The sequence below is a fragment of the Xenopus laevis genome, chromosome 4S (genome assembly GCF_017654675.1).
Source record: "Xenopus laevis strain J_2021 chromosome 4S, Xenopus_laevis_v10.1, whole genome shotgun sequence".
NCBI lineage: Eukaryota > Metazoa > Chordata > Amphibia > Anura > Pipidae > Xenopus > Xenopus laevis.
In genome coordinates, this window is record NC_054378.1 from 132,530,671 (window position 1) to 132,635,253 (window position 104,583).

The 104,583-nt window shown below is 44.6% G+C and overlaps 3 protein-coding genes, 2 long non-coding RNA genes and 1 other non-coding gene across 8 annotated transcripts; 3 read left to right on the plus strand and 3 right to left on the minus strand.

Moving 5' to 3' along the window:
- Positions 1–7,118: 7,118 nt before the first annotated feature.
- LOC108704423 lies at positions 7,119–10,046 on the minus strand. Its single transcript, XR_001933583.2, has 5 exons — positions 9,856–10,046; positions 9,210–9,358; positions 8,355–8,436; positions 8,118–8,250; positions 7,119–8,017 (listed from the first exon to the last, which is right to left on the minus strand). It is a non-coding gene; the product is annotated as an uncharacterized LOC108704423 (long non-coding RNA).
- Positions 10,047–10,899: 853 nt separating this feature from the next.
- Positions 10,900–10,977, minus strand: LOC121393460. The gene has a single exon (XR_005961080.1). It is a non-coding gene; the product is annotated as a small nucleolar RNA SNORD19 (small nucleolar RNA).
- A 4,478-nt stretch (positions 10,978–15,455) lies between these two features.
- On the plus strand, positions 15,456–59,767 carry pbrm1.L (polybromo 1 L homeolog). The gene is made up of 32 exons (XM_041591520.1): positions 15,456–15,459; positions 15,761–15,834; positions 20,470–20,625; positions 21,080–21,177; positions 22,107–22,254; positions 22,432–22,572; positions 23,413–23,535; positions 23,617–23,685; positions 24,139–24,237; positions 24,366–24,451; positions 25,389–25,480; positions 29,140–29,359; positions 29,686–29,827; positions 37,854–37,954; positions 39,877–40,153; positions 40,944–41,049; positions 42,336–42,978; positions 43,437–43,648; positions 43,733–43,918; positions 43,998–44,155; positions 44,756–45,022; positions 45,396–45,541; positions 45,692–45,849; positions 46,457–46,640; positions 46,814–47,024; positions 48,804–48,971; positions 49,249–49,450; positions 55,619–55,795; positions 56,618–56,797; positions 58,275–58,345; positions 59,017–59,233; positions 59,431–59,767. Exons 1-32 carry the CDS (start codon positions 15,456–15,458, stop codon positions 59,601–59,603), a joined length of 5,289 nt encoding a protein of 1,762 aa, XP_041447454.1. The 3' UTR covers positions 59,604–59,767.
- A 1,793-nt stretch (positions 59,768–61,560) lies between these two features.
- Positions 61,561–62,872, minus strand: LOC121393416. Its single transcript, XR_005961067.1, has 3 exons — positions 62,512–62,872; positions 62,243–62,282; positions 61,561–62,135 (listed from the first exon to the last, which is right to left on the minus strand). It is a non-coding gene; the product is annotated as an uncharacterized LOC121393416 (long non-coding RNA).
- A 2,692-nt stretch (positions 62,873–65,564) lies between these two features.
- On the plus strand, positions 65,565–72,659 carry LOC108704422 (small integral membrane protein 4-like). Of its 3 annotated transcripts, XR_005961068.1 has the most exons (4): positions 65,573–66,029; positions 69,609–69,776; positions 71,562–71,712; positions 71,783–72,659. XR_005961068.1 is itself a non-coding variant. In XM_018240968.2 (3 exons), the coding sequence occupies exons 2-3, from the start codon at positions 69,626–69,628 to the stop codon at positions 71,651–71,653; spliced, it is 243 nt and encodes an 80-aa protein (XP_018096457.2). In that variant the 5' UTR covers positions 65,565–66,025; positions 69,606–69,625; the 3' UTR covers positions 71,654–72,659. The 3 variants fall into 3 exon arrangements, 2 of the variants coding, with proteins under 2 accessions (XP_018096457.2, XP_041417832.1); XM_018240968.2 differs by having other exon boundaries at positions 65,565–66,025; positions 69,606–69,776; positions 71,562–72,659; XM_041561898.1 differs by having other exon boundaries at positions 71,562–72,659.
- An 11,315-nt stretch (positions 72,660–83,974) lies between these two features.
- On the plus strand, positions 83,975–98,726 carry LOC108704424 (5'-nucleotidase domain-containing protein 2). Its single transcript, XM_018240969.2, has 14 exons — positions 83,975–84,859; positions 87,172–87,356; positions 87,459–87,533; positions 89,003–89,058; positions 89,715–89,808; positions 90,773–90,901; positions 92,876–92,936; positions 93,105–93,207; positions 93,919–94,020; positions 96,580–96,661; positions 97,207–97,293; positions 97,370–97,510; positions 97,905–97,969; positions 98,208–98,726. The coding sequence occupies exons 1-14, from the start codon at positions 84,583–84,585 to the stop codon at positions 98,467–98,469; spliced, it is 1,719 nt and encodes a 572-aa protein (XP_018096458.1). The 5' UTR covers positions 83,975–84,582; the 3' UTR covers positions 98,470–98,726.
- The last annotated feature ends 5,857 nt before the right edge of the window (positions 98,727–104,583 follow it).

Genomic DNA, 104,583 nt, shown 5'->3' on the forward strand with positions numbered 1-104,583 from the left:
CATATAAAGGCACAAGGCTACAGGCTGAGTTATACAGGGAACTCTGAGTATCACTCATGTATTATAAGGGATAATGTACCCCCTACTGTAAATGATAAGGATATTAGAAGTCACTGAGGGGTTGTTCTGTGACCATATAAAGGCACAAGGCTGCAGGCTGAGTTATACAGGGAACTCTGAGTATCACTCATGTATTATAAGGGATAATGTACCCCCTACTGTAAATGATAAGGATATTAGAAGTCACTGAGGGGTTGTTCTGTGACCATATAAAGGCACAAGGCTGCAGGCTGAGTTATACAGGGAACTCTGAGTATCACTCATGTATTATAAGGGATAATGTACCCCCTACTGTAAATGATAAGGATATTAGAAGTCACTGAGGGGTCTGTGACCATATAAAGGCACAAGGCTGCAGGCTGAGTTATACATTGAACTCTGAGTATCACTCATGTATTATAAGGGATAATGTACCCCCTACTGTAAATGATAAGGATATTAGAAGTCACTGAGGGGTTGTTCTGTGACCATATAAAGGCACAAGGCTGCAGGCTGAGTTATACAGGGAACTCTGAGTATCACTCATGTATTATAAGGGATAATGTACCCCCTACTGTAAATGATAAGGATATTAGAAGTCACTGAGGGGTTGTTCTGTGACCATATAAAGACACAAGGCTGCAGGCTGGGTTATACAGGGAACTCTGAGTATCACTCATGTATTATAAGGGATAATGTACCCCCTACTGTAAATGATAAGGATATTAGAAGTCACTGAGGGGTTGTTCTGTGACCATATAAAGGCACAAGGCTGCAGGCTGAGTTATACAGGGAACTCTGAGTATCACTCATGTATTATAAGGGATAATATACCCCCTACTGTAAATGATAAGGATATTAGAAGTCACTGAGGGGTTGTTCTGTGACCATATAAAGGCACAAGGCTGCAGGCTGAGTTATACAGGGAACTCTGAGTATCACTCATGTATTATAAGGGATAATGTACCCCCTACTGTAAATGATAAGGATATTAGAAGTCACTGAGGGGTTGTTCTGTGACCATATAAAGACACAAGGCTGCAGGCTGAGTTATACAGGGAACTCTGAGTATCACTCATGTATTATAAGGGATAATGTACCCCCTACTGTAAATGATAAGGATATTAGAAGTCACTGAGGGGTTGTTCTGTGACCATATAAAGACACAAGGCTGCAGGCTAAGTTATACAGGGAACTCTGAGTATCACTCATGTATTATAAGGGATAATGTACCCCCTACATTTGTAAGGCTGCCTAAACCCCTTTAGATTGCAGGATAATTTGGGGTCCCCACACATGGCAGTGGCTCTAAAGGCTTAATCCCCCCATTCATGTATGAGTTAAAGTCACTCTTTCTCTAACAAGGTGTAGCCTCACTATTTGCTGCTTTAAACTCTGGGCTTGATCTGTTGGTGTAACGGAATATTAGTCCCTCATTGTTCTTTCCCAACTCATTGACTGGATCAAGTGAAAGATGTTTGTGTTGCTTTGAATGAGGGAACTAATATTGAGTTGTGTAACAGTGTTTGTGCTGCACATCTGTGTTGTATGGACTCCACCAACTTCCAACAACCTCTTCCACAATTCCAAATGCATTTCTTGCTTTTGCCTCACACCCCATGTCACCCCACCCCACAAGTTTTCTATTGGATTGGGGGGGGGGGGACCATGACGTCAATCTTGTTGGGGTGGAACCAAGATGTCGCTCAGTTACTGGGGAGTTTGGGCTCATTGTCCCGCCCCCATTTCAAGGTTATTTGATTGGGCATAAGGCAACTGTTAACTCGTTCCATAGAGAAAGCTAGAAATGCCCAAATCCAATATGGCCACTGCCCGGCCACAAAAGGGAAATTGAAGAGCAATGTGGCAGAATTTTGTTTCCCTGGTGAAACAGCAGCAGTCACTCCTGGGTTGTTCCCAACTCTCAGAATTCAAAAAATAACCAAAAAGTCTGTAGAATGAGGCCCAAGTGTGAAATGTGTGGGTGACAGAACCAGTACCCCCTCTTTATACCAAGTTTAGTTCTGTTCTACCAACATTTCCATTAATCGTATAAAGAAATTGTGCCGCAAAGAACTAGAAGATTCAACTGCTGAAACGTCCACAATATTTGAGGTGTAACTGCAGCAACTCTGGGAATCTATGAAGAACTGCTGGAAGTAAAGAGCAAAATGTTCCTATATATTGATTTATACGTATAAGTAAGTGCAGGGTTTATCTACCCTTTGGCTGCAACTACAAAGATGGAGAAACCTCATGAAATGCTGAAGTCCAGATGGAGCATTTACTAATCGTTGAGCCAATGAAATGGCAGAATCCCAACTCTACTAAATACACTGGTGCCGACCCAACCAAACGCCCCGTCATCATTGAGTCTGAGATGATTATAATTTAAGGCTATAATTTCATATCACATTTCCAGATCTCTTCAGGACTCATTAATATTACAGATTATACCCCAGAAGCACCGCTGTATCATTCAACATAAAAGCAACGTGCTGTGCAGCTCCACTGTATTGAGATAATACATGAATGTCCCACATATTGTACATAATAGTGATTAATATTAGAGTTGTATCTCCCTCCAATAACCAGAGTAGGCCAAGTGTAAAGTATTAATCCATGAAAAGCAACAGATGTCGCCATGACTGACGGACTCACATCTGGGGCGAGTTCAGTTGGGTTTAGAGCCAATATCTGGGGTACAACATAGGACGTGGTACAACCTGGGGTACAACATTGGACGTAGTACAACATTGGACGTGGTACAACCTGGGGTACAACATAGGACATGGTCTTGTTAAACCCTGAGTGAACAAGTCTGATGCCCTACAATATTGTGTCCCATGAATAACAAGTTACTATCGGAGATTTATCCCAAACTTTGCCTTTTGTGAGATCTAAGGGGCTACAAGAGGGGCAACGAATGTGAAATGATAAAGTGGACGCCTGACGCAGATCAGTCATTTCAGTCACTGAAAGATCCTTTGTGTCCCGGAAGTGACGTCCCCGGGGAAACGTGTCTCTCCTGGAACACAAGTTCCCTTAATGCCGCATCACTTCCTGACCGCGGAACGTATACATGTTAGTGATGGGCGGGACCCGCAGGTCGGGCAACTTTGGGCCGACTTCTGCACAAAATGTTTGGGTCACACTGAAAGCTGGAACTGCAACGTCATGGGCGGGGAGAGAATTCATAGACTTCTGCCCGCCCCTTTTGTGACATCACTGCAGGGTGGGTCTATAAATAGAGGGCAGCGGTGGGTAATATTGACTGGCTGATCTACTCTGGGAGGAAACACTCTGCATATCCCAACCAGGGAGAGAGGTCACCTCCCCAGGGTAAGATCCCAAATCTGGGTCAGTGTGAGCCACAAAATAAACATCTCTACCCATGAAAGGGCTCCAGCAAAAAAGCAAGGACACAAAAGAAAAAAGACACTAGTCCGAGGGGTGTATATATAATAATGGGTTAATTTAATTAGCAGAATTGTTTCTGTCCAGGGCAGGGAATACCCAGAGATGTGACTGCTGCCATAGTGACCAGGGAACATATAAATGCAAGTTCTACACTAAATGGCAGTGTGTTGGGAGTTCCCTTAAATGAGAAGGATCTTGGGGTCTTTGTAGATAACAAGTTGTCTAATTCTGGGCAGTGTCATTCTGTGGCTACTAAAGCAAATAAAGTTCTTGTATAAAAAAGGGCATTAACTCAAGGGATGAAACATAATTGTGTCTCTTTATAGGTCCCTGGTGAGGCCTCATCTGGAGTATGGGGGCAGTTTTGGACTCCAGTCCTTAAGAGGGATATAAATGAGCTGGAGAGAGTGCAGAGACTAAGTGCAACTAAACTGGTTAGAGGGAGGGAAGAGTTAAATTATGAGGGGAGACTGACAAGGTTGGGGTTGTTTTCTCTGGGGGAAAAAAGGCGCTTGTGAGGGGACATGATTAGACTTTACAAGTACATTAGAGGACATTATAGACAAATAGCAGGGGACCTTTTTACCCATAAAGAGAATGACGTACCAGAGGCCTCCCCTTCAGACTAGAGGAAAAGAAGTTTCATTTAAAGGAACAGAGTAGGGGGTTCATCACAGTGAGGACAGTGAGGTTGGGGAATGCACTGCCGGGTGATGATTCAGTTAATGACTATAAGAGGGACTTGGATGATTTCTTGGACAGACATAATACAAAGGCTATTGTGATACTAAACTCTATAGTTAGTATAGATATAGTGAATAAAGTACCCCCACTTGTAAAATATAAGGATATTATAAGTTACCGAGGAGTTTCATGAACATATAAAAGTACGAGGCCGAAGGCCAAGTGTTTTTATACAGGTCATGATACTCCGAGGTAACTTCTAATATCCTTATATTTTACAACTGGGGGTACTTTATTTATTATAATACACAAGTTTCAGTGAGTCATGTGACAGAAATGACATCAGAACTCACCGTTTATAACTGATGACATCAGAACTCACCGTTTATATAGTATATCTATACTATCTCAATGGAGATGATTTGTAGAGCAGCAACTTGGGCTACACTAAATACACTTATTTAGCATTACAAGCTGGACGTTTTTTCGGTTTCTCAAGCCCAGTTTGGGCAGTCAGTAATTAGTGATAATAAATAAGTTGTTTCATCATTACTTAGCAATATTTCCCTACCCTACATTACATTGCTTGGGCCTGTACCCATTACTATTCTTTTCATGATGACAGGGATGGGCAGAAGAGAAAACTGTTGTCCTACTTACACAAATCTCCTTTTCTTTCTTCATTCCCTCCCTAATCTTGTTTTGTCTTTCAACTCAATAACAGACTGTTCACAGAAAGGGGAGAGTTTTATGGCCTTGTAACGATTGATCCTTCTGTCTGGGTTTATGGAACCAGAGGGAAATATCCATTAGTAATTGTTTTAATTGTGGTTCTAGGAGTCTCTCGGAAGTAAATCAAACACACCAGCTATGTATAAGCAAAGGTTTATTACATACATAGAATGAAGAAGATCTACATTACCGAATGAGTAAAAGAGCAAAGCAGACAATCTACAACCAAGACTGGGAGATCCCAGAACAGTCAGCAGATTGAATCCCTCAAACGGAGCACGGAAGGTCCTGTGGCAGCACATGTCAACCCCACCGAATGGAGACCCCCAGTTTATTTAGGCTTAGCAAACAATGAGCGCATATAGTATTTTAATCAATAGCTCATATTATTCATATAATGGTTTGGTTAATAACAGATCTTGCTTCCCATGCGCTCATCTGGATCTGGCCAGACTCCCAACAAGCACATCCGCAGCAGAGATCTTATATTAGTTAACTGGTACCTGAATAGCATATTGTGCCCCTATCTATAATAAAGAAGAGTCTGATAAGGGCTTCACAAATCATAAGACATAATACATATGAGAATAATGAACAAGTATTAGGTCATCGAGTTGATTCCTTCCCATGATTTCTCTTGCACAAAGCTTCATTATACAGAATTATAGATTATATGGCCGCCTTGTATACTATGATACAAAGGTTTGTTATACACAATTATAAGGCATAAAGTTGTCTTTTTACACTAAATTGGGCTCAACATACGACATCGGGTTCAACAGTAGAACAGTTCTTTGTGTTATATTTTATACAGTTCTTTCTCAAAGTATTGCCATGAGCTATTGGGTTTAATCAGAGTATTACCATGAGCCATTATTGAAAAAACTCCTATTAATACAGTAATGATGGGCCAAACTGACCCGCTGCACCAAAAATTCACAAAACGGCAAAATTTGGCAAATGCATTAAAGTGTATGGCCGTCTAATGTTTTTGTTGCACGACAATTTTTTTTCCACCATTGTCTACGGCAGGGATCCCCAACCTTTTGAATCCATGAGCAACATTCAGAATAAAAAGGAGTTGGGGAGCAACACAAGCATGAAAAATGTTCTTGGGGTGCCAAATAAGGGCTGTGATTGGCCATTTGGTAGCCCCTATGTGGATTGTCAACCTACATTGAGGCTCTGTTTGGCAGTACAACTGGTTTTTATACAACCAAAACTTGTCTCCAAGCCTGGAATTCAAAAATAATCACCTGCTTTGAGGCCACTGGGAGCAACATCCAAGGGGTCGGAGAGCAACATGTTGCTCACGAGCTACTGGTTGGGGATCACTGGTCTACGGGTATCTTTTTGCGGCTAAATATTTTGCTCATCACTATCCATTAGTGTTTCATGTTGACTTGGAGTATGGCCAGGAACAGAAATCTCAGCACAATTTTCTCTTTTTCTGACCACTTGTTACAGGGCTGCTTCACCCTTATAGTATAGACGAGACCAAGAATAAATTGCTCACTACTCCATACAGAAATGTTGTGCTGGTGTAGAGGAGGTATATAGCTGAATTGTTCAGTATAAAAATCGTATCTAATAATAGCTGTAATCTAATAGGCTGGAGTGAGTGGATGTGTAACATAATAGCCAGAACACTACTTCCTGCTTTTCAGCTCTCTTGCTTTCCACTGATTGGTTACCAGGCAGTAACCAATCAGGGACTTAAAGGGGGGCCACATCTGTTGCTTTTGAATCTGAGCCGAATGCGGAGGATCAATTACAAACTCACTGAACAGTTATGTCCCATGTGGCCCCCCTTATAGTCACTGACTAACTCAGAGTTAGAGGTAGTGTTCTGGCTATTATGTTACACATCCACTCACTCCAGCCTTTATACATTACATTTTTGCCTAACTGACTATATTAGATACATTATTTATTTTGCACAGTCTATTTAGTTACAGTTTTTATTTTCACACTAAACTGTTGCTTTAAGGGTGTGCCTTAATATTACATACCAGTGATATCCCTGCAGGGAGCACTATTTGGTTTTTTTGGGTGTGAACCACTATTAATGTGGGATCTCCACCACAAAGGCCAGAAAATGATGGGCCTCAATACCACAGAAAATGGACAGAGCTAGTTGAAATGAATGTGGAAGATTTTCAAAATCCAATGTATTAGCAATGGACCCAAAGAACTTTGTCATGGGATCAGCCTGCAGATTTGGGTTGAACAGACAAAACAGTAATTTAAATATTTTTATTTAACAGGTGAAATCCAGACTCATTTCACACAAACAAAGCAAATACTGTTATGAGATTCACAGAATCCAGGACATTCTCCATCTGATTTGGCAGAATCTCCAATCCAAGGCCTTGGAACTAGAATACAGGATTCCCAGGGCTCATTCTGTATGTAGGGGCCACACAAGCTGAAAGTGCCAGGGCCAACTGCCTGTAGCCAAGGGTGAGCACTTGTATCTATATAACATACATATATAGGGCTTATAGACCTCCCATGTAATTAGTGTAAACATCTTCCTCATTTACACAGACAGTCTAGTTGACCAATGAGGGCGCAGGACTGTGGGAAGAAACACTCGGCGTGTTTTATACAAAGTCGGTGAAGTCAAAAGCATCAGCAGCCTGATCGAAGGTCACGTTGGGACGCGACACAACAGGACAGAGCTTATACAGCACAGGAGAGCGAATGGAAAACAATGGCAGGAGAATGGGGGAACAATGTAGAAAAGAGGAGGGCACAAGGTATAGGGAAGAGACAGCAGGAGGGAAGGGATAGGGCACCAATTAGCCCAGAGTGTGGATTACATTTACTTATGTAAATCATTTTCTTTTGTTACTTCCAGTGTCTGGGTCTTCACTTCAAAGATCAGAAAATTAGAAAAAAAAAGTCAGATACAGAGACACAAATAGAATGACATTGCCTTGGCTTCTTCTGACATTCATTGTCTCACCTCTTCCTCAACACCAGCATCATCATCTTCATCATCATCATCATCATCTAACTCCTCCTCAATCACCGCTTGTTCTGTTTCTGGATTGGCCAATTGTCTCATCCACGATGGCGCCGGTAGGTCCAACTGACGTGAAGACGACTAGGTTGGCAGAGTTGGGGCATTTTAGGGCTGCATTGAGAGAAAAAAAAATGACTTCCAACATCTGAATGAGGAATAGGCAATAGGTCACCGTGTAGAGCTCGCAGAACTACGTCTCCCAAATACCCACCGTTCAGGGTAGAAGTATTGTCCCAGCTCCTCACTACAGATGCCGCTGCTCATTGCTGCCGTAACCTCTCTAGTGATGTGGGGCTGACAGTCAGGAGATTCAGGGGGGTCGGCAGTAACATTTCATTCTTGCTCTTAGGAAAGACAAATAAACCAGTGGGAGAGTGAGGCCAGTGATTAGACCAGTGTCCCAATATCCCAGCATACACCGCCAGTTATTGTATAACTGATCACTTACCCCATCCAATCATTAAAGAGCAGCCGGCCGCCCCCCTTTCTTCAGCATCTGTACAAGTAACGCGAGACATTCCAGGCTATTCCTGTAGTTGGGAAATGTGTAGTACAACATCAGCTGCAATAAAGGGACAATGATCTCATTGGGGAGCCTGTAGTGCCCCATAGTGGAGACCCCAAATCTCATCTGAGCCAGGGAAGCACTGCATGGCCCCAGCCCAAATAGCAGCTCCTTCCCAGCAACACCCAGGACTGTGTAACCCCCTAAGGTGAAGCTTCTCGAGGGTGGGCCTCAGCCAGTCACAGCTTTATGGACTAAGGGCAGGATCCAGGAGTAAGTGGCAGTTAACTGGCCCAAAGCTCATTCCCTTTAATAAATGACCCCAGAGACAGGACTAAGGCAGACCAGAACCATCCCATTTAGCTTTTTAGGAGGTTAAAGGGCAAGTCAAGCCCAAAATAAAAATGTGCCTAATAAAAGAAAACATCATTCTAAGCAACTTTCCAATGTACATTACACAAGCTCTTGGTGTTATTCGTAAAAACAATTTCTATGGAGAGACATTTGCTTCACTCCTGCAAAAGTCCGAGTTCCCCAGCAGCAAAGACGGGTCTTTTAATCAGCTGCCGTCTTTGGTTGTGTCGACATTCTGAACCAGCAGTGCAGAGAATAGAAAGGGACAGACACTGCTTTCAATAACACATACACAACTTGAAAACCAGAGAAAAACGGATGAAAGTGAAATGCAAACTTGCTTAGAATTAGGGTTTCTTTAATAAGGCAAAATGTATTTAGGGTTAACATTCCCTTTAAGGACCTCTAAATGTGCCCATTGAGCAGAGGCTCAAACAAACTCACCTCCTGTTTGGAGCAATGTTTCAAGATGGCTTCCACTGCTCCCAACCCGTCCACTTTACATTCAAATGCGCTTCTCAACAGGACAGCAACTGGCGCATTCTGGGGCGACACCAACAGGGCAGTCTAATGTGGGGGGCCAGTCGCACCTCCTGAGGGGAAATTCTCGGGGTGTAACATCAGTCACATAACAAGCACTGGACTTGTGGCCCCAAGGTCTGATTCAGAGTTGGATTGGACGGAAGCTCCACAGGAAAGTCAGCACCAATCTCTCATCATCATGTTCACCAGTGACCCAAAACAAACAAAAGCCCAACAGAAACATTAGCGGCACCTTCTGTTCCCCCTCACTAACACTTTGGGTTCTTTAGTCAGAGCTCTCCTTATATCAGAGGCAACGTTCAACCCCCGGCCAGCACTGCACTGATTATGGCACAAAGTGTAGCCTTGTACTTAAACACACACTTCCCACTGGCCAATTGCTTGTAGTCTGCTTGTGCCCCAAATACAACAAACAAGGTAAGACCCCCCCCCCCCCGGGACAATTCTTTAATAAAAGTGCAAATAGTGCAGGTGTGTAGGGGGAAGAGTGCAGCAGTGTATTAGTACAAATAAAACACTTGCCGGTCAATACCAACTCCTCACTTACCAATTACACCAACTTTAATTCCCTCATTGTGGGAGGGGCACAGGCTGTGTAGGATCCTCAGCAAGACCCGCCCCCGGGACATTTGGGGTCTGTGATGAGATCAGCGCTGTTGGGCACCGCTTCTTCCTCTGCTCCATTGTTGAAATAACAGGAAAGGGACAATGAGTTCCTGACGCTGCAGGATCTGAAAAGTAATTGGGTAAATTGTGTGACCCAGGTGACGGGTCAGATCAGAGGGGGTGGGGTCAGATCACAGGGGGTGGGGTCAGATGAGAGAAGCAATCTAGTCATTGGATACATGTAAGTTTCTGCACAATGAAGTGGCTCAGGTACAAACACTCAGTTACCCACACTCTCTCTCTCTCGGTCACACACTAGTCATGAGTTCAAGGCTCAGCAGCCTCACATTCCAAAAGAACAAACTAAAGGTTGGATAAGACGAAAGCCTCAGTTGTACTTCCCTAACCCGTCTCCACTACACCTTGGCCCAATCAGGAGAGAGAGTGACCGGTGCATAAAGGGGCACGTGGATATACTGACAATGGGCCCAGGAATATCATTCTGGAGACAGTGTTCCCAGACAGGCAGAGATAATAGAGAATTTCCCATCAGCTGAAATCAGAGTTGGATCTTGTGCTCAGTCATAAACCAATCAGAATCCAGTTGAATCTTCATGTTTCAGCCCGTGTAGCTGTATAACTGCCAGTGATTATATGGCTGTGACAGTTGCCAGGCAATAGGCAGATAAAGGAGTGAATAAGGAATCACACACACATTATACAAGAACATACCCCTCTCTTATCTGCCACTTGTGCGGCACATCTCAGGACCTGCAGCCATTTCTCTACAATGTCTCTGGGCGCAGGATCTGGAAGAGACAAGGTTAATGGGCAGATGTGCAATAAAATGGCCTGGGGCTCCTTCCTTACACTCAATACTATGCCCAGCGATGGTCTGACCCGACCCCCATATGAATCCCACAATCCCAGGCCGTGCTGCTGAATATCTGCCTCCCTCTCAACAAGCTCTGGAACCAACAGAACGAGACAAGCGGCGATCAGAGTTGGATCTGACAGTCGTCATGGTTACATCAGACTCATTTCAAGTTTCTCCTCATCTCTTACCGCTGCCTCCTCCTCCTCCTCCTCACACACACACGCTGCCTTTGCTGCTGTACCGGCCCTTTAACGTATGAAATGCTAAAGCTAATGGAAGCTGCCTGGTTGCTATGGAGACAAGCAGCAATAAAGTAGATTAGAGTAGGAGCCACTAACAGACGCACTGGGGTGAGACTGGGACCAGTTACCTGATTTACTGAGAAGGAGCAGAAGTCTTTTCTTGGGGGATTTAGGACTGCCCAATGGGCCCCTGACATCCAGAACCTCCACAATAACATCAGACTCTTCCAGCACCTGAATATGAGAATAAAGTCATATGGGGGGGGATATAAAATCATGTGACAAGCTTTATCCCCTCCCCCATAGACGCACATTCCCGGGAATGACGGGTAAGAGAGGGGTCTCGGGGGGAATGACGGGTAAGAGAGGGGTCTCGGGGAATGACGGGCAAGAGAGGGGTCTCGGGGGGGAATGACGGGCAAGAGAGGGGTCTCGGGGGGAATGACGGGTAAGAGAGGGGTCTTGGGGAATGACGGGCAAGAGAGGGGTCTCGGGGGGGAATGACGGGCAAGAGAGGGGTCTCGGGGGGAATGACGGGTAAGAGAGGGGTCTCGGGGAATGACGGGCAAGCGAGGGGTCTCGGGGGGGAATGACGGGCAAGAGAGGGGTCTCGGGGGAATGACGGGCAAGAGAGGGGTCTCGGGTGGGATCGACGGGCAAGAGAGGGTCATCGGGGGGGAATGACGGGCAAGAGAGGGGTCTCGGGGGGGAATGACGGGCAAGAGAGGGGTCTCGGGGGGGAATGACGGGCAACGAGAGGGGTCTCGGGGGGGAATGACGGGCCAAGAGAGGGGTCTCGGGGGGGAATGACGGGCAAGAGAGGGGTCTCGGGGGGGAATGACGGGCAAGAGAGGGGTCTCGGGGGAATGACGGCAAGGAGGGGTCCCTCGGGGGAATGACGGGCAAGAGAGGGGTCCTCGGGGAAATGACGGGCAAGAGAGGGGTCTCGGGGGGAATGACGGGTAAGAGAGGGGTCTCGGGGGGAATGACGGGCAAGAGAGGGGTCTCGGGGGGGAATGACGGGCAAGAGAGGGGTCTCGGGGGGGAATGACGGGCAAGAGAGGGGTCTCGGGGGAATGACGGGCAAGAGAGGGGTCTCGGGGGGAATGACGGGCAAGAAGAGGAGTCCTCGGGGAATGACGGGCAAGAGAGGGGTCTCGGGGGGGATGACGGGTAAGAGAGGGGTCTCGGGGGGGAATGACGGGCAAGAGAGGGGTCTCGGGGAATGACGGGCAAGAGAGGGGTCCTCGGGGGGGAATGACGGGCAAGAGAGGAGTCTCGGGGAATGACGGGCAAGAGAGGGGTCTCGGGGGGGAATGACGGGTAAGAGAGGGGTCTCGGGGGGGAATGACGGGCAAGAGAGGGGTCTCGGGGGGGAATGACTGGCAAGAGAGGGGTCTCGGGGGGGAATGACGGGCAAGAGAGGGGTCTCGGGGGGGAATGACGGGTAAGAGAGGGTCTCGGGGAATGACGGGTAAGAGAGGAGTCTCGGGGAATGACGGGCAAGAGAGGGGTCTCGGGGGGGAATGACGGGCAAGAGAGGGGTCTCGGGGGGGAATGACGGGCAAGAGAGGGGTCTCGGGGAATGACGGGCAAGAGAGGGGTCTCGGGGGGGAATGACGGGTAAGAGAGGGGTCTCGGGGGGAATGACGGGTAAGAGAGGAGTCTCGGGGAATGACGGGCAAGAGAGGGGGTCTCGGGGGGGAATGACGGGTAAGAGAGGGGTCTCGGGGGGGAATGACGGGCAAGAGAGGGGTCTCGGGGAATGACGGGCAAGAGAGGGGTCTCGGGGGGGAATGACGGGTAAGAGAGGGGTCCTCGGGGGGGGAATGACGGGTAAGAGAGGAGTCTCGGGGAATGACGGGCAAGAGAGGGGTCTCGGGGGGAATGACGGGTAAGAGAGGGGTAATGACGGGTAAGAGAGGAGTCTCGGGGAATGACGGGCAAGAGAGGGGTCTCGGGGGGAATGACGGGCAAGAGAGGGGTCTCGGGGGGAATGACGGGTAAGAGAGGAGTCTCGGGGAATGACGGGCAAGAGAGGGGTCTTGGGGGGGAATGACGGGCAAGAGAGGGGTCTCGGGGGGGAATGACGGGTAAGAGAGGGGTCTCGGGGGGGAATGACGGGCAAGAGAGGGGCTCGGGGGAATGACGGGCAAGAGAGGGGTCTCGGGGGAATGACGGGCAAGAGAGGGGTCTCGGGGGGGAATGACGGGTAAGAGAGGGGTCTCGGGGAATGACGGGCAAGAGAGGGGTCTCGGGGGGGAATGACGGGCAAGAGAGGGGTCTCGGGGGGGAATGACGGGTAAGAGAGGGGTCTCGGGGGGGAATGACGGGCAAGAAGAGGGGTCTCGGGGGAATGACGGGCAAGAAGAGGGGTCTCGGGGGGAATGACGGGCAAGAGAGGAGTCTCGGGGAATGACGGGCAAGAGAGGGGTCTCGGGGGGGAATGACGGGCAAGAGAGGGGTCTCGGGGGGAATGACGGGCAAGAGAGGGGTCTCCGGGGAATGACGGGCAAGAGAGGGGTCTCGGGGGGAATGACGGGCAAGAGAGGGGTCCTCGGGGGGGAATGACGGGTAAGAGAGGAGTCTCGGGGAATGACGGGCAAGAGAGGGGTCTCGGGGGGGAATGACGGGTAAGAGAGGGGTCTCGGGGGGGAATGACGGGCAAGAGAGGGTCTCGGGGGGAATGACGAGCAAGAGAGGGGTCTCGGGGAATGACGGGCAAGAGAGGGGTCTCGGGGGGAATGACGGGCAAGAGAGGAGTCTCGGGGAATGACGGGCAAGAGAGGGGTCTCGGGGGGAATGACGGGCAAGAGAGGGGTCTCGGGGGAATGACGGGCAAGAGAGGGGTCTCGGGGGGAATGACGGGTAAGAGAGGAGTCTCGGGGAATGACGGGCAAGAGAGGGGTCTCGGGGGGGAATGACGGGCAAGAGAGGGGTCTCGGGGAATGACGGGCAAGAGAGGGGTCCTCGGGGGGGAATGACGGGCAAGAGAGGGGTCTCGGGGGGGAATGACGGGCAAGAGAGGGGGTCTCGGGGGGGAATGACGGGCAAGAGAGGGGTCTCGGGGGAATGACGGGCAAGAGAGGGGTCTCGGGGGGAATGACGGGCAAGAGAGGAGTCCTCGGGGAATGACGGGCCAAGAGAGGGGTCTCGGGGGGGAATGACGGGCAAGAGAGGGGTCTCGGGGGGGAATGACGGGTAAGAGAGGGGTCTCGGGGGGAATGACGGGTAAGAGAGGGGTCCTCGGGGGGGAATGACGGGTAAGAGAGGGGTCTCGGGGAATGACGGGTAAGAGAGGGGTCTCGGGGGGGAATGACGGGCAAGAGAGGGGTCTCGGGGGGGAATGACGGGCAAGAGAGGGGTCTCGGGGGGGAATGACGGGCAGAGAGGGGTCTCGGGGGAATGACGGGCAAGAGAGGGGTCTCGGGGGGAATGACGGGTAAGAGAGGAGTCTCGGGGAATGACGGGCAAGAGAGGGGTCTCGGGGGGAAATGACGGGCAAGAGAGGGGTCTCGGGGGGGGATGACGGGTAAGAGAGGGGTCCTCGGGGGGGAATGACGGGCAAGAGAGGAGTCCTCGGGGGGGAATGACGGGTAAGAGAGGGGTCTCGGGGGGGAATGACGGGCAAGAGAGGGGTCTCGGGGGAATGACGGGCAAGAGAGGGGTCTCGGGGGGAATGACGGGTAAGAGAGGGGTCCTCCGGGGGGGAATGACGGGCAAGAGAGGGGTCTTCGGGGGGGAATGACGGGCAAGAAGGGGTCTCGGGGGGAATGACGGGTAAGAGAGGGGTCTCGGGGTGGTGATGACGGCAAGAGAGGGGTCTCGGGGGGAATGACGGGCAAGAGAGGGGTCTCGGGGGGGATGACGGGCAAGAGAGGGGTCTCGGGGGGGAATGACGGGCAAGAGAGGGGTCTTCGGGGGGGAATGACGGGTAAGAGAGGGGTCTCGGGGGAATGACGGGCAAGAGAGGGGTCTCGGGGGGGAATGACGGGCAAGAGAGGGGTCTCGGGGGGAATGACGGGCAAGAGAGGAGTCCGGGGGGGAATGACGGGTAAGAGAGGGGTCTCGGGGGAATGACGGGCAAGAGAGGGGTCTCGGGGGGGAATGACGGGTAAGAGAGGGGTCTCGGGGGGAATGACGGGCAAGAGAGGGGTCTCGGGGGGGAATGACGGGCAAGAGAGGAGTCTCGGGGAAATGACGGGGCCAAGAGAGGGGTCTCGGGGGGGAATGACGGGCAAGAGAGGAGTCTCGGGGAATGACGGGCAAGAGAGGGGTCTCGGGGGGGAATGACGGGCAAGAGAGGAGTCTCGGGGAATGACGGGCAAGAGAGGGGTCTCGGGGGGAATGACGGGCAAGAGAGGGGTCTCGGGGGAATGACGGGTAAGAGCCATAGAGTAAGCAATATAAGAGGAATCACACATGGGTGAGACCCGCACACTCACTCGGACGTTTCATGACCTCTGTGTCCGGCTGCCGACATCACGTGTGAGACTTCTGTGCGCGCTCCCAAAATAGATATAACGTGAATCACGTGACGACAACCTTCAACGCGAGGTATTGGCTTCTCGGTCAGCGTCAAAGCGGAAGTGATTTCAACGCTCTGCGTAACCTCTAACCCTGCGTGCCCTCGCGTCCTGTTCCGAAACCACGCCCCTGGGTAGCCATCTTGGTACCGGCACCGATTCTCCCGCTTCTGCTGCCTTTATCCCATCGTCTCTTCTGAGCCCCACACACCGGCACAATCCTGGCGACCCCCGTGTGGCAGCGGCAGCGCGTGTCTGTCTGGCGGAGGAGAGGAGTGAGTGTCTGTCTGTTACATGTGGGGAACCATTGTCTCTTGTGTCTCCTCCTTTGTTTATATTCTGATACTTTATCCTCTCATTATACTCTTCTCCCCCCATTATTATCTCTTATTCCCTATATCCCCCATTATTATCCTCTTATTCCCTATATCCCCCCCATTATTATCTCTTATTCCCTATATCCCCCATTATTATCCTCTTATCCCCCCCATTATTATCCTCTTATTCCCTATATCCCCCATTATTATCTCTTATTCCCTATATCCCCCCCATTATTATCTCTTATTCCCTATATCCCCATTATTATCTCTTATTCCTATATCCCCCCATTATTATCTCTTATTCCCTATATCCCCCCATTATTATCTCTTATTCCCTATATCCCCCATTATTATCTCTTATTCCCTATATCCCGCATTATTATCCTCTTATTCCTATATCCCCCATTATTATCCTCTTATTCCCTATATCCCCATTATTATCCTCTTATTCCCTATATCCCCCATTATTATCCTCTTATTCCCTATAATCCCCCATTATTATCCTCTTATTCCCTATATCCCCCCATTATTATCCTCTTATTCCCTATATCCCCCCATTATTATCCTCTTATTCCCTATATCCCCCCATTATTATCTCTTATTCCTATATCCCCCCATTATTATCCTCTTATTCCCTATATCCCCCCATTATTATCTCTTATTCCCTATATCCCCCATTATTATCTCTTATTCCCTATATCCCCCCCATTATTATCTCTTATTCCCTATATCCCCCCATTATTATCTCTTATTCCTATATCCCCCCATTATTATCCTCTTATTCCCTATATCCCCATTTATTATCTCTTATTCCCTATATCCCCCATTATTATCCTCTTATTCCCTATATCCCCCATTATATCCTCTTATTCCCTATATCCCCCATTATTATCCTCTTATTCCTATATCCCCCCATTTATTATCCTCTTATTCCCTATATCCCCCATTATTATCCTCTTATTCCCTATATCCCCCATTATTATCCTCTTATTCCCCAATATCCCCCCATTATTATCCTCTTATTCCCTATATCCCCCCCATTATTATCTCTTATTCCCTATATCCCCCATTATTATCTCTTATTCCCTATATCCCCCCCATTATTATCTCTTATTCCTATATCCCCCATTATTATCCTCTTATTCCCTATATCCCCCATTATTATCCTCTTATTCCCTATATCCCCCATATTATCCTTATTCCCTATATCCCCATTATTATCCTCTTTCCTATACTCCCCCATTATTATCCTCTTATTCCCTATATCCCCCCCATTATTATCTCTTATTCCCTAATATCCCCCCATTATTATCTCTTATTCCTATATCCCCCCATTATTATCTCTTATTCCTATATCCCCCATTATTATCTCTTATTCCCTATATCCGCCCATTATTAATCCTCTTATTCCCTATATCCCCCAATTATTATCCTCTTATTCCCTATATCCCCCAATTATTATCCTCTTATTCCCTATATCCCCATTATTATCTCTCATTATACTCTCTCCCCCATTATTATCTCTTATTCCCTATATTCCCCATTTATATCCTTCTTATTCCCTATATCCCCCCATTATTATCTCTTATTCCCTATATCCCCCATTATTATCTCTTATTCCCTATATCCCCCCATTATTATATCTTATTCCTATATCCCCATTATTCTCTTATTCCCATACCCCCCCATTATTATTCTTATTCCCTATATCCCCCCATTATTATCCTCTTATTCCTATATCCCCATTATTAATCCTCTTATTCCTATATCCCCATTATTTATCTCTTATCCCTATATCCCATTATTATCCTCTTATTTCCTATTCCCCCATTAATTATCTCTTATTCCCTATATCCCCCATTTATTTCTCTTATTCCCTATATCCCCCCATTATTATCTCTTATTCCTATATCCCCCCATTATTATCTCTCTATTCCCTATATCCCCCATTATTATCCTCTTATTCCCTATATCCCATTATATCCTCTTATTCCCTATATCCCCCCATTATTATCCTCTTATTCCTATATCCCCCATTTATTATTCTTATTCCCTATATCCCCATTATTATTATCCCTATTCTCATTATACTCTTTTCCTATATCCCCCATTATTATCCTCTTATTTCCTATATCCCCATTATTATCTCTTATTCCTTATCCCCCCTTTATTATCCTCTATTCCCTATATCCCCATTATTATCCTCTTATTTATATCCCATTATTATCTCTTATTCCCTATTCCCCCATTATTACCTCTTATCCCTATATCCCACATTATTATCCTCTTATTCCCTATATCCCCCATTATATCTCTTATTCCCTATATCCCCCATTATTATCCTCTTATTCCCTATATCCCCCCATTATTATCCTCTTATTCCCTATATCCCCCATTATTATCCTCTATTCCCTATATCCCCCATTATTATCCTCTTATTCCCTATATCCCCCATTATTATCCTCTTATTCCCTATATCCCCCATTATTATCCTCTTATTCCCTATATCCCCCATTATTATCTCTTATTCCCTATATCCCCCCATTATTATCTCTTATTCCCTATATCCCCCCATTATTATCCTCTTATTCCCTATATCCCCCCATTATTATCCTCTTATTCCCTATATCCCCCATTATTATCCTCTTATTCCTATATCCCCCATTATTATCTCTTATTCCCTATATCCCCATTATTATCCTCTTATTCCCTATATCCCCCCATTATTATCCTCTTATTCCTATATCCCCCATTATTATCTCTTATTCCCTATATCCCCCATTATTATCCTCTTATTCCCTATATCCCCCATTATTATCCTCTTATTCCCTATATCCCCCATTATTATCCCTTATTCCCTATATCCCCCATTATTATCCTCTTATTCCTATATCCCCCATATATTATCCCTTATTCCCTATATCCCCCATTATTATCTTATTTCCTATATCCCCCCATTATTATCCTCTTATATCCCTATATCCCCCCATTATTATCCTCTTATTCCCTATATCCCCCATTATTATCTCTTATTCCCTATATCCCCATTATTTCCTCTTATTCCCTATATCCCCCATATTATCCTCTTATTCCCTATATCCCCCCCATTATTATCTCTTATTCTCTATATCCCCCATTATTTCTCTTATTCCCTATATCCCCCATTATTATCCTCTATTCCCTATATCCTATCCTTATTCCCTATATCCCCCATATATCCTCTTATTCCCTATTCCCATTATATATTCCCCCATTATTATCCCTTATTCCTATTCCCCTTATTCCTATATCCCCCATTATTATCTCTTATTCCCTATATCCCCCCCATTATTATCCTCTTATTCCCTATATCCCCCCATTATTATCCTCTTATTCCCTATATCCCCCATTATTATCCTCTTATTCCCTATATCCCCCATTATTATCTCTTATTCCCTATATCCCCATTATTATCCTCTTATTCCCTATATCCCCCCATTATTATCCTCTTATTCCCTATATCCCCCCATTATTATCCTCTATTCCTATATCCCCCCATTATTATCCTCTTGTTCCTATATCCCCCCATTATATCCTCTTATTCCTATATCCCCCATTATTATCCTCTTATTCCCTATATCCCCCCATTATTATCTCTTATTCCCTATATCCCCCATTATTATCTCTTATTCCCTATATCCCCCATTATTATCTCTTATTCCCTATATCCCCCATTATTATCCTCTTATTCCCTATATCCCCATTATTATCCTCTTATTCCCTATATCCCCCATTATTATCTCTATTCCCTATATCCCCCATTATTATCCTCTTATTCCCTATATCCCCATTATTATCCTCTTATTCCCTATATCCCCCCATTATTATCTCTTATTCCCTATATCCCCCATTATTATCCTCTTATTCCCTATATCCCCCCATTATTATCCTCTTATTCCCTATATCCCCCCATTATTATCCTCTTATTCCCTATATCCCCCATTATTATCCTCTTATTCCCTATATCCCCCATTATTATCCTCTTATTCCCTATATCCCCCCATTATTATCCTCTTATTCCCTATATCCCCCATTATTATCCTCTTATTCCCTATATCCCCCATTATTATCCTCTTATTCCCTATATCCCCCCATTATTATCTTCTAATTCCTATATATCCCCCAATATATCTCTTTCCCTATATCCCCCCATATTATCTCTATTCCCTATATCCCCCCCATTATTATCCTCTTATTCCCTATATCCCCCATATTATCCTCTTATTCCCTATATCCCCCCATTATTATCCTCTTATTCCCTATATCCCCCCCATTATTGTCCTTCTTATTCCCTATATCCCCCCCATTATTATCCTCTTATTCCTATATCCCCCCATTATTATCCTTTATTCCCTTATCCCCCCCATTATTATCCTCTTATTCCCTATATCCCCATTATTATCCTCTTATTCCCTATATCCCCCCATTATTATCCTCTTATTCCCTATATCCCCCATTATTATCCTCTTATTCCCTATATCCCCCCCCCATTATTATACATAAATATAAATACTATAGATAAATGTCAATAACTCGTGTATTTTACTATAGGAGACAACAGAACCAGTGAGCTCCAAGAGGCGTCGGGCGACCTCTCCTTCCAGCAGTGTCAGTGGGGGGGACTTTGATGACAGCCCCCACTCTACAAGCACCCCCAACTCTGGGCGCAAGAGAAGGCGACCCCCTCATGTGGCCCCTGTGGATCCAGTAAGTAAATGGGAATGTCGGCCATTCTCTGCTGTTGGAGTGATGTCCCTCACACACCGTTGCACATGTGGATTAGCTGAGTTATGTTGTTGGCACCAGATCACAAGATTCATTTATCCTCTCATGTGATGGGAGTGCTATTCTAGTTTTTGTTTCCTCAACCAAACTAACCTGCACTTGTCCCGCTTATATGAGAAAACTGAGGGTTCAGCAAGCACCTTATGGGTGCCAGTGGGTTCAGTACCACACACATTCCTGTTAGTGCTGTTCCCTTAGGAATGTTGATGGTCTGACAATATGTAGTGATGGCTGCCCCTGCACGACTCTACATTGGGCCCTGGGGAGGAGGTACCCACATAAGTGTTTGGTTGATGTGGTAGAGGATGGATCCTGTTCAGGGGCCCCTATATGTATGTGTGCTTTTACAGAGTTTTTCATCTGTTTATCTTTTCAGATTGCAGTTTGCCATGAACTTTACAACACTATCCGGGATTATAAGGATGAGCAGGGCCGGATACTGTGTGAACTCTTTATTAGAGCCCCCAAGCGCAGGTAAGTGTCCCACAGGCAATCATTTCCATGTTCCCCTTATCCAGGCTTCTTTGGACTGGCCCTTATACATATCCTGTGTTTTGTTAGCCAAACACACTGTTCATTATTTGCATCAGTCCCTGATACACTGGAGATTACAGTGCAAGGTCCCTGTTACACAGTCCCATCAGTCACTGCCCCAGTGGAGCTTACAATCTAAACACCTTATCCCATGCACACGCTCTGTGGTGGATTGTTCTTACTGAAAAGTCCTTTAGCAGGAGCAGTAGGCACTTCTGCAAGCTTTCTTTTTAACTCCATTTAAAGCTGTGGTTCCCAAACTGTACAATGGGCCGCCTCTGAGGGTGAATGCTTATTTGCTCTCCTGGGATTATAGGTAAGAGCATTTTAAAGGAAAACTATACCCCCAAAATGAAGACTTAAGCAACAGATAGTTTATATCAAATTGAATGACATATTAAAGAATCTTACCAAACTGGAATATATATTTACATAAATATTGCCCTTTTACATCTCTTGCCTTGAACCACCATTTTGTGACTCTATCTGTGCTGTCTCAGAGATCACCTGACCAGAAATACTGCAGCTCTAACTGTAACAGGAAGAAGTGAGGAAGCAAAAGGCAGAACTCTGTCTGTTAATTGGCTCATGTGACCTTACATGTGGTTTGTATGTGTGCACAGTGAATCTTACGATCTCAGGGGGCGGCCCTTATTTTTTAAAATGGCAGTTTTCTATTTATGATTACCCAATGGCACATACTACTAAAAAAGTATATTATTATGATAATGGTTCATTTACATGAAGCAGGGTTTTACTTATGAGCTGTTTTACTCAGTATCTTTTAATAGAGACCTACATTGTTTGGGGGGTATAGTTTTCCTTTAATCTTAGCTGGATTTATTTATAAGATTTTTTTCCTTTGGTAGAAACCAACCGGATTATTATGAAGTGGTTTCTCAGCCCATTGACCTGATGAAGATTCAGCAGAAGCTGAAGATGGAAGAGTATGATGACGTGCGCTTACTCACTGCCGACTTTCAGCTGCTCTTCCAGAATACGAAAGCTTATTATAAGGTAGGAACAGGGCCCTGTATGCTCCCATGCTTTCTTATCTACCCCTGTAGAATGATGAGGGTAGCCTGGCATGCAATTGCCTTTCTGTCTCTTGTAAATAAAGAGAATGATAAATGTGCAGTGCACGTTGCAACACTAACAAGGCGAGCAACTATTATCTTTTTTATCTCTCACCAGCCTGAAAGTCCAGAATATAAAGCTGCATGCAAACTATGGGATTTGTACGTCCGTACTAGGAACGAGTTTGTTCAGAAAGGAGAATGTGAGGAAGACGATGAGGAAGAAGAGGCACAGGAGAGTGCTGCACCTGAAGAGGAAGTAAGCTTCTGTTTTTCCTTCATTCCCTTAAATCTGAATAAAAACAGGATCTCCCTAGGTTATTCCCGGATTTAAATGTCCAGATCTATGAGATTCATTAGATGGGAATCGTTTGGGTCCATCATGTCCGAGAGTGAAGTTTAGATCAGGTTCACGAGTAAGTGGGACGGCTGGGCATATTCCACATTTAGTAGGAATTATAAGGGTATGTTTGATTACAGAATGTATTTGGTTTGTATAACAGCAGTAGGTGTGGGCTCTAGGGACCCTCAAGACTGGTTCTACTGAATCTAGGCTCTATTTCAGCTGAACATAACTTTACTGGGGGAAAGTAAGAAAGTTGCACCATTACAGTTACAGTCAACAACCCTGTCTCTGGCACACAATTGTTATGTCAGGAGCCAGCATTTCCCTCTCTTGCTGCTCACAGAGGGCAGCACAAGTGTCTCATTGGGAGCACTTACTGGACATCGCTTGGCTCCAGCATGCTAACTGTTATCTCATGCAGTGAGTTCATATCCAAGTAAATGTAAAAAAGGAGCACCGAGGAAGCCAGTATAAAAAAAAAAAATCAAAATTTATTTGATGCACATTAAAAACTCCAAATTACAGCAGCATATCACAGGTCTTGGCTGTCCACTGAATGCGTTTGGTGGCTCCACGCCACTTCATCAAAAACAGAAGCTATGCTGATAAGCTGTTGTAATTTGGAGTTTTTAATGTTCATTAAATAAATTTTGACTTTTTTATACTGGCTTCCTCGGTGCTCCATTTTTTGCATTTATTTGGAGATGCAACTACCCACAGTGCACCACTTCTGGTTCATGAATTTACCTTTAGGCCTTATCTGTGCAGAACTACCTAAAGCCGAGCTTAGAGCAGCTACTGGAATCTATCACTACTGCCACTCACCCTGGGGGAAGGATGATCAGTGAACTCTTTCAGAAGCTGCCCTCCAAGGTGGTGAGTACCTGCTTGATATACACCTATACCAATAGACTCTCTGCTTAGTGTTCTGCTTCACTGTCACTTCTTGCTTTTCAGCATTACCCAGATTACTATGCCATCATAAAGGATCCCATCGATCTCAAGACCATTGCTCAGAGGATTCAGGTACTAAGATGAGGAAGAACCTACCTGCTTACTTAGTAGTTCTGACCTGTGCATCCCACACCTTTATTTAATTATGTCAAGTCTCTATCCCTGACCTGTGTTTCACATTGCTTTATACATATATTTGGGATTAATAGGATAGATTTAAATTAACTAAGAAATTGAGTCATTCACGGGAACACAATCTCTGCCGTGTAGCCCTCTATATGATTGTCATGTGGGGTCCATTAGCCCTGGCCTATGTATGCTATTCCTTTACAGCTTAGATGAGGGGAATATACTGCCTCTGATTGACTTGCATTTCTCTTCTTAGGGTCACTGGTTAAAGGGGCTACTGGATTATTTTGCCTTTATTCTGCATGTGCTATGGCATTACTGTTCACACTCTTCATATATAGACATTTTAAAAATCTATACTTCGTCTGAAAGAAATCTGTCTCTCTTACTTCACAGTCTGGTCACTATAAAAGTGTCAATGCGATGGCCAAAGATATCGATTTGCTGACAAAGAATGCAAAGACTTACAATGAACCGGGCTCTCAAGTCTTCAAGGTGAGAGATGGAGGTCTAAGTATTAAGTCTGAGTGAGTGAAAGAGGACTTGGATCTAGCTCTGTGCTCAGTGCTTATTATTCTCTCCATAGCTGCTGTGGTTTAACCTTCCTTTATGTTCTCTTTTAGGATGCGAATACCATAAAAAAACTGTTTGCATTAAAAAAGTCTGAAATTGATAGTGCAGAGGTGGCCAAGTCAAGCCTCCGGAGCAGGTAAGGAACGTGGGATCCACTTGCACATTGAGTCCTATTTGCGAATTGCTACCACTACTTAAGGTGCTTAAAGTGGTCTCAATTGGCGATAGTGTTATTAAAGGAGAACTAAAGCCTAATTAAAGAAGTAGGTAGAAATGTTGTACATGATGTTTTGTGCTTCTGTACCAGCCCAAGGCAACCACAGCCCTTTAGCAGTAAAGATCTGTGTCTCCAAAGATGCCCCAGTAGCTCCCCATCTTCTTTTCTGCTGATTCACTGATTCACATGCTCTGTGCTGCTGTCACTTACTGAGCTTAGGGAGCCACTCACAATATACAGTACACATAGAATAGAAATGTCACAATATAAGGCTGATTAGTAATTAATACACATAATTACTACATGGCAGCACAGAAACCAGTGCAATTAGCATCAGAATTGAATAATCAGCAAACCTGTAGCATCAGCTTATATTACAGCCAGGGAAGCTCATTTTCTGCTGGATAATTAGTGACGAGCCCTAAGCTTAGCTTCTCAACAGCCAATCAGAGCCCACTGAGCATGTGAGTGTCACAGACACTTTCCAAGATGGTGACCCCCTGTGACAAGTTTGAAGTCCTGGATCATTGCTGCTATTGACAAGCTCAAACTTTAGCCTCCTGCAATAAGTTCACAATATAAAATGTCATTTTTAGCCACATTTATTTTTAGGGTTTAGTTCTCCTTTAAAATTCTGAATGGGTTTCCAGATGAGGGGTACCATACCTGTAATCACTAGTTCATACACTTTATGGAATACAAGGCAAGATTTCTGTAACCTCACTTGGTAGTATCTGTTTTACTCTCCATTTCTCTGTTCTAAGATGTTTGGTTTCTGTGTCTTTAGTGAAGTGACAATGTTGGGAAAGTCAAATTACTATAAACCCGCAGAGACTAAATTTGCCTCTAATTGCAGGAATAAGAGGCCGGCACAAGGAGACCGTCTCTCTGCGATCACCATGGCTTTGCAGTATGGGTCAGAAAGTGAGGAGGATGCATCTTTAAATGGTAGGTTTTCAGTATTTCCCAGAATGCACTTGTTTGTTCAAATTGTGATTGGTAGATCTTGTTGCCTTTTTTTAAGCTGTAGGTGAAATGTACAACATTCAGGAGAGTTAGTCAAATACTGGTCAGCCTTTCCCCAGGCCTAACTGGTTTTATCCTATGGGAATATTTAGTCGGCACCTGCTTGGCTTTCTCACTTGGACATCATGTGAGACAAGAAGCAGCAGTGAGATAAAGGCATCCATCCATACGATAAAAACACTGGCAGATATCTGCAGAGTGGCTGCTCTGGGGAGACCTTCCAATGGATCACTAAAAGGGAGCATTATGCTTGTTTTTGTTCTTTCCTTCTGCAACCCACCTTGTTTTAGGTCTGGCTTCCTCCCTGCAGGAATCGGAATTTCATGGTTCAGGCATTGCAGATTCCCTCCTGCTTAGTCTTGGAGCTTTAACCACTCTCCTTTAGGACCTTTTCACTATTTTGGGGTCCTAGGGACCACATGTTGCTCTGCACTGCCAGGGGGCGATGAAAGACACTTCCGGCACCCCTTATATGCTCTTCCAACAGGGAATCCTCTTTGATGGAGAGACAGACCTGAAATGAGGAAATAAAATCACCCGTTTAGAAGAAGGCATTTCCTCCTCAAGGTCCATGATGCCAGAATCCAGAAGATCCTTTAAAATGTCTCTCTGACCCTAAATGTCTGTATAATGGCTCCAGTAACTTAGTTAGGGTGGTTGGGAAGTTACTCTCCAGTTAAACCTCTGCTGCTTGGGCACTGGTTACTTCTGATTCTGTGCAGGAAACAGACTGGCCCACGGCTGGATGAGCTATTTGCTGCTCGTGGGTGGGCTGTTGTCACTGTTTCCTTAAAGTGTTTTTTTTAGTGCTGAGGATAATAAAATCATTAAGCAGGTGTCAGTAGGTTAGAGCTCTTTCCCAGCACAGAACAAAAGTCATAGGTCCAGTACCTTTCACAGTTCATTTAGTTTATTTGGGGCAGAAGCATTCCAGAAAAGTGAACTCCCAGTCTGTCTCCTCCTTCTCTTCCCACCAGACGCTTTCTATCAACAATTCCTTCTCACTCTGCATCTATGGCCAGCTTTAGGGTCCTTGTATTTGCAAAGATCTGATCATATGAATCATGGTACGATCGGACTTTCCCATCTCCCGACCCGCCACTAACCATTCAGATCAAAGTCTTACCAGTCAGATTAGTAAAAGAACAGATCAGCTGATGTTCTGCCCCTGACAGCAATCGTACGATATCTATGTCCAACCAAAGCTGGTGAGTCTCCCACTGAAAATCGTCAGATCAGCAATACACGCAGAGATATTATCGGCAGCCGACAGAAATTTTCTAACCTGTCCCATCGACCAAACGACCGATCTCCGCCGGACGAAAAATGTTGGGACTCTCCACACGGTTCGAAAATCGTACGAATCCTCGATTTGTACGATCAGATCTTTGCGTCTATGGCCAGCTTTAAGCCCACCCTAACTGAGCTGCTGCATGCTCACCAACTAGTCTCAATCCTCCCAATCAACTCTGTTTTCACACCCTTTTTTCCTTAACTGACATTTTTAGATCTCAAGGAACAGAACTAGCATGTCCAACCAGTGAAGGTCAAGGTTTTGATGGAGATTGAGATTTATCAGGATGATCCAGATCTCCATTAGAGAATGACTTAATTTCTGGCAGGGAATCCATAATAAATCATTTGCTGCCATAATGTTCAGTCAAGTCACCAGAATCTTTTTTCTGTCAGCTCAACGTAATACTTGGGACCCTTGAGGATCCCTCTTATTAACGTCTGCTAAGTACAGTAAGTCTTGGGTTTTTAATAGGGATGCACCGAATCCACTATTTTGGATTTGGCCGAACCCCTGAATCCTTTGCGAAAGATTTGCCTGAATACTGAACCAAATCCTAAATTGCATATATGCATATGCAAATTAGGAGTGGGAAGGGGAAAACATTTTTTACTTCCTTGTGAGAAAAAGTCACACGATTTCCCTCCCAACCCCTAATTTGCCTATGAAAATTTGTATTTGGTTCCGAATCCTGCTGAAAAAGGCCTGATCCGAATCCTGGATGCGGTCCATCCCTAGTTTTTAAGCCTTTTCACCAGACCTGAACACTGTCCCTTGTCTGGATCTCGTTAAATCACTGTAAATTTGTCGCTTTTCATTTCTATCTCCCCAAAAGAAGTTTGTGTGCAATTTCCTTGTTGCTGGTTGGATTAAGTATTCATTTCTTAGTCATATCCCCAGAAGGAAGAGTCGAGCGATCCACACTCTACACAGACCTTCACAAAAAAGGGGGGTCAAGGTTAAAGATGTAAAAGGGCCATAATTGGGAGAGATCCAGGGACCTAACATTGGATACAACTTGTACCGTTGTCCCCCTTAACTATAACATTATGATCACTCTCTATAACTAAGAAAAATGTTTGAAGAAATGCAACCTTTATTGTTGTTTCCATCCATCACTATATAGGATAATATTAAAGGGGTGGTTCACCTTTGAGTTAACTGTCCGTATGACATAGAGAGGGATATTCTGAGACAATTTGCAATTGGTTTTCATTTTTTATTATTTGTCGTTTTTGACTTACTTGGCTTTTTATTCAGCAGCTCTCCAGTTTGTAATTTCAGCCATCTGGTTGCTAGGGTCCAAATTACCCCAGCAACCGTGCATTGGTTTGAATGAGAATGTGGAATATAAACAGGGAGGGTCAGAACAGAAAGATGAGGAATAAAAAGTAGCAATAACAATACATGTGTAGCTTTAGAGAGGATTTGATTTTAGAGGGGATCGGTGACACCCCTTTTGAAAGCTGGAAAGAGTCGGGAGAAGAAGGGAAATAATTCATAAACTATAAAAAACAAATAATGAAGACCAATTGAAAAGTTGCTTAGAACTGGCCATTCTATAAAATACTAAACGTTAACCTGAAGGTGAACCACCCCTTTAAAGGGTTGGTTCACCTTTAAGGTAACTTTTTATTTTTTTTATAGAACGGCCAATTCTAAGCAACTTTTCATTTGGTTTTCATTATTTGTTTTTTATAGTTATTTTCCATTTTCTTCTGACTCTTTCCAGCTTTCAAATGGGCGTCACTGACCCCTTCTAAAAAAACAAATACTCTGTAAGGCTACAAATGTATTGTTATTGTTACTTTTTATTACTGATCCTTCTATTCAGGCCTCTCCTATTCATATTCCAGTCTCTTGTTCAAATCAATGCATGGTTGCTAGGGGAATGTGGGCCCTAGTTACCAAATTGGTTAGGATGCAAATTGAAGAGCTGCTGAATAAAAAGCTAAATAAGTCAAAAACCGTCAATAATAAAAAATGAAAACCAACTGCAAATAGTCTCAGAATGTCCCTCTCTACATCATACTAACAGTTAACCTGAAGGTGAACCACCCCTTTAAGTCCAATAATAGTCACACAATCTGTAATCTTTATTAACCAATAAAAAGAAGTAAAAGGGCAATCGTTACTGACGTTTGTTATATATATATATATATATATATATATATATATATATATATATATATATATATATATATATATATATATATATATATATATATATATATATAGTTTTCCTATGAACATGGGTTGAATATCAGTCTCTGTGTTTCTGTTGCAGCTTCATCCATTCGCTACGAGGAAGGTGAGTCTGAGGAGGAGAGCATCACTTCCTTCATGGACATCTCCAGCCCTTTATATCAGCTTTATGAAACCGTCCGATCCTGCCGGAATAATCGCGGGCAGCTCATTGCAGAACCTTTCTTTCATCTCCCATCAAAGAAGAAATACCCCGATTACTACCAGCAAATCAAGAATCCTGTTTCTCTGCAGCAGATCAGGTAGAGCGCTGGTAGCCTGTTATTTTATACAGATTGCTGAGCCCTATAGAATCTATTGTAAGCAAATTATATGTTTCAAGGGTCATTGTCTGTGGGAAATGCAGACGTGTTAAAATCACACAAGTAGAGGCAGTCCCCTTTACAAAGCACTGCCAGTGATGGGTTAATGTATACAAAGAGCCTGAGTGCTGGCCTGAGCCGTGCCACCTCCCTGCCCTTATGGTAACCCCTCGCTGCCCAATGTTTCATCTATTGCTGACATGTTTGATTAATGAAATGAGCTTTGCTGCTTCTCATTCATTTCACATGTCTGTGTGTCTGTACAGGAGCAAACTAAAGAACCAGGAGTATGATGGGCTGGACCAGTTGGAGTCTGATCTCAATCTCATGTTTGAAAATGCCAAGCGCTACAATGTTCCCAATTCTGCCATCTACAAGAGAGTATTCAAACTGCAGCAACTGATGCAGGTAACTCCCCTCGTGTCTCCATATTCATGAACCAGCGCAACTGCAACTCTCTGCCTCTGTTTACTACTCATCATTTCTATTTCTAACTACACAGAAATATTGGAGATTTAATAAACTGGCAGCAATCTTGGAAATGTTATTGCTATTTGATATAATAGCATAGGTATGGGATCATTTATCCGGAAACCCGCAATCCAGAAAGCTCCACATTACGAGAAAGCTGTCTCTCAGAGACTCTATTTAAACCAAATAGTTTCCTTTTTCTGTGTAATAATAAAACAGTCGCTTGTACTTGATCCCAACTAAGATATAATTAATCCTTATTGGAGGCAAAACCAGCCTATTGGCTTTATTTCATGATTATATGATTTTTTTAGTAGACTTAGGGGCCCATTTACTTAGCTCGAGTGAAGGAATAGAAGAAAAAATACTTTGAATTTCGAATGGTCGAATATGGCTACTTCAACCATTGAATTGGCTACTTCGACTTCAGATCTAATGATTCAAACTAAAAATCGTTCGACCATTCAATAGTCGAAGTACTGTCTCTTTAAAAAAATTCTTCGACCCCCTAGTTCGCCACCTAAAACCTACTGAGGCCAATGTTAGTCTATGGGGAAGGTCCCCATAGGCTTCCTAACAATTTTCTGATCGAAGGAATATCCTTCGATTCGAAGGATTAAGTTTGATTCAAAGGATTTAATCGTTCGATCGAATGATTATTCCTTCGATTGTAGGAATATCGCTAAATCCTTCGACTTCGATATTCGAAGTATTTACATTCGGCAGTCGAATATCGAGTTTTAATTAACCCTCAATATTTGACCCTATGTAAATCTGCCCCTTAAGGTAGGAAGATCTAAATTTACAAAAAGATTTATCTGGAAAACCCCAGGTCCTGATCATTCTGGATAACAGGTCCCATACTTGTACTGTTTTAAATTTAACTTGCATCAAAATTCCTTATAATGAGGCTAGTACAGGTAAAAATTCCTTATGAGACTAGTACAGGTATGGGATCTGTTATCTGGAAACCAGTTATCCAGAAAGTTCTGAATTATGGGAAGGCCGTCTCTCATAGACTTAATTTTAATCATAATAATTTTATCTGTTATAATAAAACAGTAGCTTGTACTTAATCCCAACTACAATAGAATTAATCCTTATTGGAAGCAAAACAATCTTTATGGATTTATCTAATGTTATATTCTATTTAAAGTATGGAGATCCTAATTATGTAAAGATCCCTTATCTGTAAAAACCCCAAACATTCTGCATAACTGTTGTTTTTAAATTGCCTGTAATTACTAATTTCTTTTGTCTTGGCGTTATTTATATTGAAGGGGTAGTTCACCTTTGAGTTAAGTTTAATATGTTATGAAATGGACAATTCTAACCAACTTTTCACTTGGTCTCTGAAATATTTGCCTTTCTCTTCTGATTCTTTCCAGCTTTCAAATGGGGATCAGTGACCCCATCTAAAATCCAAATGCTCTGTAAGGCTACACATTTATTGTTGTTGCTTTTTATTTCGCTTCTTTCTATTCGCTCCCTATCCCAGTCTCTTATTTAAATCAATGCATGGTTGCTAGGGGAATTTAGATCCTAGAAACTATATGGCTGAAATTACAAACTGGAGAGCTGCTGAATGAAAAATGAAATAAGTCAAAACCCACAAATAATACAAAATTAAAACCAATTGCAAATTGGCTTGAATATCACAAAGGTGAACAACCCCTTTTAAATAGTGTTTCATTCTGTGGAAATAAGATGCTGTAAACTGCAATATTTTTGCAAAGCTTTCTTGTATCCAAATAGAAAAATTAGTGCTTTGTAAAAATGATTTCTCTGCAACCTACTTAACTTTATGATACACAAAGTGTTATTCCTTTATGTTGTTGTTATTATGGGGTGTGTACATGACTGTTATGTTACTAATTGTCTGCTCAGTACAGAACATCTCCCTTCCACTATCCTGATTTGCTGCGAGTGTCCTCTATAAACCAAATATTTGCTGCTTGTGAGCTTACAACACACACACAGTTGGGAAAAAGTCCCTAGTACTGGGGCCAGTGCTTCTTACTTCCATTTTTCATTCAAAAATACATGAAATGTATGGAGTGTTGGACGCCCAGTTGATGACAGTTCTCAGTGTAAAAATGCAGGAAAAGTGACCGTCAAAAGAGATATATAGATATAGATATAGATATAGATATATATAGATATATATATATATATATATATATATATATATATATATATATATATATATATATATATATATATATATATATATATATATATATATATATATATATATATAGTAAATAAAGTACCCCCTCTTGTAAAATATAAGGATATTTGGCCTCGTGTTTTTATACAGGTCATGGAACTGCGAGGTAAGTTCTAATATCCTCATATTTTGCAACTGGGGGTACTTTATTTATTATAATACACAAGTTTCAGTGAGTCATGTGACAGAAATGACATCAGAACTCACCGTTTATAAGGATATAATTTACAAGATATTCATGGCTTTTGTATATTATATATCGTATACAGTTAATTGTCTTTAAATTATATATATAAAAATGATGTATATGTATAAAAATAAAAACTGGGTAAATAAATAGGTTGTGCAAAATAAAAAATGTATCTAATATAGTTAGTTAGGCAAAAATGTAATGTATAAAGACTGGAGTGAGTGGATGTGTAACATAATAGCCAGAACACTACTTCCTGCTTTTCAGCTCTCTAACTCTGAGTTAGTCAGTGACTATAAGGGGGGCCACATGGGACATAACTGTTCAGTGAGTTTGTAATTGATCCTCAGCATTCAGCTCAGATTCAAAAGCAACAGTTATGTCCCATGTGCCTCCCCTCCGGTCTCTGATTGGTTACTGCCTGGTAACCAATCAGTGGAAAGCAAGAGAGCTGAAAAGCAGGAAGTAGTGTTCTGGCTATTATGTTACACATCCACTCACTCCAGCCTTTATACATTACATTTTTGCCTAACTAACTATATTAGATACATTTTTTATTTTGCACTGTCTATTTATTTACCCAGTTTTTATACTGAACTGTTCCTTTAAATTAGCATATTAGAGGGATACTCTGAGACAATTTGCAATTGTTTTTTATTATTTGTTGTTTTTCATTTATTTAGCTTTTTATTCAGCAGCTCTCCAGTTTGTAATTTCAGCCATCTGGTTGCTAGGGTCCAAATTTCCCTAGCAACCATGCACTGATTTAAATAAGAGACTGGAATATGAATAGGAGAGGCCTGAATAGAAAGATGAGGAATAAACAGTAACAATACATTTGTAGCCTTACAGAGCATTTGTTTTTAGATGGGGTCAATGACCCCCATTAGAAAGCTGAATTGAGTCAGAAGAAGAAGGAAAAAAAAAAACTATAAAAAATAAATAATGAAGACCAATTGAAAAGTTGCTTACAATTAGTCATTCTAAAACATACTAAAAGTGAACTTAGTTGAAGATCCCCTTTAAGGAGATGGGGTCGGTGAGTCTTTCTGGCCAAACAGTTGCAAGCTTTGCTGGTCAGACACTGACTTGTTACCTGGTAAAGAGAGATGTTCATCTGTGTAACCCTTTGTTTCTCTGGTGATTTCCAATGAATGACAAATTGTTGCTGAATATAAAGACAGAAGGGCATGGTGGGACTTTGTGATAGACTATTGGGCTGGATGGAAGTACAGGCAAGGGTCTCACACTTGTTGCTATGGGGTCTCACACTTGTTGCTATGGGGTCTCACACTTGTTGCTATGGGGTCTCACACTTGTTGCTATGGGCCATGTGTCGTGTGTTTGTATCTCGGGCAGGAGCAGCCCATGTACAAATGTGAGGTGCCCCAGCCCTAGCTCTGACCAGTAGTACAGTAATACATGGGGAGTGTAGAAAACATAGAATTGGGTTTGTGAAATGGAGAAACTGGGAGGTGAATATAAAAGTGAAGACGGAAGATATTTGTACATTGGGGAGCAGCAGCCCTTGAAATCAATGGACCAGTAATGCACCAGTAATGTGCTCTTGTGTTCCCAGAATTGGTGTAAAATTCACTTCCATTAATTGATGAAGAGCTTTGTGCAGTATTGTGGTCAATATTGGAAGGAGTCAGGCAGCTTGGGGTGCTGTGTAATAGTGATTCATCATCGGGCTGCTGTGTAATAGTGATTCATCATCGGGGTGCTGTGTAATAGTGATTCATCATTGGGGTGCTGTGTAGTAGTAATTCATCATCGGGGGGCTGTGTAATAGTGATTCATCATCGGGGTGCTGTGTAGTAGTGATTCATCATCGGGGTGCTGTGTAGTAGTGATTCATCATCGGGGTGCTGTGTAATAGTGATTCATCATCGGGGTGCTGTGTAGTAGTGATTCATCATCGGGGTGCTGTGTAGTAGTGATTCATCATCGGGGTGCTGTGTAGTAGTGATTCATCATCGGGTCCTGTGTAAGTGATTCATTATCGGGGGGTGCTGTGTAATAGTGATTCATCAAAGACTAATGATTTAAAGGGATTGTTCACCTTCACCCAGTTGTTTTCAGACAATCTATCATATATGACTTTTTTTCTTACTTTCTATTTTCGATGTCTCCCCGTTTTTCTAATTTTGAAGTGTGAAGTGTAATTTTTCATCTTCTAAACCAGCTCTTGGGGGGGTCGCCGACCCTGTAAACTATTCATATCTCCGTCCCTGCTGAGCAGAATCTCTGGGTATCATTACAGGCAGCTGTTAGAATTGATACAATAGTTACTGATACTCCAGAGATGAGAAACGTATCGACTAAATGTTGCTAAACTGTAACGGCGCAGAGTCTGCCCCTGAATTACTGAACTGTCACTCAAACACCAGAGACCCCGACATTCAACTTTACACTTAGAATTTGGAAAACTGGTAAAAAATAAATAGAAAGTAGAGGGAAAAAGTCTTTATTTCTGGGGAACAATGTGAAAACAATTGAGCTGAAAAAAAAACTGTTTAGAAGGTGAATATCCCCTTTAACTGGTTAAAGATACGTTGCCATAGGCATCACACTAATCCAGGACTTTTCTCTGTAATTGGAGGGCTGATATGGGGTTATTAAAGGAGAACTAAAGCCTAACTAAAGAAGTAGGTAGAAATGTTGTACATGATGTTTTGTGCTTCTGTACCAGCCCAAGGCAACCACAGGCCTTTAGCAGTAAAGATCTGTGTCTCCAAAGATGCCCCAGTAGCTCCCCATCTTCTTTTCTGCTGATTCACTGATTCACATGCTCTGTGCTGCTGTCACTTACTGAGCTTAGGGAGCCACTCACAATATACAGTACACATAGAATAGAAATGTCACAATATAAGGCTGATTAGTAATTAATACACATAATTACTACATGGCAGCACAGAAACCAGTGCAATTAGCATCAGAATTGAATAATCAGCAAACCTGTAGCATCAGCTTATATTACAGCCAGGGAAGCTCATTTTCTGCTGCTGGATAATTAGTGACAAGCCCTAAGCTTAGCTTCTCAACAGCCAATCAGAGCCCACTGAGCATGTGAGTGTCACAGACACTTTCCAAGATGGTGACCCCCTGTGACAAGTTTGAAGTCCTGGATCATTGCTGCTATTGACAAGCTCAAACTTTAGCCTCCTGCAATAAGTTCACTATAGAAAATAGGACATTTTTAGCCACATTCATTTGTAGGGTTTAGTTGTCCTTTAAGCAGTGTTGTTTCCTGATTTCCTAGTGAAGGTTTATGTGATGTACCTGCAAGTTTACAACCATGAGATGGGGAGGCTGCTCTGCAGTTTGTGCGGTGTAATGGTGTGTATAGCAGCTTGGCATGAGTGATTACTATGAGAGCTTGGCTCTAATGGGGGCTTCAGCCTGGCTCATCTGTGCTTGGTTGTGATCTTGTATTGGGGGATCTATTGGACTTCAGAGCCTCCCCATGTCTCATAGTATTTGTACTGATGCACATTCACCAGATCTTATTTTGTGGTGTTTAGCCCAATATTGGCTGAGCCTCTACAATTTATTAGAGGAGGCTGTGTGACTGTCAGTTGCATAATATACCTGTAATATGTCTCACACTCAGGGGCGGAACTACCGGGGGAGCAGGGGGTGCGAGCAGGCCAGGGCCCACACCCCCTCAGGGCCCCCCGGCAGTCCGCGTGCTGCAAATTCCTGGCCAGTTCCGGGTGTACAGAGGGGGGCGGGGGGCCCAGCTGCTTGTCCTGCGCCAGGGCCCACCCCCTCTAGTTAGTTCCGTTTCTGCTCACACTGATGTCTGAGCTCGGGAGATGTCAGGTCTGTAAGACACTCACTGTTAGTCAGTTGTCCGTTTATCCATCAGTGGGACCTTTAGTATCAGAGGGGGGTCAGCTGGTTGATGAAATAAAAGCGCAGATTCTGAACTCATATTTTTCATCTGTCTACACAAATGAGGAACCAGTAAGTGAAGGTTTCCTTCTTAACACTCCCAATTCTAGTAATACAACTAATGATGCATGGTTCACACATGATGAAATTCAAAAGAGACTAGAACATGTTAAGATTAACAAAGGTCCAGGGCCAGATGGTATTCATCCCAGGGTAATTAGCGAGCTTAGCTCTGTGATTGCCAAACCTCTTTACTTAATTTTTCAGGATTCATTGAGATCTGGCATAGTGCCGAGAGACTGGCGAATTGCTAATGTGGTGTCTCTATTCAAAAAAGGATCCCGTTCTCAGCCTCAAAACTATAGGCCAGTTAGTCTGACGTCAGTGGTAGGAAAGCTTTTCGAAGGGTTAATAAAAGATAAGATACTGGACTTCATAGCAAATCATAATACTATGAGTGTGTGCCAGCAGGGTTTTATGTGTAATAGATCTTGCCAGACTAACTTAATTTCTTTTTATGAGAATGTAAGTAGAGACCTTGATTCTGGGATGGCAGTGGATGTGATTTACTTAGACTTTGCTAAAGCATTTGATACAGTGTCACACAGAAGGTTACTGGTTAAATGAAGGAATGTTGGCCTGGAACATAGTATTTGTACCTGGATAGAGAACTGGCTAAAAGATAGACTACAAAGAGTGGTGGTAAATGGAACATTTTCTAATTGGACCAGTGTTGTTAGTGGAGTACCGCAGGGCTCTGTACTAGGTCCCTTGCTTTTCAACTTGTTTATTAATGACCTGGAGGTGGCCATTGAAAGTACTGTTTCTATTTGTGCAGATGATACTAAATTGTGCAGAACTATAGGTTCCATGCAGGATGCTGCCACTTTGCACAGTGATTTGTCTAAACTGGAAAACTGGGCAGCAAACTGGAAAATGAGGTTCAATGTTGATAAATGCAGGTTATGCACTTTGGCAAAAATAATATAAATGCAAGTTCTACACTAAATGGCAGTGTGTTGGGAGTTTCCTTAAATGAGAAGGATCTTGGGGTCTTTGTAGATAACAAGTTGTCTAATTCTGGGCAGTGTCATTCTGTGGCTACTAAAGCAAATAAAGTTCTTGTATAAAAAAGGGCATTAACTCAAGGGATGAAACATAATTGTGTCTCTTTATAGGTCCCTGGTGAGGCCTCATCTGGAGTATGGGGGCAGATTTGGACTCCAGTCCTTAAGAGGGATATAAATGAGCTGGAGAGAGTGCAGAGACTAAGTGCAACTAAACTGGTTACAGGGAGGTTACGTGTAGTTGCAGTGAGATGTAGGGACAGGTTACATGCAGTTGCAGGGAGCATAATAGTGCTCACAATAGTGCAAGGCCTGTGTCCAGTTTCAGGGGGTTACTTATCCTTTATTTCAGTTCCAGCAGGTTGGCATGGCGCTGGTTAATCTTCCCTACACTGGACAGTTTAGTAACCCTTTATTCCCCTGCCCCATTCAGCTGCTTGTTGTTGCATTATTAACCCCGAGTGGCCGCTGGCTGAGGATGGGGCCCGTGGCTGAGAGAGAAAGGGATGAGCTGATTGATATTCATGTATTGTGCCAGCGCTGGGCACACACTGACTCTGGGATCTGCATTTTCAGGCAAAAAAGAAGGAGCTGGCGAGGAGAGACATTGATATTGAGGACGGAGACAGTATGATCTCCTCGGCTACGTCTGACGCAGGCAGCTCCAAGAGGAAAAGGTACCCCCCCCCCAGTCCTCTCACTATTCATCCCTCTATAAATCTAATGCCCCTCCTTTATTGCCGCATGAATATCTCGGCCTCATCAGGAATCTCATTATCATACGCAAGCAGCACCCCCGGGGAATGAGCGCCCAGCACTAACAGGGACAGGGATTGTGGGGCCCAGACTGTTACCCACGACCCCCTGTACTGTGCAGCAATTGTGCCACTAATCAATCCTTAAATATCCTATATCCCTAGTACTGGCCCCATTCCCTACACACCGACTTGTTACCCCTACAGGACCAGCATTTGCCCCCGCTCTTCCCAATATTCCTTTCCACTTTGGTACTGGCGTGTGACCCCTTAATGCTGCCACTACTGGGGGTCCCAGTGTCCTCTATGGTCTGATAGTGTCCTAGTGTCTCCCCTATACTGCAGTAACCCCACTTACCATTAGCCCTCTCACTAATTATATATAGTGATCATATCCCCTTATATAGTTATATATAGTGATCATAATCCCCTTATATATTTATATATAGTGATCATATCCCCTTATATATTTATATATAGTGATCATATCCCCTTATATATTTATATATAGTGATCATGTCCCCCTTATATATTTATATACAGTGATCATATCCCCTTATATATTTATATATAGTGATCATATCCCCTTATATATTTATATATAGTGATCATATCCCTCTTATATATTTATATATAGTGATCATATCCCTCTTATATATTTATATATAGTGATCATATCCCCCTTATATATTTATATATAGTGATCATGTCCCCCTTATATATTTATATATAGTGATCATATCCCCCTTATATATTTATATATAGTGATCATATCCTCTTATATATTTATATATAGTGATCATATCTCTTATATATTTATATATAGTGATCATATCCCCTTATATATTTATATATAGTGATCATGTCCCCCTTGTATATTTATATATAGTGATCATATCCCCTTATATATTTATATATAGTGATCATATCCCCCTTATATATTTATATATAGTGATCATATCCCCCTTATATATTTATATATAGTGATCATATCCCCTTATATATTTATATATAGTGATCATATACCCCTTATATTTATATATAGTGATCATATCCCCCTTATATATTTATATATAGTGATCATATCCCCCTTATATATTTATATATAGTGATCATATCCCCCTTAACTGTCTCTTCTCCAGTGTAACAATCCCAACTTGTCTTTCCCCATAACTGATCCCTTCCATTCCCTTTATCAGCTTAGTTGCTCTTCTCTGGCTGCTGGTAGATGTAGTTCCACTATATCTGGGGAATTCTGCTGGTGACCCCACCACTGCCTGTGTGTTTTATTGAAACTGGGGGTTCATGGGGCATTACACTCCCAGCTGTCACTGTTTTTCCTCTGCCTGATCAATTAAATATCTTATAGAAAAAGGAACAGCACCCTGGATATTTTTACATTGGTAAATTGATATAATTCTCTTTTGCAATTTTATAAAGTTGTAACAGGTTTTCAAGCGTTCTGTTCAATGGTGACCCTGCCTGGGCACTTCTATGCTACTCCTGTATAATTATGAGCCATTCAGTTGGGGTTAAATAGATACATCTGCACTGTCTGAACTTCCACAGAAATATTCATTTGGTTTTACACAATCCTGCCCCTTCTACAGACTGAAGGGGGAATCAGGTAGTTCTGTGTAAAAAATACAAATGAACTTCTATGTATTTCTGGAAGTTTATGCACCTCTTCTACATCTCTGCACCTCACTCTCGCTCTGTCAGGGAACATCACCCCCCCAAGATCCCTGAATTACTGTTGGTTCCCTGTGTCTCTGTCAGGGAACATCACCCCCAATATCCCTGATTACCGTTTTCTCTTCTGAACCCGCTGTGATTCCCGACAGTAAGAAGAACATGAGGAAGCAGAGGATGAAGATCCTGTTTAACACGGTTCTTGAGGCCCGGGAACCCGCTACTGGAAGGAGGTTGTGTGAACTTTTCATGTTTAAACCATCCAAAAAGGACTATCCGGATTATTATAAGATTATTCTGGAGCCTATGGACTTAAAAACCATGGAACAGAACATTCGCTCGGAAAAATACGCGACAGAGGAGACCATGATGAATGACATGAAACTGATGTTTCGGAATGCCATGCACTATAATGAGGAAGGCTCACAGGTGAGTGTCCATGACATTCCCAGAATGATACAGTATTCCCAGCATGTCCTGAGCTAGGCCCCAAACAACAATGTCTTTTCTATTGGCTCCTTTGTTAGGTGAGCCATGTGCAATGTTTATTTACAGCAGGAATCATCTAGAAACCACTTTATTTATTTTTATATATATATATATATATATATATATATATATATATATATATATATATACAAAAAAGAAGGTAAGCACTCACAGGTCTTAAGTTGTTCAAATGGTGAAAATTTATTGAAGAATTTTCTGACGTTTCGGCTAAACCTATAGCCTTTTGAGAAAGGCTATAGGTTTAGCCGAAACGTCAGAAAATTCTTCAATAAATTTTCACCATTTGAACAACTTAAGACCTGTGAGTGCTTACCTTCTTTTTTGTATATGCTACCGTTTTTGGCGCTGCACCCAGGCACTGTATACCTTATAGACGAGTCGTGCCGGCCCCCCTTGGACATATATATATATATATATATATATATATATATATATATATATAATGATTTATTTATAATGTGCCAATAGATCCCTCAACTCTGTTCAACAGATACGTGCAGATTACATACAGATTACATACAGATACCATGCAGGTTACATACCAGTATTGACAGATGCAGGAGGTAATCGGGGGCCTGCTCATTAGAGCTTACAATCTAAAAGAGAAGGGTAGTGTCTTATCAGCTAGTATTTGACTGTGTTCATGTTTTGTTGCGACGTATGTTCATGTTAGTTGCTCCGTGTGCAATTAATGTTCTTCATGTCCCAGGTATATAATGATGCCCATGTCCTTGAGAAGTTCCTTAAGGACAAAAAGAAAGAGCTGGGGCCGTTGCCTGATGATGATGACATGGCCTCCCCCAAACTGAAGCTGAGTACGTTTTCTTCACATTTCCTCTTTAAAGGGGTTGTTCAATTTCCAAACACTATTTTTCAGTTGTTGTTTTCAGATTGTTCCCCAGAAATAGACTTTTTTTCAATTATTTTTTATTTTTTACCGCTTTTTCAAAATCTAAGTTGAATGTCGGTGTCTCTGGTGTTTGAGTCTGAAGCTCAGTAATTCAGGTGCAGACTCTAAACTGTTACAGTTTTACTACATTTACTTGATCCATTTCTCAGCAGCATCTCTGGAGTATCAGTAACTATTATATCAAGTCTAACAGCTGCCTGTAATGAAACTCAGGGATTCTGCTCAGCAGGGACAGAGATAAGAAATGGATCAACTAAATGTATCAATTTAGAACTGATTACAGGGTCAGTGACCCCCCCCCCCCAAAGCTGCTTAGAAGGTGAAAGATTACTCTTGAATATTAGAAAAACGGTCACAGGTAGAAATTGATTGCAAAAAGTCTTTATTTCTGGTAAACTATCTGAAAACAACTGAACTGAAAACAGTGTTGGAAGGTGAACAACCCCTTTAAGGTATTACAGGGACAAAGACAGAAACCTGTCGTTTGTGTCGGAGGGGATCCTCCGTGGATACTGATCCATAACATGATCAAGTTGACTTATCCATTATGAAATTAGGGAGTCCTCAAATGGGCAAGGTTTTCATGTCCTACAACTTTTATGACTGGATCCCAGGCCTTGGAGGGGGGAAGTGTAAATACATTACAAGGTGCTGGTATGACTGGATCCCGGCCCTTTTAGGGGAAAGTGTAGATACATTGAAGGTGCTGGTATGACTGGATCCCGGGCCTTGGAGGGGGGAAGTGTAAATACATTACAAGGTGCTGGTATGACTGGATCCCGGCCCTTTTAGGGGAAAGTGTAGATACATTGAAGGTGCTGGTATGACTGGATCCCGGGCCTCAGAGGGGAAAGTGTATACATTACAAGGTGCTGGTATGACTGGATCCCGGGCCTTGGAGGGGCTTGTGTAAATACATTGAAGGTGCTGGTATGACTGGATCCCAGGCCTCAGAGGGGTAAGTGTAAATACATTACAAGGTGCTGGTATGACTGGATCCTTGGTGTAATTGGTGTGAATGGATCTCAGAGGGGCAAATATCCATTTATATCAGCACCAAATTACAGGACAATAAGCCTTGAGGGCTACAGCAGTTGGGGGTTAGTAAGAGGTGGGGCAGGGCATCCTATAGTCTGGTTCTGGTACAAATGGATCTCCGATAGTAACTGGTTATATTTCTCATGGCTATAGGTAGAAAAAGCGGAATCTCCCCGAAAAAGTCAAAATACATGAGCCCGATGCAGCACAAACTGAATGAGGTTTATGAAGCGGTGAAGAACTACACTGATAAACGTGGGAGGCGTCTCAGTGCCATCTTTCTGCGCCTCCCCTCTCGCTCAGAGCTCCCAGACTACTATGTGACCATCAAACGGCCAATCGACATGGAGAAGATCCGCAGCCACATCATGGCCAACAAGTACCAAGACTTGGACGCAATGTGTGAGGACTTTGTGACCATGTTTAACAACGCCTGTACCTATAATGAGCCCGAATCCCTCATCTATAAGGATGCTCTGGTCCTACACAAAGTTCTTCTGGAGACCCGTCGGGATATTGAGGGAGAAGACGACTCCCATGTCCCTAATGTGACTTTACTGATCCAGGAGCTCATCCACAATCTCTTTGTGTCCGTCATGAGCCACCAGGATGACGAGGGCCGATGTTACAGTGACTCGTTGGCCGAAATTCCTGCAGTGGATCCCAAATTTCCAAAAAGGCCTCCCCTGACATTTGACATTATTCGGAAGAACGTGGAAAACAATTGCTACAGAAGACTGGATCTGTTCCAGGAGCACATGTTTGAGGTGTTGGAGAGAGCGCGGAGGCTCAATCGGTAAGTCCCTCAGCTCTCTTGCCACGTTACCTTACATTCTGCTCTTATGTTTCTTACCAGCTCATATACACCGGGGCTCCACTTGTCTATGGGCAATGGGGTATATTTATCAAAGAGTGAAGTTAAAGACACCACAGTCCTCTAGAGTAAAATTCCACCACTCTCCATTCATTTCTATGGAATTTTGAAAGGCGTATTTATCAATGGATGAACTTTCACCCATTGATAAATACTTTTAAAAATGTGCTGATCTGTAACTTCACTCTTTGATAAATATGCCGCTAATATTGGCATTGCTCTGTTGTTGCCCTCTCCGTCCATACTGAATGCAAGGAACTGCTTTATGATTATAACAGATTGGTACCAACATACCTATGGGTGTGTCTCCTGGTCTATTGAATGCAGCATTTTGTACATTATTCAAGTTATGATTTCTATGCACCCCCCCCCCTCATCAGGACTGATTCTGAGATCTATGAAGATGCAGTTGAGCTCCAGCAGTTCTTCATTAAAATCCGTGACGAGCTGTGTAAGAATGGAGAGATCCTGCTGTCTCCGGCCCTCAGTTACACCCCCAAGCACTTGCACAGCGACGTGGAGAAGGAGAAGAAGGAGAAAATGCCCAAGGAGATGGAGGAGGATAAAGTCAAGCGAGAAGAGGAGAAGAAAGGTAATGTCCCCCGTGTTACTCTCTGACCACTTCCAGCCTCTGCCATTGTCTGTGTCTCTCATTTCCTCTTTGTTTCATGTCCAGAAGCAGAAAAGAGTGAGGATCCAGGAGGGGTGTCGGGCCAGTCGGGTCTGTATCGCACTTACAGCCAGGACTGTAGCTTTAAGAACAGCATGTACCACGTAGGGGACTATGTGTATGTGGAGCCGGCCGAGGCCAATCTGCAGCCGCACATTGTCTGTATTGAGCGCCTCTGGGAGGATTCTGCTGGTAAGAGCTTGGCCTTCATCAGGGCATTTAGGGGCAGCTCCATGTTCCATGGGAAATCAAAGTGTCCTTTCTCTGGCAGGAGAGAAGTGGCTTTATGGCTGCTGGTTCTATCGGCCCAAAGAAACTTTCCATCTCGCCACCCGCAAGTTTTTGGAAAAGGAAGTCTTTAAGAGCGACTACTACAACAAAGTGCCTGTCAGCAAAATCCTGGGCAAATGTGTGGTCATGTTTGTAAAGGTAAATGGCTTTTTGGTGGCTTAGGGTTATGTCAGCCATTTTGTGCTAGCTTATTCTCTGACTCATGGTGGGGATGGCAGCCATCTTGTGCTATCTTATTCTCTGTGACTCATGGTGGGGATGGCAGCCATCTTGTGCTAGCTTATTCTCTGACTCATGGTGGGGATGGCAGCCATCTTGTGCTATCTTATTCTCTGTGACTCATGGTGGGGATGGCAGCCATCTTGTGCTAGCTTATTCTCTGTGACTCATGGTGGGGATGGCATCCATCTTTTGTTAGCTTATTCTCTGACTCATGGTGGGGATGGCAGCCATCTTGTGTTGGCTTAATATCAGTCGCTCTTGCAGGGGAAGCCAGCCATCTTGTAATTCAGGAGTAGTAGCTTATTCACAATAGGCCAAGGCTAAGAAACCTGCCACTCTCTAGATCTTGTTGCACTACAACTCCCACTGACGGCTTAAGGGTGTTAGGATGCTTAGACTGAAAGGTCAACAACTTTGGAGGGTCGTAGGACTGAGACCCCCATCACTAGTAATCAGGAAGTGATTTTGTGCCCCCAACAAAATAAGTCCTATATTGTTCCTTTTCTGACCCCACAGGAATATTTTAAAATCTGCCCAGACAACTTCCAGGACGAGGACGTCTATGTGTGTGAATCTCGATATTCTGCCAAAACAAAGTCTTTCAAAAAGATTAAACTGTGGACCATGCCCATCAGCTCGGTGCGGTTTCGGGCCAGGGACATCCCTCTGCCGGTGGTGCGAGTAGCCTCTGTGTTTGCCGCCAAAGATAAGGCTGAAGAGGACCTCCCTATGGACTTGACTGAGGAGAACCCAGACGATGACATCACCCAGATCCTAGAGAAGGTAAGGGGGGAGCACCCAGTAAATGCACTTAGGTTCCCCTCAAACACACCGTTTATATAAGTGCACCTCTGTGGGACAAATGTACCATGTGACTCAGAGCTCCATAGAGTGGACTATATAAGGGGGGCTGATACTTGCCTACTTGTGATGGTTCCATTACTCGCTGCCTGGGAGCAGAGGGCTCTTCCCATTCTTATTGCACTGGATTGGGTACCTTTTCCCATGGATACTGCAATCAGGGAAACCCCTTTGGATAGTCAAATCCTATTCTGTAGAAGAATGGTCATGATATGTCTTTGTCCGGCCATGTGGCTCGTGTGTAGCCCAACGGGTCTAATGTGGTTGCTAAGCTCTTGGCTTTGTGTCCCTGTAGGAGAAGGAAGATGTCCCTGTGGATATGCCGAATGGGGAGCCCGGCTGTTATTACTTTGATCAACTACGTTACAATGATCTGTGGCTGAAGGTTGGAGACTGTGTGTATATCAAGTCTCATGGGCTGGTGCCACCCCGAGTGGGAAGGTGGGTGCTCTTGTAACATCCCGTAACGTTTATTGTATGATCAGAGCCAAGAGAAGCCTTTTATACTCTACAGGCCGGAATGTCTTTCTTGGGTCTGGCAATGTCCAATCTAGTTCACTCCTGAATGTCTGTTTGTGTTTCTGTGCAAAGGATTGAGAAGATGTGGCTACGAGATGGTGCCGCCTACTTCTTTGGCCCTATTTTCATTCACCCTGAGGAAACCATCCACGAACCAACGAAAATGTTCTACAAGAAGGAGATGTTTCTTAGTAACTTGGAGGAGAGTTGCCCAATGACCTGTATCCTAGGTGGGTCCTATTCCTTCAGGAGAGCTTTACCCCTGGCACCTACTCTACACATGTATATAATTCCAGCAGGACAATATACCCTTTATTATGGAACGATGGAGATTGAAAAGAGCCTTGTTAGCTTCACTGGAAACTTGTTTTTCGGTACAAATCCAGTTCTGGTGTTGACTTTAGGAATCTGTCACTTTCTGCTTTGAAGCTTCAGGGGGTTGGGAGGAAGAGGTTGGGCTAAGTAAGATTTATAGGCTGCTCATTGGCTGCTCCTAACTGAGGGGCCCTCCTGCCTCTGCACCTCATGATCATTCAGTAGAGACCCAATGGGCTGCAGTTGATTCTCTTCAACACTATTCCTATTGGGATAATGACGTTTAATATAATCTTTATCTCATGAAAATAAGAATCTTTCTTAATCTAATCTGTTGTAAATTCCCTGTTACCTCCCCCATTATCTGCCTCTCTTCATTCTCTTTCCATGCTGGGGTCAGAGTCAGCAAGAAGAAAAACTTGTTTTAAACTACATTTAATACATATTGGGTTCCCATCAGCTGGGAAGGGGATAGAACGTTCTGAATTAATTCAGACTCTAATTATTGTCTCATTTATTCAGGAAAATGTGGAGTTTTATCATTCAAGGACTTTTTATCGTGCCGCCCCACGGAAATCTCCGAAAACGACATTGTTCTGTGCGAGAGTCGCTATAATGAGGCCGACAAGCAAATGAAGCGCTTCAAAGGTCTGAAGAGATTCTCCCTCTCAGCAAAAGTTGTGGACGATGAAATTTATTACTTCAGGTACTAGGGGAGAAGTGGGGGGAAATAGACTGATATATATATTATGTGTTGTATTGGGACGTGCCTCTCATGAGCCCATATTAACACATTGCACCTGTTACTGTGGCCTCTCATAGTCATCCTGTGAGGTTGTCTAACTTGCACAAATCCTCCACAATTTGTGTTTTCCCTAGGAAGCCAATTGTTCCTCAGAAAGAGCCGTCTCCTCTGTTGGAGAAGAAGATCCAGGAGCTGGAGGCCAAGTTTGCAGAGCTGGAGGGCGGTGATGAGGAAATGGGGAACATGGGAGATGAGGACGGGGAGATTATGGATGCGCCGTCACTTCCTCAGCTTCAAACACCCCTGTCTGGGGATCTTGATATGATGCCATACACCCCCCCACAGGTAACAAACTCTGCATTCCCTGTTCTTTTCTCTATACTCTAATCTAACTAACTAATCAATTAAATATTCTGTATTGTTTCTGAAATAATCAAGTTTATCTTCACTATTCCTTTCTCAGCATCTGTTTCTCTTCATTCTCTCTTCATGCAGCAGTTGGGTGTCAGATATTCACTGACAGTTAGATCCAATATATCTTATAGGGGGGCTCCTTTTGCCTAGAAGATGTATTAGAGGTCACTCTATTAAACTCACCAGACATCATGTCTCTCTACATGCAGAATTTGTGCAAAAGGCAGTTATTTTGTTACATTTTGTTTGTACTGGAATCAGTTATTTGAGTGACCTCTAATACATCTGCTAGGAAAGGAGCCCCCCTAAAAGATATATTGGATGTAACTGTCAGTGAATATCTGACACCCAACTGCTGCATGAAGAGAGAATGAAGAGAAACAGATGCTGAGAGAGGAATAGTGAACATAAACTTGATTATTTCATAAACAATGCAGAATATTTAATTGATTGTATTTCTTATTTCAGTATGATGAAGCTTATAATAAATTGTCCTTTTTGAGATACATTCCCTTTTTAATACCAAGTGCAATGGAGAACACGGGATCATGACACAGGCAATTACACACACACAAGCAAACTCCTTACAAACATGTGGCTGTGAGTGCTGGCGGCCATGTTGCTGTTTGTGTGCTGCCTGCTTTCCTGCCCTCTGCATTTGCATGTGATGCCCCCTTATCTGCTGCTGAGTGTCAGTGCCACCTGCTTTATGCGGATACCAGCGGCCGTATTAACTGTTGACTGCCTGATCTCTCTGTTGTTTCTACCCGCTGCTGTGTGTGAGGTGCCCACTTTACCCGCTGCTATTTCTGTGTGCTGCCTGCCATTCCTTTTAGTGAGGCACCTGCTGCTCTTGTCTCTTGCAGGAGCCGCTGGCAGTTTCTTTCCTGCAATGATTCACAATAAAACTGCTTTGTGTCTATTAAACGTGTGCACTGTAAGGGAATCCTCACTGCCATTTGCACATAAGACTTTAGTTGGCACATGCTAAACATTTCTTTCTTACAGATTCTCTCGGCTTTCCTGGATATGAAACAAAAATACCCTTTTGGCAATTGCTGTTGTTCATGTGTTGCTGTGGGTCTGTGTATCTGCCGTGTCAGTGTGTGCTTATTGCTTTAACTCCTTCTTGCTCAAATCCCAGGGATATGGTCATCGTTACCCCTTCATAATCCCACATCACTGTTAAATTACTCATTAGTTACCAGCACTGACAGCAGCTTCTTTCTCTTTGTACCTGCCCCACCTACTGTACTGGGACTGTCTATCCCAAATGTGGCAGTTAGGAAGCTGGGGGTTGTTTACATGGAGCCCCATTTAGCTGACCGGCTCCAGGCTCTTGCTAGTATTTCGGATATTTAGCTCCTGTGGTGTAGATGTGGTGCTTTCCTGCCCCCTAGCGGATTGGATACCTCCTGTGTTCTAGCCGAGCCAATTATATGGATGGAGATCCAGTGAATGTGAGTGACTAATTCACGGTGGTGCCGCTGCATGTGGCTTAGACGGTGGCTCTAGAGTTGGCCCTTGGGACTCGGGGTGCGGGGCCCGGCTGTATACACAAAATAAAAAGCAGCAATACCAGTGTAACTGCTGTGACTGTTCGGCGTGGGACTTTCCCTGTCTGAACTACTTTTTTATTCTCAACTGCAAAAAAACCCTTTCATTTTTTTGTTAATCCTCTACAATTGGTGTTTGAAAACACTAAATCAGGCGGCCGCACTTCCCAGCTCCGACGACCTGACGCCAGCGGTCAGGCTGCCCACCCCCTCCTCACTGACGCAAAGATCAGAGACAGCCAATGACAGACAAAGGAAAGATGGCGACCCAGGGGAGACAGTGGAGAGCAAATTGCCCAAACAGTATTTAGACAACGGAAAGGTAAATTTGGCAAGTGATGGGCAGCAGCCATGTCAGTAGTGCGAGGGTTAGTGTCTCCTCGGGGTGGGGGGGGGGTATTGCTGCTTTGAGTCGGCTGCTGTGTGTGCGCCAGGCTTTCCTCTCTGTGTCTCCATCTCATAGCGCTTGTCTAACCTACAACCATCCCCACAGTTTCCACTAACAGTGTCTAGCGTAGGACTGCTTGTGTCACCACATGGCCACCATCTTGGATCTGGGTCTCCAGCACACAATCATCCCATGCTTTTGTTTCTTCCAGTCTACACCCAAATCTACGAAAAACAGCAGCAAAAAGGAGGGCGGCAAGCGGAAAATAAACATGAGCGGCTACATCTTGTTCAGCAGCGAGATGAGAGCCGTGATCAAGGCCCAGCACCCCGACTATTCGTTTGGGGAACTCAGCCGCCTTGTTGGAACAGAGTGGAGAAACCTTGAGGCGACCAAAAAGGCTGATTATGAAGGTAAATGTTTTTCTGGCAATGTTAGGGGTGTCTCCTGATCACTGGGGGTGCCACCGACTAGCATCACAGTTTGTGTGGACCCTTAACATTATAATATTGTTTTTGTACTTCTCAAGCTGTAAGTAATTATTTGCAGGGTCACAGTATTAATCTGCACTAGTCCAAACTATAAGCAATCATGAGACTCCTCATGTTCCCCAATGACGCTGCAGAGTTTGGGGGGCACTTCCCTTGGGTCAACTGTTGTTCTCCATCTGGAGGACAAAGGAGGCTCATTCAGACTCGCAACCAGGATCCTATAGGACCCATGTAGCTTTCATTATTTTTATGCAGGGCAATACTAGAGACAATTCTCTGGTTGCTATGGGTTACTGCACTCGTGCAGTTTTGCCCAGTGTCCATAAATAAACTCCAGTGTCTTCCGAAATGTTTCCCTAAGGGGCCTTTCTCCCCAGAAAAACAAGACCAGTCCTCCAAAGGACTTTGCCCATGTCTTTGCCTGGTTTCCCCTTTGGATGATGTTGTCTTACTTTGATTGCTCCCCCTGGGCTACCTGCGCATGGATGTTCCAGGAGGCCCTGCCCATAAGAACCACAGATCATCATGAATATCTGCTCAGATGGAATGAATGGGGCAAACCTGAAGGAACTACCAAAGGGTGGCGTGTGCCCATATTGTTGCCTTTTATGTTTCTGCTGGAGTTTTCAGAGACCCCAGGAGAATTCTCTTCTCCCTCTGTTTCTGGATCTCACACTCTTAACAGAGAGGACTGGATCAGCAGCACAAGACCCAGTACTAATCATCTGTGACTTTTACTTTGGTCCAGTTTCCTCAGCCCATTTTAGTATTCTCTCTCCTCTACCACAGTCTTGTCTGTGATGGGCTCTAACAACCTCTAAAATAGTCGCCCACTGCATTGGTATAAATACAACAAAGTCCCTTTATCATGTGATACAATAGCCTTATTATATACAGTTAGATCCATAAATGTTTGGACAGAGACAACTTTTTTCTCATTTTGGTTCTGTACATGACCACAATGAATTTTAAATGAAACAACTCAGATGCAGTTGAACTACAGACTTTCAGTGGGTTGAACAAAAAGATTGTATAAAAATGTGAGGAACTAAAGCTTTTATTAACACAATCACTTCATTTCAGGGGCTCACAAGTAATTGGAGAATTGAGTCAAAGTCTATTTCATGGGCAGGTGGGGCAATTCCTTGGTTATATCATTATCAATGAAGCAGATAAAACCCTGGAGTTGATTTGAGGGGGGGGGGTGTATGTGGGACAGACAACATGAGGACAAAGGAGCTCTCCATGCAGGTGAAACAAGTCCTCCTTAAGCTACAACAATAGAAAAACCCATCTGAGAATTTGCTACAATATAAGGAGAGGCAAAATCTCCAGTTTGGTACATGATGAGAAAGAAAGAAATCACTGGTGAACTCAGCAACACAAAAAGACCTGGACGTCCACGGAAGACAACAGTGGTGGATGATCTCAGAATCATTTCCATGGGGAAGAGAAAGCCCTTCACAAGAGCCAAACAAGTGAAGAACAGTCTCCAGGAGGTAGAGTCTCCATATCCAAGTCTGCCATAAAGAGAAGACTGTATGAAGTAAATACAGAGGCTGCACTGCAAGGTACAAGCCACTCATAAGCATCAACTATACAAAGGCTACATTGGACTTTGATAAAAAACATCTAAAAAAGGCAGCAAAGTTGTGGGAAACCATTGTTTGGACAGATGAAACCAAGATGAAGCTCTAGCAGAATGATGGCAAGAGTAAAAAAGTGTGGAGAAGGCTTGGGAAGAGCTGATGATCCAAAGCATAGCACAGTTGTGTATAAAACATTTGGGGGGCAGTGTGATGGCTTGGGGTGCATGGCTGCCAGTGGGACACTAGTGTTTATCCATCATGTGACACAGAAGCACAAGAATGAATTGTGAGCTCTTCAGAGACACTGTCTGCTCAAATCCAGCTAAATGCACTCACATTGATTGGGAGGCGTCTCATAATGAGCCAAAACATAGAGCCAAAGCAACCCAGGAGTTTATTAAAGCAAAGAAGTGGAATATTGAGCTGATGTGAAGCCAATTGAGCTGCATTTCACTTGTTGAAGACTAAACGTGGGACAGAAAGGCCACAAACAAAGAGCAAGTGAAAGAAGCGGCTGCAGTAAAGACCTGGCAGAGCATTAAACAGGAGCAAACCCACAATCTGCTGATGTCCATGAGTCCAACACTTCAGCCTGTCATTGCAGCAAAGGATTTTCTACCAACTATTAGACATGAACATTTCGTTTTTAGTTTGTCCAATTGCTTTTGAACCCCTGAAATGAAGCAATTGCATAAAAATGGAGGAACTAAAGCCTTTTTTAACACAATCTTTTTGTTCAACCCACTGAATTAAAGCTGAAAGTCTGCAGTTCAACTGCATCTGAGTTGTTTCATTTAAACTTCATTGTGGTCATGTACAGAACCAGAATGAGAAAAAAGTTGTCTCTGTCCAAAGATTTATGGATCTAACTGTACATATTATGTGACATACAGGCTGCTATTATGTAACCGCACAGCAGCTTCTGAGGGACCTGTACTTCCTCAATTATACACTTGTGACCAAAAATATTGGCACCTTTCAGTAAAATAAACAGGTCTGTTTCAGAAAACAGTTGTGTTCAAAAGTATAGCAGTGCCACATCACTAATATGATCACTGGTTTTGCTAGAAATTCTATTTCCACAGTGCAAATAAGGAATAGTAGAGTAATGGAAACCAACAGTTCTGCCATGCTTCTGATTCTTTGTCATTGACTCATTCATTCATTATTCCAGATAATAGCAGTGTGGAGTTCAACTAGTGAGCTCATTCATTCTGGGAATAAACAGGAGTCAATTCTGGCCCTTATTTAAAGGGATACTGTCATGGGAAAAAAAAATTCACATGACATGGGGCAGCTGGGAAATTGACAAAATGTCTAGCCCCATGTCAGATTTCAAAATGAAATATAAAAAAAAATCTGTTTGCTCTTTTGAGAAATGGATTTCAGTGCAGAATTCTGCTGGAGCAGCACTATTAACTGATTCATTTTGAAAAAAATTTTTTTTCCCATGACCGTATCCCTTTAAGGAAGGAAGGAGCAAATGTTGTGCTGCTGCTTATAGTGCATTTCTCTCTGAAACTCTCACTCAAATGGCTCCATCCACACATTGTTCAGAAGAACAGCAGAATTTGATTCAGAAGTTGATTGAAGAGGGAAAACATACAAAGAAGTGCAGAAAATGAGAGGCTGCTCAGCTAAAATGATCTGAAATGCTTTCAAATGGCACCAAAACTCGAAAGACGTGGAAGAAAAGGGAAAACGCCCATTGGAATGGTTAGAAGAATAGCCAAAATGGCACAGACTCAGCCAATGATCAACGTAAGCAAAAATCAGTACCATATATTCTCGAGTATAAGCCGACCCGAGGATAAGTTTTTACTTACGAAAACCGGGAAAACTTATTGACTCGAGTATAAGCCTAGACACAACTAAGACCGTTGGACAAGCAGGTAAAACCGGTCATTTTTGGCAAAATTAAACTACTTTTCATTCCTTTTATTAACAGATTTATGCTTTATGCTGCAATCACTAGAGCGCAAAACTAAATCCCCAGTGGATTTATATTACAGACATTTTTCAGCTGAGACAAAATATACTTTCCACTAGCAATTCTACCCTTTGTTTAGTGCCTAAAACAGTGGTGAGATTGTTGCGTGGGCTCCTGAGGTTTATGTAGGCATCTTATGAATTCCATTTCTAGCTGACGTCAAACAAAGGTCCAAATTGCTCCCCCTGAGAGTTTTAGAAATATCAAACAGTCGCTTTAATGTTAAAAATCAAGCTGCGATGCATAAAACGTTAATTCATTCTACAATGATAATAAAAACCTCTGGTAGATGAAATAGATATATTAACAAGACGACTGCCTTACAGGTATATTTGGGGAGAGCCAGGAAGCTGCTCCCTGTAGTAGGAAGCGCCGAGCGCCTTCAAAGATTTTTCGCCGGTGGGGCCGGGCTGCCCAGAGTTGTTAGCGGGTGGGAGGGGAAGCTGCTCTGCTGCTGGGACCCTTCAAAGATTAATCGATTCGCCGGGGTAGGGGCGGCCTGGAGATGCTGGCAGGAGGGGAGAGTTGGGGATACTGCTTCCTGCAGCTGGAGTTACGCCATCAAAACCCACATGATCTATAACATCACCGTGCGCACCACCCGCACTTCAGCCGGCAACGCGCCACACACTCCTTTCGTAAAGTTCCGCGCTGCTGCTCCTCCTGCGCTGCAGATAACACCATTTTTTCCTTGCTGGGAGGGGGGTGTTCCCCATTGGCTCCATAGGATCGGTTGCAAGCCCCATCCAGGGTGCAGGGGCACGAGACTCTGGTCAGTAGCACAGCTACACATCATGTGGGATATGATCACTATATATAAATATATAAGGGGGATATGATCACTATATATAAATATATAAGGGGATATGATCACTATATATAAATATATAAGGGGGATATGATCACTATATATAAATATATAAGGGGATATGATCACTATATATAAAGGGATATGATCACTCTATATAAATATATAAGGGGATATGATCACTATATATAAATATATAAGGGGATATGATCACTATATATAAATATATAAGGGGATATGATCACTATATATAAATATATAAGGGGATATGATCACTATATATAAATATATAAGGGGATATGATCACTATATATAAATATATAAGGGGGATATGATCACTCTATATAAATATATAAGGGGGATATGATCACTCTATATAAATATATAAGAGGGATATGATCACTCTAGATAAATATATAAGGGGATATGATCACTATATATAAATATATAAGGGGATATGATCACTATATATAAATATATAAGGGGATATGATCACTATATATAAATATATAAGGGGGATATGATCACTATATATAAATATATAAGGGGATATGATCACTATATATAAAGGGATATGATCACTCTATATAAATATATAAGGGGATATGATCACTATATATAAATATATAAGGGGATATGATCACTATATATAAATATATAAGGGGATATGATCACTATATATAAATATATAAGGGGATATGATCACTATATATAAATATATAAGGGGATATGATCACTATATATAAATATATAAGGGGGATATGATCACTCTATATAAATATATAAGGGGGATATGATCACTCTATATAAATATATAAGAGGGATATGATCACTCTAGATAAATATATAAGGGGATATGATCACTATATATAAATATATAAGGGGATGTGATCACAATATATAAATATATAAGGGGGATATGATCACTCTATATAAATATATAAGGGGATATGATCACTCTATATAAATATATAAGAGGGATATGATCACTCTAGATAAATATATAAGGGGATATGATCACTATATATAAATATATAAGGGGGATATGATCACTATATATAAATATATAAGGGGATATGATCACTATATATAAATATATAAGGGGATATGATCACTATATATAAATATATAAGGGGATATGATCACTATATATAAATATATAAGGGATATGATCACTATATATAAATATATAAGGGGATATGATCACTATATATAAATATATAAGGGGATATGATCACTATATATAAATATATAAGGGGGATATGATCACTATATATAAATATATAAGGGGGATATGATCACTATATATAAATATATAAGGGGGATATGATCACTATATATAAATATATAAGGGGGATATGATCACTATATATAAATATATAAGGGGATATGATCACTATATATAAATATATAAGGGGATGTGATCACAATATATAAATATATATATATATAGTCAGGAAGGAATGGGAGAGGTTACAGATGGGTTTTCTCCTTACTCTGAGTTGACAAGGAGACAGTTTTGACAAAAAGTTAAACCTGAACGTTTGTATTTCTGGAGCCTCATCTACTATGTTGCTATGTGTGTTGCTATGAGAACAGCATTGTTACAGGCGTGTGAATGTGCATAAATGCCATAGTTACTGTATGATCTATTAGTTGTGTATTGCCTGACCATTAACCCTTTGTGGTGTGTGTCTTTGCAGAACGTGCTGCAAAAGTGGCGGAGCAACAGGAGAGAGAGAGAGCGGCGCAGCAGCAGCAACAACAACAACAACAGAGTTCGTCCCCAAGAGCTGGCACTCCTGTAGGAGCACTGATGGGAGTTGTGCCTCCACCCACCCCAATGGGGATATTAAATCAGCAAATAACCCCTGCCTCAGGTAATAAGCAGACTTCTCTGTGCTTTTTTTTCTGTCTGTGCTCTCATTATGTGTTCCTATATCTGCCCTCAGACTGCAACCTACCCCTGTATATTCCCTTCCTGCCCTCAGACTGCAACCTACCCCTGTATATTCCCTTCCTGCCCTCAGACTGCAACCTACCCCTGTATATTCCCTTCCTGCCCTCAGACTGCAACCTACCCCTGTATATTCCCTTCCTGCCCTCACACTGCAACCTACCCCTGTATATTCCCTTCCTGGCCTCAGACTGAAGCCTAAGCTAATGAATACATGCGTGTGTATGAAACTCTGGATCATGCAGGCATACATGCGTGTGTATAGGCAGCTAGGTGTCTGCTGTACAACCTTGTTTATGACTATTCCCTGAGTTTGATGAGCTTCATTAGGAAGACTCGGGGGTGCATTACACTCATCCCTGAACCATAAGGCCTGTCCCCTAATACTTGTGTGTGGCGCATCCTCAGGCTGTTCCCACTTGAATATCTCATTTATACCCTGAAATAAACTGCTGCTGCCAGACTGACGGGTTAGTGGCTCAGGGGTAGATCATACTGGTAAATTAGGGGCTGTGGGTAAAACCTAGTGCTTAGCTGTAGTCACACACAGGAAACTTAGAGCCCTGGGCCATAGAGCTTATTATCAGAAATTGAACCCCAGATGCACCTACAAATAAGCGCATGTCCTGCTATTAACCTGCCATTGTATCACACACCACTAACTAGTACTCTCCCCCCAGTGCATGTCTTATTAATACTCTCAGTGCATGGAATTAATGCATGTCTGACATTTGTCTTCCCCAAGGCATTATGGGTGGGTATCCGCCTGGCCTGCCCCAAATGCAGGGTTCAGTTGATGGCATTGTTAGCATGGGGAGCATGCAAGCTCATCATCATCATCATCTTCATCATCATCATGGGCTCATCCCACCACCCCATCTCCTACAAGCATGTATGGCAGCCCTCCCGAGCGTCCCGATCCAGGGTAAGAATAGGACCTTCACCCTCTCCTCGGCCTCTCTTGTCCCACAGCTGACACTTCTGTCTGGCCCTGCTGTTCTGCACTCGCTTGCCATGTGTTGGGTGTGAGTACGAGTGCAGTAGCTGTGCAAGTGGGGCCGCTGTCGGTGCAGCAGGAGAGTGTACATGCTTGGGGGCCCTTCTCCATGATTGGCTCATACACACACTGTTCTGCCTTGGGAGGGGGCTCTGTATGTTTATTGGGGTGTCTCTGGGTCACCTTGCTGTTGGTTTACTGGTTGTGTGGGACTAAATGCATAATAATAGTTTTATCTCATGTGCATGTACCATTGCGCCAACTGCCCAGCAACATGTCTGCTTCCAAACTAACAGCCAGCGACCCCCTTCCTAGGGCAGTCGCAATATATTTAGTAACAGCCGGAGACCCCCTTCCTAGGGCAGACGCAATATATTTAGTAACAGCCAGAGATTCCCTTCCTAGGGCAGTCGCAATATATTTAGTAACAGCCGGAGATTCCCTTCCTAGAGCAGTCGCAATATATTTAGTAACAGCCGGAGATTCCCTTCCTAGGGCAGTCACAATATATTTAGAAACAGCCGGAGACCCCCTTACTAGGGCAGTCGCAATATATTTAGTAACAGCCGGAGACCCCCTTCCTAGGGCAGTCGCAATATATTTAGTAACAGCAGGAAACCCCCTTCCTAGGGCAGTCGCAATATATTTAGTAACAGCCAGAGATTCCCTTCCTAGGACAGTCGCAATATATTTAGTAACAGCCAGAGACCCCCTTCCTAGGGCAGTCGCAATATATTTAGTAACAGCCGGAGACCCCCTTCCTAGGGCAGTCGCAATATATTTAGTAACAGCCAGTGATTCCCTTCCTAGGGCAGTCGCAATATATTTAGTAACAGCCGGAGACCCCCTTCCTAGGGCAGTCGCAATATATTTAGTAACAGCCAGTGATTCCCTTCCTAGGGCAGTCGCAATATATTTAGTAACAGCCAGTGATTCCCTTCCTAGGGCAGTCGCAATATATTTAGTAACAGCCGGAGATTCCCTTCCTAGGGCAGTCGCAATATATTTAGTAACAGCCGGAGACCCCCTTCCTAGGGCAGTCGCAATATATTTAGTAACAGCCAGAGACCCCCTTCCTAGGGCAGTCGCGATATATTTAGTAACAGCCAGAGACCCCCTTCCTAGGGCAGTCGCAATATATTTAGTAACAGCCGGAGACCCCCTTCCTAGGACAGTCGCAATATATTTAGTAACAGCCAGAGATCCCCTTCCTAGGGCAGTCGCAATATATAACAGCTGGAGATCCTGCCCCCCCCATACATCTTGTGGAACCCCACAGTTAACCCCTGTGCCCCCAGTGGGTATGTGGTGGGGCTGCACATCACTACGTTACACGAGTTACCCAGAGGCACAAGTGGCAGTTGGGTCCATGTATTGTCTAACTGGCGTTTCTGTGACTATACAGGGGTGATGGCGCAGGGTGTGGCCCCAATGGTTGGATCGCCAGCTCCTGGGAACAATCCGTATGGGCAGCAGGTAAGTGGCAGTTACTGTAGCAACAGGACCTTGGATGGGGCCCAGCAGTGCAGAGGCTACACAGGCATTAGATAAAGCCGCTAATATCTCAGAAACCACAAAAAACAGAAAATGAATGTAAAGGGCAAAATTGCTCAGGAGCCCCCCAGAGTCTGGATATAAATGTAAATAAAACAGTTGTGACTCAGTAGAACTGAATTGAAACGGTTGTTGCCGTGTGGGGAGTAAATGATTCACATCGGGGAGCGAGGGATGGGGAGCAAATGTTCAAATCAATTTCTGAAAAACAGCCACAAAAATTAATCAGTTTTGATAAATGTCACTTCATTCAACTTGTTACTGGCAGGACTCCTATAATTATGTGATCTCTATCCTTACACTGACTCTGCACAAGGGACTGGTTATACAGAGCTCATTATCTCTCCTTACACTGACTCTGCACAATCCAGGGGCTGGTTATACAGAGCTCATTATCTCTCCTTACACTGACTCTGCACAATCCAGAGGCTGGTTATACAGAGCTCATTATCTCTCCTTACACTGACTCTGCACAAGGGGCTGGTTATACAGAGCTCATTATCTCTCCTTACACTGACTCTGCACAATCCAGGGGCTGGTTATACAGAGCTCATTATCTCTCCTTACTAATAATATTATTCCATTTTGTTCAGATGGGAATTCTGACCCCACAAGGCCAGCAGGCTCCTCCCCCATACCCAGTTCAAGGGCAAGCAAACCAGCCTGTTGTACAGCAGCCCTCTACCCCAATGTTTGTGGCGCCCCCTCCCAGGCCCCAGAGACTGCTGCATTCTGAAGCGTACCTCAAGTACATCGAGGGGCTGACGGCAGAATCCAACTGTATCAGTAAATGGGACCACACGCTGTCAGGTGAGTGAGGGGTTTTCATGCGCAATAAACACACCCGTAATTGTGTCTCATAAATGTTGAAATGTGGTTGCTAGTGGCGGTGACCCTGGCAACCAGAAAGTCTGTCATTGTAACCTTGGGCTGGTTGCTAGGGTCAGTAGGACAGACATGTTGCAGTTGGTAGAGTTCCGCTTACAGACTGTGCCGTTTTGTTTCAGCGCGGCGGAGGGACGTCCACTTGACTAAAGAGCAGGAGAGTCGTCTCCCCTCCCATTGGCTGAAAAGTAAAGGCGCTCACACCACCATGGCCAACGCTCTGTGGCGCCTGCGGGACCTGATGCTGCGCGACACCCTGAATATCCGCCAGGCCTACACCCTGGACAATGTGTGAGCCTCCCAGCATGCACTGCTCCCAGGGACTCTTATGTGCTTTTACTGTTTCATTGCTGTACATTGGCTGCTTTTTATTTGCCCTTCCCCCGTGTTCTCTAGGGGCGGGACTTGTGCTGATTCTAAGCCCAGCCCCCATGGTATTAAATTTCCATGTTTCAACAATTGGGCCCTGAACTGGTTCTTTATGGGAAGAATGTTTAACCCTTTGTCTGCCCAGGAGTCTTCCTTCTTTAATGCAGCTCTGTCTATTGTCTGTCATCTGTCTCTGTCCCATCTACTGGCTGTCTAATCTACTGTCTGTCCCGTCTCTGTCCCATCTACTGTCTGTCTCATTGTCTCTCTGTCTCATCTACTGTCTGTCTCATCTACTGTCTGTCTCATCTACTGTCCTGTCTCTGTCCCATCTACTTCCTCTTTCTCTGTCTCATCGTCTGTCTGTCTAATCTACTGTCTGTCCCATCTACTGTCTGTCACATCTACTGTCTTTGTGTCTGTCTCATCCACTGTCTTATATACTGTCTCGCATCTACTGTCTTTGCGTCTGTCTGAGCTACTGTCTGTCTCAACTACTGTCTGTACCATCTACTGTCTTTGTCTCTGTCCCATCTACTGTCTTTGTCTCTGTCCCATCTACTGTCTCTGTCCCATCCTCTGTCCCATCTACTATCTACTGTCTCTGTCCCATCTACTGTCTCTGTCCCATCTACTGTCTCTGTCCCATCTACTGTCTCTGTCCCATCTACTGTCTCTGTCCCATCTACTGTCTCTGTCCCATCTACTGTCTCTGTCCCATCTACTGTCTGTGTCCCATCTACTGTCTGTGTCTCTCATCTACTGTCTACCAGGGGTCCCCTAATCTTTTTTTTTTTATTTACCGGGGAGCCACATTCAACTGTAAAGAGAGTTGGGGAGCAACACCATCATGGAAAAGTCCCTGGGTGCCAAATAAGGGCTGTGATTGGCTCTTGGTAGCCCCTTTGAGGACTGGCAACTCATAGCAGCAGGTTTTTATGCACCAAAACTTGTCTCGAAGCCTTGAATTTAAATATAAGACACACACACACACACAACATTCTCTTGCATTCCCTGCACCGACACCAGAAACAGATACGTTTCTGAAACTTAATTAAAAGAAGCTTTTTGGCAGAGAGCTCAGAACACTCAGCACCTGCACTGAGATACAATTGTAACAATGTAAGATAAGCAAAGCTACACTTGTAGGTAATAAGATAAAACAAGTCTCTTGGAGTGACTGAAACTCAAATTAAAGGACAATTTCAACCTAAACCCCCCAGAAATGGGCTGAGATGTTACATAGTTATAGTAAGTGACATTGAAAAAAGACACACGTCCATCAAGTTCAACCTGAACTGGGATTCCTGAAATTTATTTTCCCTCTTCTGTCTTGGAGGAGAAATGAACTTTTCCCAGCTGAAGCTTTAGAAATGATGTCGTTGAGTTTAGACCCAAATAGCAACTGACCTTGAAAGGGAAGTTTACACGCGTTGTGTTTGGATGGATTGCCAGCTTCCCAATGTTTGAGCCAGAGGGATCTTCTAGCCGCCACTGCTAACCCCATACTCTTAGCTGACCATCTGATGGCATCCAGAGATCCTTCGGCTATGTAGTCTGTAGCCAATTTTACTATTTGTAAGTCTTCCAGGATTTGATCTCTACTGACCCGATTGGTCAAAGCGTCTTCCAGGTTGTGTAACCAAAGCTTCACGGCTCTAGCAACCGAGGTAATCGCTACCGCTGGTTTACATATAGACCCTGCAACCGTATAAGCTTTATCTTGTCTTCTCTCCATCACATCTCTGAGAGAAATGTCTTCATCGACTGGGAGAGTGGTTTGTGAGCTACTCTAGAGATGGCTGTGTCCACTTTAGGAGGTTCTTCCCAGGCTTTGGTTTCTTCAGTATCAAAAGGGTATATCTTATTGGTCACTTCTCATCTGGTTGTTCCCATTCTGTCTTAATTTCTTCTTTAATTACCTTGTGAATGGGTAACAAATGATTTGTCTTCTTCCGACATTTGAACATTTTGTCATGGTTGGTGGAGGAACCATCTGCCGAATCCAATTCCAAGATTTTCCTAAGGGCCAATATAACTGGTTCAACTTTCTCTAGATCAAAGTTGGATTCTGAGCCTTTATCTGAGGACACGTCTGTTAGGCTATCGCTATCCCCTGATAGGTATTCTCCAAATTCTTCCGAATCAGATGGGAAGGCTGGAATTTTAGAGGTTTTAACTGGAGCGCTGAGTGACATACTTCTGACAGCCTTCTCCGTGCCTTTGGAAATGGCAGATGCCATAGAGTCTACAAAAGATGTCTGCATCCAATCCATGAGATGGGAGATTTGGTCTGAAGTGCTGGGCCCAGCTGCATTGGATAAGCAGTCACGGCAGAGTCTTTTGTGTTCCAAGGCATAGTTACGGCATAGTTACTGCATAGTTACGGCAAGCTTCACATTGTCTCTTAGGGATTTTCCTTCTGTGCTCCTCCTGGTCACAGTCGTCTCTAGAGTCCCTAATAAAGATAAGGAGATATTAAGCCTCCAAAGTATAAAGTGCAAAATGAATCTATAAATACATACATATTAGGGTACTGAATGTGCATAGTACAGTGTAACTCACCCCCTGTGAGTAGAGCGTGACCTTCTATTGGAACTCATAGCTGTAAAGAGAAATAGTCTGTTAGAAAAGGTCCAGTCTACATGGAGCAGACAGAAGTTCTTACTGTGAGACTAGTCGGAGAAAGATTGCGGGCAGAGCATTACGGGAACGCTGGAGCAGCGTCGGCAAGTTTGCGCTGTGGGTTTAAATGGTTTCCGCATCTAAAAAACCCAAACTTCCGGTCGCGCGTCATGCGTTCCAGCGTGACCTGCATCGCCATTTTAACTCACCGTTCAGCTCAGGCGCAGCATTTCTCTTTACAAGTTCCCGGGCGCAGTAAAGCAAGCCTCCGAAGTCTTACAGCCTGGGGGTGTCACGCAACAAATGCCCCGGTCACCGAGGGCTCCTCGGAAAGGTTGGAAATCAGCGTTTCACCAGGACTTGAGCAGAAGGAGGAGGAGGCTGCTGGGTTACATCTTCATAATTCATCACTTCAATGGGATAAAAAAAGACAGGGTGGGGGGGGGGTTTATTTGCTTCCTACTTCCTGTCCTCACATGTCAATGGGTGTTAACCCTTCAGTGACCACTGCCATGTGAGGAGCAGGAAATTTAAAAAACTTTTCGGGGTTAGTTTTCACCTCCATCACAATTAACTCTTCATTTCCTTTCTTTGCCTTCCGGATTGCTGATTTACAACATTTATTACAGTGTTTATATTCATTAAATGCAGCTTCTGTCCCTACAGATTTGTAGTTATTAAATGCCTTTCTCTTCTTTCCCATTAACTTCTTTACTTCTGTATTAAGCCACACAGGATGATTCTTAGAGCTTCTACGTTTAGTCCTTAAAGGGATACTGTCATGGGAAAAAAAATAGTGCTGATCCAGCAGAATTCTGCACTGAAATCCAGATTTTTTTATATTCAATTTTGAAATCTGACATGGGGCTAGACATTTTGTCAATTTCCCAGTTGCCCCCAGTCATGTGACTTGTGCTCTGATAAACTTCAGTCTCTCTTTACTGCTGTACTGCAAGTTGGAGTGATATCACCCCCTCCCTTTTCCCCCCAGCAGCCAAACAACAGAACAATAGGAAGGTAACCAGATAACAGCTCCCTAACACAAGATAACAGCTGCCTGGTAGATCTAAGAACAACACTCAATAGTAAAATCCAGGTCCCACTGAGACACATTCAGTTACATTGAGATGGAAAAACAACAGCCTGCCAGAAAGCATTTCTCTCCTAAAGTGCAGGCACAAGTCACATGACCAGGGGCAGCTGGGAAATTGACAAAATGTCTAGCCCCATGTCAGATTTCAAAATTGAATATAAAAAAATCTGTTTGCTCTTTTGAGAAATGGATTTCAGTGCAGAATTCTGATGGAGCAGCACTATTAACTGATCCGTTTTGAAAAAAAACATGTTTTCCGATGACAGTATCCCTTTAAAGGAATAAATTGAGAACAGTAATGATTTAATATCAGTTTAAAGGACAACCATTTCTGTTCTGTGTATTTAGCTGAAAACCTAATGCCCCAATCAATACTCTGTAGGGCAGCCCTCAAGGCACTAAAATTAGCTTTTGCAAAATTCATGGGTTTTGTTGCCCCAGTATATATTTGTTTTTTGCACCAGACATTAAATGATATAACATTATGGTCACTATTACCCAGGGGTTCAATGACTTGCACATTTGCTATAAGTTCTGGGTCACAGTTTATAAACTTGTTCCCATTAACTGATCTGGCAGTACTGTTGCTCCAGTCAATATCTGGCTAATTAAAATCCCCCATTATCATTACTTTACCCAAACTAGCAGCCTTTTCTATTTGCATCAGGAGCTTATCCTCGTCACTTACATTAGGGGGTCTATAGCGACTCCTACAATTAATTTGCTGGACTCTTTACAATTGGTGAAGAACTCCACCCATACAACTTCTGCCCCCTCATTTTCTAACATAACCTCCTCCTTTATATTAGATTTAAATCCTGCCTAACATACAGACATACCCCTCCTCCTTTTCTATTGCCTCTGTCCCTGGGAAACAAAGTATAGCCACTGATATTTACTGCCCAGTCATGTGACTCATTCAGCCATGTTTCAGCCAATCACAAGTCACACATTTATATAGGATTCAAACCTAATTGTGTAAAGCTGGCCATAGATGTTGAGATTTAAAAGATCAGATCCACATCATGAGACCACGATCTTCTCAGAACGATCGTACGAATTGTCCATCAACTAAAAAGACCAATTTGGCAGGAAAACAAAGGGGAGCTGCTTGGCCCTGCAGACATACATACATTGCACTGGGACCCACAAAGATTTTTTGACCTGGCCGATCAATTTCCTGACAGATGTCGGCCAAAAAATCGTAAGATGTACAATCGTTCGAATCCCACTAACCGCACGATAATTTTGAAGGATTGGTTGGACTTCGCTTAAATCGGTCGTTCAGCAAGAAGAATCGGCGCGTCTATCGGGAGTTTTACATGGATATGGTAATCAGGGGGTGTGGTCACACAGTGGGCGTAGTCAATATGTCACAAGGGAACATTGTGTCCCTCTTTCCAGGCCCGGATTTGTGGAAAGGCCACGTAGGCCCGGGCCTAGGGTGGCAGGATTTTAGGGGGAGGCATGCTGCCCAACCACACCCACATTGGTTCAAAAACACTGGGGATGCGCTGGAGATACAATCATTTTTTAAAATTTCCCGTGTGCCAATCCCCATTGCTACGGTCCACCTGGAGGGGAAAGGGGCGACGAATGGCAGTGGGCCTAGGGGCGCCCACTATATAAATCCGGCCCTGCCTCTTTCTATTCATCAGATGTAGGTAGGGTTGCCACCTTTTCCCCAAAAACATTCTGTCTGGTGGGGGGTGAACACAAAAAGGGGGCGTGGTGTGATGTCAAAGGGGGTGGGGTTATGCCATAAAGGGGCGGGGCCACGGCACGAGCAGGAGAAGAATCGAAGGACAAGGTAAGTTTAAAGGGGATTGGGGGCGGGCCGAGGGGTCTTTTTAAGGGTATTATAAATTTCCCGGCAGCTACATTGCGGGTAAATTTGTAATACCGGGTGGCATCCCTATAGATGTAGGAGACGAGTAAGGAAACAATGGCACAGGCCAGAGCCGCACCTCTACCAGCGGCACAAATGGAATCTCCCAGCCACGCCCCCTAATGATCAGCGCTACGTCTGCAGCGGCTCAGCCTCCCTGAGGAACAATTGTACTGGAGGGGCGGGGCGTGTTGCACTGACGCTACGGAGGGGCGGGGCGCTGTATCAACACACAGGCTGGAGGGGCGGGGCGCTCTTTCTATAAAGACGTAATGTCCCAAGCTGCCCCGCGCCTTCACTACTTCCTCGCATCGCTTTCTGCTCCTTTCCTTTCACGTTTACCCGTGTAGCCACGCCCTGGCCTTCCCCATTGGCTGAACACTCTCACTTTTCAGAATCAGCCCCGCCCCCGCTGTGAGAGTTAGAGCTGCGGATAGAGGATGACGGGCACATAAGTGAGTGTACCCCGGCCCTGTGCGAGCCGCTTTCCCTCCCGTGTGAATATGTAAATATCCCTCTTTAATCGGCCTGCCTCCCCTTGTCACTCACAAACTGGCTCCGCCCACATGTATAACGCACTGCGGGCAGTCGCTCTTTTCCTGTGGGCGTGGCTTCGGGCGTGACCTTGTCATAGACGCGGAAGTGAGACGGAAGTTGCCCTCAGTGTGTGACCTGAAGTGAGGACGAGAGAGATTAAAGAGATGAACTTCATGCAGCGAACTGTGTCCTGAGCAGCTCTAATACAGGTACAATATATATATATAATTATATAATACACAAAAGCCATGAATATCCTGTAAATTATATCCTTATAAACGGTGAGTTCTGATGTCATCAGTTATAAACGGTGAGTTCTGATGTCATTTCTGTCACATGACTCACTGAAACTTGTGTATTATAATAAATAAAGTACCCCCAGTTGTAAAATATGAGGATATTAGAAGTTACCTCGGAGTTCCATGACCTGTATAACTCGGCCTTCGGCCTCGTACTTTTATATGGTCATGAAACTCCTCGGTAGCTTATAATATCCTTATATTTTACAAGAGGGGGTACTTTATTCACTATATACTGCCGCCTCCACTGTACCCTCTATCCACTCATTTGTCTCCTCCTACATTTAGATCCCTCTTTATCTCTCCCTCATTGTGATATCCCTCATCCCCACATCTCCCCTCTGTCCTCCATTGTTATATCCCTCATCCCCACATCTCCCCTCTGTCCCCCATTGTTATATCCCTCATCCCATCATTCCCCTCTGTCCCAATTGTTATATCCTCATCCCACACTGTCTCGCCTTCTGTCCCCCCATTGGTTATATCCCACTCATCCCCCCCATTGGTTATTCCTCATCCCCTCATCCCCGCCATTGTTTATATCGCTATCCCACATCTCCCCTCTGTCCCATTGTTTTATAATCCTCATAGCCCCCTACATCTCCCATCTGGTCCCAATTGTTTATATCCTCATCCCACAATCTCCCCTCTGTCGCCATTGTTATATCCCTCATCCCCACATCTCCCTCTGTCCCCCATTGTTTATATCCTCATCCCCCATTGTTATAATCCCTCATGCCCCACATCTCCCCTCTGTCCCCATTCGTTATATCCTGCTCATCCCCTAACATCTCGCCCTTCTGTCCCCATTGTTATATCCCTGCATCCACATCTCCCCCTCTGTCCCCATTGTTTTATTCCTCATCCCCACATCTTCCCCTCTGTCCCCATTGTTTTATCCTCAATGCCCCACATCTCCCTCGTGTCCCCATTGTTTATCCCTCATCCCACATCTCCTCTGTCCCCATTGTTATACTCGCCTCATCCCCCACACTGATTTTTCTCCCCTCTGTCCCCCCATTGCTACTATTTCCTTATACTGTCCGCATTTGTGATCAATGCCGTCATCCGGCACATCTCCCTCTGCCCCCATATGTGATACCTCCTCCATATCCTCTCAATATACTCCTTTGTTCCCATACTCGTGATGTTTCACATCGTTCAAGAATCCCCGTTCACATCTCCCCACTGTTCCCCCCATTGTGATAATCCCATCAGTTCCCACATCTCCGGCATGTCTCCCGCATTGTTGATTTATCCCGGTGTGACCTCTTCTCATCAGCTACAGCGATTCCCCTCTGTCCCCTCATGTGTATATCTCCTCTAGTCCACATCTCCCCTCGTATGCCTACCCATTGATATATCCTCAATGCCACACTCTCCCTCTGTCCATTGTTAATTTCCCTCAACGCCACATCTAAATCCTCTTGTTTCCCCAATTTTGTGTTATCCCTCTTTTCCCGCACGATCTCCCTCTGTCCCCCATTGTTATATCTCCTCAAACCCACATCTCCCCTCTGTCCCATTGTGATATCCCTCTCCCCACATCTGCTGCCTCTGTCCCATTGTGATATCTCATACCCCACATCTCCCCTCTGTATCCTCCCCATTTGTTAATAATCCCTCACACCCCACATCTCCCCTCTGTCCCCCATTGTTATATCCCTCATTATCCCACATCTCCCTCTGTTCCCATGATTGTGATATTCTCATCCCCCAATTGTGATCATCCCTCATCCCTACAATCTCCCTCAGTCCCCCATTTGATATATCCCTCATCCCCACATCTCCCCTCTGTCCCCCATTGTGATATCCCTCATCCCCACATCTCCCCTCTGTCCCCCATTGTTATATCCCTCATCCCCACATCTCCCCTCTGTCCCCCATTGTGATATCCCTCATCCCCCCCATTGTGATATCCCTCATCCCCACATCTCCCTCTGTCCCCATTGTTTATATCCCTCAAACCACATCTCCCCTCTGGTCCCCCTTGTGATATCGCTCTCCCCCACATCTCCCTTCTGTCCTCCCATTGTTTATATCCCTAAACCCACATCTCCCTCTGTCCCCATTCGTTATATCCTCAAACCCCCTCTGCCCCTCTGTCCCCATTGTTAATCCCTCATCCCACATCTCCCTCTGTTCCCTCCCCATATTCCCTCTCCCGCAATTGGTGGATATCCTCATCCCCCATCATCCCCTCTGTCCCCCATTGTGATATCCCTCATCCCCACATCTCCCCTCTGTCCCCCATTGTGTATCCTATCCCCTTACATCCCCCTCTTGTCTCCCATTGTATATCCCTCATTCCCACATCTCCCCTCTGTTCCCCCCAATTCGCGCCTGACCTCCTCATCCCCCCCCATCTGTGGATATCCCTTCCCCACATCTCCGTCCTCTGTCCCCCATTGTTTTATATCCCCTCAAACGCCACATCATCCCCTCTGTCCCCCATTGTGGATATCCTCATAACTCCACATTCCCCTCTGTCCCCCATTGTTTATATCCCTCAACCAAGATCTCCCTCTGTCGCTCCCCCACCATATGCTCCCTCAATCCCACGATCTCCCTCTGCATTGTTGTATATCCCTCAAAAACCCACATGCTCCCTCTGTCCCCATTGTTTATATCCCTCATCCCCCACATCTCCCCTCTGTCCCCATATTGTTATAATACCTCAAACCACATCGTCCCCTCTGTCCCCCCATTAGTGATATCCCTCATCCCACATCTTCTCCCTCTGTCCGCCAATTTGTTATAATCCCTCAGAACCCACATCTCCCCTCTGTCCATTGTTATATCCCTCATTCACCCAACGACTCCCTCCTGTCCCCCATTGTTATATCCTCTCCCACATCTCCCCTCTGTCCCCATTGTTTATTCTCCCTCAACCCACATCTCCCCTCTGGTCCCCACATTGGTTATATACTTCCCCAATCCCCCCACATCTCCCCTCTGTTCCCCCCATTGTGATATCCCTCATCCCCCCCCATTGTTATCATCCCTCATCCCTAACATCTCCCCTTTGATTCCCCCTTTGTGATATCCCTTCATTCCCCCCCCCTTGTTATATTCCCTCATCCCCACAATCTCCCCTCTGTCCCCCCATTTGTTATATTCCGCTCATCCCCAACATCTCCCCTCTGTCCGGCCCCATTGTTATACTCCCTCATTCCCCACATCTCCCCTCTGTTCCCCCCCATTGTGATATCCCTCATCCCCCCCAGTTGGTTATATCCCCTCGATCCCCAATGCTCCCCTCTGTCCCCCATTTGTATATCCCTCATCCCCACATCTCCCTCTGTCCCCCCCCCATTGTTATATCCTCATCCCACATCTTCCCCCCTGCTGGCCCCCCCATTGTGATATCCCTCTGCCCCCCCCCCCCATTGTGATATCCTCATCCCATTCCCATCTTGACAAGCTTGGTCCCATGTGTTTTATCTCTAGTTCTGTGTCTTTCTCTGATGTTTCCATTTTCCACCCCAGGTTCTTTCATTTCAGCCATGACAGACAGGAGCAAGATGGGCCGTCTCCTGGCGCTGGTGCCTGGGAAACAACAATTTGGGATCTACAGGTTCCTCCCCTTCTTTTTTGTACTTGGAGGCGCCATGGAATGGTTCATGATCAACATCCGCATCGGAAAGGAAACATTTTGTGAGTTTCTATTGAATGTAATCAGTCCCTTTGGTCTTATATCCCCATGATCTCCTGCAATTGCCCCCAGCAACTGGCATAGTGCTAATATCCTTATCATTTACAGTAGGGGGTACCTTATCCCTTATAATACATGAGTGATACTCAGAGTTCCCTGTATAACTCAGCCTGCAGCCTTGTGCCTTTATATGGTCACAGAACAACCCCTCAGTGACTTCTAATATCCTTATCATTTACAGTAGGGGGTACATTATCCCTTATAATACATGAGTGATACTCAGAGTTCCCCTGTATAACTCAGCCTGCAGCCTTGTGGCCTTTATATGGTCACAGAACAACCCCTCAGTGACTTCTAATATCCTTATCATTTACAGTAGGGGGTACAATATCCCTTATAATACATGAGTGATACTCAGAGTTCCCTGTATAACTCAGCCTGCAGCCTTGTGCCTTTATATGGCCACAGAACAACCCCTCAGTGACTTCTAATATCCTTATCATTTACAGTAGGGGGTACATTATCCCTTATAATACATGAGTGATACTCAGAGTTCCCTGTATAGCTCAGCCTGCAGCCTTGTGCCTTTATATGGTCACAGAACAACCCCTCAGTGACTTCTAATATCCTTATCATTTACAGTAGGGGGTACATTATCCCTTATAATACATGAGTGATACTCAGAGTTCCCTGTATAACACAGCCTGCAGCCTTGTGCCTTTATATGGTCACAGAACAACCCCTCAGTGACTTCTAATATCCTTATCATTTACAGTAGGGGGTACATTATCCCTTATTACACAGAGTCAGCAGCATGTAGTAAAGGGGACACACATTTATGGGAATATATTGTATAATGTGGACAAATACAAGATTCCTCTGCACTCAACCCATTATCAATATATTTAAGACAGAGACATTTTGTGCTACTGCTACTGAAAAATGCCTTACCCTTTAAACAAAACAGGGATTGTTTGTCCATATATTGCAATATATTTAAGCTGAACAACTACGTCAAAGTCATCCCATATCTGGCCAGTCCTATGCTCAATTTTCATCTGATTCATTAAGAATTCTATGGTTTAATTATACATTTTATAAAAGGGACGAAAACGTTTTACCTGCAACTTAACTTGCTGCTTTCAAAGTAAAACTCTCAAACTTGGCTGCCCTTTTATTAGACACCAGTGGGATCACCTGACTATAGCTGGAGGGGGTGGAGCTACAACATGGAGCTGGTCACTGCTCTTGTAGAACTATAACAAACAAGGGAAAGTTGTGCTCACCACTATTTTTTAAAATCATTAGGCGGGGGTGCAATGAGGGTGTGACCACAATAATTAGTGACCACTAATAAAAGGGCAGCCAAGTTTGGGAGTTTTACTTTGAAAGCGGCAAGTTAAGTTGCAGGTAAAACGTTTTCGTCCCTTTTATAAAATGTATAATTAAACCATAGAATTCTGAATGAATAAGATGAAAATTAAGCATAGGACTGGCCAGATATGGGATGACTGTGACGTAGTTGTTCAGCTTAAATATATTGCAATATATGGACAAACAATCCCTGTTTTGTTTAAAGGGTAAGGCATTTTTTAGTAGCAGTAGCACAAAATGTCTCTGTCTTAAATATATTGATAATGGGTTGAGTGCAGAGGACTCTTGTATTTGTCTCTATGTATTTTGTGGTCACAGCCTCATTGCACCCCCGACTAATGATTTTAAAAAATAGTGGTGAGCACAACTTTCCCCTGTTTGTTATTGTATAATGTGGGTTGGTTTCCCCCCAGATGACGTGTACAGAAGACGCCAGTCAGAAAGGCGATACGAGCGCCAGTTGGAGGAGGAGCTAATGAAACAGGCACAAGTCGCAGGCAGATAGCGAGTGATACTATACGTTTCTCCTGGGGCAGTTTGTTATGAAGAGGAGAGTAACAATGTTGTTTCCATCATGAACAAACAATATATTAAATATATTGATAATGGGTTGAGTGCAGAGGAATCTTGTATCTGTTTCCATCATGAAGTTGATGGAGGGGAGGAGACCTAAGACTTCTGGGTATTATTGCACTTATAATAAACACTGCGTTGTGATTGGCCGGTCCTGTTCTAGTGAATGCAGCAGGAAGTGTGCGATCGCTATTCATTATGTCACGTGTTCAGCAGCGAATCAGAACTCAGGATGGAACATAACACCTTTACATAAATCTCCTGCCTGTAAAGTGAACATCCCGCATTATTGGATATGAACGTGTGGAACACTGAATCAAGAAGCAAAGGTAACGGGGTACACACACGAGGTGAGGTGAAAGGTGTTCGGGGTCAACGAGACGTGAAATGTGGGAAAATAATGACCCTTCCCATAGGTTCCCCCTGACTGAGCAGAATCCTTTGCCCACGTGACCCTCCTCAAACTCTACACGGGCAGTCGCCCCACACCCACCATTGCTGTTCAGTCTCCTCCTGCTGGTGGGACTCAAGAACATCAACATTGGCCATTTACTTGCTTAGAATTTGCTCCGGGTTCCTCTGTGGCCTCTCCGAGGTTGGACTTCTCTTTGATGGTCGACCACTCCTGGGCCTCCTCTGTCCTCAATCTGATGGTTCATTGGTGGAGTCCGAACTCTTCAGCGAGACTCTTGTAGCCTCTCCAGCTTTATGGGCATCAACAAGTCCTCATCCTATGTTAGTGCCCATCCCCCAATGTGATGTGTCTGTGGGATAAGAATGGAACCCCAGATCTTTCAATAAAACTCTCACCCCTCATTGTCACCCCAATAACTGAATCCCCAGACTGTGATTTCATGTTCAACTTATTCATTAATCCTGAGGATTCACTCGCTGAAATGTTATACGATCATTTGTTTAATAAAAGAAATTGTGTTTAATTGAGTTTCCTCCATCTGCTCCTGTGACTTGTTGTTTCACTTCACATTTATATAAAGAACTGGTTAAAGGGACACTGTCATGGGAAATTTTCAAATTGAATCAGTTAATAGTGCTGCTCCAGCAGAATTCTGCACTGAAATCCATTTCTCAAAAGAGCAAACTGATTTTTTTATATTCAATTTTGAAATCTGACATGGGGCTAGACATATTGTCAATTTCCCAGCTGCCCCTGGTCATGTGACTTGTGCCTGCACTTTAGGAGAGAAATGCTTTCTGGCAGGCTGCTGTTTTTCCTTCTCAATGTAACTGAATGTGTCTCAGTGAGACCTGGATTTTACTATTGAGTGTTGTTCTTAGATCTACCAGGCAGCTGTTATCTTGTGTTAGGGAGCTGTTATCTGGTTACCTTCCCATTGTTCTGTTGTTAGGCTGCTGGGGGGGTGATATCAGTCCAACTTGCAGTACAGCAGTAAAGAGTAATTGAAGTTTATCAGATCACAAGTCACATGACTGGGGGCAGCTGGGAAACTGACAATATGTCTAGCCCCATGTCAGATTTCAAAATTCAATATAAAAAGAATTCAGTGTAGATTTTTTCCCATGACAGTATCCCTTTAAAGGGTTCAGAAACTTTTCCTCCCCAGTCTACATGTTCCATAAATTCTTTAAATGTGGGACTTTACCCACATATTTATTCCCAATATCCATTCATTCCTCTCCTTCTCACTGGGTTTATAGTCTGTGTAACTGTCTTGTGTCTTGTCCCTTTCTCTCCTGCACTGCTTCTGGACTCCTGATAGCAACTTCCCAATATCCATTTCATTCCTCATGTCTCACTGGGTTTTAGTTCTGTGTAAACTGTCATTGTGTCCTGTCCTCTTTCTGCTGCACTGCTGCTCTCTGACTCTGATACAACTTCCAATATCCCATTCATTCCTCATCCACTTGGGTTTATAGTTCGTGTACCTGTCATTAGTGTCTGTCCTTTCTCTGATCTGCTGTTCTGACTCTGATACAACTTCCAATATTCCATTTCATTCCTCATTTCTCACTGGGTTTATAGTTCTTGTTTAAACTGTGCCAATTGTGTCGTCCCTTTCTCTGCACTCTGCCTCTGACTCCTGAATTACGAACTTTCCCAATATCATTTCATTTCAATTCTTCAACTGGGTTAATAGTTCTGTGTAACTGTCATTGTGTCTGTCTTTTTCTGCACTGCTTGCTTTCTGACTCCTGATACAGATCTTTCCAATATCCGATTCATTCGGCTCATTCTCACTGGTTTATAGTTTCTGTGTACTGGTCATTGTGTCTGTCCTTTATCTTGCTCTGACTGCTGCTCTGACTCCTGGATATAATTTCCCCCAATTATCAATTCCCATATCCCTCAAATTTCCTTCATCTGGGTTTTTTTTTATAGTGTTCTGTGTAGACTGGTCCCATTGTGTCCCTGTCCCTTTTCCTTTCTGCCAACTTGCTGCTTCTGAAAAATCCTGAATACACTTTTCCCACCCAAGATATCCATTCAATTCCTATCCTCATGGGGTTTTTTAAATAGTTTCTTGTGTTCAACTGTCATTGTGTCCTGTCCTTTCCTCCCTCTCTGCACTTGCCTTTTGCCTTTTCTGACCTCCTGAAATACTACTTTTCCAATTTCCATTCCATTCCTCAATTTTCTCCACTTGGGTTTTTTCTAGTTCCTGGTGGGTAAATTGTTCATTTGGTCTGTCCCTTTTCTCCTTTTTTCTCCTGCCTTGCTTGCCCCTTTGTTGCACTTCCCCGTTGAAATACAAACCTTTCCCCCCAAAATATCCATTCAATTTCCTCATTACTCCAAAACTGGGGTTTTAAAAAAATAGTTCTGGTTGTACTGTCCAATTTGTGTTCCTGTTCCCCTTTCCTCTTGCCCCGACTTGCTGCCCTTTCCTGATCCTGATTACAACTTCCCATATCCATTTCATTCCTCCATTCTACTGGGGGTTTATAGTTTTCTTGTGGGTAAAGCCTTGTCCCACTGTGGTCTGTCCCCTTTCCCTTGCACTTGCTTGCTTCTGATCCCTGAAAAATAAAATACTTCCCAAAGAATCACATCCAACAAGTGGGCAATATTAGAATGAATAAATTTTAAAACAGTGGAACGGAGCAAAAAGAAGGAAGTTAAAACAGACCACAAGGGAGAGAGAACTCAGAAGAAAAGCTGGAACTTTACAAGCAAGAACGACATTTGATCAATAAACAATCGTGAATTAACCAAATAATAAAAAAGAGAAAATCACCTTTAAAGAGGAAAGCCGCACATTTAAGGAAATCTATGTGGAAGGGTTTCAGCGAAATAGACGTGACCCTAAGTGGAAATGGTGGGCCCGTCCGGTTTTTAAAAAAAACTTTTGGCCACCCAATATCTCCCTCCCTCACCCGGCCCCAATTCGGTTTCCCTTTTTGATAAAACCGTTCAACAAAAGGGGGTGGGGGCCGAGGCAGGTTTGCCGTGGGCTTATAAACCTGCCTAGGCTGGCAAAATAGGGGAAAAAGCCAATGGTTTTGACCAAACCCAAACACCTGCACATATCGGGGCTTGGCCCGCACATCTCTGAATGTTAGACGAAACCCTCAAAAGATCGGGGGGGAAGGTACCCGAGTAAGTTGAAACAAACAAGCCCATAGACAATTCCAAACTATAAAAAATTAAAAAGCCTTAATCCTCTACTATACTGCCCCCCTGAAACTCCTGAATTTAACAACAAAGGTTGGATTGGGATAGGGCCCCACCACTCACTCACCACGTCGCTGCCTGGGAGCCCCCCAGGCCCCTTAAAACAACCACACAATATATTCGTTCTGTTTGTTATATTTTTTACTAATTGTTTTGTCTTATGTTTTTTATATCCCCTTTTTTGTACTATTGTGGGGAACTTACTTTGGGTGGTCTAGGTGTGCCGGCGGGGACGGCCACTGCATGCCGCCCCTCCTCTTGCGGCTGCCATTTTGCGCCTCTTAGGACGCGCGCCCGCATCCTTTCGTGGGTTTCAATAGACCGGTGGAGTGGGCCGCTGGTTTTTGTGATGAACCGCCACCGGCGCTTTGGCCGCAATTTTTAAATAAGGTATTTTAAGGGGATCAGCTAATTTTTTTTTCCCCCCATTGCTTGTGATAGGAATTTTTGTTTTCCTGTTGCTTTGAGCTTTAAGCTAAATTTTTTCTGTTCTGGAACCTGTTTTTTGAATTTTCTGTTTGGGTTGGACCCCTGCCCTGGCCTTTTTTTTATCTAGTTTCGGCAAACTTCCCTTGGATCCCTGACCCCTTGCCTGAATAACCGACTACCTCTTTCTTGCTAAAATCCCCTTTTCCTGATGAAATCTACCCCAGGTTTGGGACCCTTGGGGTTTTGGCCCTGAAACTTAAAACGTTTTTTAATTCCCCTCTGCCCCTGCCCTCGACTGGAAAAAAAAAATCTAAACTACTCTCCCTAATTCCCTCCCACGCTTGGGTTACTACGACCTTCCTGCCAAAGACTCCCTTACTTGAACAAGGTCGCTTGGTCCCTCTGTCTCCCCTCCAGAACCTTCGCCTTGGTAACCTCCTCCTTTAAAGTCCTGGTTGGACAAACCCCAAAGTAAGCTGAAAGCTTTCCTCCCGAGGGGCCAAAGGGTCAGACTAAACTGGTGAAGCACAAAAGGCCCCCCAAGACCCAGGGGTGGGCCCCTGGTTGTTTTTTTTGGGGTGAAAACTAAATTTTTTTTTATTTAATTTTTTGTTGTTCACTATATTTTTTTTTTACTGGTTTTGGAAACTTGTATTTCTTTTAAACTTCAACTCTTTCACTTATATTCTCTTCTTTTTTTTTTCCTTGTTTTCTCCTAACGATTATGTAATTCTTGTTAAAAATATCTGCAATTGCCTGCAGTTAATTCAAAAGAAAATTTTAATGTTGCCAATACCTCTTGAAAATAAATGGAAAATGTAAATGGGTTGAATACAAACTATAATAACTGAACCATACTCGGTGGGGATTGGAGATTCCGCTCAAACTTAGGGGACCCTCACTATACCAACCTAAAAGTTTTCCTAATGGTCTACAAGTTGCCGATTAAATGATTTTAGATTTTTTTTTTTTCGATTAAATGTAAATTTGGACTGAATTAACAAATTACAAACCCTCAAAAAACTGATAACACAAAGGCAGCCTTTGGGAGGGCCACTGTAAGGATTTTCAAGAAACATTTTCCAAGCAAGACATCGCCCCTTTTCAGGCCTTCCACTGGGGAAATTTATACAGCATTTATTTTGCTTCCCAGTCCCCCAAAAAAGCCGGAGTAATGGATAAATTAGTAACAAATAGGATTGTCCCCTAAGTAATCAAGCAATCCTTATCTTGGATCCAAAATGGAAACCAAACTCCTTAATGTAGTGGGGGGTAAATTTAATCTTCTAATTTTCCTATTCTACTAATTTGAATATTTACCTCTCCCAATAGCCCCACCAAATTCCCATTTTTCTTTGAAGGCCAGCCTCATCTGGTTTAACAGAAACGAAGGAGATTAAATGGGAGTATAAAGATAATAGACTTTTAACTGTTAAATTCTCCTCCAGGGGCCATGGGATAAACCGTTTTCACACTCTCCAAAACCAATCAGCCATTCTAAAGTTCTCCAACAATTTAAGGCAATTAACTATTCCTTATTTAGAATGCTTGGTGGATTTAAACAACCACAACAGGCAAATTACTTCTTCTACTCCAGCTTTTGCCCAACAATAAAACCCAGTAGATTGTTTTTTGTAATCTCTACAACGCCAGGAACTTTAAACAGCTCCCCCCAAAACAGATTTTTTTTTAATTGGTCTATAATCCTGATTAAGACCACGTGAACCTCAGAGCAACTTCATTTGAAGAAATGAAAAACAATGAAACCATCTTCATAATTTCCTGGAATATTAAAACCAGACTGAAATTCCAACCTTCAAGACTAATTTTTCCAGATAAAATGAAGCATATCAATTTTTCCCCAGCCCTCAAGAAGAACTCGGGAAAAGAAACTGAAGCCTCCCAATTTAAGGAAGGCCCATTCAATATCATTTAAAACAGCCCCCATCCTGAAAAAAAAAGACAATCTTACAAATAACAGACTACAGACCTGAAGAGTTGAAAACGTTCCAAATCCTTCCAAATAAACTCTCTGCGTTACACAAAATATTAAACGTTCGCAAGAGTGTTTGGCCGATTTAACACATATAAAAGACCAGAACGGTCCCTCTTTGGACCCAACCAGTCATAATTTAAATAAAAGAAAGGTAAATAACACCCCAACATTTTGGCTTCTAAAGCAACAGGGCCCAACAATCTTTCCTCAATTGGCCAAACCTCCCCTTTGGGGAAATTCAAACAATGACTCCCAGAACCAAAATAGCAACGGCCATTTTACCACACATAGGTTATCCAGAAACTATATGACTTGAAAACTCACCAATTTAACCCAACACTCAATCCAAACTAAGTTCCCTAACAATTTTAAAGCTTTTCCAAATTCCACAGAGGCTGAAAATTTTACAACATCTAAATTACGGACAATCTTTCCCACTGAGGAACTTGACCTTTGGTTTTTTTTAAAAATAAAATAGTCCAACATTTGGCAAGGCACCGCAGGACCAGATTGGTCTCCACAATAAATCAATATTAAAAATAAAAATTATTAAATTGCACATATCTTCTCTTCCGTCGCGGAATTCTTTACAAAGCCTTTGATTTTTAACGAAATATTTTTTTAAATAAGGAACTCCCCATAACCCAAACTCTAATCTTAACTCTTTTTAACTTATACCAAGCAGGGGTAAAAAGACCAGAGGAACAAATGGCCCCATAACCACAAAGACCCATAGAGCACTTTCCTTAATACAGAAACCTAAAAACCTTGTCCCTCCTAAAAATTCTAGCCAAATTCGGCCTTAGCCGCCCTATCCCCCAAGATTTGGATCCAATCAAATGACCAGGGTGGGGGTTTTTTAATGAAAAAATCCAACCAGGGCAAAGGAGATAATACAGAAATGGTACAATTTATCTCCTAGAGTTTTAAATTAAACACGACAAAAAATTACCTCTCCTCTGCTCCCTTAGTTTTAAGATGGTGGAATAAGCCTTTTTGATCCCGCCTAGACAATGGCCCTAACTAACATGTTTGGGGCTTTTTCTTTAAAAACCTGCATCTTAATTGTGGAAACCTTTTTTCCACAGCCCAATAACACAGTCCTTTGTTAAAACTCCCCTTAAATACTATCTTTAAAAAAGACCAAGGTTAAAAAACAACCGCAGAAATTTTCCTGATATATCAATAGACTGACAAAGGGATGGGCCCTCTTTTCCTTCCCCCTTCTTTTCATATGCTCCTCCAGTTGTTAGAACCTTTAGAAAAGCCCCACAATAAGAGAATAACCCAGGACTCACTTAAAAGAATGTTATTAACCTTAAAAACCCTCTATGCAATTTAAGTGCCCTCTCTTTTGGCGCCCAATGTGATTTTTACTACACTTCGTTAAAACCCACTGGGTGGGTCATTCCCAATTTTACACAAACCTGGTTTGAAACCAGATTAGCTCATAATAGGTTTTAAATTGGCATAATAACGTTGGGTTAAACTTCCAATAAAGTGTTTTTATAGATTAATTAGCCATCCACAATTGTTGTCCGATTCCTTCACCCAGCAAATTCCCTTCCCCGTTGGTAGCTTAAAATAGGCCAGAATAAATAAGTAATAAACCTTTATTAAAGTGGGTAAAAAAATTTTTTTTTAAAATACACCCTCAACAAAATGCAAGGGGTTTCAAAAAGCACTACTAGACGCCAAGTCCCCAATGTTTCCCGCCCCTCGCAAAGTGGAAATTTCGGCCCGAACCAGCGTTTTGCCTCTCTAAACCGCCGTGTTTTTCTTGTGAGTTGGTTGGTTTTGGGGAAAATGGAACGTCTGTTTTGCTTCTTCTCTACGATTCACCTGACACGCGTTTTCCCCTCGGAGACCCCGACTTTCATCCAAGGGCCTTCAATGGCTGATTGCACATGTTTCGCACGCTGTTCCCTCCTTTGAGACAATTCCGTTTGCCCAATAGCAAAGAACGTCCAGCCCCCTTACTTCTGTTTTCCCCGTTGTTTAGCGTGCCCCTTGGTTGCCTTACAACGTCTTTACACTTTAAATGCCACAATGTTTTGCCCTCCTGGCCTTCCATCCATTTTAAAGCTACCAACTTTCTCATATAAACAATAATATCCTGTAACAAGCCCTATTTGTTAAACTGGCCTTTTTGGAATGGGAATTTTTCCGAAGTGGTTAAATTTTTTTTTTAGAAACTTATAAATTTTTTTTGCATCCTATTTTTCCCATATGAAAATTATAATTGGCCATCCAATTAAGTGGGAGTTTTATCAATCAACAAGCTTTAAATTATTTAAACAATTGGTTTTTTAAAACAAATTTCAAAATGAAAATTTGGCTCCCCTATTAAAATCTAAACCTAAGATACCGACTTCTCGCGCGCGATTTTTTTAATGTTTTGTTTACGTTTTTCATAAAATAATGGCCCCCCCTTGGCGATTGGAAAGTCCTAAATGGTGGAAAGCCTTCCTGGTGTTAATTGTTTTCCTAATATTGATTTTTCAATCTAACCTCTTTCATTGTTGGTCTTTTTTTACAATTACCTCCCCTCCATTTCCTTCAATTCCTTTTTCCCTCTTGGCCCAATATTATTCCTTAGAAAGGGATTCCGTAAAATTTTGGGGATAACTTTTTTGACTTTTACATTACAGAAAGAATCCTGGCCACCCTTAAACTTCAATCACTATCATATTTGCCCATTCAATTAACAAGGAATCCATTTCAGTTGTATGACTATAATTTTAAACCTTCAATATAGTTTACAAAAAGAGTCCTATCTCAATGGTCGATATACTCTATCTCAGGGGTGTCCAAACTTTTGGCTCGCAGGGCCACATTGGAAAAAGAAAAATTTGTCTGGGGCCACACAACAAACCCATTTGATTTGTAAAAGTAAAGGAAATACACAGAAAAGAACTACAATGCCAGTTGGATAACCAGATGGAGCTATACACTGGAATATGGGACACCTGAATATTAAATAGACTTATTATTATATTATTATTACTAACTGGGCAATGGGCAGAGTCCCCCCCCATCTCCTATATCCTTTGTGACATGACGTTTCCTCGGGAACCAAGCTGGGCCGCATTCATATGCATCCCGGGCCGCATCTGGCCCCCGGGCCGCAGTTTGGACACCCCTGCTCTATCTCATGGTTTGGGAGGATGAAGGCAATAAAGATGAGAGTTCTTCCAGAATTTCCTATTTGTATGAAACTTTGCCAGTAGAATTACCATCAAAGGTGATTAAAGAAATCCAAGGCCTAATCCATAGATCCATCTGGAACAATCACAGACATAGGATCCCTCAATTAGTATTAATTACCCCAATTGGGAATGCCTATACTACGAGGCCACACATGTGAGACAATTACTGGCCTTCTCTCATTGGATACCAAACACTACATGGGGACTTACTGAAAACGCTATAACACCCAGGACCGCCATCAGAAATCACAGGGCCCCATACGACAAAATTTCCTGGGCCCGCTGGGCTGCGCCCACTTTTAAGCCCCACCTACAGGTCCGCCCCCCAGCACACAACAAACAAAAAAAATATTGGTGGCTAGGGTTCCCACATGTTAATAAAAAATAGAAAGATATTGGTGGTCAGGGCCCACCATAAAAAAAACATTTGTGGCTAGGGCCCCCCCCCCATTAAAAAATATTGGTGGCTAGGACCCCACATGAGAAAACAAAATTGGTGGCCAGGGCCCCTTAAACATCCATGCCTTCCCAAAGTCAGCAGCTTTCAGAAAGATGGGGGACTAATCAAGTAAGTGTGGCGTGGCCTGGCCCCCCCTTACCCTTGGGGCCCCTACAACTCTCCCCCTGTCCCCCCCCCGATGGCTGCCCTGATAACACATAATACGCACACACATAATATTAACTCTCTCTTCTGGTCACCAGAGGAAAAAACTATTACCCCCTACACTTCTGCCACAAACACAACTGACTTGACTCATATGAAACTCATTAAAGTACAAATACAACTTGATATCCAAAATGTGATTTACCTCAAAAATATCAACTTTACACCTGGTACCAAAACACTCTTTGTAGAACAGATGGAAGAGCTCTAATCTATACACCAAGACCTACTAGATCCACAAACTCAAACCAGATTTGCAGAAAAATCTCCTCATTTTTCGAATTCCTCCGACTGCGACTTTTTGTAACACCGTATGTCAAGGGAATAACAACAACTTCTCCCACGAAAAGGCCTCAATTATCTACAAACTGCTGGTCCAACCCAATACGGAACAAACCCAACTCATTCCTACAAACGCACTTATGTCCTGGTACCAAACACCAGAAACCATCCCCCACACGCTGCACCAATTGTGTCTCCCAGGGCAATTACTACATACACTGTGGGACTGACCCACTATGGGCAGGGGTGTCACACTCTTTAGTAGACTACTGGCAAATATTCTACTTTCACAAACATACAGAAGAATTGATGAATTAAATACTCGGAGTTACTCGTATAGCAATAAATTCACGATGTAATCTTCCTACTCTCCATGACATAATAAAGAGAGTAAATAGTAACAGACCGTCGAATCAACCCTATATCCAAAATAACTGGGAAAAGTATCTAAAGTTAAAGGTTCAGCTCGGGGAATTAATGGGATATGAAACAACATAAGGAAAAAGAACCAACTCTAACAACAAATAGGTAACAACTTTATCCTCATGTGGAAACCAGGAGAACATTAAAATCCTCCCCCATTATTGGAAGAAGTGGATCTACGATTGGTTTATATACAATTACTGCTGATGCCTTTCTATTTCTTTCGTTTTTCTTCCTCCCTCTTTACTGTTACTTTTCTTTATTAAGTCATGTCTCAGAAAACTCGTTACTAAAAAAAAACTATAAGTTACAAAAAAAGGTTAACAGAAGGGAGAACTTTCCCTTTAAAGGGGTGTTTTGTGACTACTTGTTGTACAGAGTCCCTACGGGCCATGACTGATACACACCACTTCCAGCAGCCTATCAGATGAAAGGGACATTGTCACATGACATGCGCTGCTGGGGAGCCTTTAGAGCCCCACTAGTAGTTCTAGGGGTTCCATACTACAGCCGCTGCCATTGTTTCAGGAATATTGAGTCCAATGACAAGTCCAAGGCCAACACCCCATCATCAACAGACTCAACATCTCCCACATGACCCAGTACTGCTCAACCTGCTCATCAGCCGTGCACAGATAATGTGTCACCTACAGTACAGACATGGGGTACAGTACAGACTCAGGGTACAGTACAGATACAGGGTACAGTACAGACTTGGGGTACAGTACAGATACAGGGTACAGAACAGATTTGGGGTACAGTACAGACTTGGGGTACAGTACAGATACAGGGTACAGAACAGACTTGGGGTACAGTACAGACTCAGGGTACAGTACAGACTCAGGGTACAGTACAGACTTGCGGTGCAGTACAGACTCAGGGTACAGTACAGATACAGGGTACAGTACAGACTTGGGGTACAGTACAGACTTGGGGTACAGAACAGATTTGGGGTACAGTACAGACTTGGGGTACAGTACAGATACAGGGTACAGAACAGACTTGGGGTACAGTACAGACTCAGGGTACAGTACAGACTTGCGGTGCAGTACAGACTCAGGGTACAGTACAGATACAGGGTACAGAACAGATTTGGGGCACAGTACAGATACAGGGTACAGTACAGATACAGGGTACAGAACAGACTTGGGGTACAGTACAGACTTGGGGTACAGTACAGATACAGGGTACAGAACAGATTTGGGGTACAGTACAGACTTGGGGTACAGTACAGATACAGGGTACAGAACAGACTTGGGGTACAGTACAGACTCAGTACAGTACAGATACAGGGTACAGTACAGACTCAGGGTACAGTACAGACTCGGGGTACAGTACAGACAAGGGGTACAGTACTAATACATAGGTGAAGCTTACCAAACTGGTGCAAGATCCAGGGGTGCAGTAGAAACCCAGAGGTATAAAACAAAAAAGGGGGATACAGGTTATTTTTGGGGGCCAGTGTATATATTGAGTTGGTTTTGGCAGTTGCTCTAAGATCAGGTTATAAATAAACCCAGAGGGAACCGGAGCTGTTCCAAATCTCTCCCCGTGACGTGGGGACAGACGTTCTGCCATCTGCTCATACTGGGCACAGAGCTGACACTCACACAGGCACAGTTAATCAGGTGCCCAGTCTGCCACTGGGCTACAAGGAACTGGATCTGATGGCCACTATATAGTGGCCACTATATAGGTGCCTGTCCATAAAGTCTGGGCACAGTCGGCTAGCATGTTGGCACAGTGCTAGTCCCAGGCTATTGTTAGCCCCAGTCTATTCTGGGCTGTAAGTGACATTGCCAAGATTCCGCAGGGGGCACAGCAGCCTAATGGGAAGGGGTCTCTTCTATAGGATCACTCCAGCACAATCTCCGTTGCACTCAGACCCTGAAGAACAGACAGAACTGATTCCAGAACACTTAGAGGGGCATCTCCAGCTTGTGGAGAACCAAGTGGGACCCCGTGGAGTGTAGGATTGAGGGTTCCTGAGTCCAGAACATGCAGTGAAGGCATCACCAGGACACCAGCTACACAGAACATTGACCTAAAGGACAATCAACATCTGCTGGTGCCCATATCAGAGTAACACGGGGGAAACCCAGGGGGTGCAGAAGTTGGGGTGCATAGCAGAAGCTCCGGGGCACAGTTTAGGTGGATCCTGCAAGATACAGTGTTTCTCACCCAAGACACTTCCATTAATGATGCAATGGCTTCTTGTTGTCTGAGAATGAGCCCACGTTCTGCCTCTGCCGTTGGGTGTTACTTGAGTTCTACTAAAGGCACCAAGGAAAGAGGTCTCCTGTCTGCTCTGTGCCAAAGGGCACCAAGGCACCTGCTACCGAGGGCCCAGCTGGTGACCCACAGCCAGGATTCTGGTACCAGACCGAGTCAGACTGGGACTGAAGGGCAGGCTCCTCATGAAACAGTTGATACCAAAACCCAACTATGGAGCCGGTACCATGAAATGAAGAAGTTGATCCACGGTGAGTCCATAGACCTAATAAGGCAAAGTGACTGCGAGTGTTTTATACAGAGACATGAGACTTAGCGAGATGTCACATTATTTTATGAGAGTTTAATAAAAGAGATGATGAGATGGTTCTGGGCCAGGCCACATTATTCAGGCAATTCCTGCAATGTCCCAATCACAGGCCCCACCCCAATCTGTGGGAAACTGAGGCGCCAACCAACCAACCCGGGGGCAATGTGACCTGACAAAATCCCCAAATTCTTGGCACAAGCCGCTAACTAATTCTCATACCTGCCCCCCCCAGTTACTTTGCACCTTCTAAATGTTCTGTGTGTTGTGGAAATGAAATGGGGCAAATCCCAGTGACACAAGAGCATGCGGTGCCCCCCATGTGCCCCCATGTGCCCCCCGTGTGCCTGGTGCTTGTGCAATCGGCCCAATTTATCCAGTGGGTTTGAATTGCGGTTACAAACATCCCCGGCACATTTCATACATGTTGTCCCCGAGGAAATGTCTATAAATAAATATTAATAAATATCATTCTGTACAACAGGTGCCACATGAGCTCCCTGACACCCAGTCCAGGGCAATTACAGCTCATTTGCTTCTTCATTCATACACCTGCCCCAGTGAGCTTACAATCTAAGGTCCCTATCACATTCCCATCAGTCCCTGCCCCAGTGAGCTTACAATCTAAGGTCCCTATCACATTCCCATCAGTCCCTGCCCCAGTGAGCTTACAATCTAAGGTCCCTATCACATTGCCATAAGTCCCTGCTCCAGTGAGTTTACAATCTAAGGTCCCTATCACATTCACATCAGTCCCTGCCCCAGTGAGCTTACAATCTAAGGTCCCTATCACATTCCCATCAGTCCCTGTCCCAGTGAGCTTACAATCTAAGGTCCCTATCACATTCCCATCAGTCCCTGCTCCAGTGAGCTTACAATCTAAGGTTCCTATAACATTCCCATCAGTCCCTGCCCCAGTGAGCTTACAATCTAAGGTCCCTATCACATCTCCATCAGTCCCTGTCCCAGTGAGCTTACAATCTAAGGTCCCTATCACATTCCCATCAGTCCCTGCCCCAGTGAGCTTACAATCTAAGGTCCCTATCACATCTCCATCAGTCCCTGTCCCAGTGAGCTTACAATCTAAGGTCCCTATCACATTCCCATCAGTCCCTGCCCCAGTGAGTTTACAATCTAAGGTCCCTATCACATTCCCATCAGTCCCTGCCCCAGTGAGCTTACAATCTAAGGTCCCTATTACATTCCCATCAGTCCCTGCCCCAGTGAGCTTACACTCTAAGGTCCCAATCACATTCCCATCAGTCCCTGCCCCAGTGAGCTTACAATCTAAGGACCCTATCACATCTCCATCATTCCCTGTCCCAGTGAGCTTACAATCTAAGATGCCTATCACATTTCCATCAGTCCCTGACCCAGTGAGCTTACAATCTAAGGTCCCTATCACATTCCCATCAGTCACTGTCCCACTGAGCTTACAATCTAAGGTCCCTATCACATCTCCATCAGTCCCTGCCCCAGTGAACTTACAATCTAAGGTCCCTATCACATTCACATCAGTCCCTGCCCCAGTGAGCTTACAATCTAAGGTCCCTATCACATCTCCATCAGTCCCTGTCCCAGTGAGCTTACAATCTAAGGTCCCTATCACATTTCCATCAGTCCCTGTCCCAGTGAGCTTACAATCTAAGGTCCCAATCGAGTCCCTGTCCCAGTGGAGCTTTACAATCTAAGGTTCCCTATCACATTTCCATCAGTCCCTGTCCCAGTGAGCTTACAATCTAAGGTCGATATCACATTCCCATCAGTCCCTGTCCCAGTGAGTTTACAATCTAATGTCCCTATCACATTCCCATGAGTCCCTGCCCCAGTGAGCTTACAATCTAAGGTCCCTATCACATTTCCATCAGTCCCTGTCCCAGTGAGCTTACAATCTAAGGTCGATATCACATTCCCATCAGTCCCTGTCCCAGTGAGTTTACAATCTAATGTCCCTATCACATTCCCATGAGTCCCTGTCCCAGTGAGCTTACAATCTAAGGTCCGTATCACATTCACACACTGGGGCCAGTGAATCTGCCTGTATATATTTGTGTTGTGGGTGAAACTGTGCCACCCAGAGGTAACCCCCGCAGAAGAGAACAGATATTGCCCAGGCTGGAATTGAACCCAGGGTTAGAGTGTTGCATTTCTTCTCACTGGGCCATCCTATATATAACGTTTCTTACTGATGAGGATTTGGGGTGTGGTGTGGAATGTGGGGGGCTCAGTTAAACTTAAAGCCTGATTGTGTTGCAGATCTGCTTCCCCCGGGGGTGTGCAACTTGCTGAACCCCAATATGATCTGCGCTAACAATGAAATCAGCCTGGCAGAGATTGAAATCTACGGTTTTGACTATGACTACACGTTGGCCCAATACTCGGATGGGCTGCACCCCATGATCTTCAGCACCGCCAGGGACATCCTCATCCAGCAGTACAAGGTCACCCCCCAAAGTGCCCTCTCTGTACTGGGGGGCTGAGAGTTCCTTCTCCAGTCTATGGGGATCATTCAGCTCATCCAGATTTTGTGTTTTTATTCCCAGTATCCCGAGGGGATCAGAAGATACGAATATATCCCGGGATTTGCCATCAGGGGGCTCCACTACGACATCCACAAGGTGCGTTTCCCATTGGCATTACCAGCCCCCGTGTCTGGGGGGGACAAAACATCCCAAAAGAGAAATAACAAAAGGGAAAGAATAAGAATCTGACCAGAACTGGAACCTTAAACGGATTGTTTTCCTTCCGACTCTTCAGTTCAGTTTAACCTCTCCAGAAATAAAGACTTTTCCCAATTACTTTCATTTTTCTATTTGTTTTTCTAATATTGAAGTGTAAAGTTTCATGTTTCCCCTGTTTGTGAAGCAGCTGTGGGAGGGGGTCGGTGACCCTGTAACTGATCCATGAGTTGATCCATGTGTTTGTGAGGCAGCTGTGGGAGGGGGTCGGCGACCCTGTAACTGATCCATGAGTTGATCCATGTGTTTGTGAAGCAGCTGTGGGAGGGGGGTCGGCGACCCTGTAACTGATCCATGAGTTGATCCATGTGTCTGTCCCTGCTGAGCAGAATCCCTGAGTGACATTAAAGGCAACTGTTAGACTTGATACAATAGTTACACTTATATTCCCCATAGATCCTACTGAGAAATGGATCAACTAATGGATCAGCCAATTGGAACCTGCCCCTGGATCACTCAGCTGTCACTCACACTCACACTCAACTTTACACTTCAATTCTGGAAAAACAGTACAAAACGGAAAACGATTGAAAAAGGACTTTATTTCCGGGGAAGTGTCTGAAAACAACTGAACTGTTTGGAAGGGGAATTCCCCCTAAGGAGTAGTGAGAACTGTGCCCCCCACTAGTCAGAGGGAGAGAAGGTCTCATCCAATCATTTAGCAGCACAGGCCTATGAGACATAATTAGGCAAATTCCACCCCCGGGCCCCATGGAACCAAGGAGAAACCATGAGACTGGCAGGATTAGTGGGGACACCAGGTGACACCCCCTTTATTGTGAATGAGGCCTGACCCTGATGTGTACCCCAATTCTGCCTCAGCTGATTCAGGCTTGGAGGGAAATCCTCTCATTCATTCCAATAAAACAGAAACATCTGCAGAACCTTTTGGGAGCCACGTTCTGGAGCAGGAGAATTAACCCGTGAGATTGGGAAGTTCATCCATTGCAATTGGATTTAATCTCACTTTTGTGGTTTTGTTGCTCCAGTCCAGCATTTCTATGGCAGCCTGGTTGCTAGGGTCCAACTCCTCTAGAAACTCTGTTTGTCAGGGAATAACTGATTCTCATTGGCCCATGTTTGTTTTCCATATTGGGGGGATGGTGGTCCAGACTGCACCCCATTATACAGGAGGTGGAATGCTGAAATAACAATGGTTCTGATGTGGTTCTGATGCGGTTCTGCAGAAATGGGCTTTTTCCATAAGTGATTGTGGGCTCTGCATGTTACTGGGAATATTTCAGAACCAACTGGGTCTCTCCCCATGTTTCTGTCTGTCATTTAATTGGTTGAATCCAGTAGATTCCTGGAGGCAGGAGGGGCGGCTAATTGTCCTGTCTCTTGGGCAGAGCCTCCTGATGAAGATCGATGCTTTCCATTACGTTCAGTTGGGCACGGCCTACAGGTAATGAGCCCCTTCGGCATCCACCACTGGTTTCCCAGATGAGCCCAATGTGCCAGTGCTACCAGCCCAAGTGGCACGTTCTGCAACTAAAGGAGATTCTCTATGGCAACGAGGGACATTATAGAGGCACAACCAACTGGCCACTTAGAGATGAGCCAAATGCTCCTGTTGCTTCTGATTTCCTAAATGGGCAAAGGGACAAATGCCCAGCCGGACTCACTATAATCAGCTGGAGCAGCTGCCCCCAGACCCATTATTATTATCTGCTTATATAGCACTGACACATTCCCTAGCCCCAATGAGCTTACAATCTAATGTCCATATAACATTATCAACTGCCCCTGCCCCTGTGAGCTTACAGTCTAAAGTCCCTATCACATTCTCAACTGCTCCTGCCCCAGGGAGCTTACAATCTAAGACCCCTATCATATTTCCATCAGCCCCTGCCCCAGTGAGTTTACAATCTAAGGGCCCTATCACATGCCCATCAGTCCCTGCCCCAGTGAGCTTACAATCTAAGGTCCCTATCACATTCCCATCAGCCCCTGCCCCAGTGAGTTTACAATCTAAGGTCCCTATCACAATCCCAACTGTCGCTGCCCTCATGTTTGGTGATGATTCCTCTGATTTTTGTTTCATTTACGGTTTCTTTCTAGGGGCTTAAAGCCGGTTCCTGATGATGAACTGAGAGATTTGTATGGGGGGACCCAACACATTCCCCTCTTCCAGATGAGTGATTTCTATGGGAAGGTAACAGCCAACCTTTATGTATTTATTTACTGTGCTGGTTGTTTATGTGATTTCATTGGTCCCTGAGCTACAGACACAAATGAATGGGGAAGAATGAACGTCTCCTCCCATGAGAGAATCCCCTTCTGTCCCTTCCACTACTGACTGTCATTAGTTGTACAGCCGAGGGTCTATCACCCACAAGGACCCCCAGCTCCTTCACCATCAAGGACTTGCCCAGCTTCATCCCATTAAAAGAACAGCAACCTCCCTCTATGCAAATAAAAATACTTGGCTTATTTAAATAAAATGAATTAGCCAAGTACAAACTGTCACCTCTGGACACTTCCACTCACACAGGGGACAACTCAGCTCCCCCCGTCTCTTCCTCACTCATTTGCACCCCATGAATATAATGATAACCAATAGGAATAAAGGAGAAGGCAGAGTTAAGCCCCCAGAGACTCTCCTGCATGTGACCCTGGGTCAGCAGCACCCGGCCTGGGGTATTTTCTTCTAGAGAAGCCCCCAGTGTTTTGCCCTTCAGCTCATGCGCAGCACAGAAATGTTTGGAAGAGTCTGAGCCCATGAGGGGGGTAACAGGGAGCCTGGGGCAAAATGATGGAGGCTACTGTGCCTGAGCTTCCCCAATGCTGATTGGCACATAATTATAATTATCTTATAAGAGTCAGGCATGAAATTCGGATAAAGGTTTTTTTGTCCAATTTGGACGCCTGGGGGTGGGACAAACCAGACTGACCCAATTTGATTAAATTAGTGACCAGATATTGTTCAGCTGCTGCTTTGGCTTCATACAAGGGCCAGTTATGTGACCAGTAAAAAGGTTCTTGGGGCTTTACACAACCAGACTGACAGTTTGTCCAGAACTCCCCGGGGACTGGAATTTGTCCGGTCTCTTACCTAAAACCTAATGGCTGACACTGCCCTTCAATCCTGATCATTCCTCTGCTGATATTTCCGGCAGGGCCCCTCGATGAAACAATTCATGGATGTGTTTTCCCTCCCGGAGATGAATCTCATCTTGTCCGTCACTGATTTCTTCATCAGCAATAACATTGACTTTGATCCGGTCCATCTCTTTAAGGACATAACGGTAGGTCATCACTTGCCTCCCACCCACTCCCTAATTCCTTATTTATATAATAATAAGAGGAGCGATGGAAGAGACAACGGCCATAGAGGGTGGGAGGGGAAGACCACAATCTTCCCCCCAAAAACTGATTTCCTTGAATTGAGCATTAACCCAACCCCAGCAGCCTCCATAAAAAGCACAATCTGTAGTTCTGAAATAAAACTCATGATACCCTGAGACTGTTGGCACAAGGCCCCACAAAGTACAAAACAATTACCAATTGTGGCATTTTTTGCACTTTGCACACTGAGTGGGGCATAATTAATAAGCCCCCATGTCTCTTATGGAAATCTGTCTATTCCTGCATTTATTCCTCCTGACCAATCCCAAAAAAAGCCCCTACTCTTCCCACTCCAGTCACTGCCATAACCCACATGAACCTCTATTCTTTCCCACTCCTGGAACTGACATTCCCAACATTCACCTCTCCTCTTCTGACTCCAGGAACTGACATTCCCAACATTCATCTCTCCTCTTCCCAATCCAGGAACTGACATTCCCAACATCCACTTCTCCTCTTCCCACTCCTGGAACTGACATTCCCAACATTCACCTCTCCTCTTCTGACTCCAGGAACTGACATTCCCAACATTCATCTCTCCTCTTCCCAATCCAGGAACTGACATTCCCAACATCCACTTCTCCTCTTCCCACTCCTGGAACTGACATTCCCAACATTCACCTCTCCTCTTCCGACTCCAGGAACTGACATTCCCAACATTCACCTCTCCTCTTCCCACTCCTGGAACTGACATTCCCAACATCCACTTCTCCTCTTCCCACTCCTGGAACTGACATTGCCAACATTCACCTCTCCTCTTCCGACTCCAGGAACTGACATTCCCAACATCCACCTCTCCTCTTCCCACTCCTGGAACTGACATTCCCAACATCCACTTCTCCTCTTCCCACTCCTGGAACTGACATTCCCAACATTCACCTCTCCTCTTCCGACTCCAGGAACTGACATTCCCAACATTCACCTCTCCTCTTCCCACTCCTGGAACTGACATTCCCAACATCCACTTCTCCTCTTCCCACTCCTGGAACTGACATTGCCAACATTCACCTCTCCTCTTCCGACTCCAGGAACTGACATTCCCAACATTCACCTCTCCTCTTCCCAATCCAGGAACTGACATTCCCAACATCCACTTCTCCTCTTCCCACTCCTGGAACTGACATTCCCAACATTCACCTCTCCTCTTCCCACTCCTGGAACTGACATTCCCAACATTCACCTCTCCTCTTCCGACTCCAGGAACTGACATTCCCAACATTCACCTCTCCTCTTCCCACTCCTGGAACTGACATTCCCAACATTCACCTCTCCTCTTCCGACTCCAGGAACTGACATTCCCAACATTCATCTCTCCTCTTCCCAATCCAGGAACTGACATTCCCAACATCCACCTCTCCTCTTCCCACTCCTGGAACTGACATTCCCAACATTCACCTCTCCTCTTCCGACTCCAGGAACTGACATTCCCAACATTCATCTCTCCTCTTCCCAATCCAGGAACTGACATTCCCAACATCCACCTCTCCTCTTCCCACTCCTGGAACTGACATTTCCAACATCCACTTCTCCTCTTCCCACTCCTGGAACTGACATTCCCAACATTCACCTCTCCTCTTCCCACTCCTGGAACTGACATTCCCAACATTCACCTCTCCTCTTCCGACTCCAGGAACTGACATTCCCAACATCCACCTCTCCTCTTCCCACTCCTGGAACTGACATTCCCAACATTCACCTCTCCTCTTCCCACTCCTGGAACTGACATTCCCAACATCCACTTCTCCTCTTCCCATTCCAGGAACTGACATTCCCATCATCCACCTCTCCTCTTCCCAATCCAGGAACTGACATTCCCAACCAGGAAGTGTATTTCTGCGCATGCTAATTTGGCTTATTTCCTTCTGTTCCTATAGGATTCAATAAAAGATGTTCATGTTAAAGGGCTGGTGTACACTTGGATCGAGAAGGACATGGGTATGGGATTGATCCTTTAGTGTCCCCTAATAATATTATTATCTAGACACTGTGGGACTTTTGTTTGTGTATCAGACTCCTCCCAGGTTTCCCCCATGTAACATTATCCCAGAGCCCCCACAAAGTTATTATCACTAACCCCCAACATACAATATCTTCTCTCTGCAGAACATCGGATTCTCCGTGGGGATGAGGTTTCTGCCGTGTTGAACAGACTCCTGAATCACAAAAAGAAACTTTTCCTCATAACCAACAGCCCTTTCAGCTTTGTGTGAGTGTCAGCTCTGCTGCCAGATTGGGCTCCTATTGACCCATTATGAAAAAGAGGGCAAGGGGGGCAGTAGAAGGTTTTGGTTGTTGGCACTGGGGTGGGGGGATTCTGGCAACACCAATGAGGGTACAAGGTGCCTGGGATTTGGGCAACACTGGGGGGGGGGGTATTTATAATTTGGATTGTTTACTATAGGAATTAGCTGTTTCTTCAGTAAGAAAAACAACTGCTGCCCAATCAGGAATGTTGTTGTTATTTGGAAGGTATTGATATGTTGTGTAAGTGACTCTTCATGGGGCACTGGGCTCCTACATGGGGCCACACAGTATCTACTAAATGGGGGTCCTGTTAGCCCCTAGTCACCAGCACCAGTTTATCCTGGGGCCCAAGTTTTTTTTTTTAAATTAACACAGAGAGGCCTGTTTATCGGCAGAGATTTTTTAGGTTGATAATAAATATTGAACATTCAATTATGTCGAAACTATAAATTTAATTTGGTTTTAGCTCCAAAAAAAAATCATTGTAAAAATGTGAATCCCAATGTTCCCAAATGAGCCGGTATCTGCCCCAAACCTTGTGACATGGAGAGGAGATTTCTGGCTTGGATGACCCCCATTTCTGATGTGCCCCCCTCACAAACCCTCTTTTTGAGTATGAAGGGTGTGGGCAGGTGACATGGAGATGGATTAAGGATTATGTTGTTTCTTACAGAGATAAAGGGATGAAGCACATGGTGGGCAAGGACTGGCGCGATCTTTTTGATGTGATCATTGTAAAGGCCGACAAACCTGCTTTCTTCACCGACTGGCGCAAGTACGTTCCCTCCTCCCGTAACATTCCCATTGGATATCTGGGATAAAGTTCCCACCTGTCCCCATCTCCCGGGGACAGGCCTCCCTTCCTTTTGCCAGTAGTACCAGGGTTGTGCCAGTGTATCTGCCTCTGTGAGTAGTACCAGGGTTGTGCCAGTGTATCTGCCCCTGTGAGTAGTACAAGGGTTGTGCCGGTGTATCTACCCCTGTGAGTAGTACCAGGGTTGTGCCAGTGTATCTGCCCCAGTGAGTAGTACAAGGGTTGTGCCGGTGTATCTGCCCCAGGGAGTAGTACAAGGGTTGTGCCGGGGTATCTGCCCCTGGGAGTAGTACCAGGGTTGTGCCAGTGTATCTGCCCCTGTGAGTAGTACCAGGGTTGTGCCAGTGTATCTGCCCCTGTGAGTAGTACCAGGGTTGTGCCGGTGTATCTGCCCCAGGGAGTAGTACCAGGGTTGTGCCAGTGTATCTGCCTCTGTGAGTAGTACCAGGGTTGTGCCAGTGTATCTGCCCCTGTGAGTAGTACAAGGGTTGTGCCGGTGTATCTACCCCTGTGAGTAGTACCAGGGTTGTGCCAGTGTATCTGCCCCAGTGAGTAGTACAAGGGTTGTGCCGGTGTATCTGCCCCAGGGAGTAGTACAAGGGTTGTGCCGGGGTATCTGCCCCTGGGAGTAGTACCAGGGTTGTGCCAGTGTATCTGCCCCTGTGAGTAGTACCAGGGTTGTGCCAGTGTATCTGCCCCTGTGAGTAGTACCAGGTTGTGCCAGTGTATCTTGCCCCTGTGAGTAGTACCAGGGTTGTGCCGGGGTATCTGCCCCAGGGAGTAGTACAAGGGTTGTGCCAGTGTATCTGCCCCTGTGAGTAGTACCAGGGTTGTGCCGGTGTATCTGCCCCAGGGAGTAGTAAAGGGTTGTGCAGTGTATCTGCCCCTGTGAGTAGTACCAGGGTTGTGCCAGTGTATCTGCCCCTGTGAGTAGTACAAGGGTTGTGCCGGTGTATCTGCCCCTGTGAGTAGTACAAGGGTTGTGCCGGTGTATCTGCCCCAGGGAGTAGTACCAGGGTTGTGCCAGTGTATCTGCCCCTGTGAGTAGTACCAGGGTTGTGCCAGTGTATCTGCCCCTGTGAGTAGTGCCAGGGTTGTGCCAGTGTATCTGCCCTGTGATAGTACCAGGGTTGTGCCGTGTATCTGCCCCTGTGAGTAGTACACAGGGTTGTGCGGTGTATCTGCCCCTGTGAGTAAGTACCAGGGTTGTGCCAGTGTATCTGCCTCTGTGAGTAGTACCAGGGTTGTGCCAGTGTATCTGCCCCTGTGAGTAGTGCCAGGGTTGTGCCAGTGTATCTGCCCCTGTGAGTAGTACCAGGGTTGTGCCGGTGTATCTGCCCCTGTGAGTAGTACCAGGGTTGTGCCGGTGTATCTGCCCCTGTGAGTAGTACCAGGGTTGTGCCAGTGTATCTGCCCTTGTGAGTATACCAGGGTTTGTGCCGGTGTATCTGCCCCAGGGAGTAGTACCAGGGTTGTGCCAGTGTATCTGCCTCTGTGAGTAGTACCAGGGTTGTGCCAGTGTATCTGCCCCTGTGAGTAGTACAAGGGTTGTGCCGGTGTATCTACCCCTGTGAGTAGTACCAGGGTTGTGCCAGTGTATCTGCCCCAGTGAGTAGTACAAGGGTTGTGCCGGTGTATCTGCCCCAGGGAGTAGTACAAGGGTTGTGCCGGGGTATCTGCCCCTGGGAGTAGTACCAGGGTTGTGCCAGTGTATCTGCCCCTGTGAGTAGTACCAGGGTTGTGCCGGTGTATCTGCCCCAGGGAGTAGTACAAGGGTTGTGCCAGTGTATCTGCCCCTGTGAGTAGTACCAGGGTTGTGCCGGTGTATCTGCCCCAGGGAGTAGTACCAGGGTTGTGCCAGTGTATCTGCCTCTGTGAGTAGTACCAGGGTTGTGCCAGTGTATCTGCCCCTGTGAGTAGTACAAGGGTTGTGCCGGTGTATCTACCCCTGTGAGTAGTACCAGGGTTGTGCCAGTGTATCTGCCCCAGTGAGTAGTACAAGGGTTGTGCCGGTGTATCTGCCCCAGGGAGTAGTACAAGGGTTGTGCCGGGGTATCTGCCCCTGGGAGTAGTACCAGGGTTGTGCCAGTGTATCTGCCCCTGTGAGTAGTACCAGGGTTGTGCCAGTGTATCTGCCCCTGTGAGTAGTACCAGGGTTGTGCCAGTGTATCTGCCCCTGTGAGTAGTACCAGGGTTGTGCCGGTGTATCTGCCCCAGGGAGTAGTACAAGGGTTGTGCCAGTGTATCTGCCCCTGTGAGTAGTACCAGGGTTGTGCCGGTGTATCTGCCCCTGTGAGTAGTACCAGGGTTGTGCCGGTGTATCTGCCCCTGTGAGTAGTACCAGGGTTGTGCCAGTGTATCTGCCTCTGTGAGTAGTACCAGGGTTGTGCCAGTGTATCTGCCCCTGTGAGTAGTACCAGGGTTGTGCCGGTGTATCTGCCCCAGTGAGTAGTACCAGGGTTGTGCCGGGGTATCTAGGAAGTGCATTAGACAATCAGGACTTTATTGTTCTGTTTCCAGGCCCTTCCGGAGACTTGATGAGAAGGGGGCACTGCAGTGGGACAAGATTAACTGCCTGGAAAAAGGCAAAATATACAAACAGGTAACGGTGGGAAACTCATTTGGCAGATGGAGGTCTCAGCCCCTGTAGTTTTACATGGGAACCAATTAACCTGGTAGACCCAACTAGTTTGGTACCTCAAGTTAACCATGTGTCCCTTATTCTGCTTGGGGCCAGGACCGGATGATGGCAGTTACAAGGGATAGTACGAGAATTTGGATTCATAGGGGTCTAACAATAAAAGGGGGATTCTTTGGCTGCATTAGGAGGGATTTGTACCCCAGGATGTACATGTGACTGGAAATAATTGTTATTTGAGGATTATATAAAATATAAGGGGGAAATATCCACAGAACACATTGGGCCCAGGCATGGCAGAACAAGGTGGCAGTTAGATACCCCAAAGCACATTGCCAAGAAAGTGGGAAATTGGCATTGCCAGTGGGGTTACAAGAGTAGGGGCGATATAGTTAGGTAGTAGTAATATGACGATAGGAAATTAGGGAATTGTGAGGAGCAGAGTTGGGTGGGGACCTACATATCTTCCTCACTGCCAAAGTGTATTGATTCTTCTCATGATTCTCTAGGGAAACCTCTTTGAGTTTCTTCAGCTGACCGGCTGGAGAGGATCCAAAGTGCTGTATTTTGGGGACCATCTGTACAGTGACCTTGCTGTAAGTACTGAGCCCAAGGGGCAGCGAGGGAAGGTTCTGTATTTCACCCTAAACCCATGTGCAACGTTCCCACTAGGACCTGATGGTGAGACATGGCTGGAGGACGGGGGCCATTGTGCCAGAGCTAGAAGCTGAGATTCGGATAATAAACAGTGAGCAGTACATGCACTCACTCACCTGGCAGCAGGCACTTACTGGGCTCCTGGAGAGAATGCAGGTAAGAACCACATCCCATCATCCAATGACAATGGCGCCCTCCTGCCATCACATAGAGTCTAGTTAATGTGCCAATGGACAAAGTTCCATCTTTTCCTCCCACACTTGTTCTGGTTACAGTAAGAGCCGCAGTATTTCTGGTCAGGTGATCTCAGGGGGACACAGACCCTCAAAAAGTGGGACTCAAGATATGATCTGTATGCATATATAATAGTCCAGAGATGCCGGCACTCATGTTTGCAACACCAAACATAGTAGACAATGAAAGGGGGCCACATTCACAGGACTTAATAAATAATAATAATAATAACCAGCAAAGCCATTGTAGAACGTACAGCACTTACCTTGTCACCTGGAGCCAATGAGCAAATCTTCATCCTTTGCCTCCTCTGCAGATGCACCAAGATGCCGAGTCTAAGCAGATCCTTCTGGAATGGCTGGAGGAGCGTCAAGAGCTCAGGTGCTTGGGATTATGGGAAAGAATTCTACCTATCAATCATTAGCCATAACCTGTAGCTTCTCCCTCCCCATTAGTGACTTAGTAGCACAATATACAGATGATTGATCTTACTGGTCCAGATGGGCTTCTTGTAGATTTGATTTCCATATTGTTCCAATGTTACTGTTACTCGTCAGTTGTTAATGAAATGTAAGGGGGGGGATCAGTTATTTACAACATTATCTCTTTCTGATCTCAGGGCCCTCACCAAGAACCTGTTCAACCCCCAGTTTGGCAGCATTTTCCGGACGTATCACAATCCCACCTACTTCTCCCGGCGCCTGGTCCGGTTTTCTGATATTTACATGTCCTCTATCAGTTCTCTGCTGAACTACAATATCAACTTCACCTTCTACCCCCGCCGGACCCCCTTGCAGCATGAAGCCCCCCTCTGGATGGACCAGCTTTGCACAGGGTGCATGAAGACCCCCTTCTTGGAGAAAATGGCACAAATCCGATGAGAAAAGTCCATTCTAATCTCAGTGAGCTTCATTGGCAGGACAGCGGCAGCCACTTACCTCTTATCATTGACTGTTCCTCATTGACTGATCACATTGGTTCTGCTTCCCCTCTGACTGGGTCAGTCCCGGCCACCAGTAAAGATCCAGCCCCAGTGATAATGAAACTGGATCTCCTCATGTCGTCCTATTTATAAGGTGCTTAAAGAGAGAGAAGTTTCTCAGTCTCTGCACTTAAATAGAAGTTATGGGATTTGTGATGGGTCAGTTGTGTTGTCTCAATACATCCCTAGCGTTAATGCCACGGGCAGGGAGTGTCTCCCAAGGAGAAATTGAGCAGCTCTGCAATTGGTCAGGGACAACCATGGGCAATAGACATCATTTCAGAGAATATTTGGGTTTAAGTGCTTTGGGCTAAGATTTCCTGTGCTTTGTGACAATTACCTGCAATATCTAATTATTATAAGACAATGATGTCACACAAAGAGTTCTGGTCATGCTGGGGCCACAGTCTCTCTCTAAGGGCCACATTAGGCCTACAGATCTCCAGCAGAACAACCCTGGTTTAGAGCAAATAACTTGCAATATTTGATGTATTAAAGGAGAAATGCAGAAACAGACAAAATCCCCTTAATCTTGTAGACAATAATGAATAATAGGTGCTGCCATTTTCTCTATGGGCTAAAAATGATCATTAACTTTAAAAAATTGCCCCTTTATGTTGCTCCCCATAGACTGAGACTGTCCCTGCATCACATGAGGAGTGGGTGTGTCCTGATGGTTCCTAGCAGAGGGGGACTAGCCAATCACAGCTCACCATTTACTCAGATATAGGCGTGGGTTACTCTGATTGGTTCCTATGGTGCAGAGGGCTGAGTGCCACCAACACAGCCTGGGAACAGAGGCAGCAGGAAGTGGAACAGATGGGCGGGACTAGCAGTGTTTTAGGGGGAATTTCCCAAAAAGCAGCTCAAAACACAAGAGCTCTCAGCACATTTCTTCTGTATTCAGAGGTGTGTAATGCACCGGCACATTCTTCTCTTTACACAATACGTCTCCTTTAAAGTTACAAAACCTGGGCCTTGGGAGAGTAGGTGCCCCAACCATAGCTGCGCGTCACTATAAAGGTGCCATGGTGGTAATAGACACTTCATACACAGGTAATAGACAGGTAATAGACATTCGATACACAGGTTAATACACAGTTAATACACAGGTAATAGACAGGTAATAGACAGTTGATACACAGGTAATAGACATTCGATACACAGGTTAATACACAGGTAATAGACAGTCAATACACAGGTAATAGACAGTTGATACACAGGTCATACACAGGAAATACACAGTTAATAGACAGTTGATACACAGGTAATTGACAGTTAATAGACAGGTAATAGACAGTTGATACACAAGTAATACACAGTTAATAGACAATTGATACACAGGTAATACACAGTCCATACACTTGTTTAAAGGCCACCTAGGCCCGGGCCTAGGGCGGCAGGATTTTAGGGGGAGACATGCTGCCCAACCACACCCACATTGGTTCAAAAACACTGGGGATGCGCTGGAGATACAATCATTTTTTAAATTTCCCATGCGCCAATCCCCATTGCTCCTGTCCAGATAAAAATTTGCATGAATAAAGGGGAGGGGACAGGGGCGATGAATGGCAGTGGGCCTAGGGGCGCCCACTATGTAATACACAGGTAATACACAGGTAATACACAGTCGATACACAGGTAATAGACAGTCGATACACAGGTAATACACAGTCGATACCTCCATTGTCTGTTTCAGCCTGTAATAAGAACAGAGTGTTAGCTCCACCCACATCAACTGTCACATGGCAAAGGGCCATTGTCATTGTCAAGTGTGAAGAATATGACAAAAACTAGTTCAACTGGGAAATTCTTTAAGCTGGAATGGGAAACACTCCCCCTGTCAACTGCAACTCAGGCCAAAACCCCCCTAAGGGACAACATGAAATACCCCCTGTCAGGGGGGAGGGGGGAAGTGTTTCCCATTCCAGGCTAAAGAATTTCCCAGTTCAGTAAGTGCCAGGGGTTTCAGGGTTCCTTGGTCTGTAGGAGGAGTGAGAGGCAGGATGAGGTTAGTTATGAGAGCAGCCAGGAGCTCACATCCACCACTATAATGTCTCTAGGACTAGGAGATTCCTGCTGTGACTAGTAGCTCGGGGTCTGTGGTCTCATGGCTGGGATTCTGCAATGGATGGAATTATTGAAACCTTTATGAAATCATCAGTGTTCAGTGATCAGCACCAGCCAAGAAATGGTGGGGCCAAACGTATCCCTGGTTAACCCTTCCTCCACCAGTACAGAAAGGTTCCAAATGTAACAGAGAGATGAGGCAGTGAGAGCCGCAATCCCATCCTCAAACTCACATTTACATCAATGATCAAAGTGGGGGAAATCAAAATGCAACAAATCTGGCTTTTTTTCACAATTAGAGGTTAAGGTGCTTGGTGCAGGTATTGGGGGTTAAGGAGCGGAGGGAAGAGAGGGCAGTTGCAAGTAACTAGGAGGGTAGGGAGGACAGTTGCAAGTAACTAGGAGGGTAGGGAGGGCAGTTGCAAGTAACTAGCAGGGTAGGGAGGGCAGTTGCAAGTAACTAGGAGGGTAAGGAGGGCAGTTGCAATTAACTAGGAGGGTAGGAGGGTAAGGAGGGCAGTTTCAAGTAACTAGGAGGGTAAGGAGGGCAGTTGCAATTAACTAGGAGGGTAAGGAGGGCAGTTGCAAGTAACTAGGAGGGTATGGAGGGCAATTGCAAGTAACTAGGAGGGTATGGAGGGCAGTTGCAAGTAACTAGGAGGGTAGGGAGGACAGTTGCAAGTAACTAGGAGGGTAGGGAGGGCAGTTGCAAGTAACTAGCAGGGTAGGGAGGGCAATTGCAAGTAACTAGGAGGGTAAGGAGGGCAATTGCAAGTAACTAGGAGGGTAAGGAGGGCAGTTGCAATTAACTAGGAGGGTAGGAGGGTAAGGAGGGCAGTTTCAAGTAACTAGGAGGGTAAGGAGGGCAGTTGCAATTAATAGAGGGTAAGGAGGGCCAGTTGCAAGTAACTAGGAGGTAAGGAGGGCATTGCAATAACTAGGAGGGTAAGGAGGGCAGTTTCAAGTAACTAGGAGGGTAAGGAGGGCAGTTGCAAGTAACTAGGAGGGTATGGAGGGCAATTGCAAGTAACTAGGAGGGTATGGAGGGCAGTTGCAAGTAACTAGGGGTAGGGAGACAGTTGCAAGTAATAGGAGTAGGGAGGGCAGTTGCAAGTAACTAGGAGGGTAAGGAGGGCAGTTGCAATTAACTAGGAGGGTAAGGAGGGCAGTTTCAAGTAACTAGGAGGGTAAGGAGGGCAGTTGCAATTAACTAGGAGGGTAGGAGGGTAAGGAGGGCAGTTTCAAGTAACTAGGAGGGTAAGGAGGGCAGTTGCAATTAACTAGGAGGGTAAGGAGGGCAGTTGCAAGTAACTAGGAGGGTATGGAGGGCAATTGCAAGTAACTAGGAGGTATGGGGCAGTTGCAAGTAACTAGGAGGGTAGGGAGGACAGTTGCAAGTAACTAGGAGGGTAGGGAGGGCAGTTGCAAGTAACTAGGAGGGTAAGGACGGCAGTTGCAATTAACTAGGAGGGTAGGAGGGTAAGGAGGGCAGTTTCAAGTAACTAGGAGGGTAAGGAGGGCAGTTGCAATTAACTAGGAGGGTAAGGAGGGCAGTTTCAAGTAACTAGGAGGGTAAGGAGGGCAGTTGCAATTAACTAGGAGGGTAAGGAGGGCAGTTGCAAGTAACTAGGAGGGTATGGAGGGCAGTTTCAAGTAACTAGGAGGGTAAGGAGGGCAATTGCAAGTAACTAGGAGGGTAGGGAGGGCAGTTGCAAGTAACTAGGAGGGTATGGAGGGCAGTTGCAAGTAACTAGGAGGGTAGGGAGGGCAGTTTCAAGTAACTAGGAGGGTAAGGAGGGCAATTGCAAGTAACTAGGAGTAGGGAGGCAGTTCAAGTAACTAGGAGGGTAAGGAGGGCAATTGCAAGAAACCCTAGGGGGGTAGGGAGGGGAGTTGCAAGTAACTAGGGAGGGTATGGAGGGCAGTTGCAAGTAACTAGGAGGGAAAGAGGGAATTGTAAGTAACTAGGAGGGAAGGAGGGCAGTTGCAAGTAACTAGGAGGGTATGGAGGCATTGCAAGTAACTAGGAGGTAGGGAGGGCAGTTGCAAGTAACTAGAGGGTAGGAGGGCAGTTGCAAGTAACTAGGAGGGTAGGGAGGCAGTTGCAAGTAACTAGCAGGTAGGGAGGGCAGTTGCAAGAAAACTAGGAGGGTAAGGAGGGCATTGCATTAACTAGGAGGGTAAGGAGGCAGTTTTCAAGTAACTAGGAGGGTAAGGAGGGCAATTGCAAGTAACTAGGAGGGTATGGAGGGCAGTTTCAAGTAACTAGGAGGGTAAGGAGGGCAATTGCAAGTAACTAGGAGGGTAGGGAGGGCAGTTGCAAGTAACTAGGAGGGTATGGAGGGCAATTGCAAGTAACTAGGAGGGTAGGGAGGGCAGTTGCAAGTAACTAGGAGGGTATGGAGGGCAATTGCAAGTAACTAGGAGGGCAGTTGGAAGTAACTAGGAGGGAAGGGAGGGCAGTTGCAAGTAACTAGGAGGGTAAGGAGGGCAGTTGCAAGTAACTAGGAGGGTATGGAGGGCAATTGCAAGTAACTAGGAGGGTAAGGAGGGCAGTTGCAAGTAACTAGGAGGGTAAGGAGGGCAGTTGCAAGTAACTAGGAGGGAAGGGAGGGCAGTTGCAAGTAACTAGGAGGGTAAGGAGGGCAGTTGCAAGTAACTAGGAGGGTAAGGAGGGCAGTTGCAAGTAACTAGGAGGGAAGGGAGGGCAGTTGCAAGTAACTAGGAGGGTAAGGAGGGCAGTTGCAAGTAACTAGGAGGGTAGGGAGGGCAGTTTCAAGTAACTAGGAGGGTATGGAGGGCAGTTGCAAGTAACTAGGAGGGTAGGGAGGGCAGTTGCAATAACTAGGAGGGTAGGGAGGGCAGTTGCAAGTAACTAGGAGGGAAGGGAGGGCAGTTGCAAGTAACTAGGAGGGTAAGGAGGGCAATTGCAAGCAGTGTCGGACTGGGATACCAGGGGCCCACCCAAAAACCATAGACCAGGGGCCCACCAAGGAAATTTAGACCAGGGGCCCACTCTCAGCACTATTATTCTTCCTCTCCTAGCTCAACCTCTATTTATAGTCTTACATATCAAAATCTATTATTCCATCTATTTAGCCTCTTTGTTCTCATAGAAATAGGGAATGGCCATGAAATAGGCCAAATGTTTAGTAGCACAAGGGCCCACTGACACCTTGGCCCACCGGGAGTTTTCCTGGTATCCCTGTGGGCCAGTCCGACACTGATTGCAAGTAACTAGGAGCGTAAGGAGGACAGTTGCAAGTAACTAGGAGGAAAGGGAAAGCATTGAGCGAGGGTCACTGATACCAACAATGTGGCACCGATATCCCCAACAAAGGGAACAGTAACCTCACTTGGAGCAACGATAGAAACAGAGGCAGTGGCGCATCAATGGACTGAAAATGAGGGAAATTCCATTTGCCCCTGACATTGGGGCAGAGGGGCCTTGGGCAGAATAGGGAATTTAGATCTTTCTAAACCGGTCAGTCCAACATCAGGTGACTCTCAGCCGCACATGTGACCGGTACTAATGATTTCTGGTTTGAGAACAGATTCACTGTCCCTTTGGCAGAACTCTGGCTTTATCAGCTGAAATGTGGGGTGTTCCCCTTTAAATTAACAGTTAGTTAGTATGATGTACAGAGGGATATTCTGAGACAATTTGCAATTATTGGTTTTCATTTTTTATTATTTGTGGTTTTGAGTTATTTTTTAGACAGCTGCTCTCCAGTTGTGCAATTTCAGCCATCTGGTTGCTAGTGTTCAAATTCCCCTAGCAACCATGCATTGATGTGATTTCAGCTGAGTTGATGAATCAGCCCCACATGACTCATGTCCATTATATAGGATATATGTATGATCTTCTGTTAAAGGGAAAGTAACTGTTCAGTGTGACCCACAGTGCAACCAGAAATTCAGAGCCACGCCCCCAGCTCTGGTC

What these genes read in the sequence shown, in the direction of transcription:
- pbrm1.L (XM_041591520.1), top strand. An exon ending in ATTAGAGCCCCCAAGCGCAG is followed by an intron (nt 21,178 to 22,106) that starts GTAAGTGTCCCA and finishes TTCCTTTGGTAG; the next exon opens with AAACCAACCGGATTATTATG. An exon ending in AGAGCGCGGAGGCTCAATCG is followed by an intron (nt 42,979 to 43,436) that starts GTAAGTCCCTCA and finishes CCCCCTCATCAG; the next exon opens with GACTGATTCTGAGATCTATG.
- LOC108704422 (XM_018240968.2), top strand. Translation starts at nt 69,626, where the DNA reads ATGACAGACAGGAGCAAGATGGGCCGTCTCCTGGCGCTGGTGCCTGGG. An exon ending in CATCGGAAAGGAAACATTTT is followed by an intron (nt 69,777 to 71,561) that starts GTGAGTTTCTAT and finishes GTTTCCCCCCAG; the next exon opens with ATGACGTGTACAGAAGACGC.
- LOC108704424 (XM_018240969.2), top strand. Translation starts at nt 84,583, where the DNA reads ATGGCTTCTTGTTGTCTGAGAATGAGCCCACGTTCTGCCTCTGCCGTT. An exon ending in TCCTCATCCAGCAGTACAAG is followed by an intron (nt 87,357 to 87,458) that starts GTCACCCCCCAA and finishes TTTTATTCCCAG; the next exon opens with TATCCCGAGGGGATCAGAAG. An exon ending in TCCACTACGACATCCACAAG is followed by an intron (nt 87,534 to 89,002) that starts GTGCGTTTCCCA and finishes TCTCTTGGGCAG; the next exon opens with AGCCTCCTGATGAAGATCGA.